This window comes from Tachypleus tridentatus, chromosome 3 (assembly GCF_004210375.1).
Source record: "Tachypleus tridentatus isolate NWPU-2018 chromosome 3, ASM421037v1, whole genome shotgun sequence".
In the NCBI taxonomy this organism is placed as follows: Eukaryota; Metazoa; Arthropoda; class Merostomata; order Xiphosura; family Limulidae; genus Tachypleus; species Tachypleus tridentatus.
In genome coordinates this window covers 10,151,381-10,295,559 of record NC_134827.1, presented here as the reverse complement: position 1 = coordinate 10,295,559, position 144,179 = coordinate 10,151,381, and the positions used below count along the sequence as shown (strand labels likewise).

General features: G+C 32.7%; 2 protein-coding genes across 7 annotated transcripts; one reads left to right on the top strand and one right to left on the bottom strand.

Annotated features, from left to right (window-relative positions):
• The first annotated feature begins 29,560 nt into the window (after nucleotides 1-29,560).
• LOC143246331 (acyl-CoA desaturase-like) lies at nucleotides 29,561-58,909 on the top strand. 5 transcript variants are annotated; one of them, XM_076492874.1, is made up of 6 exons: nucleotides 29,572-29,703; nucleotides 42,625-42,860; nucleotides 52,979-53,157; nucleotides 55,155-55,285; nucleotides 55,815-56,020; nucleotides 58,256-58,909. In XM_076492874.1, exons 3-6 carry the CDS (start codon nucleotides 52,980-52,982, stop codon nucleotides 58,707-58,709), a joined length of 969 nt encoding a protein of 322 aa, XP_076348989.1. In that variant the 5' UTR covers nucleotides 29,572-29,703; nucleotides 42,625-42,860; nucleotide 52,979; the 3' UTR covers nucleotides 58,710-58,909. The 5 variants fall into 5 exon arrangements, with proteins under 5 accessions (XP_076348990.1, XP_076348989.1, XP_076348988.1 ...); XM_076492872.1 differs by lacking the exon at nucleotides 29,572-29,703 and adding an exon at nucleotides 36,913-37,053; XM_076492875.1 differs by lacking the exon at nucleotides 42,625-42,860 and having other exon boundaries at nucleotides 29,561-29,703.
• A 7,484-nt stretch (nucleotides 58,910-66,393) lies between these two features.
• LOC143246330 (lysosomal alpha-mannosidase-like) lies at nucleotides 66,394-142,804 on the bottom strand. Of its 2 annotated transcripts, XM_076492870.1 has the most exons (26): nucleotides 142,618-142,804; nucleotides 134,006-134,108; nucleotides 131,314-131,487; nucleotides 128,725-128,918; nucleotides 127,345-127,450; nucleotides 125,021-125,118; nucleotides 123,662-123,733; nucleotides 122,986-123,102; nucleotides 122,249-122,452; nucleotides 116,087-116,153; nucleotides 110,335-110,374; nucleotides 102,096-102,165; nucleotides 99,569-99,688; nucleotides 98,327-98,443; nucleotides 97,218-97,344; nucleotides 95,604-95,677; nucleotides 91,724-91,942; nucleotides 91,467-91,585; nucleotides 91,142-91,243; nucleotides 88,994-89,081; nucleotides 83,646-83,732; nucleotides 78,723-78,959; nucleotides 77,200-77,352; nucleotides 76,649-76,769; nucleotides 74,767-74,884; nucleotides 66,394-66,614 (listed from the first exon to the last, which is right to left on the bottom strand). In XM_076492870.1, the coding sequence occupies exons 1-25, from the start codon at nucleotides 142,717-142,719 to the stop codon at nucleotides 74,778-74,780; spliced, it is 3,018 nt and encodes a 1,005-aa protein (XP_076348985.1). In that variant the 5' UTR covers nucleotides 142,720-142,804; the 3' UTR covers nucleotides 66,394-66,614; nucleotides 74,767-74,777. The 2 variants fall into 2 exon arrangements, with proteins under 2 accessions (XP_076348985.1, XP_076348984.1); XM_076492869.1 differs by lacking the exon at nucleotides 66,394-66,614 and having other exon boundaries at nucleotides 74,150-74,884.
• Between the last annotated feature and the right edge of the window lie 1,375 nt (nucleotides 142,805-144,179).

Below are 144,179 nucleotides of genomic sequence, written 5' to 3'. Positions count from 1 at the left end.
AATAACGTAAAAATAATACATCATGTGGCCATATGGACCAATTGGTAGTATAAATATGAATGTAAAATGCGCAAATAATATGAGAATTTCAAGCAGTGCACTTTTTCTTATATATATGTGTCAAAAACGTACAAAACAATATTCATATCTGCTCAATAAAGTATGTCTTTGCGGTTCTGATAAAAGACAGAACAGCACAAGCAAGATTTCTAAACTTTAGACGGGCTGAATGATCACTGTTAATGTTGACACAAGTTTGTATTGGTTGTACATTGATAAAGTTTTGTTTGTTTTATTCATAACGTTTCACCAGGTTAATGTTGTTCAGTTATTAATAAAACAACTCGATTACTTTCATCTTTCGTGTTGTCTTTTTGCTTGTTGAGTGTTCAGTGATCATACGAATTAGATGTTCTTTGAAGAAGCTATTTAGTAGAGAAAAACGATCTTGGGTATTTTTAACAAGCGAATGGTTGACAGGAGTATGAGTTGTGAGCTGTCTGAATCGTATTTATTTTGCAGGAGTGGATTAGGTTTTTTTTCTTTGTCTCTTGAATTTGGCAAAGTTTTCAAGCTGTGTTTAGTGATTTGGAAAGCTGATGACAGAGAGTTTATTTGATGTATATTTTATATTTTCAGCCAGTATAAAGGCTCTATACTGGGAGGTTTTGCAGTGGTCAAAGTGCGCAACACGTCTAAATTTATTTTGTTTTTTTTCGTTCTGAAGACAGTGTAGTGGAATCTGTTTCATCAAGTTTTAACTGAAGTATGGAGGCTTGATGAATTAATATGCATTTGTTGTGGCCGTACAAAGTTAATGTTTTTTTTTGTTTTTTCACACAAGTGTTAACCATTGTTAAAAATAGATTTTGTCCTATTGCACTGAAAAAACAGACAATTAGGTTTAATTCGAGCCTCGAAGTGACTAGTGGGTAAAAACTAGTTTTTATTTATTTATTGTTTTTTTGTAGAAGACATTATTTCTTTATTTTCGTAATTTAATTGTGTGGCGTTTTTCTAGTCAATGTTATTCGTGATGATGAGAAAGTCACTTGAAGTAACTATGAATCTCAAGACGATTGGATTGGGTATTAAAACGTTTATTAAAATAAAGTAGAGAATAGCTTAACCTGAAGATGGCTTAAGAAGGTCGAAACCGTATTTTACTTAAAGTTTTAATACCCATACCGACTGTCTTGAGAAACATAGTCAGTGTTATGTTTACGACAGCGTGATTACATGAACCATGAAAGAAAAAATCAATATACGTTTAAAAACCCATCGGAAACTGAGAAAAAAGCAACCCTCAGAAAACACCTTGGTATTTCTTATTATAAAAGGAAACCAAATATTTTGTAAATTTGAATAATATAGCAATAATGCTGAAACCTTAATAATATAGTAATAGTATTATAACCTCGGAATTCTTGAGTGCTGAAACCTGAATAATATACCAACAATGTTAAAACCTCAGAATTCTTGAGTGCTAAAACCTACATAATATAGCATTAATGTTAAAACCTTAGAATTATTGAATGCTGAAGCCTGAATAATCCAGTAATAGTGTTATAATCTCAAAATTATTGAGTGCTCAATTGTGAGAGCTGTAAAAGTTTGTCGTCAAATGACTTTTTGTTGTAATGATAAATATATACGTATTTTTAGTAAATTTACGGGTAGTTATTATAATGAATGCTGTTGTTGTTTTAAATTAAGCGCAAAGCTATACAAGGTGCTATCTGTGCTCTGCCCACCACGGGTATCGAATCCCCATTTGTAGCGTTGTAATTCCACAGACATACCGCTGAGCCACTGGGGACGTAATGAACGCTATAATCACAACAGTAAGTGCATTAGAAGAGCATTATTAAGCAAAATCATCCATAAGTGTTATGGTTAGGGAAGACTAATTTTTGATATAACATAATAATGCGTTTTATGATATATAACCAAATCAGAATTGTTTGAAATCACCTTACTTTAAAATGATTCTTCCAGAATGTATATGATTTTCTGTGAAGAAAGGTAGTCATTGAACCATGGAAAAGGTATTTTATGGGGCAAACAACTTTTATTTTTGAGCCAAGCCAACACTAACAGTGCATAGAATGTAACTACTGACCATTATTTTTTACCAATAATTTAGGAAATAAATATCGAGGGCTATATAATATCTTTGTGGTTAAACTTAGCTATTGTGAAACATATTAAATTTAATACTTTACAGGCAGCGTGAATATTAAAGATATTAAGAGTACGACAATTTAATAACCTTGTTTATTTTTGTTATAATAATGTTACTCTTGATATATTTGATACGTCTAGCCTTCTTTTTTTTGTTAATATATAAAATGTATGTGATTTACAGATGATAAGCAGATGAACATGAAAAAGGATTTTTTATTGTGGCAGTATATTTCTCATTAAACATTAAACGAGAGTCTAAATTAGTTCACTTAAACATATTGTCTATGATAGGAACATAGTTTATTTGCTAGAGTTCTGATAATGGAAAATAACTTAATTTTTTAAAACTTTTTTAACTGGTTGGAAGGGGTTAATTTTAAAATTTCATGAGCTTGAATGTGGGTTATTTTTTTAAAGAATACACAAAACAAAATAACTTTGAAGCCTTGAACATATCAGGGCCAGCACTAAGCGGTGCTGAGATGGGCCGTGCATCTCCATGTTTGTCCAAGTTCATTATCCCTGGCAGTTTATAAAGACATGTTATCAGTGTTAAAAAAAATTGCATGATTTATTTAAGTCGCTAAGGATAATCAATAAAAGTCCATCAGAGAGGAGCTGGGATCAGGTCTGGAAGATATCCAAAGCCCTGATTTATACACAAAATCATATATTAAGAGCTTAAGTAACGTTTACAGGTTATCTTTAAACATCCGATAAATTTTTGTTCACATGAATGTAGCTTCAAGAACATTTTTGAGCTCTGACCCTTGGCTGTTTTTAAATGTAATATTTTGATCATTCTTTCTGGTCTATATGTGAAAAAGATTGCTGCCTTTCGTTTTGTTTTTACTAAGATAAATCTATAACATATCTCTTGAAAAAGTTTATCGTGACGAAAGCATTACTTACATACAAATGTAAGACTTGCTGTTGTGCAGAAATAGGTGTGTTTGAAAATGTTTCTCTGAAAACATGCACAACAGAAGCTTAATTAATTTCAATAATAGATGGACTTTTTGAATCTGGAGCAATTGTAAGTCGTCCCAGCGTTAGTGTATGCTCTTAGCTAAAATTGTGGCGTATATAATAACGCCTCTCCTGTGACACAGTGTATGTCTGCAGACTCCCAACCCTAGAAACAAGGTTTCGATACCAGTGGTGGCCAGAGCACAGATAGCCATTCTCTAACCTTATACTTAATTCTGAAAAAAAAACAGACATAACGCTTTTAAAAGCGTTAATTCTTTGATTTGTATAACATGATTTTAATAACATGGAAATATTTAAAAAATCTGTAAAAGTGTAATTTTTCTTCATATAAATTATTTTTTACTTTACCAAACATTTATAGAAGCTATATATTACTAATATTTACATTTATTACACAGATAAGCTATAAATTTCTATTTAATACTACTGTAATAATGACACAGTATATATATATATAAGTAAATTATTTACAGAATGATCCATATTATACATATGTGTATATGTATATGTCTATATAAGAGAAAGAAACAAACACAACTAAAATTTCACCAATTAATTGACTTCGCAGGTATATTGTATTAATATCTGACGATCCCTAAAGGAGCTTGGAGGACAATCATGGTCGCTCAGAAACTATTGTTTCTTTTCATCCCTGCTTGCGAAATCAAGGTTTCATCCTATTGGAGAATGAAAGATGTAACGAGCTGCGCGGAACTTAAAGTATTTATTTATTAATTATTTCTAACTGAGGTGAGAAGAACTCTATCTGACTAAATTGTCTAATTCTTGTGCGACATGCGAGACGACATGTAAATTCATACAATTTTTGAAAGTAGCACTTTTGAAAATTACGTCAATAAGTAAAACATTGAATTAAAAAAGACAAGATAAACTAGTATAGAAATGTATTTAACTTGAACTTAAAACTACAAACATAGCGCAGAAAGGGGAAGTTATACTTAAAACTATAAACTTAAAAGGTAAAGTTATACGAGTACCAGAGCAGGAAATGTTGGTCGTACCCAGCATCAGTCATGTATTTACTGGGTGAACGAAACTGTCTGAAAGAAGATTGGTCTGCTCTTTTGTCTGGGTGTTCTTGGAGACACGTGTCTCGGTTTCGCGGTTCGATGTTTGAAAGGAGCCAGTGGCTGTTGAAGCGTGATCTAATGAAACTTGAGTCTGTGTGGAATGAACCTCTAATGAGTTCCTCTTGACTTATGAAATTAATAACTTTTATGCGAAAAAAATATCTAAGATTTTTTTATATCGCTAACTGACGGCTCCCCAGTGGCACAGCGGTACGTCTTTGGACTCACACCGATAAAGGTTGATTTTCAATACCTGTGGTGAGCAGAGCACAGATAGCCTTTTGTGTAGCTTTGTGCTTAATTACAAACAAACAAAGGCTCGGCATGGCCAGATGGTTAAGGCACTCGACTCGTAATCCGAGTGTTGCGGGTTCGAATCTCCATCACACCAAACATGCTCGCCATATCAGCCGTGGGGATGTTATAATATTACGGTTAATCTCACTATTCTTTGGTAAAAGAGTAGTCAAAGAATTGGCGGTGGGTGGTGATGACTAGTTGTCTTTCCTCTAGTCTTAAACTACTAAATGAAGGACGACTAGGGCAGATAGCCCTCGAGTAGCTTTGTGCAAAATTCAAAATAAACAATCTTTGACCTAGCATGACCATAGAAATAGGGAAACGATTTTGGAATAAATAGTATAATTGTTCGGAAAAATATTTTCTCGTTTTGTGCTTACAGCATATAAAAAGTTTTCGTAATATATTTCAGTTTTATAAAGAAAATACAAAACATATAATTAGTTGTTAGCTTATCTTTTCTTCTGTAAGGATGAAAATGAGCCATCAGCTTGAAAACTAACTTTCGGATGTTGTTGTTTTCTCAATCTGCGCAAGCAGTGTAAGACTACAGGTAAGAGAGCTGGTTATCATTACCCACCGCCAACTCTTCGGCTGCTCTTTTACCAACAAATAGTGGGATTGACCACACATTATAACGCCCCGACGGCTGAAAGGGCGAGCATGTTTGGTGTGACCGGGATTCGAACCCACGACCCTCAGATTACGAGCCGGTATACTTAGTTCTATTCAATTAACGAGAGTAAATATTGATTTTAAAATGTATATTGTCACTAAATTATATGACCATTATGGTATCTATCTAGCACAAAACCATACAGTAATACAAAAGCAAAGAGCAATATTCAACGAAGGCAAGAATAATGTTTTGCCTGTTTGCTTTTATCCTATACATATGTATTTTCCATCTTAGAAATAGCTGTAATAAAAACATACGTATGTAACTATCATTAAGATAGCTATCCAAAGTGGTGTTGGAGAATCTCATTTATCCCACAATTACTGTACATTTGTAATACGTTCATTACTGTACAGCACCCAGTGGCATAGTAGTATGCCTGTGGACTTATATCACTAGAAATCGGGTTTCGATACTTGTGGTAGGCAGAGCACAAATAGCCTTTTGTGTAGCTTTGTGCTTAATTACAAGCAATAACAAATCATTGCTATATTATCAAAATTTAGAAATTATATTGTTCTGTTCGAATGATCTTTAGAACTAAACAGCGTTCATCTTTCACTCTTTTGTTATTTTCACGTATCTGTATATCACTGTATTCTTTATTGTGATACACATATCTTAAAATATTTAAAATCTGTTTCGTCGAAAATTATTGGTATAGTATGATATAACATTTTCGTCGACATTTTAGATATTTTTTGCGCATTTCTTTGTTGGTATACGCAAAGCTATACAATGAGATATCTGTGCTCTGCCCACCACTAGTATCCAAAATCCGTTTTTAGCAGTATAATTGCATAGACATACCACTGTGCCATTAGGGTAGGGGGCCTAGTCCTTATAAGAATGTGTCTATTTTAACATGAATTATTTATTTCTTTATAAGTAGTGTCATTGTAATAAAACGAATGTTTTCATAAAGATGCTTGTGCATATACATAAATACTCATGCTATTCTACTAGTAGTAGTTTTTATAGAAAGAAAATTTGATATAAATAATCTATCATATATCTTCATTTTCTTTTCCGGAAGTCTGCAAATGTAACCGAGAATATTTCAGTCAGAAGTTGAAAATAACTATATAAACGTGTTGCCGATATTTTACAAAAATCAGCTATTATTTTTCCGAGTCAGGATGTGTATTTAATTTTACTATATTGTGATTTAGAAACTATGAATTCCGTTCAAGCAGTATTCTTACAGCTTGAGATTGGAATAAAACTTGCTAATTTGAGATAATTTATTTTCTTTGCACTTTTAAAGTTATTCAAAATTGGTGAGGATATATCAGATGTCTTTACATTCAGTTATGACATGATTAATCAGTTGGTTCATCGAAGTTTTGAAAAAATGAAAAAGTAATGAAGAGGGAGGAGCTGAAAAGATGTGTGTTTATCTTATAGCAAAGCCACATCGGGCTGTCTGCTGAACCCACCGAGGGGAATCGAACCCCTGATTTTAGCGTTATAAATCCGTAGACATACCGCTGTACTAGCAGGGGACGAGCTAAGAAGATATTTCACCAATATCAAATTTTAAAGCTATTTAAATCGAATGGACAAAACAATGCAAATTTGTATGTGGCCAGAACTAATTTATAAACTTATCATAAACTACATGACCTAAATTAATATGTTTGCTTAGTTTCAATGAAAATAGTACAAAACGTAAGTATATTTAATAAAAAACATACTAGCGGTTGAATTACAGAAACCTAAATCCTAAATTATCAAATATTCAAGTTTCCTTCTGTTTTAATCTAGAGAAGTTGTAGACCCAATTTCACGTTGTAAATTACATCTTTTCTTGCGTTGCAAACCAGCAAATGAAAAGAATAATCGATTGCTAGTCTCGTATCTGACGCTGTCATTGCTCTTCATACTTATAGACCAGAAAGGCTTTCATCTTTCACCCTAGTCATACCCATTCATTTTCATCCCACTCAACGAAAATATCCACAAATCCTCATTCTAGTTAGATATGACATGCACATAGGATCTATCATAACAAATGGCAACTTCTTTTCGACCATGATACATATATATATATATATGATAACTAAACCATAAAACTTTTACACAGAACACGAGAATTTAACGCAACTGCTTTACAGCATCGCGGTTTTCTTAGATTTCGAAAGAACACAAAGAAAAACAGTAAATTTTATATTATAATTATTAAAACACAACCCAAGCAAATTGTTCTAAAACAAGAAGGAATATACTTTGATTTTAGTGTGCGGGTGTGTATTTTCATATAGCAAAGGCACATCGGCTATCTGCCAAGTCCAAGAAAGGGAATCGAACTCCTGATATTGGAGTTGTAAATCTGTAGATTTGTCGCTGTACCAGAAGGAACTTGATTTTAGTCGCAGGTAATGCGTCAGAAAGGTAAAATAGAGAAGTTTACTCAAATATAGTTTAGACTCTTGTTTTTCTGAAACGCAATATAGTTAATTATAAATTCAAGGAAGTATAAAATAGTGAACATTTACCAAATGCATTACTTAAAATGTTTCGTATTAAATCATTGGATATAAATTTATTTTGTTCATTGTTCGTTTCTTAAATTTATATATTTACAGTTTTAATAAAATATATGCTCCAAATAAAATAGCAAACGGTATGCAAAATCCTGAAACCGAGCTGTAAAAATCTGAAATGTATAAATTATACCGTGTTATATCCTATAACGACAGTGATTACTAGGCCGCCCCGGCATGGCCAGGTGGTTAAGGCACTTTACTCGTAATCTGAGGGTCGCGGGCTCTAGTCCCCGTCACACCAAACGTGCTCGCCCTTTCAGCCGTAGGGGCATTATAATGTGACGGTCAATCTCACTATTCGTTGGTAAAAGAGTAGCACACAAATTGGAGGTGGGTGATGATTGCTAGCTGCCTTCCATCTAGTCTTACACCACTAAATTAGGGAAGGCTAGCGCAGATAGGCCTTGTGTAGCTTTGCGCGAAATTCATATACAAACCAAACCAAAATTACTAAGCAAGTTGAAGATTATGAAAGAGTTCACAATGACTTCTTACTGTATAAGATTGTACAGATAATATTCGATAAAGAGGAAGTTTATGAGTAACTATATGATAAAATAGTATAATAATATCTGAAAGAATAAAACTAAGTTTGAAAATGATAGTGTTATTAAATTATTTTTCAGCGATTTGTCTTTGAACTGTGATAGATTTAAATAAACGTGATAAAAAAACAAAATCTATGTCACGGTACAGCTAGGTGGCTATAGAGCTTGACTCCCTATCTAAAGGACGCGGATTCGAATACTCGCATCCCAAATATGGTCGTCCTTTCAGTGGTGGGGGCGTTATAACGTTACGAACAGTATCACTATTCGTTGGTTAAAAAAGCAGCTTAAGAGTGGTGCCGACAATGTGCATTCCCTCTAGTCTTTCATTCCTAAATAAGAATCGGCTAACGCAGATATCACTCTTGTATCTTTGCGCGAAGAAAAAAGTTTTTCAACAATCCTATTTAATTTGTTAGGTTGGTTGGTAGGTTTCGGTATTTTCTCACAAAACTTCACTCAGGTATCTGCGCATTGTCGTCCTTCACTTAAATTGACTGAATAAGGCAGTTATTCCTTTTTTAGTTTTCAATCAGTCAGCGTAATAGACAGTTTCTGTTTAGCTAATCAGATAGGGATGATATATGAACTTTAAGAGGAGTGCAATAACCAGAAAATTCTGATATCAATGACAGTTTTACACTCGAAAGAGGATACTTTAATCAGATCTTAAATAATGACACGTGTCTTTCTACATTCATTTGCTATAAAAAAGTTATTTATCAATGTTGTTACAATATATACATGTATGGAATAAAGCGGTTTTTTATTTAGTTTTTTCATTCATTTCAGTTAAATATGAACAAATTTATTTTGGAAATTAACTTGATTGGATAATTATTATTTATACTTTAAGGTACAACATTTTTATTGGATAAAACGATTTAATAATATTTTAATTATTTTAAATTTTTAGAAATTAGAGATACGTCGTGCCGATAATACTCGGTTGAACTATCTGCGCTTTGAAACTAATCTATATGAACGTAGGAGTTTCAAATAAAAATATAACTCTCATAAACCCAGATAGCCTTCCTGTAGCTATGCGCGAAATTCCAAACTTACAAACAGTCCTCTCATAAAATCGCAGTTTTCACTTTTAATATAACTCGTATATTTTTAATATTACGTTGAAAATTGTGATGATTAAGGTGTCTTTATTGTATTGCACCTGATTGATGATGTTTTTATCGTAAATATCTAACTGATTAAGGTATTTTTGTGGTATTACACCTGATTAATTAAGATGTCCTTATCGTATTTCACTTTATTGATTAAGATGTCCTTATCGTATTTCATCTTATTGATTAAGGTGTTCTTATCGTATTTCACCTTATTGATTAAGGTGTCCTTATCATATTGCATCTAACTCATTAATTATAATTTCGTTTGTAGTTAAACTAAATTCCACTTAAATTTATTCTGGTTTTGGAAAATTCTGCCAATTATTAGTAACCCTGAATAAGTTTTAGCGAAACACGAGGTAGAGCATCTTAGTAATAAACCGTCTTAATTACTACTGTGTTTTTAATGTACTTTACTCACCACAAGTAACTTATATTAACATAGGATTTTGAAGAGCTGGTGATATTATTATTACTAATTACTTTTTGTACTTTATTCAACAAGCATACTCTTTAAAATATTTAAAATGTTCTTTATCGCCACAGTTGTTTTCATTTCTTTTAAGCAGTTCCTTGTAACTGATTTAGGCTACATTTCACGCTGTACAATATATTACGATTACTTTTAAATCATGTTGGTGTTGTAAAAAAAACACAAAAGACTTAAGCATATAACATCTATTCTAAATACCTCTCTCTTCATACCGGAATCACCATCTTTCAAAGCATTTTATTAAACAATGGCTATTCCTTCCATTTGATTCAAATTCTAACACGAAAGTTCCTTTCTCACAGATTTGAACCTTTAAAAAAACCATACATTGTTGACAAATGCCCATTAAGACCAATCGTTCCTTTTAGATAAGCAGTTTCGTAGTGAAGTCACAAGTTTTAAGAATAATTAAAACGTTTCATCCAAAAGCTCAACTGCAAATGATTAGAACTGAAAACATATTACCTGTCCGTATGCTTTCTAGCATAGTATATAAATACATATGTGGTGTTGTAATGAAACTTACACTATATGCTAATTATATTTACGAGCCTGCGAACATATGGAAGTATTAAACATATAAAAACTATCAAATCCACCAGACTCCATAGTTCGCAAACAGTGAAAACATTAACCACCCTATCTGGATTACAAATTTCATCCCCTCTGGATCGTCAAACATTGAACTTTTGATTAAAGAAAGTTTATCTTTTATAAATGAACTTCCAACTTTAAATAATAACACAACTTCACTACAGTTAAGACTGCACTCAGTACTTGTATAATATTGTTATCTCATCATATTCTTTATTTATGTGGTTGTATTTTAATTTATTTCATCATTTTATTCTGCATTTGAATTAGTTTGATAAAATGTTTACATTTTATAAATATATTTATCTAATAATTTATCTTCTTCAATAAAGCTTGCTGAAGATGAAATATGTATATTCTGAAATGTTTGTTACTGTACACAGACATGTAAAATGTTCGTTGTTGCTGCCGCCGTTTTGTTTTTGTTTAGTATGGTTTGTTTTGAGAGCTATCTGCTTTAGTCATCCCTAATTTAGCAGTGTAAGACTAGAGGGAAGGCAGCTAGTCATCACCACCCACCTTCAACTATTGGACTACTCTTTTACCAACGAATAGTGGGATTGATCGTAACGTTATAACGTCCTCATGGCTGAAAAGGCGAGCATGTTTGGTGCAACGGGGATTCAAACCCTCAACCCTCAGATTACGAGTCAAGTCCCTTAACCACCCGGCCATGCCGGGCCCATTTTGTTTTTCATCCTTAAATTAACTATTTGTGATTTATTGAATTATGTCACATACTATTATCTTCACATTTTAATTATTTAATTTTTGAATATTGCATACTGCTTTAATAAAAATGTATGATTTAGAATTTTAATTAGACAACAAGAAGTAATATATAAATGAAAACTTGTGAAAAGCATGAAGCTATTTTTCATCATATAAATATTTCCAAAAATAAATAATTTTTACTTGTTTTTTAGAAAAACAAATCCATAAATTAAAACGCAAATTACATACAATAAAAATAGTAATAAGCTAATGTCACTAGTTACTCCAGATACCTCTTCAACACTAATTTCATATCTTCGTATATTATCACCTGTAAAAATGACTTAATATAATAGTATTGGGTAAGATCTGTTAAACATAAAACTACTAGTTCATCACTGATTAAAGCAAGATGTTAAATACCTATATTACAGATGAATTTTAAACATTAAGTAGTCATCTGTTATGGATAGTGAATCTTACAACATGTCTTTCACTAGTTTTGATATGCTTTCCAGCTCTTTGCGTGGATTTACAAACTAAACAAACTAAGCTTTTCAGTTGCATGTTTTCATTTGTCATTAAAATGTAAAGAGAGTATGCTATTCAAGTACTGCATACAAATTTCTTTATTAAATGTGATTTGCGAACTTTCTTTATTGGATAGATCCTTTGTAGCCAGGCTAGTTGTAACTATAAACATGTTGTAGCTGTGAGGTTCAATCTCCAATGTAGAGGAGAGAAAATATTAAAGTGCATTTTATAAAGGTGAACTGACTATATTTACATATTCATGTGTTAAATAATTACAAAAATGTTGAAGCAGATTCTCAAAAAGTTACAGAAAAAAATCGATTCTTACTGTGGTTATTGTAATGCTGTAGGACAGGCTAGTTCGACGAACCCCAACTTTTCTTTATCTATTATATTTCTATCTATTATATCTATTATATTATATTATATTTATCTATTATATTATCATCTGAACGCAGAAATAGTACAATAAGATTAAACTGTAATAGTTCTGTGTAACAAATGTTTTATTTAAAATTGTTCTGAGCTAACTTCTAATTGGTCGAGAAAATAATCTGTTTGTCTAAAAGAATATTAAATTTCATGTTGGTAATAAGGACATATTCACCTAACAGTAAATTTCATGTTGGTAATAAGGACATATTCACCTAACAGTAAATTTCATGTTGGTAATAAGGACATATTCACCTAACAGTAAATTTCATGTCATATTCACCTAACAGTTATTCTCAAAAACAGATGATTTATAGCAACAAAAACATAGGCTGATAGCACGCGCACGTATATATTAGACCAAACAAATTAGCAGTTTCTAGCTCAAGTTTTCAAAAGAATCATACGAGTGGTCGGCAGTTATTGATTATTGAACGCCAAATTTTCAGCACATATTTGCTAAATGTTATGAAATTATCTTAATTAAAAAGAGTTTAACGTCGTACGATATTAGTTTAAGTAATTAACATAAATAGCGATGCTTGATACTGTTGTACTGGATGTATGTGGGTGATGACAAAATATCTTATTCTAAATTTCACGGTGTTGTTATAAAGGAAGTTATTAATAGTTTTATAAAGAGTAAAAACTACCACCGTATGTTTTATAAATAATTTGATTGGTTCTGCAAAGTATAAGTACGTTTCTAATAACGGGGTTGCTATCCTAAAATTAATGTTGGTTGCTATCGATGGTTACTTTTTCTTACTTTCTGTGACTTATTAGTGTATATTGACAAAACGTCGTAATATCTAATTAAAAACAACTTAGATGTAAAAAAAAAAAGTGTGGCCGAAAAAAATTGAGCGTCACCTGAATGAATGAAACAAAAACTGAAGATCAAAATGGTAGCTATGTTCATGGCATGAATAAGGTTTTACAGACAATATTCATTTATTTGTAAGCTTGTTTTACCCACAAACATATCCCAAATTGAATAAAAACGCAGTCTAGGTAAGTAATGTTTTTTTATTTATTTTTGAATTTCGTGCAAAGCTAAACGAAGACTATCTGCGCTAGCCGTCCCTAGGTTAGCATTGTGAGACCAGAGAGAAAGTAGCTAGTCATCACCACCCACCGTCAACTCTTTGACTACTCTTTCACCAACGAATAGTGGGATGGACCATCACATTATAACGCCCTCACAGCTTAAAGAGCGAGTATGTTTGGTGTGAGGGGTATTCGAACCCGCGACCATCAAATCACGAGTCGACTGCCTTAACCACCTGGCCAGGCTAAGTAATGAATTAATATTTGCTGCAAAATTCTTATCACCGATATATAATGTTGCTAACAGTTTTCCCACCATTTTTGGCTGTTAATCCGAGTGTTGTGGGTTCGAATCCCCGTCATACCAAACGTGATCCCCCTGTCAGCCGTGCGGGCGTTATAATGTGACGATCAATCCCACTATTCGTTGGTAAAAAAGTAGCCCAATAGTTAGCGGTGGGTGGTGATGACTAGTTGCCTTCCCTCTAGTCTTACACTGCTAAATTAGGCACGGCTGGCGCAGATAGCCTTCGTGTAGCTTTGCGCGAAATTCAAAACGAACCAAACCCACCATTTTTGATCTCATTTCTTTAAGTCTCACACTCAGTCTTTTTTTCACATCTAAGTCGTGTTTCATTAGATGTATATATACACATAAGTATATTTAATGCACTTCGTATAACAAGTATATTATAGGATGGAAAGCTGCGATTCTAAACAGCACTTTGGATTGGTTGAAGGGACCTAAAAGTTGTCTCGAATAAACGTTTTGAACCAATATCTGGTTGATTTTACAGCAATGAACGCTTACAAAGCAGTTACGATTTAGTATTATTATTTTTTTACGCTGCAAACATTCTCGTACGTTTGTAATTAAACCGTAAGATCCATAAACGTAAAATATGCTTTTATCTTCAATTACCTAATTGTCTGAGATCTGTTACATGTCTTACTTACATTTGTAAAATATTCAATCTCCTCAGGGAATGATAAAACTTGTCAGTTTTTATTTTTGTCACGTTTTGAAAAGGTTTATTAAACGAACATTATTTTATGTTCCACTTAAATTAAGAATATGTGCGAAATGTATGGAAATTAATTTCGTAGTTTTTATTAACATGGAAATAAGTTTGGATACATTTAATATTGTGTTTAGTTGATTCAGTAGTTGAAGAAGATGAAAGAGAGTCAAGTAATGAAATAAATACAAAAATAAATACTTATATATTTAATTTATTTCATAGTCAAATATCTTGGGAAAATTCTTGATTACATTATTCACATTTTAAACTAACAAACAAATAAAAATTTTCAAGTCATGTATCTATCCTACTTCAAAACTTTAATAAATCCACAAAGCTGTTAAATATTCTTTGATAGATCTATATATTTAAGACACTGAAAAATAAAATTAATTTAAACTTATAAGATGTTTTAATGCTGTAAAATAAACGGATGGCTTAAGTTAGTCATTGGTTATTATATTAAATACATTTATAGTTATTTCTAAATCGAAAATGTCTAATTTTTTATTTTTTGTACTCCATTTATCGTTATTTAAATTTTCAAGGACAAAAATGGGAAATTGAAAATCTAAAAAGGGAATAATTAATTACAAAAAATAGCTTATGGAATTAAAATGTTAATGTTTCTTACACTATGAGTGACTTTTTTTCGTTGTGCAAAGCTACATGAAGTGTCTTCTGAACCTTTACACTAAGGTGGAGTAGACCCTCTGATGTAAGTCCGTAAACTCACAGTTGACTCACTGGAGAACTGTTACAACCAAAAAAAGGAAACACAACAACCAAATTCAGTAATTTTTGAAAAGTTACTAAAACTCCAGAAAGGTGGGAGACGTTACTTTAATAACAGAAAATGTAGAAACAAAAACATTCAAATTGAAATTAAAAATACTTTGCTCAAATATAACATTTCTATGTTAAGAATGAACTTAAAGATGAACTGTTTTATAATCCTGGAATAGCACGTGGGATAACAAATCTCGGCACAGTACTTTTCAGTCACGTGTCGTGAAATAATGATATTTTAACTTAAAACCAAGGTACTGAATATACTGACGATTCATTTATAGCTTCATTACATTTGTGTTATAAGTTAACAAATCAGTTCTAAACTTAGAAGTAGACAGTTTACTAGACCAAACCATGAGCGATCCAAGTTCAAAAATGGTTGACGCTTTCTTTACTTGCTCTTTGTACAATTTTATTAGGGTATAAACTAAATAAAAAACCTCTATGGACATTAAATAAAATAGACTGGGTTATTTCAGCCGGTTAGTAATATTCTGCTGTGTAAATAAACATAGCAAAAATTGTGTATAATTATCGCACTTTAGGTTCTGTATTATTCCGATCAAAATTTTATTTAAATCAACTTACAGCGTGTTATATTATAAATGCATAGACCAGTGATATTACGCCTGAAGTAACACGAATGAATATTACATTTCACATGCCATTCGTGAGACAGCACATGCTGAGCAATAAGCCAGGCTGTTCTGTGTCTCTGTGTCATACACATACACATATCCACGCACGGGTGCAGAACTAAGCGAGTCTTAGAGTGAACAGTTTGTAGTTTACAATGTAATATAAAATGATGGCTATGGCAACATTGCTGTTTTTATAAAAATAAGAAAAAAATCTGCCTACATCGAAATGTATTACTAAAATAAATCAATAGAATTTCTAAGAAAAAAAATCACCTTAAGGGAAAATAGAGGTAGCTTTGTATTTATTTGGATGTGAATCAATATATTTTGTCACCAGGGAGCCGTTTTTGTTTTGCGAAGAGGAAGAAATATGATTAGATAGATAGCAAAATTTTATTTGCTACTTAAATAAAGTTCATGTATTTTAGAAAACACTCTAATTTTGCTTGTGAATTTCTGCTTTTACATTCTAAGCTGCAATTCTTAATAAATCACTATTGTTTTAATGAATGTTGACTTATATTAACTTACATACTCACATTTCATAACTAGAAGTGAATAAACCAAACGGGAGAAAAAGGTATGAACAGATACCAAAATATAATTTTTTACCTTGTTTGTGATGAGAGCATTACTGTTTTAAGCTTACAGAACGAAAAGTGTAGCAACACAAGAGAAAAACGTCTTAAAAACATATTGATAACTCTTAGCTATCGAGAGCTACAAAAAACATTGTGAACGACTATCTAATTACTTAAACCCAGGAACATTTATAGATCTTTTCTAGAACAAATAACACCAGTGGTATCTTTGCAAAATTATCTAAACAAACAGACAGACAGACATTAATTTACTTCGGGACATGATGGGTGATAAGAAGTGGGAGAAAAATTACTTTCTGATAATTGGAAAAAATAATTTAACCTCAAACTGTTGTTTCTTTCTGAGAAAAAAAACCAAATTCGCAAGACTGTCACAGCTACTTCTTGAAGAAATTCTTACATAAAAGTAAAGAATGTTAAAATGCTTTTAAAACTAGTTTAGGTTTATAAGTTAATTGTTTCAAAATCCATTGACAAAAACATGAACAGTTTTACTTTAGATTTTTAGGCCACCCATAGTCTGTCGTTGGTAATATATACAAAAAGTTTTTCATTCATTACATTAACATTGGCTTGTAAATTTAGAAGATGGTTCCTGAGATTTGTAAAGAAAACTTCTATTTAGTATTTATCTTTGTGTGAACGTTTGTCTCTAAATAAAGGATTTAAGTACTAAGTGATACGTTTACAGTGTTGATAAAAATGAAATAACACTGTATTAATAAAACCATAAACATAGAAATATCGCAACAATGATCTATAATAAATATAACTTAGCTGCAATTTTATATTAATGATTACATATTTTACAAATGTAAATCCAACTTTCAATGAAGCAGAATCTACACTTGTATGAAAATGTGCAGTACCTGAGAAATAAATAAATCAAGATGGAGGTAGAATATGTTCCAACGGTATGTTACTACTACAGTAATTAAGTTTGTTTTTTTTATCGTGTAAATTGTCATCTGCTGGTCTACGGATTTATAACGCTAAAATCAGGGGCTCGATTTCCCTCGGTGGACTCAGCAGATAGCCCGACGTAGCTTTGCTATAAGAAAACACTCACACACTTATCGTATATATCAATTCGGATATTTTTCTTTAGAGTCCATAACTCATGTAATGTACTCTTCGATGTATTTTTTCTCTGAGCATTGATTCTAGATTTTATGTACTGTCTGGTCAAAATATCAATCTATTTTCTTCAGAGTATAAAACAAAAATTATTACAGAAATTTTAATTTGGTGTTCCAAAAAAATCAACTAACTAACTTAGCTACTGTTTAATTTTATCATTAACAACTGATCTCTATTTTACGATAGAGTGTAACTTCTTTAGTACTTGAAGAGTAGACAAACAAAAACATATCTTAAGACCAAAGGATCTAATAAGAAAGAATATCATTGCTTTGTGGTGATAGGGTACAATAGTAAAATATCCAGAAGTGTTCTATTACTATCTCCTCCTGCGATAGTTTAATTAAGACTTATTTAAACAATGATTACACTTACAGACACTCATAAAAAAACAGGTGCATAAGATAACCAGGCAGACAATCACAAGAAAACAGGTGTATAAGATAACCAGGCAGACAATCACAAGAAAACAGGTGTATAAGATAACCAGGCAGACAATCACAAGAAAACAGGTGTATAAGGTATACAGGCTTCATAATAAACCGACATACTTTTATTCTGAAGTTAACCCCAAAGAATAAACGTCATATCAAAAGCATTTCTTTTAGAAACGTGAGACACATTCAGACTGTTGGTCTGATCAATATTCAACACATTTTATACATTTAGTATATAAAGAGAATCGAAAGTCTAATATCAATTGTAACTGTTCTTTGTTTGGATATAACTTTTAACATTTGCATAACATAAATAGGCAAACAATCATAAGAAAACAGGTGCATAAGATAAAGAAGTAAATAAATATAAAAACAGGTTCATGAGGTATACAGGCTCTATAATAAGTCGAAAAGAACGTTTGGAGATGAATTGAAATATAGAGAAAAACAATGATACATTAGAAATGAAGATAAAAATATGCGAGAAAACTGTTATCTTTTTAAATTTTTAAACTTATCTAGAACTAGAATATGAGGTTCAATCTTCGATGAATTATTTTAAACTCAACTTTACAACAGGCAAAAAACAATATACAGAAATACCTTTAGATAAACTAATATGTATTTTTCATTTCTATGAATTATTTTACAAAACTACCATAACATAAGCACACAAAAACGAATTTTTAACCGGTCTACTTAATTGTCAAAACAAAATACCTTCTTATAACAGTACTTAAAGCAAAAACAAAACAATAACATTTTTTATGTTCCTGACTTCTAATACATCGATCTCACATTTGAGAATTAATTGAAATTTTTTGCGTGATAGACAATAGATGTTAAAATTAGGTTTACTTATTTTGATGATGAAAACGTTATAATAAAATGTGTTTTACTGCCTGTGATACGGTTTACATTGATATATCAACCCAGTAAAAAAACTTTAATGATTATATATTTTACAAAATACTGTTTGTTTAATAAACGCTGAAACCTCATTACATCACGACAATAATCTTGTAAAGTGGGTTTCACTGCAAACGTCTTAGTGGTAAGACTGTCATGTCAAAATCATACCATAATGTCATGCAGACTTTCCATATTGTAGATAGAAAAATAGTTTATCAAAGCCCATTTCATCAGCCTGATCGCACAGAAATCCATAAGCACTGCGTCAGAAGACTTGGTGTAAGTAACTGTGTGGAACAGCACTAATCTGGGTTGAATTTTGCTTTTTTTTTCTTGTTTGTAGTTTTTATCTTTCATTTCAAAAATAAGCCTCGAAATTTAACTAAAGTGTAAAAATTATAATAACAGCAATCTATCTGTAAAGATAAAATATTGCAAATCAGAGCAAAAACATGTGGGAACCAGGACATCATTAATAAAGCTCACCACATATTAAAGTTAGTATAATTTTTGAAGACTCAGTCCATACTTTCACATATTTATTTACTGAAAAATTAAAAACACATTTTTCGAAGATCTTAATAATCACTTTGTCATTAAATAACCCTAAACATCAGAAACATAAATAGAAATGTGAGACACATACAGACTGTTTGCTTGAACAATATTTAAAATACTTTATCTGTTTAATATATGAAGATAACCGAAAGTCTAATATCAGTTATGACTGTCCTTTATTTAGTTATAATTTTAGCTATGTTAAGTAATATGACATAACATATGTTAAGTTAATATTTTATCCTATCACGGAATATGACATAACATTATTGCCGTATTCGAAGCTGAGAATAAACTTTTATTTATATTTCTACATTGTAACTCAATACCTAACATTCTACGTTAACATGATATATACTAAGTCAGTTTGGTTTGTAAGAATAACAGATATTACTATTTTTTAGCTCTTAAAATTTATAAGCATTAAGAACAATGTATTTATGGCTCTCGATAAATTTCATAGTTTAAAAAGATTTTTACACGCATGTTTGTTTGTTGTTAACATCAAAGTTCTTATACAAAGCTTGAGTACGTTATATTAAAAGAGTTTCAGGATTGTATTACGTCATTACAATTTATGTTGCCGTCTGGTAATATTCTATCTGAAGACCGTACATTATTGCAATGGACTTGCATTTCAAAAGTCTCAGTCGTAATTGTGTCATTTCAAAATTGCATCACAACGCCATGCAGACTTTCCATACTCTTACTAGCAAAATGGTTTTTCAAAGTATATTCCAACAGACAGAACGCACAGAAATATATAAGCGATGCTTCCGAAAACTTGAAGTATGTAATTGTGTGAAATAACACGAATTATCGTTTCGTTCTCCAGGCCCTTGAAGCAACAGCGGCTGAACGAACATGCCGTGAAAGCAATTTGTGTACACATGACTTATGTTGCATTTCACTATTGTGAAGGAAACTTTGTGTTTATAGGTTTTTATTTATCACAAGACGCAATACTTTGATTATTATGGTGGGGGTATGACTAACTGCAGATATCTTTTTGTATGTTCATATGCTTCTAGTGTCTCAGAGTTATCCACATTTCTTTGTTATGTTCATATGCTTCTAGTGTCTCAGAGTTATCCACATTTCTTTGTTTTTCAATGCCAATAAGTACAAGGGACATTCTCTTCTTGAAAAATCTAAATTCTCGATCCGTGAGCATATTTTTGAATTTAGTGTGTGAATATTTTGTGTTGAAAAGACTGTTACACAGTCTTCTCAAAAACAATCAATTTTCGGAGGCATCACGCTGTCTACATAAAGCCAAACAATATCAAAACATACTTGTGAAATGTACCATTCCATGGCGATTTTATATCGATTGTGGTTGTCACGTCACTAGCAGATTTGTTTATTCAAAATCGTTTTCATATAACACACTCAACCGTCTTTAATTTCCAAATCAAACAGATAAGATTACCCTAAGCTCAGGAAGCTTGTAAAAATTATTTATCATTATTTTATATCACCTTTAACTTCAGTACAGCTACGCACATAACAGTGCGAAAATACACAATGTCTGAGAGTGGTATATATACTTAATGTTTGATACGAGTATTTAGCTGTAATATTTCTTAAAATAAAAAACAACAACACTCTTTTCATTATCTCTTAAGTCATTTGTGTTCATGAAACATAAATTATGTGTAGGTACAGTGCTAATAAAGCCTTTAAAGTGTGATGTATTTTGTCTTTTCGCACTATTATTCTAAAATAAAAAGATCATGTTTTTATCATTTGAAAATATTTTATTGGTATAAACTGTATATCCAAGTGTTAAAAAATAAATTGTTCACATAGACTCGCAGGATCTATGAGGTAGGTACCTGAAAACATGGGAAATAAATTTTAACTATAAAACTGATGATAGAATTTTGTGGATATTTTTTTCAATATGATATTAAGGCTATGAATATGTGAGAGAAATTTCTTTTCAGTCTCGCAGCGATATATGCGCAGAAAAATCATGAAACTAAAGAGAAAAAAAAAAAAGAAGAAGGAGAAAACGAAACAAAGCAAAACATTTTTATTCAATCACTGAGAGCTTTCTGCAAAACAAGATCTAAGTACTACTCAGTAAGACGGCGAACCTTTACTAGAAGTGTTTACTTGCTCTGAAGTGTTGCCTCAGTTGCACAACCCACTTGGGACATGCTCACCTAAAATCAATACAGAGACGAGAAACCTAAGTAAACATATATGCAAAGAAATACCTTATTGCAGCAACAAAAAGAAGGAACTATAAACCGTCAATGTGAATTATTAAAAGTTTTGATCCGTCTAGTGTAAACTCTATCAAAATATTATGTTTATGATGAAAGTTATAATTTGTAGAATGATTTAGAAGATATTTGAGGTAAAAAATTAATATATTGTACACTCGTCTAATTGAGCAAAAAAGGAGTTGCTTACAATATCAACATTTTATTGACTTTCAAAATATTAATTTGCATTAAATAATTATGTTTTTTATACAACTTACCATTTTACCTGAGTTGATGAGAGATGATATATAAATATCAAGTTAAAGTGTGGAACTTGCTATTTGATAATAGTAAGTATTTGGCTTATTACATTACACTAGTAAAATCGTCTCGGTGAATATGTTAAATCGAGTGTTAATTAGCCACTGGAGAAAATCTAAATGCTAGATACGGAGAACTAAATAGCTTGAAACACTCTTTGCTTTAATATGGAAAAATCATCTGGAATTGAACTAACTGGGTAAGTTTAGCCCAGTATACTGTATTCTGTTATTTTCTTAATAGTGGTTAAAGAGTTAATGAATAAGCAAAATTATTTTTCAGTTATTTTTTATAAATATCTTTCATATAAGAATTATTCTGTGCTGTTAACTTAGGTTCATTGAGTTAGGTAAAATTATAACTTCCTAATCTAGCTAAATCTTACGAAGTATTCTCTGGATTGTGGTCGAAAATGACGATAACAGTGAGGGCTCCATAATTGACAAATAAATGGATTATAGTCATTATAAATCTTTGCTTTCTGATGTTGTATGCCTCAAGTTATACTCTCACAATCAGCTACATTACTGAAGTGGTTAAAATATTCCAATTATTTTATGTAACTTATAACAAACTAAAGGTTGTGCGGGTGATTATTTTCCAGGTGCTAGAAAGAATGTAGAATAAAACAATGAAGTATTTTTCTCATTCCACAAACTTAAAACAACAGACAACATACCACAATCTAAAAGTTATTGCGTACTATATAGATAAGCTCTGAAATTGTTGCTAGAAAGAACGGTCACTATCAACAAGCATTAATGATATTTGATATTGTGTAACATGGGTGGTACCCTGAATTTTAAAATATGTAAAATCACTAGCGTTATTTACACTGGTTAAGGTGGCAAAGGCACAATTTTGAGGTGGTTATAGTCTCTCACCCAAGCCCTTTAGTGTTTCTACTATGTTTCTTTTAAGTAAATCCTTGGCCCGGCATGGCCAAGTGGTTAAGGCACTCGACTTGTAGTCTGAGGGTCGTGGGCTCGAAGCTCCCGCCACACTAAACATGCTCTCCCTTTCAGGTATGAGGGCGTTATAATGTAACGGTCAATCCCACTATTCGTCGGTTAAAGAGTAACCCAAGAACTGGCAGTGGGTGGTGATGACTAGCTGCCTTCCATCTAGTCTTACACTGCTAAATTAGGGACGGCTAGTGCAGATAACTCTCGCGTTGCTTTGCGCGAAATGCAAAATAAACCAAACGATGTAAATCATTTTTATTCTTGATAGCAGATCATAGAACTTATACATTTTAGCGCCATCTACGTTTAGCGGAAACAATTACCTAAACCTCAAAACCTTCATGAACATTCCGATTGTATATTACTTGCTTATTCTAGAATACTTTATCACAATTTTTTGACACTATGGCGTAAACGTAAAAAAATGTCTATTCGTAAATGAATATTAAAAATTATTAATCATTGTGCCATCTACTACAGGTGAAAAGTTGTTTTTCTTTATGAATACTTTCCCGAAGGTTATTGGTTTGTGAATCACGTAACCAGATATTCGTTCTCTTTAATTATTAGACTGAAATAGTTTTGATGTATAACAGTTAGGAATATAAAATGAAAGCTGTTATAAATCGCAAGATTTATATTAAACAGTGGTCTATGAAAACATGAGAATGAAACTATTCAAAGGAGCATTTTTTCTGTACAAATTACAGCTTATGCACAGTATTAACTTGCATTGTTTTTTTGTGTGTAAGATTAAAATAAGATGTCTTTTGAAGTAAGACAGAATGACGTTAATGTGTCATCCAAAAACACATATACTGAAATCATCGTTGATTTTTGTAAGCGTTTTGATGTAAGTATCCATTTTTGTCTGCGTTTATGAATTATTAGTGATATAATAAATATATTTTATTATATTAGAAAAGTTTTGCATTGAAATAAAGGATTATTCTGTAAATGATATTATATGTAAAACAACAACAACAACAAACGTTCATTTACTCAAACACTGACACATAGTAGCCACGTGCAATATTATTTAAAAAATTGTACACTTATTGGAATGTAAATTAGACTCATTTACATTCAGCATTTAAATTAGCAGCAGCTCATTCCAAAAAAACATATTTCGTCATCAAAGGCAACTGAAAGAACCTTTATACTTCCAGGGTATGGTTGTATAAGTTTATTTTACTATTATACTAATTATTATCTCATTGGTAAAGTAACCCTATGAAGTTATGATTAACGTAAACAATTTATACTCTAGAAATATTAATAAGCCAAAAGAGTAGCACTCAACGTGGTACCTATAATCTTCAAAGGGATATTTAGAAGATGTATCTTTGGTAATATTTATTAAATTTCGTATGAGAATTGCTTCAAAATGACCCGTGAATTATTTAGTAGGTTTCTATGGTTTTTCCAAATGAGAAAACGACGAAGTATGAAAGTTACATTTCTTAATGTTTTTAGACGAAAGTATATTTAAGTTAGGTAAAGCGGTCAAAATAGAACCATGTATAAAATATTAAAGTTTGTTAAAATGTTGAAAGGATTTGGTATTTTCACATATTTTTATTTCTGTCAGTATAATATTCCGTATTTTGCAATAGAAGAAAAAAAAACAATTATCGAGTACCAGTGAGAAAATTTTGAGAGAATATTTTAATTTTTCGAAACGAAGTACCAAAGTTACTCAGTAAATTCTTGTAATAACAAATGCTAATTAATAGATGGCGCTACATTCGTTGAATGTAAATTAATGCTACAAGCTGGATAAAATCTGTGTCAGCCTTCCCTAATTTAGCAGTGTAAGACTCAAAGGAAGGCAGCTAGTCATCACCACCCACCATCAATTCTTGGGCTACTCTTTTACCAACGAATAGTGGGATTAACTGTACATTATGAAAGGGTGAGCATTTTTTGTGCAATCGGGATTCGAACCCCAGACCCTCGGATTATGAGAAACTTAAATTAGGATTGCTCCTTACAAACTAACGTAAATAAAAGTGTATTACTTGGAATTTAATTTCGATTTGAAATTAAGAGTAAAAATTCTTGGGTTATTGAATTGTTAATGGTTTACCATTTTAAATTCTTTCGCTTAGAATTTGACTGAACTTTAAATTAACGATTAATCACTATATTAATAATTAACCTCTGATTAGTAAACTATTTCTAAGAGTTTAAATTTTTATATAGCTATGTTTGTATAGAAAAAATCGAAGAAAACCATTATCACTAGCTGCACGAGTGTGTTCTTACAGGAAATGAGCCATCTACTGTGTCCACCGAGGGGAATCGAGCTCCTGATTTTAGCGTTGTAAATCTGTAGACTTACCACTGTTTTAGCGAGGGACACCAACTGCGCACTAAATATTTGGTATTTTCTATATTAACAGCACTGTATACCGCACGTGGGCTAAACGGCCAGATCAGAGACCCAAATGTTCGGATGTATCCAGCTGTAAATTAGAACTGCTGAACAGATGGGAGGGAACGCTATTCTTGCAAGTGAAAACACTGAAAATGCTGCATCTAAAATTATGCGTTTAAAGAGAAATCTAGTTCACATAATATTGTACTTAATTTCAATTCTTCAGGTTCACTAGTTAAAATATACATCTATAAAATGAAAGCTCCAAGAACAAGGCTTTAAAGTTCGTGATTTTCGTATATTGAAAAAGATTCAGCCGAAACTGGAAAAGCAATTACAGCTGGACCACACTAAAGAGTCTCTAATTTTCAGTGTTATGTGTGAAATGCAAAAGGTTTAAAGTAAGGAAAAATTATGTCCGATTTGGCACTAAGTTCCCTTATTGTCTCTACTTTTTAAATTTATTTGAACTTGAACTGATGCACTAATTAATAAACATCGCGAGTTTTAACCTTTCGATAATGTATTTCCTTAAGGACTCCAGGTTATCGAAATAATTTGTCAATTTTAATCTGAACCTCTGCAATACTTATTGAAAATCACGAGTTTTACTTTACGACAATGGATTTTCTGGTGGGCTCTACTCTAAGTTGTCGACATAACTTGTCTATTTTAATCTAAAATGATGCAGTACTTATCCAGGAACACGAGCTTTGCTTTCTGATAATGCATTCCCAAAAAAACTATAAGTTATGCAAGGGATTTGCCCATTTTAATGGTAATTGATCTTCTGAGTGTAACTTTACGAGTTAACAGCTGATCTACTAGAGAACTTGTTATAAATATATAATTGCTCATGAATCTTAGAAACCAATTCAATGATAATTATGTTCTTTGACCACACTAATAATTAATTTTCAACGTATATCATTAATGTTTTTGTAAGGCATTACTTCTGTAATTACTACTAAAATGATATGAATTCTTATATCATACCTTAGAAAATATTAAGGATAAATAATACTTAAAGGCTATGTTAGTTCTTTTACTTGAAGACTTATTATAGCCTTAGTGAACGAAGATACATACCATTGTTAACGAAAGAGAAAAATAATATCATTCAGCTAACATTGCACTCCGATCTCCATACTTACAGAGTTTATTGATCGACACTGTCTTACGAAACTATTAATGTTACCACGATACGTCTGGAAAGAAACTCTCTGTTTAAACCTCAACAAATTCAGATTGCATGAATACTGAAACAGAATAAATATATCATGTCACTTTAAGACATTTACATTCTTGATAATTTCAAATTAACTAACATTAAATTTGTTGATAATGATAATAATAAAACATTGGAATTAAATAATGCAATTGCTATAAAAGTATCTAATTTTAAAATATTAGTCTCACTTCTATGAACACGTGTTAAAAATCACGACACTGGCACAAATATACAGACAGGATCGTTACATTAATTCAGTTTACAGCTTTGTACTTGTATGTATTTATATCCAGCCCACTTCTCATACAGTTCTGAAACTTACAGGATCAGATTTGGCACTGTCCATAGGAAGTTCATCTAGACGTAGAAATCTAAGAGCAGGTTTCAGGATTACTGAACACGAATCTGGAATCGAACTCGGAGTTGCCATGTTCAGATATGTATGTATCTTTCATTCCTTGTCTATAAAACCACTCCCACAGGCTTGGAGATAGCAGTATCAAACAAACTTGGAGTGACCTGAGTGTGTCATTATCTATGTCGTCTAGTCCCCTGTGGAGGGGGTACTAAGAGATAGCAAAAATGCTCCGTATAGATCAGCCAGACATGACGAAATCTCTAAGTAGATTTTCAGGGTCAATGAATCCAAATATATCATTGATCTTTGTGTTCCTCCCTCCATATAAGGATCCTTAGGACCGTCAAATTTAAATTTGTGTTTATATCCCCACTCACAGCTCAGGTACCACGGGTGGGTATAATAACGAGCTTTTTGTGTGTTTTCTTGTACGGGATTCCCTTAAGGTAGTTAAAGAAGCGACTTAGGATAATAAACGAGTTTGATTATGGTCTCTGTGGTTTATGATGGATCTATTAAACCCTCCGGTGGAGCACGGGTATTCTATGCTAGTACTCTTAATAAGTCTTCGTTTCAATAGTTCTATGTGAATAAAAAGACTCATAAACATACATATATATAAATATGTTTCTGTGCGTATCAGAATTTCTCTCTAGTTTATCGATAGTCCTTGACAACCAAATAGGCTTTGAAGAACAATTTGACGTTGTAGGATATCTTGTACTATATCATTTATTATTATTACTAAATACCTAATAGTACTGTAATGTCACTTTCTTCCTTTTCAGTTTATCATATATAATATATATTTCGTTTATTTATTTTTAATTAATTAATTAGTTTTCATTAAATGAGTCATTTGCTTTTCTCTCTCTCTCAGAGAAAAAAGAATGGTCTTTTGGACTGGTCATGATTAATTTTATATATTTTATTTTAATTAATTATAAAGTTTTTCAGTACATTGTCATAAGCCTGATACAACATATTATAGATTAGAAAAAATTCTTGATTTTCATGATTAATTTGCTTTTTACATGAATGTTGAAAAGTAACAAACCATTCACATGTTAAGGGACAACACTAGAAAAACTTACTAAATTCTTACAGAAAAATATAAACATTTAGGTGTTATCTCTATTCCAAGAGTTAAAATTCTTATATCACCAAAATTTAGGTAATTATGTAAACAGTGGTACTCCTGTTAATTAAGGAATTTTATCTGTTAGAAGTAAAACATATTACGAATTTTAGACCTGTAAGAAATTCCGTAAACGTTTTTCGTATGTCACCGGAAAAGCAAAATGGCAGAAACTATGAACACGTGAAATCGCTATGAACAATATTCTTTTTAATGTCATATCGTGTAAAGTTTAATCCTGAAATTGTTCACATGAACCAAAAAAAGACGTATTTTATGTAGACTTTGTCTCTTTGTTAAAAATAAATTTAGAACTAAGCAAAACATCTTTTTATAAAAAATGACACCTTAGTTGTGAAAAGTGTCCTAAATATACTACTTATATTTACAATTAAGAATCGGTATGGAAAGGAAGCAGATCTCCAATTAAGTTAAACTGCTGCTTTATGTATATGAATTGACTATCGAGATGTTCTGAGTAATTTAATACCAATTATCTTAAAGGTGACTGGTATATTCTATTCTAGGAATTGTATTGATGGAATATATTTGCAATGAAATAATACTATAAGTTTTTCATTGTTTTTTTATCTTATTTGTCATTTAGAAACTCTATTATATTTTATAGACTTATAAGTGATGGCACTTTAAATGAGTGTTTAAATGAAGCTGTTAATTTTCTCCAACATATTTGTTCTTTTCAAACATTGCCAATAAAATACCTTCGTGTTATTTTATTCGCGTTTAATGAAATGAAGATTTACTGTAGCTACCAAATCAGTTTTTTAAATCATTGTTTAGGGGTATGTTGTGGTAATCGTATGTATGTAAAGCTCTTCTAACACATGAGGTTGTTTGACAACAAGTTTTTAATTGTTTTGAAGACAAAACCCAGATATTTAAGAAAGATAAACAAGTTACAATAAACTCGTCGATTATAACAGTTAATTAAAGCTGCCTAACCGTGTTAGACGCTTCAAAATGACAAATTCTATATATCTGGGACCTGTAGATATTTGCTAAGAAATGACTTGTATGGAGTGTAACGTGTTAGCATAGTAATATGAATTTTTACTTTACATTTTAGTCAGTTATGGATGGCAGTACATCATTGTGATGTTTAATACAGCATCTGTAACAACGTGATAGAGTGTTATCGTAATAATACTGTGTGATAAATCACTAGGAAAATACAATATATCTGTTATATTGTATAAAACTGTACTACGATAGTAATTTGACTGATCTCATCTAATTTCGGAATGGATCACTACTCGCCAGGATAATAACCTAGCTATAGACGAGCGTAAAATCTAAGTAACGTGTTGAAAACTTTTTGTTAAAGGATATACTACGTAATTGGTTTGGAGAAATCTGGCTGAAGATCACATTAATCAATGCAACGTTTTAGCTTATTCCAAAGACACTCAATGAGAATAAAATCTATTGATTGTACTGCCAAGAGAAATGACTCAACTTACTATCTGCTTACCGAATCATGTTGGAACAACGCGTGCGTGTTTTGTTTTCGCTTTGTCGTGTTGGAAGAGTGTTTTGTTCATCAAAGCGGAAAAGAAACGACGTGGGGTAAACATGACGAACAACGACATTCAAGCGTACTCTAGAATGTTACGTTCCCAAACCCTACTCATGTTCCACACCATTACGCAACGTCGTACGCAGTCAGATCTACGTTATTAGGGTAAACACCTCTTTTGTTTTTTCCTCTATGCTATTACTCCACTTTGCTACTAAAAAGAGCGAAACCCGACTGATCAGATCAGACCGTATCACACGCTTTAAGCCTAAAAACTGCTCACGTTATACGATTCACGCACTTCTGAAGTCGCGTTGTTTCTGAATCAAGCAGCATTCAAACTGTTGAAGACAGCCATATAATAGTTTTTGTAATTTCCTTCGCATTGTACATTGAAAAATAGTTTGATACTAAAGATTATCAAATCAGTTTGCCATTAGGGACAGAGTATGATGTTTGTTATAATTTAAAAACATGTTCAACAGTTTTTTTTAATTTGGTCAGAGACAAGTTTAGGTTTTATTATAGGCAGATTATTTATTATTGTCACTGTTAAAAGACTTTTTATAAAGACTGTTTTTGGACAGTCTGCCAAAGAATCCGTCTTTAATATCAATGCTTGTACCAAATCGATTTGTTCCCCACGCTAGTACAGCGGTAAGTCTACGGATTTACAATGCTAAAATCAGGGGTTCGATTCCCCTCAGTAGGCTCAGCAGATAGCCCGATGTGGCTTTGGTATAAGAAAACATGTCTTCAGAAAAACTGAACTATCCTTGATATTATCTCTGCAATTATAGCGAAAGTTTAATACAAGCGTATTTTGCATATGAAAAAAGAGGGTTATATAAATGTATTTTTGGTCTTATTAAAGAAAAATTGATGTAATATAACAGTTTTTTGTTAACTTACTTAAAACATAGATTTAACATAAAACAGAAAATTATAGTTTTAAATAAACTTATTTAAATTCGAGTTTGGTTTCGTAGAATCATTTCAGCATGTTTAATATTCACAAATAATAAAAAATGGGTTATTTATAAGGTAATTCATCTGGAAAAAATGTAATATAGTCGTCGTCAAATTTGATGAAAAAGAATATTTTATTTGCAATTAGAATGTTTCACATAAACGTGTTTTTAGGGTTTGGATACTATAATTTTGACCTCTGAGACGTTTTAATGACAAATAAAAGTAATACAGGATGCAGTTTTATATGTAAAAGTTAAACACATACCAACTTTAACACGTCTTTGTCACATCTACAAAAGTAATATATCTATAAAGTGTTTTGTGCTTGCCACTTGTATGAATAGAGCTAGTCTAGTAACTAATTTAAAAGTTTAAAGATAAACTGCATTTCATAGAATCTCTTGTCTCTCATCGTCCAACCAAATTGATACGATTTGGTATAGTAAACAAAAAGACTATTGGGTAGTGACTTGGAGACTAAATAAAGTAAACAATAACAACATTTGATACTAACTCCCATAATCTGTCACGTTAAACACACTTGGTAATCGTTTTACATTAAACAAGCTAACTTTGTATTGGATATTCAGATATACGAACGTTGTTACTAATTTATGTATGAATTGCATCTGGCCGTTATTGTTTCAGAGTTGATGGAGCAGGATATAAACGTTTTCATTGTGTTGTATTTATAAACGAGTTTGTTTTTTTCAAAACATAAGCACGCGAAAATACCGTGCTTCAAACACACTTACCAGTTGTGAAAGTATACTTCATACATGCTTTGCTGGTGGGTTTACTATTGAGCTCTCTTATCTACAAAGCTCAAAGATACGGTTATTGCAGTAGGACGTGGTTTGGTAACTTAGGTGATAGGCTCATTAAGTTTGAACTTTCGTAGTTACTTGTACGTTGGTTTCCTTAACATAAATTATCATTATGAGCTCAATCAACTACGTTCCGTTTTTTTAAAGACAATATATTAAGTCTCTTAAGGAAATTCAACAAAAATAATTTAAAAACACTTTACGTTCAGGGCAGATTATAAAAAGGGAAATAGTCACCTGGTCATCAACATACTAGCTCCGCAGTGTATGAAGAATTTCTATAATTGTCGTCTATACCACATCCTTTATTTTCTCATCTTATGTTATAAACCTCTACGGGTTACCGGCACAACTAGGCTAGTAATTTTAACATTATAAAAAAAAGTCACATAAATGCGTGGGCTATGTAGGATCTTAAAGGAACTTGAGTGGTTCTTAACATCCTCTTGGATCCATCTGACAAACTAAGGAATCCTACAATCAACGTGCTTGGAACTGAAATACCTTAAATCAACTTGATTTTTTTTTAGCGTACTCTTGGGTTCGTTTGACAAACTAAAGAATTTTGCTGAAAACATTCTGGGTTGTGTAGCATCTCAAAGAAACGTGATTTATTCCTAGTATGCTCTTGCATCACTTGGACAAACTAAGGAAGTTTACTGCATGACAGTGTGCAAATTTAGGTTACTGAATTTTTCATCTGATTAAAAGCTGCTGACTTGAAGAATTTCATTTAATAAAATTTCTATTTTATTTCAATATTATGAAAGTTATAAAATATTATGATTCAATGATGCTCAAAAAATGGCAAACGAAAAACGTACACACCATATTTAATTCGAAGTATATTTTTTCATCTGCATTTCTATGATAACTGTACAGAGTTGAGAATAAGTATTGTTTTTATGACTTTATTTGGCTTCAACGTCTGAATTGTAAGCTACAAAGAATATATTTCAAAAAACTTCTGTTAATCACCTGATCAATCTGTTAGCATTCATAATAAAATGATCACTTATTTTTTATAGTTGATGGTCTTGAGTTTCGAGTCAACTAAAAAAAACAGTCTTCTACAGCGAAACCCATAATTTTCGTCCTACTTTACGATGATTAGTGTTTTGATTTTATATTAATTTCTGGATTTTTAGTTTTAACACTAACTCTGTCCCTTTAATTTCTTTTACCGTTCCTCTGATTTAATAATGTTGTATCATTTTAACTCGGTTTTTGTCCAAAGTTGTTAAGTTTTCTTTTAACAAGCATAAGGAAACAATATCGTGAAATAAAAGAAACCAAACTAGATGGAAATGTAAGTGGACATATCACCTGTTCCGGCTAAAGGTCAAATAGTAAACTAAGTTGTTTCGACTTTATACCGAGGATAAAATTCCTACATTACTGACTTTCCCACTTTGTCTATAGAAAGCTTGATGTTTTAATAAAGTATGAGCTTTCATCATCACAACTTTTCTTTTGTTAAGTTTAAAATGCTACTTTTATGTTTATTTTACAACCGAGTAACATTTTACGTTTAAAAATTCTTGTTATATTTTTTTGCTAATAGGAAAGTCATTATGTAGGGGTTTTATTCTCCATGTAAAGTCAAGACAGTCTGTCTTCCTACGTGATAGTTAGCCGATCAATCAATATGTCCACTTTCGTCTCTGTCTTGTTTGGTTCTTTTTTCAAGTTTTGCAGTGTGCCCTAAAAAGCAATTTTATAAATTAAGCTATAATTATTTCCCTCATACTTGTTTGAGTACTTTCATATAGGATAGCATAGATGTGTTACTGGATTATAGAGTATGCTTTAAATCTTTACAAATACTGACAAAATGTTTTCAGTTATAGTTTGTGTTTTAGTGAAACGCTCTTGAAAAAGCTGTAAAGCGAAACGTTGAGTGTCGAATTAAATTAACGAAAAACAATAATTTTGTGTTATAAGTTGTTAATAAAATACATTCTCTATACCAATAGGCATTATAAAAATTAAATAAAAGTTGCACTTTATCATGTATGCCAAAAGGTGTTTTTTTGTCGTAATGATCATAACCTGTGTGATGAGACAGAATTAATTTGTTCCTTGAATAAGTACACTGAACTGAATGTAAGAGCTCCACTAAAAACAATTAAATGCGAAATTTATTCTTCAAATAAGCACGAGTCTGTGAATTTCAGAACTCCAGTTTTAGTTGGATTAACAGTATCTAAACATATAAATATTTATTAACCATGTATTTTGCATGTTTATTTACGTTCATATATTGACTATTTCATCTTATGTATATTGTTTGTATATAAGTATGCATGCATATATTTATTGGTGCTTTTTTATTTAAATAGAACATTAATTCAAAACTGACACATATATACTTTTTCACGTTTATTTTCATTCCATCTAATGATGGCCCGAACAAGCATGTTCGAAACATGGAGGAAGATGCCTTTGTTTATGTAATAAAATATAATTTGTATTAAATTCTGTATTAATTCTATTAATTAAGTACCACAAGATATATGACTAAACCAATAGTTTGTTCATGTTTACGTTTCCTTGTTCTGACTTTAGCGTATATCAGACATGTATTTAAACGTACAATTTTTAGATGATAAGAACCGAATAGAATTGAAAGTAGGTTTCGCTCATATTTGACAGTTGTAGGCCCAGCCTGTTATTTACGCTAGCTACTGTATTATTAGTTCAAAGCAGCAGAGAAACGTAGCAAAAGAAAACAAAAACAAAACAACAACCAAAATAAACAACTAGCCTATAACTAACAGTTCAGTTAGTGGTCTAGTTTCACAGATACAATTACGAGTTACTCATATAATAACTTCGTCCTAATACACCAAAAGCTATCATAGCACTTTATAAAAAAGTATTATTGGCCGCTTGTGCTAATTCCTAGTATCTTGTGTTTACTTTACTTAAGATAACAGAAAATATACGCCTGAAGTTTGTCCAAAGTATTTAATACTGATTAAAGAATACATTAATCTAACTCTTCTATCCACAAACTGGTAAATTGTAATGTGAAATATATTTCTGGGCCTGAAAATAATTATATATATATATATATACACAAAAAAATAGGCCCGGAATAGCCGAGTAGTTAAGGCACAAGGATCACGGGTTCGATTTTCTGTCACATTAAACATTCTTGCCGTTTTAGCCGTGAGGGCGTTATAAAGTTTCGATCAATCCCACTATTCGTTGTTAAAGAGTAGTCCAACAGTTGGCGGTGGGTGGTGATGACTAGCTGCATTCCTTCTAGTTTTACACTGCTAAATTAGGAAGGGCTAGCGCAGATAGCTTTCGTGTAACCTTTCGCGAAATTCAAACGAAACCAAACCACACACAAATAAGTATATAGTTGTAATATTACAATTACATCTCTTGTATGAAATCAATCAAACCAGTTCAATAAACAAATGATATAAATTATCATAAGAACCAAATCCGAAATTCTAACACAAAAATAGAAACATTCAGCTTACAAAAAAGGAGTTATATATTGCCATTCCTTATTATTCATTGACTCATAACGGAAGATGTCTGTAGCTGTGACACCTCAAAAGCGTTGAGGAATATTCTATTTTTTAGATATGATTCAATCACAAAAGCCAAACTAGGTCGTCATAACGGTAAAATCAGACTAGGAATAGAGTGTTTTGACACACAACGACTCAATTTACTCAGTCTTTTCCTGCTTGCAGCCAGTTGCGGGAAGGACGTTACCCAGTATATCTTGATGTGAAAGGCAGTTGTTAAAAACATCCTTGCAGTAACAATAAACCACGCTATATATTTTTACATCTGTGTGACTTCCAGTCTCCACCCTTTAAATAATTATTACAAAAATTTTAGTAACTGCAATTAGAAATCTTGATAATTAGGTAATAATTAAGTAAACAGCAATCTTCATCATTTGAAAAATTCATTGTTCGTTTTCTTTGTCTTTTCCATTCAATTTCTCTTTTTTTCTAGGTATCTACTTTTTCTCCCACACTTGATAAAATATTTTAAGCTTAATAACTAGACTCTCCCTCCAAAACATCTTAGAGTGCATTTACGCTCTCAGATATAGAACGGCGGAATGTGTGAACCATAAACTCTCGAATGAATAAAATATATATAACACTGCTAAATTTTTTCAAAAATTTGACAGCATTTTAAGCGCACCTGGGCTAATCGGCTAGATCGTAGACTTATAGGGCATGGGTTTCCAAACTTTCTCGCCCCAAACTCTTTCTCCGAAAATTGACTGATGCTTCATCACCTAATAAATTTATAGACACTAAGTACCTTAACAGTAGTGTGTATTTGCTACAGCCCCTCGAGTGGGAGCCCCAGCCCTACGATTCATTTATAGTGTTTATAATGTTTGTCCGGTTTTTTTAACGAAGAAAATAGTTTACTGTCACTTTTATAACCCTTTTAGAGATAAAAGTACGGACCGTTTTCATCAGCGTCATTTCTCGAAACTTAGACTCTACGTTCACTAACCACTGACCCACGCTCACCCTTGGAAAGAACAATTTTCAACAACATTGAAAATAACTAGTTTACTAAATCAAAAACAAACTACATTAACAACAATTAGTTAGCTGGGTGGTTCTTCTAACACTATTTAGTATATAGTCGACAATTACGAAAGAAAGATAATGGTGCCATCTGCAACTCGAACTTGCTAAAAAAATTTTTCTACAGAAACGCATGTTTCATATATTATTTGTATCTTGATATATGTGATTCTGACACAAGTATAAATTTTTAAGCGTTGTTTACTAGCTCATAAAAACTCGCATCCTCTTGAGGACGTTTATACTGAGCGATACTGAGCACGTGCGTTTGCGAACTTTCAGCGTACAAAAACTTAATGATTTCAATAATAAGGGGTAAATTAACAATCACTTTAGTTTAATAAAAACAGCAGATCAGAATCGAAAATTCGAACCGTTTATCTGTAGCATCAGATGACATATAATTTTTGGTGTTCATTGTAACAAAACATTGGTGTCATAAGGCCTCTCCGTTTCACAATAGCATGTTTTATTTTCTGTTTTTTTTTTTATATTGATGTAACGTAAGCTTAAACCATTAAAGGATTTTCATGTGCGTCAGTATTTGCGTTTTAAACGCAAAAAAATGCTTTGAATATTGTTTCATACTTTTTTGTAAGGTGGAAAATATAAAACAGTTCCTAATTTTATTAATGATTGATATGAAACTTACATCTATAACACAATACTTGAAATAAAAATAAAAATATAAACAATATTTTAGTATAGTAAGATATCTGCAAGAGTTTGATGTACTTTTACCATAAATTATTTATCGGATTTTTTCCTTATTATTAAGATGTACAATATTATCCAAGAACAATTTTTTGGCACTAGTAATATTATTTTTTAATGAACTATTTCGACTTCTTTTTTTCACACATATTTGACTAAAAGGGTTCTGGTTGAGTAATCCTATCGTAGCTCTAGTATGTTAGGTAAAACCCCTTATTACTGCAGTTTCCTTATTGGTCAGTGTTGCATGTTTGTGTCCTGGTTTCGAAACGGATCTTCAATAACAGTAATACACACACTCTGTCTTGTGAAACTAGAGGTAATTTAATATAGTTCTTTAAAGTTGACGATCGTACACCTGTCTTTTATTCCACTATAAAAGTAACCAAGTAGAAAGACATATAAACATAACACTAAAGGTGAGTGTTTTTAGTTCCTTACGCTCACAGCTATTTATTTTTTCATATATTTTTCAGATTTATATTCAATTTTAATTTTCAGTGTTCTATAAATTCTTCATTTAAGATTTTATAGACTTCTAACCTTGGCGTTCAGAAATGTTGTATGATTAAGCTCTTACAAACTGCACAAGACAGTTGACGATTGAATTAACAACAGTGATCCCAAAAACGCTATGTCCTCAATGATTCAGAGGCAAGTCTGAAAGCTTATATCGCCAAAAATCGTGTTTCGATACCGGTGATGCAGCACAAATGGTCCACTTGTAGCTTTGTGCTTTACAAAAAACAAACAAATAAAACTAACTTTGTTAAGCTGGTTATTCAACGGTATATTATTTTCAGTTTATATAATAATTTAGATATTAAGAATGTTTGTTCATACTTATTTTGGTCTTAACAGTTCCATTCAATAAGCCTAAATTAACAGTTTATATTTATACGAGTTTGATTAATTTTATACCATAGTTTAACTTCTTAAGCATGTCTTATATAGTATATAACCATGTTATATATACTATATAACCATGTTATATACTAGTTTATATTTGGTTTCTTTCTTGTATATTCGATATCACCACAAGGATAGCAATGTTTTTGGTAACAGTTGAATAGGATTGAATTTGTAAATTGTTTTATTTATTAGGATGTCATTTGTTTCTTGTAGAAGAACATCACATTCACTAAATCTTTTAAACTCACAATTGAATAAACAATTCAACATGCAAAATAAAAATATGAACAATTAAGTAGTAGTAGCGTAAACTTCCTATATTAACGTCATTAGAAGACGTATACTTAATGTTAACATTCCTTGTAGTTGTACAACTATAAATTGGAAGGCTTTGATAATTGTATGATCCCAATCTCCATTTTTTCCTATAGGTAATTATTAGAGTTAATTTTATAACAATAGCATTCTAGGGACTGGGCTAGTAAGTTCATAAATACAGATATTCTTTGATAGATTTAAGTACTTAGGCAGAGTATTCATGATGAAACTAAGTTGAATGGGCAGCTGAAGACTTTCAAAACGCGTGTTTCTACAACAAGAAGTTACCGTTCATTCAACTAAGTTTCATCAATACAGATACTATTTGTATGATTCTATAAAAATAAATAAAAAGAATTGTAATATTTTTTAATATTAGTCAGTTAGTGTAAATTCCTGCATAATGTGGTCTAAATTATATAATTTACGTATGCTTATTAGTATAAATACACGACGAATTAAACTGTTGTTGTTATTCTAAGTAGACGACGTACCGGAAATCTCTTCGTAGCTCACTTTTACACAACGATTTTATTTCGCTCTACTGTTCGTTTTTCAGAAATGTTGAAGAATGTGATTAATAAGATTATAATTGGTTATTGCTGTTCGCTTGTTATAAGCACGTTGTTGTGGTGAGAAACAAGAAGTTTTATCCAGTTGCATATTATGTTTCTCTCTTTCTTTTCTTTTTCAAAACGTTTTCCGTATCGAATGAGGATTGGACCTGGTTAAGTCGTTATGGTGCCCGTAATTTCGAGTATGACGATTAAATCCCACTAAGCGTTAACACAAGACTAGCCCAATGAGTACTTGTAGGTGCTGTCGACTAGTCTTATTTCTCTCCAGTCATTCACTTCAAAATTATGGGCGCATATCTCTAGACATGTACAGTGTCGTACGAGATTCTGGAACAAAGAAATAAATAAGCAAACCCTAGCAAATGAATTAGTTAATTTATCAGATTTAAACAACAATGCATCATCGAAGAAATAACCGGCTTACGAACTTGTTTTTCAGCGCAAATAGCATCAAGTGATAATTTGATAAATAAGTAATAATTATATCATTAACGTGAATAAACTTACATTTAAAAATAACCCTTCTTGGACACTTTACTTTGAAGTTAATTCACGTAATTTTAGCTTACTAGAAGTAATAACGTTTGGTCAAAAATACACATCACGCTGACCAGAGGAAAGTATTTCAGAATGCAGTAATAAAGTCGATTATTATATAAGGTATAAAATATGCTTATAAAAAAAACAATGAATTGTGGGTTTCTATATTTTGTGCTTATACAGAAGTTTCCAAACTGGTTTCAACGACTCCTGTCTTGGTATGGCCAGGTGGTTAAGACTCTCGAGCCGTAATCTGAGAGTCGCGGGTTCGATTCCCGGTCGCACCAAACATCCTCGCCTTTTCAGTCGTGGGACGTTATAAAGTGACAGTCAATCCCACTTTTCGTTGGTAAAAGAGTAGCCAAAGAGTTGGCGGTGGGTGGTGATGACTCGCTGCCTTTCTTCTAGCCTTACACTACTAAACTAGGCGACTAGCACAGATAACCCTCGTGTCGCTTTGGGCGAAATTCAAAAACAAACATGGACTGCTAGAGGTAGCAGGAAAGTGTGATGGGGACTATAAAAATACAGTCAAATATTTCAATTTTTGTTAGTTTATTCAGCGTGGAGCTTCAGTGAGGGTGTAGAATGCTCTGGGAAACCTTATGCTGAGAAAGTTTAGAAATCCCGTATTAATAGATTATTGACTCTACTCACTATACGCGGAATAAAATATACAGGGGAATTATATTTTATAAAAATATTTATGCAATTTTGCAAAGATTATTCAAACATCATGTCATTATGTTACCATAAGAATTATGATCTAGTTTTAGAGTACACATTAACTTGATTAATTTTGTATAACATCGCCTGATTTGACTGTAACTTTTTATCAGCTAGAATCAAATCTTGAATTAGGCACCACGACAGGATCATTTAGGTAGATTAGGTACAAATAACAGAAGACATCATGACTGTAGTCACCTTAGGATTCCGCTGTACAATGTTTTGACACCGCTCAAGTTCAAAGCAGGTTTCGTGAATAGTTTCGTGTTTAGTCTAGGTCACTGTGACTCCAATCTGTGAGTCAATTCTTCAAGAGAGCTGTAGTTTTATGGATTGTTCGACTCAAAAGATAGAAAAATCCTGGTTATGCCATAATTTAGATAAACCTCCGAAATCTATAAGAAGGGTGGTTTCCAGGACTAAAGGTGGCGTGATGTAGTTTTCATAGTGAAATAGTTATTTTTTTAATGCACCCACGTTACTTCTTAGGACATTTTGGATAAACAAAACAACATTCTTATTATGTGTACTAGTTTTCTCACATCATTTTGAAAGACATAAGCGTAAAACAAACTTACAAGTCTTAAATATTTTCATAATGTCCATTTTATCTCAGATGTTTAGCATAGCATAATGCTTTAACGTGACCATTGCTTTGTCAACATTGTACCTACACTGCTGGTGTCGGAGAAAGATGTGTAGCATAGCATTTAACAAAATTTGGATAAGAGCGAGCTATGTCAGTGTAAAGAGGCAGGATACGTTCTCTAATCCTCAGAATAAAGTTAACAGATAAAGCTGTTTTTGCTTGGACAGAACATTGATTGAAATACTTCAGGAAAGACAATACAGTGGAGCCCCTCACTAACGACTTCAAAAATGCCTCGACAAAAAGGTCGTTAATGAGGGGGAGTCGTTAGTGAGGGGTGGATACCCAATTCGTTACCAAGATTTAAATTATGTACGTTTTTATAATAGGCAATCGGTCTCTGTTCATTTTAAGGGTATGGAGTATTTAAAAACGAAATAAAAAATGCGGTAATATGTAATGCAAAATATATTTTCACTAGTTCTCACTACTTTACCTTGATTTTATGAGGCTATTAAATGTTTAAACACAAGTCTATTCACCATTCTGTACACAAAAAATGTTCAAATGCAGGTTTAAAATACGATCCTAAAATACATTTCTTAAAAAAATCACTGTAGAATGTTACACGCAAAAGTGTTCAAATACTGACTGGATATACGATCGTAAACTAAAGAAATCACTAATGTTCATGCAGACTTAAAATACGATCATAAAAGACATTTTCTTAAATCACTAATGCTCATGCAGACTTAAAATGCGATGATAAAATACAATTTTATAAAGAAATCACTGTAGAAGAAATGCTACACACGCACAAAAATGATCAAATACAGATCTTCATATTATGCACACTAAACCTGTCTGTTAAATAATCCGATTTAGTGTTCCTAATTCATTATGTACTATAGAATAAGCGCACTGAGCGCATTGAGAATAAGATTAATTTACCAATGAAAATTAATCTTCTTTTCGATTCGATGCACTGGAAATAGATTTATTGTTGAAGTAGATTACGTAAAACTGTTTAACTACGGAATAATTAAACTCATTTGTAATATGCCATAAATGAGAAGGCAGACCGCTATGTAACTTCACAGAATATGCCACATAATAATGCCACTTAGTCGTTAGTGAGAGGTAAAACAATCAAAATTGTTCAATTTGGTAGGTCGTTAGTCGCGTTTGAGGGGAAGTCGTCCACGAGGGGTCAATTTAATGCAAACAGGGTACCGTCAAAAATTTTCCGGTCGTATGACAGGGGAAGTCGTTAGTAAGGGGGTCGTTAGTGAGGGGCTCCACTGTACTTTTATATGCCTCGAGTATTTACAAGCTATGTTTCTGACAAAGAATTTCCAAAATGTGTAAACGAACCTTAAATCTGATCAATATTTCTACATATTTGGTATACTAAGGATATCTTAAATGCCGATGGAGGTATAATTCAGATTATTCACGACGATGTAGTAGCGATGTGTCCAAGATACTGTTTTGTTCTTGGCGTTGAAGAATTTTATTACAAAATAGATGTAAAGCAGAAGAAATGCTATATTACAATACATTAAGTTGCACAAAGATGTTGTCATTATATGAAATGCTGCTGATTCTATCAGTTTCACATACATTAAGTGGTCGTGTTTCTAACGTTCCATTCAATTGATTAAGACAACAAATGACTGATTGAGGTTGTACATCATTCTGAAACTATCAAGGCGTCGAGAGGATAGGTGAAAACACTTCTGATATTCCTAATTAAACTTTCCTAGACAGTACAAAGTTGGCGTGTCTCTTGTAGGGTAATCACAAACAAATAAATTCGGATTGTTTCTTTTCTGAAAATATTTGTACATGTGATGAAGCAATTTCCATCAATCGAAGCTATGACGTCTTAGAATCTTTCAAATCTTTGGAAGATGATAATGAATACTAAAAAAAATGTTTTATGATGCTACAGCACTGTTATTATATTCCAATCCCTGTCTAATTACATTTACGGTGTAATATCTAAAAACGCTCAAAACAGGGTATCATTTTGTACATATAATGATTTCCAAAGTAGCGGAATCATGTATCAAACCTCTTTGTTATGTCTCCAGAATATAAAGACACATAAAGTATATTGGTAACACTACTACAACATTTTTAAGGGCTCATATCATAAGCAATGAAAAATGTCATTTATATGGTTCTAGAGGGCATTATGTTCGGTATTATGATACAGATATTTTTGTTTGTGTTATTTAATATATTTTTACTAAAGTTTGCATAAGTGTTGTATTGCTTGTTTGTAATTATCAATAAAAGTAACACGTATGCTTATGTAGAGCGCATGACAAAACATTGTAACACTGAAGACCTTTACCACATTTGGCTTTGACGACAGTACGTCCGATAGACCCTCACGGTTCTAGTTTTCCGGCTGTGCTTTCTGCCCCAGGTGTCCACAGGATATTTGGACCAACTGTCTCACTGCTCACAACTCCTTGAAGGCATCATAGCTATAAACACTTCAATATATTGCTGTGTAGATCTTTTCCCTGCCAAAATTCAAAACAAGAAAGTAAGTTGTCTTGTTTATTATAATTTAAAAAAATATATATAATTGTTTACAATTTTCAGCGAGCATCATCATTATATTGTATCGATTGGGCCCGACATGGCCAAGCGTGTTATGGCGTTCGACTCGTAAACCGAGGGTCGCGGGTTCGAATTCCGGTTGCACTAAACATGCTCGCTCTCTCAGCCGTGGGGGTGTTGTAATGTGACGGTCAATCCGACTATTCGTTGGTAAAAGAGTAGCCCAAGAGTTGGCGGTGGGTGGTGATGACTAGCTGCCTTCCCTCTAGTCTTACACTGCTAAATTAGGGACGAGTACAAAGAGATCACGTGGTTAGTCATATAGACCGAGCCCGTGTTGAGAGGTTAAACGCTTCAAGAGTTTCAACCAGGTATCATGACTAGTATGTCTAGAGTATTTGATTTTGATATAATTCTCTTTTTACTAAACTATTCACAACTTTCAGTACGTATTACGTCAAATTACCTTTGTCTAATTAGTTTCAAGCTTAATTTTATCTGTTTACAACTTTCAATACGTATTACGTCAAATTACCTTTGTCTAATTAGTTTCAAGCTTAATTTTATCTTTTTACAACTTTCAGTACGTATTACGTCAAATTAGCTTTGTCTAATTAGTTTCAAGCTTAATTTTATCTGTTTACAACTTTCAGTACTTGTTACGATAAATTAACTTTATGTAATTAGTTTCGATCTTAATACATGTTTTCCAGAAATTGAATGTCTCCTAAGAACTAATTGATTACGTTTCAGTGAGAGTAGCTTTTAGATCAAAATCACACTGAAGGACAACAGCTTTTTCAAAACGGTAAGAAAATGGATAAAACAAAAGCAATCAAAAGGGAAAACAAATTAAGATAAAACGAGGATATGGCGTCTACATATAACAAGATTGAGAATGAATACTTTTTGGCTGTATAAGTTGATTGCTAAAACAGTCGAAAACATTGTGGGTTGAAAATTTCACTCCATGGGTGCATTTCTAGTAAGAAGTTATATTACTTTTGCAATGTGTCATCACAGTTTGTTCATTCACGGTCTTATATGTCGTGAACAACTTAATGACTGATCAGATAAAATATTTCAGGGTACGAGTCATGTCTTAGTTTAGCGACGTATTTCTGTTATATACTGGAAATCTTGTTGAATTTTGAGAAATGAAAAACTAAAGAACAATTCCTTAAATAATAAACAGGTTTCATTGTGTTTACCAGAAAGAAATGTGTAAAAAATGTAAGAATATTGTATACCATACAACCGGCAGCAGCCCGTGTTTGGCCTTATCTTATAGTGTGAAATACAAACCCGATTTGGCAAACGTTATTCAGAAAATAAACATGAATTATTTCTGTAACAGAAAAAAGGCAAAATAAAACTTATATACACTACACTTCATTTTATTCACTTCCAAAATATGCTAATAACCATATACCAGTTGGTATATTTCCTTACAAAGGAAAGTAAAAGATTGTTTTATTTTTTAAAAAATTAATGACGGATTTCAAGTGTTGCTTAAGTGTTAAAAAGATATTATGTTAATGTTTTATTTTTACTAAAATATTTTGATTTGTATATGATTAAATAAAATAAAAGAAGGTTCATCTTGGTTATCGGTTTAAAGAGCTCAAGCAGTCGTCAACGTACTGTTGAGTTTGTTTTGGAATTTCGCACAAAGCTACTCGAGGGCTATCTGTGCTAGCCGTCCCTAATTTAGCAGTGTAAGACTAGAGGGAAGGCAGCTAGTCATCACCACCCACCGCCAACTCTTGGGCTACTCTTTTGCCAACGAATAGTGGGATTGACCGTCACATTATACGCCCCCACGGCTGGGAGGGCGAGCATGTTTAGCGCGACGCGGGCGCGAACCCGCGACCCTCGGATTACGAGTCGCACGCCTTACGCGCTTGGCCGTGCCAGGCCGTACTGTTGAGAAACATCATAACAACAAACGTTGAGAGGTCGACTTGTTTAAGCGATCTAAATATGATGATCTATTTTCGAGATAATACACATTAAACATATTTTACAAGCAAATTTGGCATTTGTCCAGGATAACAATGTTGTTGACAATAATGTAACGGATTGCTACTGTACATTTGTTAACTTGTTGAAATGAAAGTTTTGTAGCAAATCTTGACTTTACTATACATTATAATACCAATAACTAAGTTTTCTTAATTATTTCTTGTATCTTATCACAGAGTTATAAGAATGTCTGTTTTGCCAGAATTTCTGTTACGTAACAAAGAACTAGGTAAGAAAAAAATGAGTGTCATATTTAGTGCCGGGAAAATGCTTTTAGATTGTAATTTATTTTTGGTCCATAATTTTCGTCGTATTTTATTATTGTGTTTAATTAGTTTGATCAGTTATGGATCACTCACTATGTTTCACAGTGAAGTACATTTTTTTAATAATTAAGTTTTTAATTAATACTGAAAATCAAGTGTGATAAATGTTAGGTAGCTAAGCAATAACGAAAATTCACTAATCATGATCGAGTGACATATAACAATCGTTAAGCTATTAGTCAAGATCGGGTAACATGAACTACTGTTATATTACTGATCAGAGTTAGGTGATGTGATTTTTTTTAGGTTATTAAACAAGAGTGTATAAATGTAAAACAATTGTAAAATTGCTACTCATGATTGGGTGACATTCAATGTTAAATATCTAAATTATCAATAACGAGAAACAGTTTCAAGATTGAAAAAAATTAAAAATCGGGTGATGTGAAATGGAGTGAGGCAACTTTTAGCATATCTATTAATATCATCTGAAGTGTAATATTTGTTACCCGTCAATGAATACTAATGTGAAGTTCAATTATTGTTATGTTGATAATCGATATAAGAAGTGAAACAATATATAGGCTTCTTTTAATGTCGTTAGTGTCAACATTTGGCTACGAAACAATACCTGAAATATAATTAAATCATTGTTAAAGGTTAACTGTTACCGCTGGTATTCAGTTAGATTTTGTACAGTATAAGTAGCAAGCCACTTTAAAGCATCACATATTCCGCTCTGTTCATTTGTAAAGAAGGATTTATTAACGTTACCTTCCCAAAAATGTTACCTTCTCAAACCTAGGTCACTGACTTCACGTAATTAAATTTTGCTTTCACGACCACAAAAAAAAGACTACGAAAAAAGCATCGATACAACACATGTTGCATGAAATTATTCGTTTGAATGCATACAATAGTGTTAGAAAGAAATATCACTAAAATATCACGAATCGTTTTTGCTGGCTAGGCAAAGAAAAAGAAAACAACCAAAAACCACTATAACTGTGAACCTATTACTCCAAGAACATTGCACTTATTTCGGAGCTACACGAATTTTTTTTTTTTTTTTGTTTGTTTTGGAATTTCGCACAAAGCTACTCGAGGGCTATCTGTGCTACCCGTGTAAAACTAGAGAGAAGGATCATCACCACCCACCGCCACATTGACCGTCACATTATAACGCCCCCACAGCTGAAAGGGCGAGCATGTTTGGTGCGACTCGGGCGCGAACCCGCGACCCTCAGATTACGAAGCACACGCCTTAACGCGCTAGGCCATAGGAACATACAGCTACATCCCAGCCTTTTTAATAACACACACATACGTATATATATATATATATATAAAGATACCTACTACGTACGTGGAGGAAAAGCATTAGGCCTAAATACATCTATTGTATGTAACCGGTTCGGTGTTACTAATGAATGTACGGCTGAATTATTGCAGCTGTAACAAGTGAATAGTAAGGTTCTATGGCCTATTATTTTCCTGATGAACATTCAAGACGTATGCTTACATGAACAAACAATAATATTATTAAGAGTAATATAAACAGGTATTACAGGCTTAAATATTTGAGGAAGATGACAATAAACACAACAGGTCATAACAGGTGTGATAAAGAAGGGTTGAAATGGACATAGAGATGTTTACACTCTTTCTTTCTTTACACTATTTCTTTCTCTCGTTTTCTGTACTAAAATGCACAGTTGGATCATAAACTTGTACTGATTTGCCCTTTACGACAGCTGTAACCAGACACTCTGGAAAAAATAAATACATACGCACACACACACTTGTGACATAAAATAAAAAGAGATAACAATTTATTAAGATATGCCAGATAGACCACAACCACTGTGACTACTATTATGTGTTAGGTTATTAATTTTAAAAAGTTAGCTTTTTATCGTCATGGCCAAGTGATATCACAATTTCAACATTCTGGCTTAAAGTAGTGAATAATGAGATTCTAGGATAAAACTTGTGCGAAAATGTACCTGAATTCTAACTTTTATCAAAGTAATATTATATAAGGCTAGATCCTAATATATAAGTGATAGGTTTTTGCTTCAAAGTCTGTACTTGTATTATTTAATTGAATACCATACACACATTATTTTAAAGAAAAAGAAACAATCTCACAACACATTAAAGTAGTCTAAGTCATGTAAAAAGTATCTTAAAAGGAGCTACAGAGGGCTATCACGTAGCACAGTTAGTATAGCACTTTTTTGGCAAGTAGAGGTTTTTAATTCGGAACGAAGAAACATATATATATAAGCGTATGTAGAAAAAATGAATTATCACAATTACCTTAAATAAACTACCAGTAGAATATTGTAAAAACAAATTGCTACGTTAACATTAATATGACTAAGGTTGCCACAAACAGATTGCTAGCTTAGTCCTAATTTTCTTCTGATTTCTATTTGTCCGATTTGTTTGATTGTTTCTAATTTAGTAATGTAAGACTAAACGAAAGGCACCTAGTCATCACCACCCATTGCCAACTGTTGAGTTACTCTTTAACCCTTTACCAACTAATTGTGGGATTGACCGTGCTTTATAACGCCCTTACGGCTGAAGGGGCGAACACGTTTGATGTGACAGGGATTTGAATCCGCGACCCTCAGATTACGAGTCGAGCTCCTAAACCATTTGGCCATATCGTGCCGTTCTGTTTGTATGACATGTCCAAGTTAATGTTTACTTTATTCTGCAAATCGTGTAAAACCGTCATACGAACAAAATATAGACCATGGTGTGTGTATATATGTAATAAAAATACTATTAAAGCTCATGTAATTAAGCCATAAAGCTAGTTTTTATACTGAATGATAACTTTGAGAGATAATCATAGTTTTACAGAATAAGCTTCCACAAAATAATTAAAATAATGCATTATATTTTCTACGAAGAAAGGCTGAGGACAACGTGGAGGGACCAAATGTGTTAATCACTCGCACCACTATTCAGTAGTATGTTGTATGTCAGTCACTAAGTCGTACATACAGGGTTCTCACTGGCACAGCGATATGTCTTTAGACTTACAACGCCAAGATTAGAGGTTCAATTCCTCTTAGTGGACACACCAGATAGCTAAATATGGCTTTTCTATAAGAAAAACATTCATTCTCTGTCTAGAGGATTACCTTGTTGGTATCATCTGTTGTATTGTACAAGTAACATTTTATAATCTTATGTATTTCTAGCTTCAGTTTTTAAACAATATTCTCTAGTATAGAGATATGCTTCTAATTACTTGTCATGTTACTTATGGATATTCGATACTCGAAGTTTTGAGGAAACTTTTACTTAGAAAGGAAAGTTGTTGTCTTGATCGAAGCTATAAACCATTGATGTCCACCATTGGGAATAGGGGATCAGATTTTAGCGATGTAAGTCCGTAAACTTAACACTGATCCATGGATAAAGTAAAGACGTTAGCTAAATGTACTTTGCAATAACGACTTAATTATTCCACTGCCAGGGTTAGTCTTTCAAGTAAAAAGAATAAAATATCTTTTCTTCAAGATGGCGATGGAAGCTATATTTTATTTAGTTGAATCAGTCTTCATCCAGGTTTATTTTTTACCAGGAACGTCTCTGAAATATTTTATAACTGTCCAATTAGAAATGAAAGTTTTCATAGCCTCTGACAAAAGCAAAAAATTCAGTTTGCTTCAACTCTGAACGAACACACACCGAGACTTTTCCTGGTTTAGCCGTATCACACGTACTTTAATAAGAAAAGCAAAAGAGTTTTGTCTGTATCTTGTAGAAATCTTGCATTATTTGACTTTGATACCAATTCAAGGTGACTCCAGGTACAAACATTTTCCTTATTATAATGTTTTATTGTTTATATAAGTTTCCTCTTGAACTAAGAACATAATAAAACTGGACTTAATATATCAAAGGTAAGTTAATTGTCTTTCTTATATATGTTAAATTAATCGTGACTTAAAAACATAACTTTAATAAACAACTTTCACGTAATGAAGAAAACTCGGTAATGTATTTTTACTTATTCAGCTATCTGAAATAAAGCTTAGATTTTCAAATCTGTGATATAATTTACTTCTGAGTCTTCTGTAAAGAACAAAGTTCTCAGTCATCAGTTTCCTCACGCCTGGCCACTGTTCTCCTTTGACTGCTGACTATGAATGTATCTGGAGAGGCAGATCTATATTCATAACTCAGGAACCATTCCTTTAGTAGGGAATAACAGTGCAACACAGGCCTAGGCAATTCCTAAAGAGAGCTACGTTATGTAATTTTTCAATCTCACTTTCAGCTTGGACTCAATAATAGGGATTGATAGTGACAGCCTCGAAAAGGTATGAAAGCGACCTATTGTTACGTCCTGAAACTAGTTAAATAAGCCATCATGATTTTTTACGTACCTACGCGAACTATACGTCCGCATTTTTTAAATATAACATTCTACAGGTTGTTTTAAATACCCATACTGACCTCAGAATCACTTTGTACATTCCTCTGATCACACCGTAAAATAAAAACAGGGTGAGTCAAACTAAAAGATTTTGTTGAAAAATAAATAGAAGCACTGGAATTTTTGTTAAGAAGTGGGATGAAAATTAAAAATCACAAAATTAGCCGCATTTCAACATAATATATTAAGTTGGATATAAGCTATCACGATTGAAATATCTAGTGCCTTAGTTACTTAAGAACTGTATTAGCTAGTAAAATGCGTGATATCAGGACATCTTATAATTCTATTGAAATACATATAAATACTGCATCATTATCATACTTTCCAGAAGACACACAGAGAAATTATTGTTTGATTTTTAATTCTTATCTGTTTTTTTTTTTAAATATCTACCTGTAATAGTTTGCTATTAATTGAAAGTATAAAGAACAGATTTGGGTAAATTATTATCTCTTTCTTTATAAAAAGCTTTTGTGGTTATCACTAAAAACATTATGTTAATAAAGACTAACTATCATGTAGGATATCTATTATGTGATTATACGTTTAATGGATTATAAGACTTTATGATTCCCTAATGTCTGAATCGCAGTCTAACATGGTATGTTCATAAGTGAACGAGTTTTCTCCCTGGTCTTGAAAAATATTAACCCACCTCTTCTGACCATGATTGAATTCTCTGAATTTAAGGGTTTCCGTTTAAAAATGTAGTTTTTTTTCTGCCTTAATTATCAATGTTTTAGGAAAACAATATTAAAATACAAAAGACTTTCCACATGTGTACCCAAGGCCAGATTCATGAGATAAATTAAACTTACAAATTGTGCCATTGCAATTAAAGTGAATGAAACAAATTTAGATATAAACCAAAGTCTTTATATTCTTGAAGAGTTAGTACCGAACTTTTTCTTACTACATCACTGACCATACTTTACACATTTGTAATATTCTCTCAAATACCCAAGGCAGTATGTATAGCACCCCTTTTCCACGAATTAACGTGTTTAAAAGTGAAGCTATCGAATAGATTTGTTTGTATTATTGAAAAACAAACAACTTTCATTTCACTTTGATATTATACCTATTAAGCATAAACATGGAAAAAGGTTAATATTTTAAAGAAATGTAAAGTAGTTTTTAACACACTACACGAATTTCTTTCTCTCCTTAAATAAGCAAGGCGCTTAGTAAATTTAACTAATTTTGCAATGACCATTTATTAGAAGTATATTTGATATTGTTACAATTTCAAAATCAAGAATGCGGTGGTCAATAAATCTTTTTTTTTTACTATTTTTCAAAAAGTAAGTATGATAATATTACATTATTTTTAAAATAAATATGTTTCATATAACCACACGTATCATATAACAGAAATACAATCAATGAACTTATTTTATGAAAGAGTTTGAAAAATTTCAGTGCTATAAGTGAATTTAAATGTTTCATGTCATAGATAATCGTGCTGTAAAGAAAATCAGTTTACATGATGAAAAATAAAATACCCACTCAAGAAAAATAATTGACAGCAAACAGCTTTGACTTTTTATATTGTTTTTGGTTATCATCTGATAACGTACACGAGAAAGATTTTTAGCTTTGTTTCTGAACGGTCCCAGCCGTGGGGGCGTTATAATGTGACGGTCAATCCCACTTTTCGTTGGTAAAAGAGTAGCCCAAGAGTTGGCGGTGGGTGGTGATGACTAGCTGCCTTCCCTCTAGTCTTACACTTCTAAATTAGGGACGGCTAGCACAGATAGCCCTCGAGTAGCTTTGTGCGAAATTCCAAAAACAAACAAACAAGTTTCTGAACGGTTCATCACAATTAAGTATCTACGAAGAAAGGCTTAGTACAAGGGTGCACTGCTGATACAGCAGTAAGTCTATGCTTTTTGCAGCCCTAGAATTAGGTGCTTCGATTCTCTTCAGCAGATAACCCTATGTGGTTTTGCTATAACAAAAACACGCATACTTATTTCAAGGAAGAAAATATATTATTACGTAATTTAAATATATTCTCAAAACTAAGAAAAGTCAGCATAATTATTGAAGAAATATAACTATCAGATTATAGTATTTCGCTATGATGGTGAATTAGTATTTGGAAAACTCTTTTGTTATTAAGCACAGAGCTTCACAAAGGGCATTTTGTGCTCTGCCCACCATAAATTTCGAAACCCGGTTTCTAGTAGTATAAATCCGTATACATTAAAGTATTTTGTATATGGGTACTTGAAATCACTGTTTGCATACTGTTTTGCCTTAGAACAGTAAAAACGACATTATATAAATAGTTTTTTACGTCGTAATAAAAAAAACTATGAAATTTTCAAAACAATATGTTGTATGGCCAGCATATATATGTGCAAAAACGTGTGTTTTTCCTTTAGGTGTGTGCTTAAAATTCAAAATAAATTAGAATCAGGACAACTGTAGTATGAAATCTAAGAATATAAACATGAATAACTAACAAGAGAATCTCTTAGAAAGGCTTAAATGCTATGGCTAAATAAAATGTAAACAAAGAAACTCTCACAGAAAGGGGAAGTAAAACCTCCTTTTAGAAAGATGATGAGTAAGTTGAGGCACTTATAAGTTTTTACAAGGATCTAAAATAACTTATGTTGAATAAAGACTTAAAAAACTCCGATTTATCTTTAAAAAAACCAATAAGGATTAGTTGGAAAGAAAGAAAATATTGGAAAATGTGACCTACTTACTAAAGACAGGCATCATTTCTGAACAGCATTTGAACTTAAGTAACTTTTTTTTTTAACTTGTATAGAGTTTGTTTGTTTTGAATTTCGCGCAAAGCTACATGAGGGTTATCTCCGCTAGCCGTCCCTAATTTTGCAGTGTAAGACTAGAGGGAAAGCAGCTAGTCAACACTACTCATCGCCAACTCTTGGGCTTCTCTTTTACCAACGAATAGTGGGTTTGATCGTAACATTATAACGCCCTCACTGGTAAAAGGACGAGCATGTGTGGTGTGACGGGTTGTATGGAGTACTTGGAATTGCTGTGCCTCATATTTATTGCACTTGTAGTTTTACTTTGACTAAATCATTTGAAATTAAAGCCAACGATTAATTTTTTTGAAGTGCCCTTTAATTATTTAGTAACGATTATCATTTAAAAAAAAATCGAATTTCTATAATTATAGTGCTTTACAGATTGAGACGATATTTTATGAACATATTTTTGAGCTCTGTGCTCTGTATTCAACAGATATAGTACAAATATTCCAAAGTATTGATGCAACAAATTTATTTTTAATAAAATATAAATATAAACAATTAGTTTAGTGCCTATCAATTATGACAAAATATTATTTCTAAATAGTATGGTTCTGAAATTGGGAAAGAATTCACCAGGTACTCTAACTGTTCCTCAAAAGCGAGAAAAGTATCATCGGCTAGATATTGTGTGGACAAACGTTTGGATATTTACTGTGCTACATGCTGCAGCTTTTTCAGGTTTGATTCTAGCTTTCACCGCAACGTGGCGTCCTTGGGTATTTGGTAAGTCATTCCTTTCTTGCTATATGGTTTATGTCACTAAAATGATATCATAGTCCATAAGATATTTTACGAGGAATCGTTGCTAAACAAGACTTTAGTTCTATATACGAAACTGATTTAAACGTTGAGTTGAGATAATGGTGAGTTTATGGACTTACAATGCTACAATCGGGGTTTGACACAGCAGATATCTCAGTATACTTTTCTGCTAAAACGAATAAGAAAATAGTTGTATGTTTCTAAAATATATATTATTGATACAATATGACAAAACGTGTTAAAATGATAGCTTTCACGGTTTTTAAAGAAAAACCAGTAAACATTTTTTCTAAAATTCGAATATTTCTGATTGTTCTAGATCGATCGTGATGAAGTCCGTTTGTTACGATCGTGCTAGTCTCACACTTTGCGTTCCCTGGCTACGTCCATCAAAGTTATTTATATTATCTTTATTCCTTCTACCTACTGGAAATTGACTTATATAAATTACTGTTTATTATTACAACAAATAACTCATAGATTTAGAACTAGTATTTGTTTCTTAATGCCATCATATTATTTCTTCCTTCGCTTTTGTTTCTGATCATATTTTTCTTATTGGTGTGGAACATGGCGTGAAGTGAGAAATAAAGCTTTTTATTAAATATACTTAAAGTTTGGAATAGCCTTTTTGATTTGATATATCCTCATGAAATTCATATTGATAAATCGTTTGCTTATTAATATAAAGTAATATTATAAAGATAATAAAATAATTTTCATAGACTAAGCAATATTATATGTTAGAACAAGTCTTAGTCTTAGACACACATGAAAAAGGAAACATATAACTGCAGTTTAGGTAACATTTGTACCAAACACTTAAGGTTTTCTTTAAACAAATAACATTCAAATGTGTAAGCTGCACAGGTAAGGTATAATAATAATATGTCTTAAGCACATTTTCGTACCTCTCTAGTAATTTATGTATATAAGTTTTATGTTGAAAATCTGCGTTAAAAACAACACAACTTGAAATGCAAACATGGCGTTTGAATAGCTACAACACTAGTTAGAAGAAACACAATCATTATGAGTGAATACAACTGAAGAAAAATGTGTTTTAATGTACGTTATTTGCTTGAATTGCATATACAGTGGAGCCCCTCACTAACGACTTCCCCTGTCATACGACCGGAAAATTTTTGACGGTACCCTGTTTGCATTAAATTGACCCCTCGTGGACGACTTCCCCTCAAACGCGACTAACGACCTACCAAATTGAACAATTTTGATTATTTTACCTCTCACTAACGACATTTATATCGCTATAACAAATAATTGTGTTTTGTTCACGCAAGTCTGTGTTTAGAGATACAGTTTGTGTTGATTTCAAATAGCACAGTGTTTTTGTTAATTTACGACAAAACTTTTTACAGTGTAAGCATCTTTCTGAACAAAATAATAAAGTGAAACATATCTTTGTGTTACTATTAATGCATATGTACAACTCTATTACAGATGGATTGTCCCACAGAAAGTATCTAGTAATTATTGACTACATAAACTGCTTCACACAGGATCTTTACAAGGAAAATCAGTGAATAAAGACAAAGAGACGACTAAGATAGTAGTGTTGACTTGTCTGGCGGCTGCCAAAACGTGGTTTACATGATTTTCAGAGAGGAAGTATGCAGCCTTGAAAACAGAAAAAAATAAATAAACAAAATAGCCATAATTATTTAGTCACATGGTTATTTGTATTACGCTTCGCTGTCTGAAATTTAAGAAACGTCCATTTCTTTAGATTGTAGAGAGGGGGGAGAGAAGCCAGAAATTATCTTCGTATCCACCTTATTGCATCCGGTGTATTAATGTATGGTGATACTGGATGTTTTGGTGAGCTCAGATACTACAGTTCCAAGTTGTGTATATGATCTACGAGTATTCAATATTTATGAATGCTAAACCTCTTTATCTTTAAGTTACTACTGAGATAACTCTTTACTTCCTATTAGGTGTGGCATACTCGTATTGTTCAGGCCTTGGAGTAACAGCAGGTGCACATCGTCTTTGGTGTCATAGAGCATACAAAGCTAAACTTCCTCTGAGAATACTTTTAATGGTTTTCAATTGCATAGCTTGCCAGGTTAGTTTCTTTTATTTAAAGAAACCATAACATGTATATATCAAAGCTAAATTTGTAACAATTTATATTTTAGTTTACTTATAACATTTTAAAACTTTTCTTTCCTTGTTACCTGTAATTGAAATTCAGGACAATAAAGCTCGGTCTATTTTCTTTTTTCCTTTTTTACTTTTTATTTTAAATTCTAGCTATAGTTACTTTAGAAAAACATTGCTGAATTAGAATTTAAATTGTTTGATTTTCATTGTAAATCTGATCTCACAAGCATAACGTTATATTTGAATTACAGACAGGTTGCTGAACAAACGTAATGACATACATATGTATTCAATCATAATTTTTAATCATATATAATCATTCAACTTCTATTTCTAATTTATTTGTCTATGATACCATTTAACTCTTGCCTATTTAGCTTTAATTTTTGGTCAATAATATGTAATTTATTTTTATTATATACATGTTCCAAAAATGCCTTTTAAATATTTAATATTCGTAATAAAACGTGTTTGTTCTCTACTTCTTCCAGAATGACATTTACGAATGGTCAAGAGATCATCGTGTTCACCATAAATTTACAGAAACAGACGCTGATCCACACAATATCAATCGAGGATTCTTTTTTGCGCACATGGGATGGCTAATGCATAAGAAACATCCTGACGTTCGAGAGAAAGGACATACAGTTGACTGTAGTGACATCTTACAAGATCCTGTAGTAAGATTTCAAAAAAGGTAACTAACCGAAATAATCCTGTTAAGATGTTTTTGGAAAGTGTCCTCTGGTGAGAAAATAGCAGTTTTGTATTTTTTTAGTAATGTTTTGTATAACAGGAAAATCTGTCTTTCTATAGACAAAATATGTTTTTTTACTTTCGTCTCCCAATTTTAAAATATTTGAGCATTTCTTCATATACTAATATTTAGTTTTCTGTCTTTTACTGATGGTTTGCTTACTATGGTTTAGCGCAGCTTTGCGTTTACAGTGTTTACTTGGATGGCTTAGTACAGTTTAGATTTTGAACTTGTTCTATATTGGTTGTTCTATACCCTCTTAGAATATAATTAACTCATTTATTGGAATTTTACAAAACTCACAACAAATTAGTTGCAAGATTTAAATGTTATTGTGTTATTATGTATGGAAAAGACAAAAATAGGAAATGTAGAAGCAAGTGAAATTTATTATAGTTATGATTTATCTTTACAATAATTAAATGATATGAACACTTGGGGTTACCTACTGTACTGTACTAAGTGCTAACAAAAATTAATATGTTATGTTGTGTACTTATGACATGGTATGAATTCGGCATTTTACTGGATAAAGTAGATATACTGTAGTTGACATATTACATTCTCTCAAATGTCTTTAAAATTATTAATTTAATGTATTTTTGTTGACGCTTTGTTGCTTAACTTGCTTCTGAATCAAGAATAACAGTTTCCTGGTTTATCAGTTCTTCTGAACAACTGTATAGTTAATTCAAGTAATAAATAATACAGTAGATATGGAATATGACTAATTGTTTGACGGGCACATTACACATCCAGATCCGCCCTTATGATAATTATCAAAATTATTGCTTTCTTATAACATTACGTCTTTCATTTCTAAAAAGTCTTCCTTGATACTGGGTAATTATCGCACCGATATAACTTAATATGTAAACCGCATGTGTGAAGAAGGACGATACACCAATTTTTATAATCAGATCTTACGCTAGACAACAACAAGAAAACTAAACAAATAAACGTATAGCGTGTTGTTTCACCAGCTCACTAATTAAGGATGCTTTTTATAGTTTTAAAACAGAACAAAAAGTCATAAAAATGACAGAATTAAGAAACGTTAAGGCGTATTTGTGTATTTTTTCTTATAGCAAAGCCACATTGGGCTAACTGTTGTGTCTACCGAGTGAAATGGAGCTCCTGATTTTAGCGTTGTAAATCCGTAGACTTATCGCTGTCCTGGACGGGTAATGAAACGTTAGGGATTTCTGTTAAATTTGCAAATGTTAACTTGTAAACAAATTATCTCTCGTGTAACATGCATCTTGAAATTCAAGAATAGCCAAACATTAATAATAATAGAAATATCTTCAGGGTCAAAAGAGATGTGAGTTTAGAAGAAACTGCTAACCTGATTTATATGTTGTTTTTCATCAAAAGTGAAGATGTTTATGAGAAACTACTATTCTGATTCATATGCTTATTTTCACATCGTAAAGAAAGCAGTTCGATGTGAACTGCTGTCCTAATTTATATGCCATTTTTTATCGAAAGGAAAGAGATCCAGAGAAAGCTGCCAACCTGATTAATATGTTGTTTATTATATTCTGATGTATGCATTGTTTTGCTATTCCCTACTTTACTCTAACATCTGCTTTATGATTCGTTGAAAATGTACTTTCTGTGCTGACCAATGAGTGCGTCATATTTACTTCTGGGGCAGTTTTAGTAAATTAAATTATCGTTCATCCTTACATACATGGATAACTAATTGCCTGTTCTGTGATGCAAATTTTTTTTTCGACGATTAATAATTTATATTCTTGAGTTATCTTGACATGCACCTACAAGATATGCTTCACATTAACTTCTCTTATTTTAGATTTATAATGAATAACTTAAATTATATCTTAACTGTTGCATACAAAAATCTAGATTTAAGATTAAGGATTCCACAGAATTTCAAAATATTTGTTACACATTATTTAAACCTTCTTTTTATATATCCATTTCATTTTAAAATATTTTCATAACCGTTAGATTTTGATCATTGGTTAGTCGTTTTTTATTACACATAATTTTATAAAAACAGTTCTAAGGTGTTATTTAAAAGATTCAGTGGTTTGGATATCCTAGTTTATCAAAGTGTGTTTTATCAATTTTATTAAGTGTTATAAAGAAGACAAATTTCAGTGGTTGTGTGCTTAGACCATAATATAAAATGTGTTTTTCTAACAGGTTTTACATTCCTTTGGTACTTCTGTTCACTTTTTATCTTCCAACTATGATACCCGTTTGGGTATGGGGGGAGAAAATATGGTTTGCATTTCTTACCACTGGAATCCTGCGCTACGTTATTACCCTACACTGCACATGGCTAGTAAACAGTGCAGCACACTACTGGGGAAACCAGCCGTACAATCGTTTCATAGACGCCAGAGAAAACAAGCACGTGGCATGGTGGGCACTCGGTGAAGGCTTCCACAACTATCACCACACTTTTCCTTACGACTATTCCACCAGTGAGTACGGATGGAAACTGAACATAACAACAATGTTTCTAGATTTCATGGCCAAGATAGGACAGGCCTACGATATGAAAACAGTTCCCAATGACATCATTGAAAAAACTCGACAGAAAACTGGAGACGGCACTTTGACATTTCAACGGGGAATTGATCGCAATAAATAATGAAATTGTTCATTTGTGATACATTTTTATTAACGAACATAATCCCAACAAAGATCTCTGGAGTGTCTCATTAAGTAGTTGTTATTGGTTCAATATATAATCATGAAAAGTAAACCCCTCCCTACCTATATATATATATATATGAAACTAATCACTTGTATCAATAAAACACAAAAAAAAGGTAAAAATTGTTATGGTTCCATTTGTCTTTCACTTTGTTCGTAATATATATATTAACAGTTACCTAGCTGTAACTAATTTACTATTTAACGCGAAAAAAATCTAACCATATATTTTGAAAGATATTTTAATTATTTAAACAGAAAACTAAAATACGTCGTTACATTATTTAACACACATAATTTTATTTGTAGAATTCCGAAACGTTTATCTACATCCCTCTCTGTTACAATAAGTAATGTTTTTCGTCTTAAAACAAATAATGTATTTTAGTTACTACGTATTGTACTATTTGCATTCTGTTGTTATTTCCATTAACGATTAACGAATTATGCAATGAATAACTTATTTGTAACAAAGATGTTCTAACTAGCTAGATTTTAGAAAAGTTAATTCAAATATGAATCGTTCTATAAATAAATTGTGGTATTAATCTACACTCAATTTAGTTAATTTAATCTATCACGAGCTGGGGTTTGCCTCCAACAAAAGATGCTATTTTTTGTTGTTGTTAGTTGAGATTTCTACGGACGTATTTAGCTTACAAAAGCAAATCATTTTACAAGAGTGGCACAGCGGTATCTCTGCGGATTCGCAATGCTGAAAACCGCGTATCAGAAAGCCATTGTGTTGCTTTGTGCTTAATTCAAAACAAACAAACAAACCTTTTATAAGAAGGTGATTCAACTGTGTTCAAATTAACCGTTTTAAACTTTTGACACATTGGGAAGCGTTTATATATAATTTTCAAAAAGATATTAATTTTAAAAAGAATGTGATTAAACCTTTCCTAATTATTTCATTACTATAACTGTAGCATTTACTGATTAAATTTAACTATGATAAAACTTTATTTGAGGAAAAAATACATTATAGTATGCTCAGATGAACTTTGTAATTACTAGACGAAGTATTTTCGGAGTTTATTTTAGACAAGCTAATTATCTGTTGCATAAACAGTTCATAGAATGGCTCTGAATTTTTATCATGTGCAAACTTTTAGCTCATCTTCGACATCTCTTAACCAATTTCAGACCTAATTAGAGTTTGGACTCAGGAGAGCAAATACTTTTGATTAATGTATTTGAACTTGCCCATAGTATCCTAGATTAATTTACTCTAATCCTACGTAAAATAACTTTAAGTGCCTCTTGTTTTTAATTTTCGCAAGAGATCTTCAAATTAAGCCAAAATAAATTGTTTTACTGGTGGCTGACGTTTTACACTTTCACTTCGCACAAAAGAATACAATACACTTGTTTGTTTAGGCGTAAAACAGAAAAATGGCGTGTAGTTACTATAGATACTGTGCTTAAAGCAGGGTTAAATACCCCGAATTTCAGCGTTATCAAACATGAGTTTTACCGCTGAATCATGGGTGGGCGAAAGCACTTATAGGATTCATATTCTGTCTAGAACGTTTATTGATATTGCTGAACATCGATAAACACAATGCTATTTTAAATCATACTTCAGTGATTATTTTGAATAAGTTTGTGACATTGCAAGCATGAAAGAGTTGCACGTTGATAAAATTGATTAGTATTATAAGTTTCCTTTCTGATGAGTTACTGATCAAGGTTTTGATAAACAAACTGAATTTCTTTTAATAGTCTGTTAGATAAAATATTTAGTTAATATAATGTTAATTTATTCTATTTCTTCTTGGTTCCTTACGTTTTATAATTTATATCTAGAAATCAATGGCAAATTTAGAGGTGGTGTTTAGCCAACCCCTTTTTTATGTTTTTTTAAAAATGTCACACAAATATGCAAACGTATGTGGTACATCTCTAGTCACCCTCTCTAAATCCGCATTATTGGAAAGGTTCTAATAATTCCTTTGAACTTGCTTGAATGTGCGATTACACGAGTTATTAGATAACTCTGTTAAATGATAATTACACAACAAATTTGTTTATAATACATTTTAACGAAAAATAAGCGGTGTGTTATAATCACAAAGTGCATTTGTTTTCTATTGCTTATCTTCTTTGCCTTCCGCTAGTACAGCGCCAAGTCTACGGATTTCCAACGCTAAAATTAGGGGTCGATTCCCCTCGGTGGGCTCAGCAGATAGCCCGATGTGGCTTTGCTATAAGAAAACACACATGCTTATCTTCATTAAAACTATCATGCCGAGGTTTCTCCAATATTCTTTTTGTGTATCAAATAATTTTTAATTGTTTTTTTTGTTTTTGAATTTCGCGGAAAGATACTCAAGGGCTATCTGCGCTAGCCGTCCATAATTTTGCAGTGCAAGACTAGAGGGAAGGCAGCTAGTCATCACCACTCACCGCCAACTCTTGGGCTACTCTTTTACCAACGAATAGTGGGATTGACCGTCACATTATAACGTCCCCACGGCTGAAAAGGCGAGCATGTTTGGTGAGACGGGGATGCGAACTCGCATCCCTCAGATTATGAGTCGCACGCCTTAACCCACCTGGCCATGCCAGGCCGGAAAGAATAATAATGCAACATTAAATTTTCACCTTAAATACGGCTTCAAACTGGTTCATGTGCAAGTTTCAAGTTTCAATATTCGCGGTGGGCGTAACACGTGTTGATCATGGTGTAACTTTGTGTTCACTAACATAAGGTTCGGCATGGCCAGGTGGTCAAGGCACACGACTCGTTATCAGAGGGCTTTGGGTTCGCATCCCTGTCCCATCAAACATGCTCATCCTTTCAGCCGTGGGGGCGTTATAATGTTACCGTCAATCCCACTATTCGTTGGTAAAAGAATAGCCCAAGAGTTAGCGGTGGGTGGTGATGACTAGCTGCTTTGCCTCTAGTCTTACACTGCTAAATTAGCCCTCGTGTAGTTTTGCGAGAAATTCTAAACAAACCAAACCAAGAGAAATAAACCTTCACTCAAGGCTTTCTACAAATTACTATTTTAAATTTGTGCTATTTGAAATTGAAGAACAAGTTATACTTTAATATGTATGTATTCTTATGTAGTTTGTTTTATATACAATTTACAGTTAGTTCTCTTGTTTGCTTCATTTGTATTGGCTTTGTTTTTAAGATATCCTTCATAAAGACAAGAACACAGAAGGTTAACCATACTTTATAAGATTTTTTTTTCCAGATACCATTATATCCTTGAAACTATCTCTTCCATAGTCGTAGCAGTTTTGAGATTATGGATATAGTCCGACATTATGATTTTCACTGTAACAAGTTGCTGTGAAAACCAACGAGGTAATCCTTGACATATTTTCCATAAACCATCTATAGGACGTGGATTTCGGCTCCCAAGACCGGTTTAATAGACCAAAAGCACAAACACCCATTGAAGCAAGATCAGAGTGTTTGTTTTATCGGTATATGGATGCTGTAATTATTGTTCTTACGACTAACTTTTTCTTGAAAATGGCCGTTCGTTTAGAAGTGCAACTGAGGTTTAAGAACTGCTACAATAAAGCGTAGTTTAGTTATTGTAGTAGGTAACTTGTTCTGCGTCATAGCTCTTTTTGAATTAAAATATTTCCCTTCATAATCGTGCCGGTATGGACAGGTGGTTAGGGCTCTTGACTTCTAACCTAAGGGTTGCGGGTTCGAATCTACGTCACACCAAACGTGCTCGCCTTTTTAGCCGTGGGAACGTTATAATGTAATGGTTAATCCCACTATTAGATGGTAAAAGAGTAGCCCAAAAGTTGGCAGTGGATGGTGATGACGAGCTGTTTTCTAGTCTTTCACTGCTAAATGAGGGGCAAGATAGCTCTCGTGTAGCTTTGCGTAAAATTAAAAAAAAGAAGAAATAAACCATCCATAATTATAACCTAGCTGGTCCGAGCTGACATAAGGTTTGGAGCTCTAGGACGTGAAAGATTTTCCTCTCCATACAGAATACTAAACATATGCAAGACGTTTTGTATTTTTAGGTTTTTATCATTTAACAAACTCGTTTTATTAATAATACATTCTGGAAGAAAGTCTTTATGTTTCTACACCCTTATTCTAACTATTAGAAGGAATGTCCTACCAAATAAACAAATACTCTATCGTATTATCGTATGTGCAAATAAAAAGTTAACGGCACAATAAAAAACAGTGACATTCTATAAAGAGTTACTCAGAAAGTAGATTTTAACCACAGTATATATTATTAAATTAATATTTGGAGCATTGTGATACTAAGAATTTATTTAATTAAAAAAAAGGAAATAGTCTCGTTTTATAACCAAGGGTTGTTATTGTTGTTTTGAATTAAGCACAAAGCTACACAATGGGCTATCTGTGCTCTGCCCACCACGGGTATCGAAACCCCGTTTTTAGCGTTGTAAGTCCGCAGACATACCGCTGAGCCACTGGGGGGTTTATAATCAACAGTCACACGTTTTCATCAAAATTCCCATTCAAAGACCCAGTGTTAAAGCTTAGAAAATGTGAAGAAAAGTTAATTGTCATTTTTCTTTTTGTATTTGAAAATAACCACAATAATAGCGTATTTGAATTATTCTGATTTTTATTTTTTGTTGTCGTTGACATAGAATACACACAGTATATAACTTTAATTTCATTAGATAACATCAGGAGCTTGAACTTGTCTTTGTTTTTGTTGGTATGTCAGAATACAAGCAGTATATCAGTTTACTTTCACTAGATAAAATCGGAAATTTGAACTTTTGTTTTTGTTGGCAAGTCAGATTACGCACAGTACACCATTAAGTTTCGCTAGGTATTGTCAGAACTCTTGAACTTGTCTTTGTTTCTGTTGGTATCTTAGAATACAGAGGGTATATCACTTTCATTTAACTAGATAATGTTAGGACATTCGAACTTTTCATTATTTGATTTTTTTTTACATTTCGTAACGTAAATAATTAGGTGAAAATGAAACATTGTTTTCTTTAAAAAAAAGACCGGAAACTTCTTAATACTTGATTTAATGAAGTTATAAATCTTATGTTTATGAAAAGAGAAACTTTTGTCCCAGTATTTAGTTTCAGTAAAGACAGACAAACAGAAAAAACTTAATCTATTAATGAGTTGATATATTTATGTTGGACTTTGAATGTCAATTAAACAGTAGAATACTGTAGTAACAAAGTACTTATATCTGACGAAATGAGAAAAAAAACATACATCAAGTTCAAAAGAATAGAACTAATAATACGTGAGTGAAGTCTTATTGGAGAATTCTTGTTTTATTACTTATACCAATGAAAAACAATGATCTGTAGAAGATTGGTTTGTTTAGAATTTCGCGCAAACTACACGAGGGCTATCTGTGCTAGCCGTCCCTAATTTTGCAGTGTAAGACTAGAGGGAAGGCAGCTAGTCATCACCACCCACCGACAACTCTTGGACTACTCTTTTATCAACAAATAGTGAGATTAACCGCACCATTATAATGCCCCCACGGCTGAAAGGGTAAGCATGTTTGATATAACAGGGATTCGAATCTGCAACCCTCGGATTGCGAGTCAAGTGCCTTAACCACCTGGCCATGCTGGGCGAACTGTAGTAGAAATTTTGTGAGGAGTAATATCTTTACTTACCGATGAAGCTGTTTTCTTAAATATTTCTCACTTACATTTAAACATTTTGTACGTGGTCTTAAAGCTAGTAATTAGTTTCATAATGATATTAAAATAGTCGTATTAAAAATTTATCTTAAGCTGTTTTATGAAAACTAAGTTTTATTAATTTTAGTTATTGGTTGAAACTACCAAATAAAGTTTATATATATATGCTTAACAAAGCATAACATTTTATTAAACACCTACATCGTTCAAACATTTTAAAAATATGTAATAGCAAAAAAATATTCTGTCTAAGGTTTCATGGTTCGTTTCCCGTTGCTGTATGAATACATTTCACACTTTGAGGTCGTGGGTGCATTAAAAGAGTGAGGCTCAAATCCAAGTATTCGAACAGACAAGAGTTGCCCAAGAACTGACTGCGAACGCTTGACTATCTACGTTATATATCTATTTTATCAGTTCAAAGTAAGAAATGATCACGCACAAATGGTTCTTGTGTAATTCATCTGTTCTATGAGTTTAAAGTCAGAAACAATTATGTAAAATATTTATTGTGTAGTTCTTCGTGAAATTCTGAAACAAACTAATCATAATAACCTAACTTTTGAATGGTTTTAATCGGTGCTTTCATAATCACTAGATGATATCAATGTTGTTAATTATATACATAAATAAATAAAACAAAGATACTTGTGTTTAAATTAAGCCGAAATAAAAATAAAGTAACAAACAAAATTTTCTCCTACTTAATAGAAATAAAGAACATACCCATGAAAAGGTTACAACTTACCAAACTACTGCTTTAGTGGGTTATATTTCTTTATTCAATATGATTAGAAGTCAATACAAATCACTGACTAAAATACGCATCTGTCAAACAACCTTGTCCTACTTACCATCTATAGACGGAAAAATATGACGTCTTTCTTTCTATTAATTTATACGAATTATTAATTTAAGGCTTATTTCATATGATTTATTGCGCAAAGTTGCGCAATGTGGTAACACTTGGTTCACCACTGGGATCGAACCTTGAATTACAATGTTATTCGATATCTAACACCACCAATGTTTATCTGCATGTATGTCTTTAAACAGATTTCTTATTTTCTAAGTTATAGACTCAGATGTCTATTCCTACTATCTCCTACTGAAAATATATTGACGAAGCAAACAACTATATATTTATTGCTTCAGCTCCATTATATACGGGTATATACGTATGTATACGTATAAGTAAAAATTAACCTAGCATTATAACAGTGATTACATTTGACTTCTAACAATATTAAGGTATAAATTAAACAAAATCAAGCGTTCCACTTATAAATCTTCGAGTAGTTCATTCTCATTACTTTTCTGAATTTAAACTGCTTTTTGTTCATTTATAAATGTTTTTCGTTCCTACAAAATGTTTTTAGAGAGTTGACCATATCATTTAACTTTATCTTTGACGACGAAATACCATATTCCTCTTGAACTACTTTACAGTTATCACGAGGAAACGTGAAAAGTCTGTTCGTGTCATTCCTCTCATAGGTAAACTTCCATTTTCATATAACTACTAAACTAGACCCATTTCTGAACCTGAAGGGTAGCTTTATTCAGTTCACGAGTACGGTCAATGTACCCAGAAATTAAAGTATGTACGTGAAGAGAAAGAGGTGAAAAGTTAGTCTATGAAGTGTTTTACATATTTCTACATGTTTTTGAAGTGTTATACAAATTTATATATACATACATGTTTACTCTGATTACATTATTTTTTTCGTGGACGTGTGAGTTGTACTGGTTGTACTAATACAACATTTTAAAATGTTTTTCTAGTTTATAACTATATTATATTAATTTGCATTTTTACATTTTACAAAGTTTGTAATCTTTTAACCACCAGAGGGACATATATCTGATGCAGGCACTGATTCAACAGTAAGCTCCAGAACTCAAAAGGTAATAAAATTATTATTTTTCATCAGTTTTGTAAAGTATTAAAGTATAAGTAATGTAACAAGATATTTTTTTATTTTAAAGAAAAAATACTTTGTATAAGGTTGTTCTCTTCCTTGGCTGTTTCTAAACAGTGTTTGGTTTGACATTCTTCCAGGTAGCGTTTTATAAACATATAACAAATTTCATTACTTGTTTCAAGTACAGTCAATGTGATAGAGTTCAATTCTTATTGTACACTCTAACGGTTGAACAACTTAGCAATCATACGAGGAAACTGAAAGAAATAAGGGTAATACATATAGACAATGGATATCATAGGACTAACGAGAATGAACAATCACTGCAAAAATGCCAAAAACTACAAAAAGATAAAGTAAGGAAATACAAGCAAAGTAATATGTATGCAAAAACGGCTCGTTTGGGTTGAAAAAATATTTTACGTAGAAGAGCGAACAACGTTTCGACCTTCTTCGGTCATCGTCAGGTTCACAAAGAAAGAAAGAGGTAACTGACCGGAAGCTGATGACATGTTTGAAAGGGGTTGTGTAACTGAGTGTCGGAATGTAGAGGGCGGTGTTAGATGTTTGAATATATAATTTTATTTTATTATATTTAATATAGGTATAAAGGCGTTCCTTTATATTGGTTTATTTTGGGTTTAAGTTGTTGTATAAGTAAGGATTCTTTAATTTTGCGTTTGTTTATGTTTGTTTCTTTATTTAGTATTTGAGTGTTTTCTATGGTTATGTTGTGTTTATTTGACTTGCAGTGTTCGAAAACGTGTGAAGGTGACTTTTTATGTTCTTTGCTTTTGTTTCCATTTTTCTACTTGTTTCTCCAATATAGAAGTCGTGGCAGTTATCACATTGTATTTTATAAATAGTGTTGGTGTGGTGTTTGTCAGTGTAGTTTTTACACAGTATAGACCTCAGTTTTGTGCCTGGTTTTTGAATAAATTTAGTATTAACTGGAATGTCATATTTTGTTACTAATTTTTGCCAAATGTTGGTTACTTGTCTGCTGATGTTGGGAATATATGGTATGCAGCAGTATATAGTTTCGTGATTTTTTGATTCGTGAGATATATTTACTTTTGTTGGTTGATTTTGCTTTCTGTCTAGGTGTGTGCGTATAATGTTTTCTACGGCTTGTGGAGGAAACTTACTGATGTTGATGAAGTATTGTTTTATTTTGTCTAATTCATCGTTAATTTTATCTGGTGAGCATAGTTTTATGGCTGTGTTTATTTGGTTTCTTAGTATGTTGAGTTTTTATTCTGTTTCATGTGCTGAGTCCCAAGGAATGTATAGTCCAGTATGGGTGATTTTTCGGTGGATTTCTGTTTTAAATTGTGTGTCGGTTCTTGTAATTTTGAGGTTAACAAGTGATATTTGATTGCTTTCTTCTTGTTCACATATGAAGTTAATGGTAGGATGTATAGAGTTAACGTGATTGGAAAAATTAAGTGTGTATTCTGTAGATCTGAATCCTGCAACCGTGTCATCTACATATCTGTACCAGTATAGTGGTGGATGTAATGCTGTGTTAATTGCTTGTGTTTCAACTTGCGTCATAAAAATATTGGCTAGAACTGGTGATACTGGGTTACCCATGCTTAGACCATTTGTTTGTATGTAGTTATGGTTGTTGAACATGTAGTTTGTCTTTATCGTGGTTAAATCTATGAGGGTTGCTAATTGGTTGCTGGGAATGTCTATAGATAGGTTAGAGTCTCGGATATAGAGTTCTAAGGCTATCTTGCAGGCTTCAGCGGTTGGAATTTCTGTAAAGAGGGATATAACATCGAAACTGGCCATTAAGGCTTTATGATCAAGTTGATTCAGATTACACTTGAAATTAAAAGTTTTTGATGAATGAGCTGGCTGATGTTACATATTTGGAGAATGTCCATGCTATGTATTTACCAAGATTGTAATTAAACGATTCATATGTGGATATTATTGGTCGTAATGGACAATCTGGTTTATGAGGTTTGGGGATGCCGTATATTTGTGGTGTGCGTGAGTCGGTTTTACGTAGGTAGGAATAAAGTGTTTGTGAAATTGTGTTGGTTTTTGTTATTTTTAGTAGTAATGTGTTTAGTTGCGTCTTGTGTGTCTTTGTTGGATTTGTGTGTATTACTTAAATTTGTTCGTGTCTGATAGGATGTTCTTCATTTTTTGGATGTATTCATTGCAAGTCAAACACTGCAAGTCAAATAAACACAACATAACCATAGAAAACACTCAAATACTAAATAAAGAAACAAACATAAACAAACGCAAAATTAAAAAAGCCTTACTTATACAACAAGTTAAACCCAAAATAAACCAATATAAAGGAATTCTTTATAGCTATATTAATATAATAAAATAAAATTTCTCTACAAGTGGGTTTTCTCGACATCACTGATTATTATTTCATCACGGCGATTGTACGAGAAGTGTAAGTTTTTGTGTTTTTCTCAGTGTATTTGTACTTACCTGTTACCATTATGTCTGAACTAGCATACCGTACACCACTATTAACAGTACACGTTCACATGATTGTTAAAAAACTAAGAAATTTAAACCAAAGAATTATCAATAGAAGAAATGACATTTGTTTCATTCAACAATGTAGAAAGGAACAACTAACCCCTAATTTTGTAAAGATAAAACTTTCAAAAGCTTTTAATGAATACACAAACATTATCCAAAATTTACAGAAAAAACTACTTAAAGCCATGTTGAATACGGAATACAAAGAAGTACAGGACTTACAAAAACAAAAAATGAACCTAGACCACCAACTGGCATGCTGCATCAAACCAGAGATTTACGGACTTATACAACAAAACATAAACCAAATCAATACTGAGAACGACAGAGACAAAAAGATCTGCCACAAGAAAAAACTAGAAAAACTAAGATGCAAACAACAGAAAAGGCACCAACACGACAAACCGTTGACTGACCTTATAATTAATAGATCCGACCGACAATTAAACACAGACGAGATACATCTACTTAACAAAGGACTCAACTTCGCAATAGCACCTAGGTACATTCCAACCATAGAAATCAAAACATGTTTAGAAGATCTAGCCAGGAGACTTGTGATACTTTCTATAGAAAACAAAAACAAGAAAACAACCAAAAGAAAGAAGACAACTTAGATAATTTTATTGACATCCAACAGCCAAACTTCCCAAGTAAAATTAAAAATTTATATTTTACAGAAACACCTAAAAACAACATCTTAAACGATTTTTTTCAAAGAATTTTCTCACAAAACCATCAACATAATTTCACAAAACAGAAAGCTAAAAAACAATCTTACAAAAAGAGACATTAATTCCATTAAAAACCTAAAACAAGACAAAAACATAAAAATTCTAAAAGCAGATAAAGGTAACGCTATAGTCATAATGAACACGAATGAATACATCCAAAAAATGAAGAACATCCTATCAGACACGAACAGATTTAAACTGATACACACAAATCCAACAAAGAGACACGAGACGCAACTAAACAAATTACTACTAAAAATGAAAAAAGCCAATACAATTTCAAAAACACTTTATTCTCACCTGCGCAAGACTGATTCATGCACACCACAAATGTACGGCATCCCGAAATCTCATAAACCAGATTGTCCACTACGACCAATAATGTCCATCTATGAATCGTTTAATTACAATCTTGGTAAATACATAGCATGGGCATTCTCCAAATATGTAACATCAGCCAGCTCATTCATCAAAGACTTTTTGTTTCAAGTGTAATCTGAATCAACGTAATCATAAAGCCTTAATGGTCAGTTTTGATGTTATATCCCTCTTTACAGAAATTCCAACCGCTGAAGCCTGCAAGATAGCCTTAGAACTCTATATTCGAGACTTTAACCCATCTATAGATATTCCCAGCAACCAATTAGCAACCCTCATAGAATTAACCACGATGAAGACAAACTTCATGTTCAACAACCATAACTACATACAAACAAATGGTCTATGCATGAGCAACCCAGTATCACCAGTTCTCAAATATGCTCGCCCCTTCAGTCGTGGGGGCGTTATAATGTTACGGCCAATCCCACTCTTCGTTGGTAAAAGAGTAGCCCAAGAGTTGGCGGTGGGTGGTAATGACTAGCTGCCTTCCCTCTAGTCTTACACTGCTAAATTAGGGACGGCTAGCACAAATAGCCCTCGAGTAGCTTTGTGCGAAATTCAAAAAACAAACAACATTCTATAGTTTTAGATTTGGTTGGTTTGGGGTATTTTCGCGCAAAGCTATTAGGCTATTTGCACCAATAAACTCGTTCTAATTGCATTTAGAAATAATCCAAACCGAATGTAAAATATTGATTGGAATTTATCTTTAATTTTTGTAACTTTTGCAAGTTAAAAGTAAACCAGAAAGTCCATTACTAATCCATCATAGACATATATATCTGAATCTTTTCATTTCTACGGCTGTTTGTAAGCCTAAACTGTTCCTGTCTTCTCATCAATTTATTGTGTCATGGTGACCACAGAGTTAACTTGTAAAGTTGCCGAGCTGTTGCAAACCAGACGTGGTTGCGTTAAACTGACTTGACTGAAGAGCTGACGCAGTTTCCCATGTCGGTTGTGCCTGTAACTGACACAGCTAGAAAGGGGTGATCAGTTTTCCATTTATGTTTTGTTACTGAAGTACAATATTCTGGTGTTATTATAAGTTAATATTTCACTAAACTGTAGTTTAGGTTTGAATCTTATTAGCCTGTACGCCAAATTAAATGCTATTAAAATGAATAAATCTCCACCGCTAAATACTCTCTAGAAATTGTTTCAGAAATTCATGACATTATTATTTTTCATGAAAGTACAAATAAAACAACAGCAAGAAAGCTCAGGCATTGTCAGTTGCTGATATGAAGTCCAAGGTGATCCAGTTACCTCAATCATATGTCTCTTTTGATAGTAAAATGCAATCCTTCTAAGAAAAATTGCAATAATTCTGATAATTCTCATCTAAGTAAATTGTACGTCTCTGAGAAGAAGCAAAGGGTACATAACAGTAAATAGTTCCTTGTAATAATATTTTGTTGTTTAGTAATTCTATACTAAGTTTTTTCACAGATTTTATTCTGGATGCTTTGATGTATTATAAGACTAATCGTCAAATTCCACTATTCGATTAGGGTAACTCAATGGTTGTTGGTGAACATAATTGACTAACAGCCTCTTATTTAATCTATTAGTTAATTAAGGACTAATAGAGCAGATAGTCCTTTTGTAGTTTTACGCCAATTGCCGAAAACATTTTAACTGAAGAAGTTGCCCAGTTTGTTTTTAGACTACATGCAATCGTTCTCACTAACAATGTTACTTAATATTTTAAATATATTTAATAAAACTATTGCATGCGATTTGCTGGTCTCATCTGCTTATAATCTCTTCCTGTTAAATCTTCGTGATGAAACTGATAATATCCTATTTATTACGTTTTGTTTGAAGTTAAGCACAAAACTAAACAATCATATATCTGTGTTCTGCCCACCACTGATACGAAAACTCGATTTCTAGCGTGGTAAATCTGCAGACATACCTCTTCGCCAGTCTGGGCAGGAGGCACCTATTTATACTAGAAAAGAAAGCAGGGTTCGAAGTTTACTGTTCTCTTGAAGATATTAAGTGGTCTAACTGAAATACATAGTTTATCTGAATTTGATTATTTTATTTATTTTTACTCACCGCTCGTGCACTAAATAGGTTGTTGTTAAATTCATCTTTACTGTGTTGTTTTAATTTCAATAAAGGTATATCTTATTTTCTAACCCTGCGATCTTTCTTTGACAATATATCTTTCTTTATATATATATATATTGATTCTTATATACCTTCTTAAAAAGTACTAAATAAACTAAGTAAATGGTGAAACTTACGAGACTAGATCTGATTATGATAACAATAAAGTTTCATTTATTCATAATATTCTCTTGATCAGAGTGTGATAAAGTGAGTTAACCGCAGTTTAAAAAAAAAATATATATATATATATATATACTAATACAGATGGTACCATATACATGGTGTATAGTAGATTCCTAACCATTTATTTGTTTTTGGATTTTGCGTAAAGCCACTCGAGGGCTATCTGCGCTAGCCGTGCCGAATTTGGCAATGCAAAACTAGAGGGAAGGCAGCTAAGCTTGTCATCACCACTCACCGCCAACTCTTGGACTAATTTTTTATCAATATATATGTAAAATCGGCTCGTTTGGGTTGAGAAAATATTTTACGTAGAAGAGCGATCAACGTTTCGACCTTCTTCGGTCATCGTCAGGTTCACAAAGAAAGAAAGAAGTAACTGACCGGAAGCTGACCACATGTTTGGAAGGGGTTGTGTAACTGAGTGTCGGAATGTAGAGGGCGGTGTTAGATGTTTGAATATATAATTTTATATTATTTATTTTATTATATTTAATATAGGTATAAAGGTGTTCCTTTGTATTCAGCCAAAAGCTGATTTACGTTCGTGCTTAAGTGTATATTTGTATTCAAGTGTATTAAAGTGTTATCAGAATTTTGCTGAACACTTCGCAAAAATAATTTGCCTGAAAAGTCTACATAATTATCTATGACCAAAGGGAGCAGTTTTAATTTTTCTTTATTAACTAATAGTTATTAGTTTCTGGTATTAGTGAACAATAATAATTCATAGAATAAGAAACTTTAAACGATTCATAATAATTTAAAACGAGTGCTCGCAGTTAATCATTGGTTATTCTGGTGTTCTTAATTAGAGTAGTGATGAAATTTGCTTTCGACTTTTCACTTTCCCTTTACCGTAACATTAGCACTAAATTTAAAAAGTTAACAAAATGACATTCAGTGGCTAACTGGTTTTCATCCCAGTGCGAGATAGGACATAAATACATATTTTATTTTAGAACGGATATTATAGGCAAATTTCAAACAAAATTAACGTTTTATAAATTGATTTTTATTGTTTGGCTAATTCTCTGTTATTCTAATATGAATCTCCTTTTCCTCTTTTATATTTCTAACGACTGTTGTTCAAGAGCAATACGAGAAATGTGTTAAACTTGAAACTTGACCCAGTATGTCTCTGCAGTACAAACCATATGTTGTAAGTATTATTATTTGCTAAAAATGTTTTAATTATTTTGGTATAATATGAAACATATTAGAAATAACCTCTTTACACTAATAGGAAAATAACGGGAGTTTAAAAATTAGCCTACACAATAATATAAGATACTCTTGAAAAGACATTGAACAGGAAATGGATAGCAATAGAAACTGGTAATTGTAGTTTTTCTTTGTATGATAGATTTTCAATATCATTGGTTGCTTGTTTTTCCTTTTCTAACTATGTCATAACATAGCAGGATTTTGTTTCAAATAACTTTTGGTAAGATAGAAGGTCAGTAGGTTGAAAGAATCTTCCATTAATAAAATTAATTAACAAGTGTTGAGGCTACAGTTTTTCATTTTTCCTTTCTTATTGAAGTAACTATCTTTTAATCGAACATTCAAAATAATTTGAGTATTTTATATTAAATCAACGTTATTCTTCAAATGTGTTCCAATAAAATAAATAACATGACTAACAAATATCACATAAACGTCAGATAAAATCCATATAATGTTTCATTTGGCTGGTAGCACTCATAAATTTTCACCATGAATTACTGTGTTACATTTCCAATAAACGCCTGCGAATAATATATGTTTATAAACAGATAGAGAAGAAGTCTAATATTGTCTGTTTAGTATTCTTGATGGTACAATAAATCATTGAATATAGCCATATATAATTATTAATTCACCATAAATTTATTTATTTTTGTTTAAGTTAATAAATTTGTAAGTAAGCCTATTATGGTAACATATAAATTTAGGGGTAGTGCAAGACAATTCTTTCATTCGTCCTCAGTTAGAAATAAATTTACTTATGTATATTAAAAATATTATATATTATTTTTATGTATATAGCAACGAAAATAAGATTGAATAGAAAAATTCTGTTAATGATATTTTTGGGTTTTATTTATATTTTTTTAAGTTTATTGCACAATATGTTTGAATACATTAGTGAGGTTATGACAAATTAAAATGAAAAGGAGAACTGACCAGACCAGACCAATGGCTAAAATTCAGTGTCAGTATTAGTATTCAAGTATCACCTCACTAGAAACTCAGATCAAAACTTATAACTACGGTTAGAAAATTCTGAACAAGATATATTATGTTGAGGTTATGCATTTTTCATTGTTGGTTGCACGTAATTGTTTATTCTAAAGCAGAGGGAGCCTTCATTACAAACAACGTTTTGCTCCAATTTTCTTTGTCTGTATTAAATATTCTCTAAACTAATTTTATAAAGCATAATTATGAGCAAATTTCGAGTCTACTGCTTCGTGTCAAATACCTGAAAAGAAATCAAATCTGTTTACTGTCATCACTCAGTGCCACAACAAATGTTCGTATTTCCATGGGACTAAGGGTAACGTTGAAATCCGGGGTTTTAGGGATGTCTTTTTGACGATCTAAAATAAAAACGAAGAAATTTTAACCAAGCATACTAGCACGATCTGAAATAAAACAGTAGATATTCCAGTCAGTTATATCAGCATAAAATATTAAACGTTCCAGAACAAATATCAAGAGGTAAACTGGTAAACTATTTCCTCAAGTATTTGGTCATAACATTCCTATGAGTTAATAAGCCTGTCTGTTCTTACCAAATATGGATATTAATTCTGTGATACACTATTATGTAGGTTTTCTAAAGTTCACCAGTTGCTGTAGAAAGTTAGCTGTAATCGAAACCTTAATAAAAAGCTAACCAGATTAGATAACGATTTCAACTGACATTAGCGGTATAACTCTTAGAGTTTTCCGTCTAATTATTCATGTCCAAATTCAGTTTAGGTATTACTCTAAATTGATGGAGGAGTATTGGATTTGATAACATAATATACTGTATTAAACGCCATAATTCAGCCATTAGACACTTTCACTTTCTGTAAACCATGTAAATTCGCTTCTAAATTAATTATCTATCATTGAATATATTATTCTAAAACATTATGAGTGTACATACATTGTGGATTACGACAGTCAATATGTATATACGGTTATTCCTGGAGTTCGGAAAAGGGTCCCAGCCCATTATTACTGTTTTAATCCATGGTATTAGTGTTCTGAGCACCAGATCTATCTTGGCTACAAATAATGGAAAACATTAATAGGGAACGACAAAATACGTTTCTCATCGATATTTTTGTTTGCTGTTATTTTTTGAATTTCGTACAAAACTACACGAGAACTATCTGTGCTAGCTGTCCCTAATTTTGCAGTGTAAGACTAGAGGAAAGGCAGCTAGTCATCAAAAATCACCGCCGACTCTTGGGCTACATTTTACCAACGAATAGTGGGATTGACTATAACGCCCTTAACCACCTGGTCATGCCGAGCAGTTCCCATATTGAAGACGAAATATTTGTTCACATGACTGAGGCAAATTATTGAATTTATAAGTGACCTTTTGATATTGAACTCTGACACATGACCTTCAAAAGCTAAAATCTAAAATTTTGAATGTAGTATCTTTTTATTTTATTTTATAAATTTGGTCAATATTTATTCATTACGTCGAAAAGTGTGGTAAAAACTGTCTAGGTACGAGTGAGTTTTGAACCTACATAAGCTAAACAGGCTAAAATAGTTGTACGTGGTACTTTTTCAAGTTTGATCGAATATATACATTGAACCTTGAGATATACAGCCCACAAGATTAAGATGGACGAACAGACGAATGGACAGTCGGGGGCGTGAGAAAAAAAGTAGATAAATCATAATTTAAGGATTCAAATACCCTAGACACTTTCGAAAGGTATGTTTATTTTATTTTCAGACGAAGTGGGAAAGTCTATGTTTCGAAAGTGCTCGGGTCTCAGCGATTATTTAATATAAGTAAGCCATTTATCTACCAAAAAAGAACATTTATGAAACAAAATCTGAGCATGCTTTATATGTACATAATAATTTTATGTAAACTGCAAGTTATTTTTACAAATCTATATGAGATTAGAATATTATTTCGGGAAAAGTTTTCGATGTTTTTTATTTTATCTTATTTTATTTTATTTCTTCCGGTTTTGTGTAATATGAACAATTCTGAATGAGTGCTTATTTAACTTGATACATTTGTAACGAACTTTGTTAGTGAAATTGCGATTCTAAGTCTACGTAAGTTCTCTGAGACGAAACCTTATTCTGTAAACTGCATAAGAAATTTAAAATATTACCGTTGTTACTAGCTGAACTACCTTCCGTATTCCACGTTAACCTCGAAGTTTCTTTAAGAAGTTGGTTAGCTCCAAGCGTTGTTTCGGTAACGTTTACTACGTCAAATGGGGTAAACATTTCCTAGTAAAAAAAAAGCAAAGTTTTATAATCACGTAGATCAGAAATTAACTGATTTAAAAAGCAATATAATTAAATAAAGACAATTATTTTTCACAAAGTGACTGCAAATTAAAACAACAAGTGAATATAATACTAGAATTTACGATTATTAGAATGTATTGAATCACCACTTAAGAGTCTGTCGCGTTTGAATATGTATTTTCCGTTGTTATGGTTATTCCATTTTAAGAAGTTAAGACTATTTTCGCATAGAAATACTTATCCGTTATGTTCAGCTGAGAAAGGTGAATCTGAGTTGACAGAACGTGATACCTTTAAGACACTGTCAATGATAGATTAACTATAATCAAATTATTCACCTTGATTAAAATTAAACTAAAACAATGATCTTACCTACGATATTACGCAACTGAGTGTAAGAAGAACTTACTTTGAGAGTCACATTGATAGGTTTTGATAAGGCATCGGGATCGTCAGTTCTATCGAAAAAGTGTTCTAGTCGTAAAAGAACAGAATTTCCTTTCCATTGTTCCAGTGTTAACAAGTGAATATTAGGAGGAAGAGGGCGCTTTAATCCTGAAAACTAATAAAGGAGTATCAAACAATAACTGGTTTGAACTATGTTCACGTGATCAATTAAAAATGTTGATAAACCATTACATATAATTACACCAAATTAAACCAAAAATAATTTAATAAATGTAACGATTGAAAGTTACTCTATGATAATATAACAAGCAGTAAGATTAAAATATTATCTTATCACTTTTCTAGCACATGTACAAAAGATAGAAAGGTTATGCGCATGTAGTAAATTTAGATATTTCAAACATAATTTATTTAGATAGAAGCCTCCAAGTTTTGGGGCCCGGCATGGCCAGGTGGGTCAAGGTGTCCGACTCGTAATCTGAAGGTAGCGTGTTCGAATCCCCATCACACCAAACATTCTCGCCCTTTCAGCCGTGGGGGCGTTATAGGTTACGGTCAATCCCACTATTAGTTGGTAAAAGAGTAGCCCAAGAGTTTGTGGTGATGACTAGCTGCCTTCCTTTTAGTCTTACACTGCAAAATTTGGGACGGCTAGCGGAGATAGCCCTCGAGTGGCTTTGCGAGAAGTTCCAAAACAAAGAATCCAAATTTTAGCTTTCCTTTATTGTTATTTTCATTTTCAAAATGCGTGATTAGGTTGTGATTCAATTATCACATCCCTTGCTATTAATAATGTAGGATTTCACATTCTTACAAGCATAATTTTATGTCAAATAATAGTTCACAGTACTGCTACGTGTATAATGGCGTGACTTAATAAACATAATGAAGAGTCATTTAAGTACTCTGCGAAAAGAAAAAGTTAAAAAGTGATTTTTATTAGGGTAGTTTCATTGTAGTTTTAAGATGACATGAACATAATTTGATTTGAATGACAACAAATTTTCAAAATGTACACATTTTAAATGAAGATTATTTGTATACTATGTTTTTCGTGGGTGTAAAAATTACTTATCCTTATGAAGGGTGTGAATTCAATGTTTTGTATCAGTACTTCACGAGAAAGGTTCAAAATCACAAAATCATTCCCTGAGCATAAAATGTAAATACCTGAACAACAAAGTAAAACCTACCGTACACATAGATATAATAATATATTCAAATATATATCTATATAAACTAAAGTTGTTTTATTTCATTTAAATATGAAGTTCTAGTTCGGTCACCAACCTTTCAAGTATTTTTTCTAAGCATAAAATGTATTAATTTGGGGATTTCTAGTGCATTTCACAGCCCAAAATTAATATCAACTGATTACCAACATGAATTTAATCTAACTTGTCTTGCTTAAGTGGATATTAAATAATTAAGTTAAATATTATTATTCGGGTTTTGAACCGCAAGCTACTGAGTTAACTTATATTACATGTATTTTCTCTAATATGTGGAATAAACTGCTTTTACTTTAGTTTTGAACTGTTTTGCCCAGTCTCTTTCAGAACCTGTGTACGTTGCAAACGACAGCCAAGGCTGTAGCATTAACATTTCAGCCAACGGCCGATGAAGTTTTCCAGCGTTCGAGATAGAACTTAAAACGATGAGATGACGACCACGTACAACTAATCCATGCCCATCAACTCCTGTCTCGTTCAGTGCTTCTCCAACTCCGAAAGCATCATCAGATAAAAGACGACGGTGGACCTAAAACGAGATAAAAGACAGTAATAAAAACAGGAACTAGTTCCTACCAATGAGTTAGTTAAACAACATATAAATTTATATGAAATTAGCGCTGTTCGGTAGCTAAGCGTCTAAAGGCATTTAAGCCAATATTACCATTGTCGATGAATGTGCAATCTTAATATACACATGAGTTTTCGTCGCCTATTGCCAAACACTTGAAACGTTGTCGATTCTTTCCCTTGACCGAATCTGGTAGCTAAACTGAATAACTAGTTATGGAGGCTCAGCATGACCAGGTGGTTAAGGCGCTAGAATCGTAATCTCATGGTCGCGTGTTTGAATCCCTACCACACCAAAAATATTCGCCATTTCAGTCGTGGGGTGTTATAAAGAACTGTCAATCCCACTATTCGTTGGTAAAAAAGTAGCCCAAGAGTTGGCGATAGGTGGTGATGACTAGGTGCCTTCCCTCTAGTCTTACACTGCTAAATTAGGGACGGCTAGCGCAGATAGCCCTCTTCTTGTTCTGCGCGAAATTCAAAATCAAACACGCAAAAGCTAGTTATGGATAGGTGCGAGTCGAAATTCACAAATTATTAATATTTTTTCCTTGAAGCTTTTAGCTCTATCAAGGTCAAAAGCAATAACTGTAAATGAAAATGTTTAAATTCCTGCAGCTTACTTCGCGTTAAAATGTCTCACATTTAAAGAAATTATTCAACTTTAAAAAGAAAGAAAAAACAGAAACAAGAACGTGTACATGTAATCCATGATTAGTAAGTAGCTTATACAATCACCTAAGATTATGGGTATTGAAACTTTAATTAAAATAATTCGACCTTCTTAGCTTCTTTTTGTTAACCTTAAGATGACCTAAGAAGGTCGAAACGTTGTTCTGTACTTTGTTGTAATTAAAGTTTTAATACCATACCAGCTCTCTTGAGAATACGAAACTGAAACCAGGTTTCATACATTGTAAGTACGCGGGTTTAGTTAATAGATTAGCTATGCAATGGGCTATATGCATCTTGTTCTACCACAGACAATAGAACCCTGCATTTTTGCGTTGTAAATACGTAAACTAATCGCTGACTTGTCGGGAACCACCTTTTAAGACTTGAACCAACTATTTTAATTGTTTCAAGAGAGACATCCAGACTTTACTAGCTCATATGCTAAAGTTATCAAGTGACTTATCAGTTAGGTGGATGTAGGAGACTTCTTTTAGCTTTATTGTTCTTGTGTGTTTTCAGATTTTATTGTTTTTAAATTATTCATTTTTTACTTTGCGGATTCCTCCTCTTATGACAGACCATTGTAGATAAATAAATATTATAAACTCTCTTTTTTCCTTTTATTCCCCAGAATTCTAGCTTTTCTCGGTCTCGTTTTCCGGACGTTTCTCTGAGAGAATTAAATGGTTAACACGAAACATATCATTAGTTGTTGGTTGGTCAGCTTTAGAGCAAAGCTACAATAGGTTACTGCTGTGTCCGCCGCCGAGAATTTAACCTGGATTTTAACGTTGCACTTCTATTATTCCCTTGAATTTTAACTTTTGTCGTTCTTTATGTTTTTCCAGGTGTTCTTCTGAGAGAAGCCTCCAATATACCATTAACTGTTGGTTGGTTTGCTTTAGAGCAAAACTATATTCGGCTAGTTGCTGCGTTCATTGTGAGAAATCGAGCCCTGGATTTAACGTTGTAAGTCTATAGACATGCCGCTGTCACATCGAGAGATTATTATATACTTTTAATAAAATGTTTTACTCACTGAAATATACCTGGGCATAAAATTGACAACGAAAATCATTTTCCTAGCCTCTAGATTTGGGAGGCAAGAGCGAGATAAAAAATATTGTGAAACACCAAATTATTTTCTAACAGTAGCCGTAAAATAGCAGTGTCTCATGTATATGTAATTTACACAATTCTAAAAAAAAACAAAACAACTTATGTAAGCTTTACAGGTATCGTGAAAATGTTTCGTAGATTTTTGCCAATACCTATTTTAAATGAGTTTTAATCTAAATTTTACAATAAAAAATGTTTTTAGCACTTTTAGGCGGCCTTTTGGATTTTGTCTTTCTTAAAATGTATTTCTGTGATTTACTAACTATTCTGCAGAGTAGCGGAAAGCTCATTCAAATACAAGTGCTTTAACCTATTTTTATACAACCTAAGAACAAACTACATTACAAATATCAATCATAGCGCAAGATGGCCGAAAACCAACAAATGGTGACTTGTTACGAATTGTATTAAAGCTGTGAGCTTACCTTTCCTGCTTTGAGATCACGGTTAAAACAAACAGAAACTAGACATTTAGGAGAACTTATTGAAATTTAATATGCACATATCGAATTACTGGCAGCCATTTTCTGTTATTAAATGTTGATATTTACGCATGAAACCTTTATATTTTTATTAATTCAACATTGTAATTGTACTTATTAGTTATTGCACGCACAATATAATTGGTCGACTACTTGAAGTTCCCAATAACTTCCTTGATCAAAGGTATGTTTGTTGACAACTGCCATGTTATTTAAGGGCAGATATGCCTCACATAGAATCACCAGATCTGTAATCTGGTTTGTGATGTGACTGATCTCTGACTAGATCCTATTTTACTTCAGCTTAAGCCTCCAGTTTATGAATAATCAATCTCTGCTTTATCATAGCATGGAAAGAGACCGTCTTCAGTGACTGATGGTGGAGAATTCAAACACTTCTATCATCTCCCTGATGTCAATATCAGCGAACAACTTTGCAATGACTGACAACACACTTACTTTCACAGAGTTAGATGTCTTTAGAGTTGTCTCTTCTAAGTCCTCCTTTACAATAATGTTTTGGTACATGCACCCCTTACCAACATTCTAGCCTTTGTCATTTTGTCAACGAGACCGCAGTCATAACAAAACTTCTTCACCATGACTGTTCTACTTCTTATTTTGTATCCTTTTCACTTATTTTATATGTTTTCCTGTACATTGTGTGACACAATAATCATGTTTCAAGTGGACTTCTGTTTGTTACCATCTGTGACCTCCGTCACTCAGAACAGATTGTCTTTGGACAATAATTCTTTTACTTGATCGGTATATTCTTCCTGATGCATCATTTCCAAAAAAATAAATTGTTAATTTGATAGATGATGGGAAATTTTAACCTATCTTTCAAGCTTATATTATCAAAATGTACATAACATTTTATCTCTTTGTCTTACAAAGATAAGTTAGAACATTTTAGTATTGTTAGAAGGCCATACAATTACGAAAATAAGAGAAAATTGAATACAGGGACGACAAGATTTAAAATGACAAAAATGACAAAGTTTCTAACAAACATAAATAAGAAAATTGGTAAACAAAACAAAAACATGTTAGTGATATTACACAACGCTACATACAAAGAACAAGGATATCTTGATCCGGTTCATCTTTCTAGAGCATGCTTTGATTTAATTGTCAATGTCAATTGGTACTCACAAACAGACGATACTGAACAAAGGGCAAAATGTATACATGTTTTCACCCAATTTTTAAGCTTTTTTCTATAAACAATCTCTGTTGACAGAAAAAAAAAACGATTTAAAGCTTTTAATTATAGATGAATATAGAGCGTAAGGTGATAAAATAAATATTCGGGAATTTCACCTTTCCATAATGTTTTCTATTTCAGTGCAGTTAATGCAAGTACGTAATTGTTGGATGGAATGAGCTAATTCTTTCACACTGGTAAAAGCTATAATACTGAAACCTTTGTTCATAGGTCTGAGGCTAGTTATGTGTGTTCATTTATAGGTTTATTGGAAAGTAGCCTACTCCAAGGGCAATACAGATACCCGTAAACCTAGCTCAGTTTAAATTTCCGTGAAGAACACTGGTTGAAGTATAGAACTTGTGGATTTGTAGAATTTAAGTAATGTATTTCTACAGCTCAGTTATTTGCTTTTGAATATAATTCTCTTGTTTTGTAACTTTCAATCCCAGCAACCACATAACACAAAATAAGAAATCCTGTTTTTGTTTGTTTGTTTTGAATTTCGCGCAAAGCTTTGTTTGTTTGTTTGTTTTGGAATTTTGCACAAAGCTACTCGAGGGCTATCTGTGCTAGCCGTCCCTAATTTAGCAGTATAAGACTAGAGGGAAGGCAGCTAGTCATCACCACCCACTGCCAACTCTTGGGCTACTCTTTTACCAACGAATAGTGGGATTGACCGTCACATTATACACCCCCCACGGCTGGGAGGGCGAGCATGTTTAGCGCGACGCGGGCGCGATCCCGCGACCCTCGGATTACCAGTTGCACGCCTTACGCGCTTGGCCATGCCGGGCCCTCGCGCAAAGCTACAAGAGGGCTACCTGCGCTAGCCGTCCCTAATTCAGCAGTGTAAGACTAGAGGGAAGGCAGCTAGTCATCACCACCCGCCGCCAACTCTTGGGCTACTCTTTTACCAACGAATAGTGGGATTGATCGTCAAATTATAACGCCCCTACAGCTGAAAGGGCGAGCATGTTTGGTGCGACCGGAATTGAACCCGCGACCCTCAGATTACGAATCGAACGCCTTAACCCATTTGGGAACCAATGTATCTCGCTAAGAAGTAATATTTTTTAAAAGAAATATATTTTTAGTTTTGACCTATGTGGGTAGTTTACTTTAATTAGAAGTAAGTATAACTTGAAACTGTACTGACCATCAATTCTAGAGAACCGTCATTCAAGCTTGAGCCACCTTGTGATCGATCCGTGAGGATAGTCAGCTGGATATCCTTTGACTTGTCCTGAAAAATAAAATCGAGATAATGAAATCACATGGGTTATGCCGTATATCATCACACGATTTACGTTATCTGATGACAAACTACAAGCATAATACGTTATTAAGGTAGTACAGAATCACATGTAATATGTGTTTATAAGGTGTTTCAAGATTATTTTATCGTGTGTTAACACTACGCCACAATTTGGCTTATCGAACTCATGCAAAGTAAAAGATGAAATGTGTTAACAGTGTAGGCCCGAACATGACCTACTGAATAGTGTTTTTAGGCTGTTAAACTGTTTGTTTGTTTGTTTTGGAATTTCGCACAAAGCTGCTTGAGGGCTATCTGTGCTAGCCGTCCCTAATTTAGCAGTGTAAGACTAGAGGGAAGGCAGCTAGTCATCACCACCCACCGCCAACTCTTGGGCTACTCTTTTACCAACGAAAAGTGGGATTGACCGTCACTTTATAACGCCCCCACGGCTGGGAGGGCGAGCATGTTTAGCGTGACGCAGGCGCGAACCCGCGACCCTCGGATTACGAGTCGCGCGCCTTACGCGCTTGGCCATGCCAGGCCTGCTGTTAAACTGAGAGTTCAAGATTCGTGATTCAGCGCCACATTAGCATTACGCACTTTTGGACCATGGATGTTCCATAAGAGTAACTGATAAATTTCGCTATTTGATTAAATAATTGTAACCTCACATTTCGTCTACCAGTTCAAAATTATTTTAGTTGATTCAAAGGCTATGTGCATGCGTAAGGTAGTCTTTTTGTACATTTGTAGAAAATTCACTTCCTTTGTCCATCAACTTGATTTAGACTTGATTTCTATTAAAATTTGACTCATACTAATTTAGACAAACGAATTTTCGTTTATTTCTACAATCGATAGTATAAACCTAGAAGCTGATTTTGTTCGTTACTGACAGCATATTACTTTCTTCTTTGCCTATCTCAGTTTATTCATTCTGTCTCACATCTCACAGTATTCTTTTTCTCTCCGTTCAATACCGGTCTTTTATATTACCTTCTCACAGGTAAACTGAACATTTGTTCTTGTTTCTTGTACATTTTATTATGGTTTCACAACCACGGATAATTTTGTAGCCTCAACACCGTTACTTTCTAGTAAGTTGTAGCTCTTAGCAACTGGCCAAAAGTCAGCCTATTTTTCACCTTTTTTAACCCCATCGATGCTTCTTACGAGGGCCAGGCATGGCCAAGTGTGTTAAGGCGTTCGACTCGTAATCCGAGGATCGCGGGTTTGAATCCCGGTCGCACCAAACATGCTCGCCCTTTCAGCCGTGGGGGCGATATATGTGACGGTCAATCCCACTATTCGTTGGTAAAAGAGTAGCTCAAGAGTTGGTGGTGGGTGGTGATGACTAGCTGCCTTCCCTCTAGTCTTACACTGCTAAATTAGGGACGGCTAGCGCAGATAGTCCTCGAGTAGCTTTGCGCGAAATTCAAAACTATTTTACCAACGAATAGTGGGATTGACCGTCACATTATAGCGCCCCCACGGCTGAAAGGGCGAGCATGTTTGGTGCGATCGAGATTCGAATCCGTCATCCTCGGATTACGAGTCGAACGCCTTAACACACTTGGCCATGTCGGGCCACCGTCTCGAGAATACGTAATTTAATCGTCATATGAACCATTAATAAAAAAAAAGTTTTAATCAGATCTTCAATTATGTAATTATTTATACAAGGAAAATTTTTTAAAAAAGATTATAATTTATAACAATTAGTTTTATTTATGACCATTCTGCCTTTAGTCGTCAGTTGGTTGTCCTGTTATGGGTGTGTTTTTTTTGGCTTTATTCCAAATAGCGTGTACGTCAAAATTCTCGCTCCACAACTAAATTATTGTTAACATAATATCTCTATAATACTTATTTGTTCATGTATTTCAAAATGTACTGTATATATACGCTGCTGGCCAAAATCTTAAGGCCAATGAACGTAAAGAAAAAAATGTGCATTTTTTGTTGTTAGACTCGACCACTTATTTGAGTAGAGCTTCGAAAGAAGAAAATAAGAAAAGGGAAAATAAAAAGAAAAACGTTTTAGCATTTAATAGGGAAAATGTGAACACTATGAAATTAGCCTAAATACTAGCTGGTCAAAAGTTTAAAACCATACCAAAAAGAAGTCCTAACCAGGGTAGGAAATGCTCAACAAGAGGTCTCAGTAGTGAGTTGCACGGCTGTCATTGCGAATAACTGCAAACATTCGCTTTGGCATTGTAGATATAAGCGTTTGCACAAGGCTGGCTGAAATGTTATTCCCAGTGGTGAAGATGGCTTCACGAAGATCATGTACTGCTTGGAATTGACGTCCATTTCTGTAGAATTCCCTTGCCATCCACCCCCAAATATTTTCAATGGGGCTCAGTTTGGGCGAACACACTAGGTGGTCCAAAAAAATCATGTTATTCGCCATGAAAAAGTCCTTTGTCCTGAGGGAATTGTTGATTGCAGCGTTGTCCTGCTGACAGATCCAGTCATTTCCACACAAGCGAGGCCTTCAGTCAATGAGATCTCTCTCCAATACGCCACTATTTCCAGCTGCTGTTTGACGCCCCTGTATAGCCTGAAGCTCCATTGTTCCATGGAAGGAGAAAGCACCCAGATCATGATGGAACTTTCTTCACTGTGTCGTGTAGAAAATGTCTCCGGTGGGATATCCTTATCATGCCAGTAACGTTGGAAGCCATGTGGACTATCCAGGTTAAATTTTTTTCATTCGAAAACAAAACCTTCGTCCACTTTTTTACGCCCCATGTTTGGAGCTTCTCAGCAAAGTTTAACCGAGCTGTTTCGTGGTGTAGAAGGAGACGTGGCCTTTGAAGGCGTTTATGGTTTTTAAAGCCTTTATTTCGTAGATGCCGTTCTACTGTTCTTGAGCTGCATTCTGCATCCGTTAGAGCCTTAATCTGGATCGACGATCAGCTGGTGTCTTGTCGGATAACCCGTCGAATGCTCCTACTCAACGCTGGCGAAATATTCTTGGACCGACCACTTATAATTCTTGTTCCGTATCCCTCAGGGTCTTTTAAGAAATTTGCAACAGCAGTTTTACTATGCCCAATCCCACCAGCGACAGCAGGTTAAGAGAGATCTTGCTTTTGCAGCTCAACAATTTTGCCACGTTCAAACTCTGTCAACGTTTTAGCCTTAGCCATGTTTTTACTCATTGTAACACAGGAGATGTCAATGGGAGATGTTGACGACAACACAAATGACTAAATTTTTTTTCGTGTTTACCAATTATCGGTTCATTTCAGTATGGTCTTAAACTTTTGACCAGCTAGTATTTAGACTAATTTTATAGTATTCACATTTTCCCTATTAAATGCTAAAACTTTTTTCTTTTTATTTTCCCTTTTCTTATTTTCATCTTTCAAAGCTCTACTCAAATAAGTGGTTGAGTCTACCAACGCAAAATGGATATTTTTCTTTATGTTCATTGGCCTTAAGATTTTGACCAGCAGTGTATATACATAATATTTAAAATTCCATGTACAAAGGTAGAATTTAACATGTTCCTATTTAAGTTCACCTGCCTTTTAAGTGCTGCAGAACTAAGTAGTCTCGACTTAAGGGTAATACGAACTTAAAATGTGTCTATACCAACGACTTCTTTTATATTTGGAACTGTGCATGCAATACAATTTGAAGATTGCCTAAAGTTTGTATTTTCAGTCTCCCCACCCACCTTGGAAGTTCAAAATAGTATTAATTTTCACGTGGAATTACTTAGCGAAGAGTCGGTTGTAGCCAAATGGTTATCCTATCCTCTGTGGATCGAAAGGCAAAAGAGTCGTTATAAAGTAACTGTCAAACCCCTTATTAGATGAATTAGAAATAACCATGATTCTGAGTGGTTACCCTCTCTCTTTCTTATAAGCAATAGTGGGACCTCGTACGTGGTTGCTTAGACCGTGTGTTGCATATGAGTGTCGTTTGGGCATAAAATATAAAAGTTCTAAAAAATATATTCACAAAATATTTTTCATACTTTTAAACAAACACAGTCAATGAAGTTTAAAATGGAAATTGACGACGGGGCAAGAGACAATAAGTACTATTTATCACATGAGGAAACATGCAGCGCAAATCAAACAGTTAAATATCAGATGAATGTTTTTACAACACAACTGCCTGGTTTATATTACCAATATGAGGTTGTGAAGCTCTCTACAGTTCTATCAAGACAGATCTTATGGCTTTCACAATATATTCTTAACTGTAAAAAGTAATCAAATATTGTTTGGAAAATAAACTTAAAAAATGAATATTGCGCTTCACGTTGGTCTTTTTCAGTTTATAATCTTTAATGTTCTACTCAGCTTTGAAAAGATATCAGTATCAGAGAAAACGTGAATGTAGTTTCATCTCGCTAATAAGAAATTAAGAAAAATATTATAGAATATTATGATTTAAAATACAACTAATAACATTACTAGTTTGAAAATGCTTTCAAAAACACTTGAATAAAACGGCTATAATTAGAAACAGCTTCAAATTGAAAATGATAAAAGCTATAGATATGTTTTTAACTATCCTTTGCTAAAAGTGTTTATAAATTGTCCAATATCTACCAATGTTGCTGGAATTTAGTTTTGTTTTGTTGTGTTGTTCTTTACGTACCACTAATAACCTAAAATACCATAACTGCTGAATAACATATAAGTATTTTAAGAAATATAGATAAAAAACTAGAGAAACTGCTTGCTGTAATAGTAACCCAAGAAAACTGACTAACAAATGTCATTGACAGTTAACCGAATAAAACATCTTGTGTTAGAAAGTTTAGATAAGTTAATGTGACACACTACCTTATTAGAAAAATAGGAAAAAAAAGCTTTCAATATATTATTGAACGCGTAAATGAAGACATCACGTGCTGGGCAATAAAGATGATTTTTCTAATTGAAACGGCACCTTAAGGGGGACAGTGGCTTAAAGGTCAGAATATTTTAGGCAACAGGCAGAGACAAGGTTAATTTAGAACGTTAGCCAGAAAGAGGATAGCCAATTTAAAGTACTTCAGCTGAAATTGTGATCAGTGATGTATCTCTGTTTGAATTTTGCACAACCAAAACATTGGTCACTGAACATTATTCCAGTACTTTTTACACTGACAAAAGGCCTATCTTACTAGACTGTTTCTAAAGATTGCTATAAAAGAGATACCATCTCGAAAACGCTGAAAACCCCATGTATGTAATTAAACGCAAGTGCAATAAATGAGAAAAAACCTTACTTGCCTTTAAATATATCCTGCTGTTAACTGGAAAGTAATTTCCTGATACAGGTTCAGAAATATTCAGGCTCCACGTCGGCCGCTCATTTCTCCTGAAAGAACAAGACTGTTTAAACCACTTATTGATTTAAATGTACTTCACTTTCTCAATTGGATAGCGATTTTTAGAGTTTATGCTGCGATTTTACAACTCTATTGCTAATAATGTGAAGTAAAATGATCTAACATTCACTTTTGCTAAAAGCAAGCTACCTATATAAGACTAAAACTTAACAGTAATTATCAGGTCATCCTATAAGTAATGTTGTTTGTAACACTAAGATTTAAAAAAGATAAAATACAACTAAAATACCAAATTTAATCAGTTGTGTATTTTCCATCACTTTCAATAACAGTCTGCCAAAATATTAAAAGATTTACAATACCACTTTTATAAAAATCAAGTGGTTTTGACATAAAAACAGTTACAAAGGCTACGTTTTAACTCATCCATAGAAGTAAACTGTTTTCCATTCATATGATGTTGCAAGCTTCTGAAAAGATGGTAATCTGAAGGAGCAGGAGCAGGAGAATAAGGGGGACGGGGAAGTTTCTCCTAGTCAAGCTCTTCAATGTTTCTGGAAGCATTCCTAGCGGTGTATTGTCATGGTTGAAAACAATTTATTTCCAATTTACCAAATCAGGTCTCTCTTTTTTTGAGCGCGGTGCTCAGTTTATTCAGTTGCTGAGAGTATCTCTCAGCAGTGATTGTCTGGTTTGGTTGTAACAACTCAAAGTGCATTACACCACCTTTTTCCCACCAAACACTTAGCAAAACCTTCCTGGGGTGTAGGTTCACTTTTGGCCATGGTGTAACTGGTTTTTCTGCACTAACCTACTGTCGGCGGTACTTACCATTTTGATAAAGTACCCATTTCTCATCTCCAGTCACTAGGCAGTTCAAAAGGAAGCTTGAGCTCCCGAGAGTGAAGAAATATGCAGATGTCTACTCATTATCTACGATTATCAGCTGACAACTTATGTAGTACCCATTTTTCCAACTTTGAAGCTCTACTAAGTTGTTGCAAATGCCAATGGACAGTGGAAGGAGATGAATTGAGTTTCTGGGCTAATTCTTTAACAGTTACAGCACAATCCTCTTCAAGTGTTGCTAGAAGCAGGCCATTATAAAACTTAACAAGATGCCCAGTGCGAGTTGCATCTATCAAACTGCAATCACCAATTCTAAACTTATTAAATCATCTTTGACACTTCCTCATATTCAGAACGTCATTGCCGTACACCTCTTGAATGCTTCGCGTAGCTTCAGTAGCACTTTTCCTTTTTTCTGAAATCGTAAAACATTATATGCCTTATGGGCTCCTCTGACACCTTCACGATACCTGGGACTTCTAAAATATATAATACTAGTAAATAAAACGAATTGGCTTACAGTTAATGCTGTCAAATCATTTCATATAACTTAAATGACTTTGAGAATAACTCCATTTAGACGAAAAATATGCATTTAAACTTATCCTATCTCAAAAAACAACATTACTTATGAGATGACCTAATATATTTTGGGTAATATTGGTAAGAAAAAGGTTTAACAAAGAGTAAGCAACAGTTATTTCGAAAAGAAAATACTATTATCATGGCAATGATTTCGGTTCAAAGTTATTTAACAAGAATAAAAGCTCGTTTATTTCATTTTTAAAAGTGGGCCGTTAGAATTGCTGTTGTGTGTAAATACTGTAAATCTTGTTGACAGTTAATCTGTAAAGACAAATAGAAATTCGCATTTCCACTTCTTTTAATCCTTAGCAAATACAAGTAACAACCATACGATATTAACATACTAATCCTCTGCAAGTGTAAATAATAATTGTAAGTTTATAAAGTCTTTTCAGTATTCAACCACAGTCAGAAGTGGTTAGTGTCAGTATCCACGATGAAAGTAAAAACAATACACCATATCTGTTTATCTCCTAGTGCTAGAATAAGACAGTCAACAGAATTATCCATAAATGTTAGACGTTACACTCTACGTAAGTAATAATAGAAATATTAATTAATTTGAGTAATACTGTTGCTTTTGATGAGGTTAAGTATTTTAAGAACTTCATCATTTTCTAGAAATCATAATTGCTATGAAAAATCAAGAACTTACACCCGTTTCAAAACCTGCCGTCCGTTAGCATCTGTGTAAAATGTTTTTTCTGTCTGCAGACCTGTATCGAATCTTGTGATTATTTCTTTTCCAGTGTTGTTCCTGAAAGTAACAAGAGATTATAAAACTTGTCATAAAAACTTTAAACTGTATTTTAGTCAGTAAGTGCTTTATTCATTAAGTCACGGAAAGAACTTTAACTGTATAAGAGTGAAACAAACATATTTGCATAGGTTTTTTGATTGTACAATTAAACGTTATGAAATACAGTTCACATATCAAACGTTACGCTGTTACGTTTTCATATTCCAAAGTTGCTACTTACTTGACAGGAATTGGTCCTACTAGCCATTCCATTTCGAGGAACCGAGAACTGTTGTAGATTCGGATAACTTGACTAAGCCAAGGTGAATATGTTTGATGTATTTCTTTAACTAGCGCTCCCTATAGCGTAAACACAAGTAAAAATGAATTAGTTATGTAAATGAGTGGTTTAATATTTTAGCAGATACAAAAAATAATCAAGTTGGAACAAAAGTCTACCTGTCACTCGTATTAACTATTCACAAATTTTCCCCTTACCTTCACCACAGTTACTGTCACATTTTGGCTAACAGGTTGAGGTGTTGTACCATTAGGCCTAAAAATGTAAGCTCCAGATGCACGGAACTGAAACTCCGAATTATTTCCATTCATGCCTTGGTACCAGTAAAAGGCCTGTTTGATAGGAAACTTCATTCCATTGGATAGGTTCATACTCTTCAGTAGTCCAGTCTTTCCATCGATTGTAACAGCTACCTCCTGCAATTGATGTCAAACATATCTCTCTTTATGTTAAAACAATGATAATATAATTTAGTCATTCTTTTATGTTTAACCTGTAAATCACACAAAGCGTGTTACTTTAACAGTTACTCCTCAAAGCCTTCTTAAAATAAACCGCACAATAATCATGAGAATTGTGAAGCAGAAATAATTTATCCATAAGCATGGTTGTTTACTTATGTAACAAGGTATCAAATTTATGTATAACTTAAAAAATTAGTTATCATCATCTTATAAGATATTTACATAATATCAATAATCATGACCGTTCCGTTTGAAACTCAGAAATTCACTTTGACAAAACTAGAGGTAAAAACATCTTTAATGAATATTTGAATAATTTTATTACTGGATAAATTTATAAAAGTTTAGAATATAATGCTCGATGAAAGGTATCAATCCTTGAATATTTGACATGCTACACCACGCATACTCTTTTGGAAAAAAATTAGTGGGTTTAGATAAAGTGACGTGTCAACTTCACGCGTCACGAATACTGGAGAGTATGTAATTTGGCAGACCATCGGAAGTAATGTGAGTTTGAAGATAGAAGAGATTACATCTTGAAGGAAATGTAAAATGGAGATTTATTAAGTAGCTGCGATGTTTTGTCGTGCGAGATGCATGTTACGTGTAACAACACTTTCGGAAACTAAGTAGTACAATAAAAACGCCACAGCATTCACGTAATCGTAGATCACTTTCAGAACATAACTTATGTCCACGTATCAAGATTCCCACTGGGCTTACAGCATCTACATTGTTTTTACGTTACCGAGCACCGTATTTTAGGTAAGTACAGCAAAGTAAGTGGTTTATAAGGCTGGCATTCAAGTACTGTTATCGCCCTGAAAAAATGATTGACACAGTTTTGTTTGCGAGTGTGAAACCTGTAAGTTAATTTTGTAAAGGGTGTGTGTGTGTTTTTTTTTATATAGTAAAGCCACATCGGGCTATCTGCTGAGTCCACCGAGGGGAATCGAACCCCTGATTTTAGCGTTGTAAGTCAGTAGACTTACTGCTGTACTAGCGGGGAACAATTTTGTAAAGAAGGAGGAGTTACTTCTTACAATTTGGAATAATTGCTGAATATGAGACAAATATGTCTGTTGTAAAGCGTTGTGTTGGGAAGTAGGATTTAATAACGGCACTTTTAACATAAGTTCTCTCTCCAAGTGTCTGCAGTGTAAATGTTTATGTATAAACAAAGTATAATAAACAAGCAGACCTCTTGAAATAGGTTGGTTAACATTTCGAACTAATAACTTCAGTGACTTAAAAGTGTTTGCTCTAAAACCTTGCACGTTATGAACCAATAGTATAAATGAACACTGGAAAAGAGTAATTCTAATGATTAGAGCACGTCCTACTAGTTTTATCAACTGGCTGAACTTTTGAAATATAACAATCTTGCATCAAATGCCTTTCTAACCTAGTTAATAGGAAAACTACATGAACTAAATAAAACCTGCAAAAGTTGTAACAGTTATGTAGCTCAAGATGTTGTTACATTGCATTAAGACAGTGGCTACTGGAAACACTATTTATTGGTTCATGTCTTGTAACGGATTTACTGTTATACGTTCATTTTAGTGCCTACAATTCTTTCTGTATCGTTTTCTTTTTTGCATGTGACGTATATTCTTGAGTGTGTATTGTGCAAATCCACCCTGTTCTCGAAATTTGTAGAAGATTCTTGAAAGTAAGAATCAACAATACTTGTTTCATGAAAACGCGCTAGAATATTGTTGAAACATTATTCGTGATTTGTATAAAAGCAACTCATCAAGAGAGAAGAATAGGATTAATATTATTGGTCAGCTACAGTCAGGATGCTATAGGCCTCGAAAGCTATAATTGTGATTAACGCCAATTAATCGTAAAACTACAGAACTGGACCAGGAACGTTATAGATATTAAACGCTACAAACCATTCAACTTCAGTGAATTACCTCAGACGTTATTATTTCTACGAAGACATTAAATATTTTTGCCAGAACGAGTCAACTTGTACCCGGTGTGAGGGCAGCCAAGAAAAAGACGACGTTAGCTTAAGCAAGGATAACAATGTCAACTCAGAATTAATTTGCTCGTCGTGGACCTGGACCATCGATAAAATATTTAGTTCTGGACCGGATATAAGAATGTAATAACTATTGGTAATAACCGTTATCACAAACTGTAATGTTTTTACGTCTGTATATCAAAATATACTTGTGTTAAAAAAGAAAGTTGTGTGTATCAATCGTGTTGGCAAATATCATAAAATTGATATGTATTGATATTTGAATAACTTCTAAATTAAAATGAAAATTTCTGGTTATTTGAAATACGTAACGTAAATAACATAATAAATCGAAAATTTGCTCGAAATAAATTATAATACGTAACAGTGTATATTATTTTGTTGGGGCAATCTATATAAATCACACATTAGAACAACTGCACTACTTAGTGTCCATTAATCATTCTTGGTTGTAAGAAGTATCAAAATTGTAGAAGAAGAATACTAATGAGTAATGTAGCTAGCTTTTACTTTTAACTCGATCCGTTCAGTGCATTATGCTCTTCAAAAACATTATGCTTGTAATGTAAAAAGTATATTTATTCAAAATGTTTTCAGTTCAAAGTTAAATCATACAGTAAAAGCATGCTATGAAATCATCCTTAATTTAGTAACAATAAACCATTGGAAATAAATTAAATTTATTATTAATAATAAATGTTTCACTCATAACTCAACTAGCATCACTTGAACTGAACATTACAGACAAACATTGTAAGAAGTAAACTAAGCTGTTTCGGAAAATGTACATTTCATGTCAGTCGATCTTTATTAATAAAGATCCACCTTTCGAAAACCCTTGAGTTAAGGAGTTTTCAGTCTGTTTTTTTTAATTTAAGTGTTTTTCTAACATCCACGAATACAAATAGAACATATAAATATAGAAGATAAATCAAAATAAGGCATGTTAGTCATTCTCTAGTATTTTAAAAAAATAGTTTAAACATTGTTGTTAACGGTTTTTATACAGCATTTCCCTCCTCTCCCAGTGGACAACGGTATGTCTGCGGATGAACACCGCTAGAAACCAAGTTTCAATACCCGTGGTGGGCAGAGAACATATAGCTCATTGTGTAGCTTTATGCTTAATTCCAAATAAGTAAATATACAGAATTTTAAAACTCAAACTGATTTACTATTTACTGGCAATAACTTGAGAATACCTCATAATTGTGTGGCCCGGTATGGCCAGGTGGCTAAGGCACTTGACTCATAATCCGAGCATCGCGGGTTCGAATCCCCGTCACAACAAACATACTCCCCCTTTCAGCCGTGGGGGCGTTATATTGTTACGGACAATCACATTATTCTTTGGTAAAAGATTAGCCCAAGAGCAACTAGTTACCTTCCCTCTAGTCTTACACTGCTAAAATAGGTACGGCTAGCGCAGATAGCCTTCGAGTAGCTTTGCGCGAAATTCAATGCAAACAAACAATTCTGCAGGACTTTCTAAAGAAAGTCTTATAAAGTAACTTCGATAAGTGACGAATTGCCATTGGAATACTGTAACAACGGATTTGAGTGTAAAGTTTTAAATAAACTGTTTCTAGATAGAAGTACGGTTTTCCTCACCTTATTACCCACAATTTCTTCTTCACTTCGGGATTCGAAAACTTCACTCATTTGTTCCTTTGCAAGATGGGAGTCTAAACAGAGCAAAATAGTTGTGTTGAAAATCTATGGATATTTCATGTATATTCTTCAAAAAAGAAACGCAAAAGGCACAATATGAGACAAATTGTTAACAAGTTTATTCCGGTTAGTTCTGTATGACATATGTGAAACTTTGCACATTCACTGCTGAACATCCAAAGTCTGCAAAGGCGAATTCTACGCTCACTAGGTGAAGTTTAACGTCACTCAACGTCAATAACGAGTATGTCCCCCGTGAGCATCAATAACTGCTTAGCGTCTCCTGCCCATGGAAGCGATGAGATGACGAATCACATCCTGTGGAATGGCTGGCCACTCAGCCTGCAAAGCTGCTGCAAGCTGAGGTAGAGTCTGCGGTTGAGGTTGTCGCAGACGTCGGTCCAACTCGTCCCAAAGATGTTCGATGGGGTTTAAATGTGGTGATCTGGAGGGCCAGGGAAGAACGTTGATGTTGTGGTGTCTCAAGAAGACAGTGGTGAGTCGGGCTGTGTGAGGACGGGCGTTGTCATCTTGAAAAACGTCGTTGACGTTCACCATGATGGGTTGCACATGGGGCCTAAGAATCTCGTAGACGGTTGCGTACGGTCTGATCGGAAATCCTCCGCAGCCATGGTATGGTTGAGGGAGTAGACGTCGCAGTGGTGGTCCTATCTCGAAGGTGACGTAACCGGATGTTGCGATCTTGTGCGGGCGTGGTCACACGAGGTCTGCCAGATCGTAGACGGTCACGAGTTGATCCATGTTGTTGGTGACGATTCCATAGCCTTGTAATGGTGCTTGGGTGGACATTCACAGCTCTGGCAACATCTGATCGAGATTTGCCTGCTTCCAAGCGACCAATAGCGTTGTTGCATTGTGCTTCAGTCAGTCTTGGCGTAACTGTATTGCGTGTCGGTGGCTTAACACTGAGCTATGGAAACCAAGAACCCGTCACTTTTATAGGGATTTTGCACATGTTGCACTTGCAAAACATGCAGATCTCTCAAACAAATTTATTGGACACGCATGCGTTTTGGCAAAAAATCCGATGTTTTCCTCCGTTTTCAAAGTGCACAACTTTTATTGTCATTTTGGTCTGACAATCAGTGCCTTAACACGTTTAACATCACAACTCTGAGCTTGTAACGTTATTACATATATTTCTCTTTAAAATAACAAAAATATCCCTTTTGCGTTTCTTGTTTTGAAGAGTATATATTGTAACAAATACATCAAATGATATTGCTACAAAAGCAGTCATTTCAAAACAAGAAAGTCTAGATAAAAATAATCAGAGAAAAACGAACACTGAAATTATAACTTCTACTGAAGTAGACACAGGAAGCAGCAATGTTTGTTTGTATTTTCACTGAGATAAGGGTAATAACACATAAAGAATTTAATCCACTCACTCATTTATGAAGAAATGCAACAAAAATACACCTAAATAGTACCTAGTTTGTTTTTTAAACAATGATGCACTGATTTAAAATGGTATCCAAAATTTCGCAGGATATTACTAAAAGTGAATTCAAATGAAATGCCGCCACTTACTGTTGGATTTCTTAATAAAGTATGTTGAAAATCCCAGCGGCGGGAGCTTCACGTTCACTACGAGTTCTGAAGTGGCTTTGCTAACTCTACCAGGTATTTTTTGAACAGCAGGAGGAATCGGAACGAGCTGAAGAAAAAGTTAATATTTATTCCACAGAATAAGCCCTTGTTGTAACATTCGTTTCAAAGAGTTTGAGAAGTAGTTTTTTATAAATAAACATCGAGAGAATTAGCGATAAATGTATCAATAGAAAAGACTGAAATATAAAATGCAACCATTTTGTGATTACGTTTAGCACACTATTAGTTTATTACTCTAAGATAAAAAACAAATGCATATGCATAAAAAACCATAAGTATGTCACTTTTAGATTATTATTGAATTGAAGGGAAGACGAGTTCGTATCAATAACAGTAAAATCTTTTCTGTTAGGTTACACATTACATTAAATTATGAAATTTTCAAAGCTTTCATATGTATGTAACGTATCATAGCTATCAAAGATCACATCAGGGAAGATGATCTTATTTTTAAGGTACGTTTGAATAGGTCAATCGTAGAGAGAAAAGAGGTATCTTAGTTTTCGATACGTTTTGTAATAATTAATATTTACCAAAAATATGACATTGCCTAGAATACGTATAAATTTATACGAAGTTGTAGACATGAATCCACAAATTGTCGAACTTGAAGTCAAATCTATGCCTAATTATATCAATATATAAGTGCATATATATATACATAATGCACTACCATACGGATATGATCCCCTCCAAAACGAATGGTATTACTCAAATTACCCAAATACTTACAAATTTATGATATACATAAAACTACTAGACATTAACTCTTTCGTACATGGAAAAGGCAGCTGCTAGGCATTGATTATGTTTAGCTTTACGATGTTATATTCCAAATTAGTTTAATCAATTTCAACTCTATGGCAAGACTCCTCATTTTATTATGCGAGGCTATTGTAACTCAAAAGGGTATTGTAACTCAGTGTTTTATGAAGTAGTACTTTAGTAAGTATTTTCTTTCAGTAAATTCACACCTCAACGATTATATTAGAGACGAAACAACGTGATTGGTATGTTTTAATACCCACCTGAGCAGCTACTGGTTCACCTTTAGGACCAATAACTTTGTATGCATTGCTTGTTACTGGAAGCTTGATGTAATGATTTATTGGACGAGCTAAAGGGTTGTAAATAGTGATAGCCACCTGTTAAAAAAAATCGTAATTTGTAACAAAGCAGTTAGAACGTCTATTTTATTTATGAGTAAAATGTCACCTGAAATTTCTTATGAAAGGTTGAAACACGTTTACAATAAGACCATCAAAAGCTGTCTGCAGGTGAATTTAGAAGACAGATTGGTAACTCGGTAAATTTAGCCTTAAATTTTTTGTGTTCCGATTGATCACCGGAAAGTTTAGAGATTTAAAACGCTGAGATCCTGGCTCGAATCCCATGGTTGATTGAGAGCATATAACCTATTGTATAGCTTTGCATTAAAAATCAAACAAATGAAGGAACTTACCGCTGATAAGATTCTATACAAACCCATTTTACTAAAAAAAAAATGTTGATTTTTAATGAACGCGCAATTTATTTAATTCCCTTTTATCTAAGGGTGTTGAACATCATAAACTGACAAACCATTAGAAACTAATAAACCTTACTTAATTCACGTGATAAAAAACATGGTTGACCCAGGCATCTTTTTTTTTTCTTCACATTTTTGTTTATTACGGTTTTCATAATCAGGTTATGTAAAGGTAGTACTTAAGGTATTTTTCTCTGATTCGAAAATTGTTATAACCAATGGAAGAGAAATGTGAAATGAAAAAAACGACGATGACAACAACAGAACATTACGATTTTTATATCGATTGTTAGGCTTTTTAACCCTATGTTTACTGTAACTTACCCATTGTTAGCAAACCATGTATTATTTAATCTTTCGTGCAATCCTAGTAGTAATTAATTGATAATGCTATGGTAATGTACAAATTAATTTTATATGTTGTTTTTCTACTTAAACTCCTAAGATCATCTTTTTTTCTCTCTGTACGTTGGAGTTTGTTTAAGTAATTTATTATAATAACGCTATAATTATGTGATTAATTAAGACACATATCAGATACCCAGATAGCTTATAACAATAGTTTTGGTACATCAAGTACGAGTTTTTCTCAGTTATTTGTTATCCTGTAATGCATCCACGTTTTTTTGAGTATTATTATTTTGATGACAGCAATTAGGCGTGATTGATTCATACTTATCTTAATTCGTTATATGAACGACAATACATAAGCTATGTTTTAGTTTTTATTTTCAGTACTTACTGGTTGTTCTCCCTCTGTAATATTACATTGGCTAATGTTCAGATAATTACAAAATATCTGTGTAGGAGGCTTAGTTTTTGCTTGTGGCAATAGTTTTCTATAAGCGTCGTTAACTGTTACCTAGAAAAGTGAAGAAATATTAAAAGTAAAGGACACAGTACAATAAATTTCAAGAACATATTCATATGACAGAAAATGATGAATTAACTTTCAGTTTTCTTATATTTAGATAATTTATTCAATTTTTGAAGGAATTAATGATTTCTTTAACTTATGATTTTTAAATTATTGTTGAAAAATTTAAAAAAGGGAAATAAATCAATATAAAATGTTAACTGTATTTTAAAAGCGACTTAGAGTTTTAAGGCATGGTTTGCTTTGTTAAAAAAACAAACAATAATAATTTCGATTTTAGCTAAAACATTTTGGCTGTAACTTGGCAAATGTACCTGTAACCAATAATTCATTAATAATCATAGTTAGATAACAGCGTTATTTTGAATAATACAACAATAAACAGATTGAAATTATTAATATTTTTTGTGGGAACATATAAAACGTTTGACAGTTTTCATCAAGCCAAGATAGCCATGTGTAACAGTGTCTTATAAAATATATTTAAGTGTCATAACTGATTGTCCATTTTTAATACATTCTAGAATATATTTGCATCATCTTGAATATTTTCTAATTGTAATTAACTGCACTACTTTGTGCTTAGCGAAAAAATTACAAAAGTATTTAATGAGGCATAGTTTTTTTGTCTAGTGATAACACTTTTTTGTACGATTTTTAAGCTCTTTACACGTTCGTGCTCAACTATTTGTAAGTTAAAACATTTCATGTGTAACATATTTACTGCTGTACATTTAGTTTGGTGCCTACGCTTGTTTCTGCATAGTTTTTTTTGCCTGTAATGTATATTCTTAACTGTGTATTGCGCAATGCCCGCCTGTCCTCGAAAGTTGTAGAACGTTCTTGAATGTAAAATCAAAAATACTTATTTGACAAAAGCGTACGAGAATACTGTCGAAATGTCTACAAACTCACGTGATTGTTATAAAAAAGTGGTTTACTCAGATAGGAGACGATAATATTATTGAACAGCTGCAGTCAGTACGGTATCGGACTAGAAGGGTATAACTGTGATTAAGGTATATTAATCGGAAAACTACAAAATTTTATCAGAAACATTTATATATTTCGAACATTACAACCGTTCAACTTCAGAGAATTATTTCCAATGTTATTTCTACGAGAGCATTATATATCTTTGCTGAAAGGAGTCGGCTTGTACCTGGTGTGAGACCAACCAAGAAAACGATAGCGTAAGCTTAGGCGAGGGTAACAATATCAACTTAGAATTAATTTGCTCGTCGTGGATCTGGACCAACGATAAAATATTCAGTTCTGGACCGGATATAAGAATCAGTATAGTTTGTGAGTTTGCAAACCGTTATTATAAATTTTATTGTCTTTATGTTTGTATATCAAAATATATTTGTGTTAAAAAAGAAAATTATGTGTATCAATCTTGTTGGGAAAGAACATAAATTTACCAGTTTCCGAAGTAAATAATAATACGTAACACGTGTTATACGCTTAAAGTTTGAATCGCACTTGCCACATAAACAAACGACAACAATAATAAAATATAGCTATAGTTTGATATAAAGTGATTAATGCAACAACTGGCGAATGGATGGAATTCACTTGTTCTTGGCTTATGTCTTACGTGGTATATTGTTACAAGTGAAATTATAAGTGTTGTTTTAAACTGAAAGTGAAACAAAAGTGGAATTAATAACTTCTTGTCTCCTTAGTAGATCGCCCCTTACGTTGTGTACTAATACAAATTTAGCAATAAGACACTGGAATGACAGCTTCTAACTATATTACTACTAGCAAACGTATTTGAAAATTCTAAGTTTAAAAAGTAGTTCCATAAATATGGTTATGAGCTACTCATTTCTAGTATTTTTGATTGAAACAAAAGAACCTTTTGTTTGATATAAATGTACTATGCTACTTGCGGCATTAAACGTCTTTCGCGTTTGGCGTCGACTTAACATATTTTTCTACAGACAAACTCGCTCATATCAATCTTCGTTTGCGACTTGAATGTCGTAAAATTTAAATGGCTTCCAAACCCGACTCGTTCGTTTGAGTGCTTAGCCATTTAAATTCAACCTCACAGGGACCCACCAACCAAATGCCTCTAACCAGATCAGTTCAATCAGTTCCTTAGAATAATTTATGATTGACATTTACTCAACTAATTCTTTAAAGCAACTTGTGATTGACATTGGTTCAATCAGTTCCTCATGAACCCTTCTGACACCATACAAACAGATAGAAAGACGGACAATCTGTGACATACACACATAGCTTTTATTCCATTATCGTGAGTTATCAATATTTGGACTATTCTTATTTCCATCGCATGCTATTAGAAGTTAGAAAATTAACACATTTCAATGCTTAGATTATCAAAGAAAATATAGATTTAATTTATTATACTTCTTACCTCGCATTGCCGTATTCCGCTTGCCAGCCTCTGGGAATAATCATTAGCTACATGTTGTTTTTCGGTACCTCTAAAAAAAAGTTGTGAAAAAAAAAAGATTGACTCCATGTCATTGAATCAAGTGTTACAACGCAAATGACTGAAAACGAATAAACTAACGTGTTTAAACATAATAAAAATATTTTCAATTATTTTCAATTTCAAACGCAGTTTTTTATACAAATGTCATCTGGCAAAATACACGGGCTTACTCTGTTTAAGAATTTTATGAATAACTTGTCAATTGTTTCAAATACTTGACTAACCATAATGTTTATTTGAACCTATATAAAGGTCAGTGCATCACGTCACACTTGGTTTCTCTTGATTTCTCGAAATCGTAGGAGTCATAAAAGCCAAAATGCATTTATCCAGATATACTAGCTCAATTACTGTCTGCCCATTTCAATTTTAGTGACGGGGTACAAGGGGGCCGTGAAACCTTATAAATTTAGTGAATGTTGATGTAATAAGCCTAGAGCAAATACATAGTGCGGGGTTATCTAGTCTAAAGCCAAGTACACAAAATTTATCGTGGAAGTAAAAATATCGATTGGATTTTAAACTTAAATCGTATCTGATATTCTGTTATATCACAAAAGATTTTATTAAAATAACGAACCCTTTATTCAATACAGACTTTAAATTACGAAATGAACAAATATTTTTTCTAGTTTTGTTATTACACATTTCATTTTATACTTTCAGTGCACTGACTAACAACAATATTAGGTTATAATTTTGTTGTAAACTACATGATATAAAAACGTTGGAACTCGGTGTTACCAAAACATCCTTCTCTATAAATTAGAAGTTGTTTTTACCAATAGCTATATTTTGAAATACGCCACGAATTCAGTTATTTAATTATATTGGGTTTGATTGGCTAACAAAGGAATTTACTGACATTTATTTGGCTGTCTCGACTGCACTTTTTTGTCTCTTTGTTTGTTCAGTTAGAAATGTGAGATGGGGCAGAACTGCTTCCCCTTAATTGTTGACGGCTAGTTAAACTCACAAATGTTACAAGTATATCATATAGTGGAAGATGAAATTCTGTTTGTTTGTTTTTTAATTTCGCACAAAGCTACTCGAGGGCTATCTGTGCTAGCCGTCCCTAATTTAGCAGTGTAAGACTAGATGGAAGGCAGCTAGTCATCACCACCCACCGCCAACTCTTGGGCTAATCTTTTACCAACGAAGAGTGGAATTGACCGTCACATTATACGCCCCCACGGCTGGGAGGGCGAGCATGTTTATCGCGACGGGGATGCGAACCCCCATCAGATTACGAGTCGCACGCCTTAACACGCTTGGGCATGCTGGGCCTAGGATATGAAAGTCACTTGTATAATTTAAAAGTGCAGAAACTATTCGCGCAACAAGGGGGCGTAAACAATGGATCTCCCAATCTCCATGCAAGCATTCTAAGTGCTAAGGTCAGAATCGGGCTCTTATATTAATAGAAACTTGGCAATAAAACAAGAATATTAATCTGCAGGAAGACTATTAGCATTTAGTGAAACCATATTATTAATGAAAACAATATTTTATTGTTATAATAAAAAATACGTAATTATCTACAAATTTTATAAAGATGATAAATGTTCTTACAACTGTTTTTTTGTTTTATGTAGTAATCAATTCAAAAATCATCACTAATTACCATAAGATTATTCAAAGTATCTCATATACATTAGTACATTCAGACTCATGCGTTTTGAACAATGCGTCAAATGTGAGGTTGCGTTACCAAAAATAAAGAATATGGTTTGGTACTTTGTTGGGCAGATTAAACCTAATCACCCGTCTGTGATTTTTTTTCTCTGTACACTATCTGTGTGACAAAATTTATGTTTAAATAACCTTGTGTATAAAGTTAATTTTTATCCACCACATTCTGTTCTACATTTGCATACGATTCTATTCTGATTTTATTGTCTACATGCATGGAGTAGATACTGAATAAATCCCCCAGTAGTAACAGAAAAGTAGCGTATTATCAGACAAACATGTACGTGTTGTCATTCTAGTATTATAATTTGTTTTGAGCAGCTATTGGTCAAAACATATACAAACACATCTGTTTTGTAATAAAAGGGCGTGATTGTGGTATAATCTTTTCCAAAACAGACCAACTTTGTTCAGACAATTTCTCTATAATTGGTGCAGAATCATTCCTCGTAACGTGCCAGAAGTTCTAGGACGTAAGGTTGTTTGACAGTCCAGAAATTATTAAAGCAAATGGACATTGTCAGAATAGTAGGGAACCCTTAGAGTACTGTATCCAGAATTTTGACAAGTCAACAGACTACAGAAAATGTTGTTCCAGGAAAATCAACTGGTAGACTCTGAAAAACTGCTGCCCGAGAGGTCCTTGTTTCGAGCAAGGTCAAAAGAAGTATTACAACACATTACGACAGAAATGGCATGAAGATATTAATGTCAGGGTATACAGGAAGAAACTGATCAAACAAAATTACTTTGCAAAAAAGAGTTATATGGAACCAACATTAACCAGAATTCACTGCCCTCACCGTATTTCTTGAACAAGACAGCACGCCAATTTGTTGTTAGAAATCTAGCGACAAGCCATCTTTTCAGATGACTGCTGTTCCTTGCTTGTTAAAACTGATAGTAGAATTAGTATTCATCGTTTACCTGGAGAACAGATGAGGAAGATACAAGAAGTGGTGCAGTACATGTTTGGGCTACTATTCATCATGGTGGAAAACTGCTCTTCATATCCATCAGAAAATTTAAATGGTGCTTCCTACAGGCATCACATGGAAACAATATTTCTGTCATATGCTAGGAAATCGTTTGGCAAAAACCTTTATGTTCCAGGAAGACAATGTCAATGTCCACATTGTGCATATTGTACATGATTATCTCGATCAAGAAGACATTACAAAGTTTTCATGACCAGACAAGTCTACAAATTGTGGTCCCATTGAAAACTGTTAAGCAGAATTAAACTGGGAAATTGGTAACCATGTTCCTAAACAACCCAATGTAGATGAGTTGCAGTGCCTTCTAGTGACAAATTAGGACAAAATTGTGGTGGATTACATTAATAACTTTGTCGACACCCTGCCATGTTGCCTTGGGGAAATTATTAGAGTACGAAAAGAATCAACCAGGTTTAATATAAACCGATATGATGTGTAACAGATTTATCATTATATGCTTATTTTAATACCTACGCTTGTTTCAGTATTTTTTATGCATGTGACTTATATTTTTCTTAAATGTGTATTGCAAAAGTCCCTCCTGTTCTCGAAATTTGTAGAAGATTCTTGAGAGTAAGAATCAACAATGTTCGCGTTTTCGTAAAATAAATATTGTTGATAAAGACAGTAATAGAATAATATTATCAGTCAGCTACAGTCAGTGTGCTATAAGCCTCGGAAGCTATAGCTGTGAATAACGCCCCTTAATCGGAAACCTACAGAATTTGACGAGGAAAGTTTATGTATTTCGAACTTTATAAATCGTTTAACTTCAGACGTTAGTATTACTACAAAAACATTAGATATTGTCATTGGTGAAAACTTGCAGGTGCTCCAAACTAGCTAGCCGTCAAAAGCGGTACACAGGTGTATCAACAAATAATTAATTTGCTCTCCGTGAACGTCGTTAAAAAGATTCTATTCCAGACCAGATATAAGACTCAGTATTGTTTATAAGTCTGTAAAAACTCTTGTTTATAAACAATAATTTGTAATAATTATTATTCAAATTGTATTGTCTCATGTTTGATTATTAAAATATATTTGTGTTAAAAAGAAAATTGTTTTATAAATATTGCTGGCAAATATAATAAATTTGATATATATTAACAATCGGTCAACTTCTAAATTCAAATTTTCGCTTACTTAAAACAGAAATATGTAACGTAAGTATCATAATAAATTGGAAACGCGGCCAAAAAAAATTATAATACGTATCAACGGTTACAGACGCTATTTAAAATAATTTGTCATTATATATTTTTATAAGGTTTTATTGTGGTAGGTGAAATGCTGAATTACACCTCTTCCTGCAAGTGTCTAATAAAATTGTTTGATGTCCAAATAAATCATTCACGATGCTTCCAGAATCTGTCAAATTATACAAATTATACAAGTAGTTATTTAATATAACACGTATTTCTCAGTGTATTTGTATTCCACCTAAATATTAATGATCTTATTTATTGCAAAATATGTAAACATTTTCGCTGAGAATGGTTTGGTTTGTTTTGAATTTCGCGCAAAGCTACTCGAGGGCTATCTGCGCTAGCCGTCTCTAATTTAGTAGTGTAAGACGAGAGGGAAGGCAGCTAGTCATCACCACTCACTGTCAACTCTTGAACTACTATTTTACCAACGAATAGTGGGGTTGACCGTCACATATAACGCCCCAATGGCTGAAAAAGCGAGCATGTTTGATGTGACGGGGATTCTAACCCGCTAAGAATAGATGAGTAATACAATCGAATGTGGTATACGAGCTTCCCACGCTTGTTGTTGTTGGTACATAATAATACAGCTGATATAAAAAAACAAACAACGAAAATAAAAAATAATAATTTTATCGAGACAGGTATCGATCCAAATACAGGTAATCTAGTTAGTTATAGTGTGATTCTGGTTATTTTTTACAAAAAAGATGCAAGGATTTTGTTATCTTATACATAATTAAAACATATATTTATTATAAATAACTTTTTAAGAAAGGCAAATTTACGAGTGTAGTTAAAATTAACATGAATTAGAACAACATACTCTAAACTGTTGGTTTATTTGTAGTACTAGGACCAGGTACAACGATTTCAAATGTGTCCACAGGTTACATTATCAAAACTGTTTATCTGTGTGAGTAACCATGTTAACGGAATTTGTGGTTACCATGAATAAATCTTTTAGAGTTAAGTGTGAAGGTTTAATTTTAAAGTTACATCAGAGAAGGCTAAATACGTTACAAAACAGTTACATGGTTTAACTCTAAGAGGTTTCATTGCTTCATTACTTGGACTTATTACTACTAATGTAGTATTCGTCCTGTTTATTAAACGAAAATTAGATACAAAATACCTATGAATGACAAACATATATTTTAATTACTTTATAATGGTTTTTTTTTGGTTTTTTGAATTTTTGCACAAAGCTACTCGAGGGCTCTCTGTGCTAGCCGTCCCTAATTTAGCAGTGTAAGACTAGAGGGAAGGCAGCTAGTCATCACCACCCACCGCCAACTCTTGGGCTACTCTTTTACCAACGAAAAGTGGGATTGACCGTCACATTATAACGCCCCCACGGCTGGGAGGGCGAGCATGTTTAGCGTGACGCGGGAGCGAACCCGCGACCCTCGGATTACGAGTCGCGCGCCTTACGCGCTTGGCCATGCCGGGCCTACTTTATAATGAAGAAAATCTTGGAGTCTGAAACCTCGATACCGATATGAAAAGAGCAAATCCACTGAATTTTATGTACTCATTGTAAACTAAAAAAATATATTATACGACAATGTAAGAAAAACAATTTTAAAATTATCCATATTTCATTATAATATCAAATAAAACTAGTTTTCGTTTTCCAAGCTACTTTAAATTAATACAGGAAACTGGTTATTAGTTACACAACACAAACCACACTAATCGTCTATTAGTTCGACTCAGATAACTATTAAAGCAAAAGACATCAATATTTTCTGTTTATCTTTCTTACAGTTATAAATGCTATTACCAAAGCGACTCTAACTATTGGCTCTTCTATAAATTGCATACAACATAACTAATTACACTAATTAGCGACTTTTTTTTTGTGTGTGAAACATGCAGCTGTTTCATTACTCTCCATTTTGTTAAAAGTCAACAGTCACTTCCTTTGCGTGTCATCCAGCTTCACATAGATGTGGGACTAAAATATTTGCAGTTATTAATATAATACCCCATTAAAGAGGTCATTAGCCTAATTAAGATCTTAATGCAAAGATTGACCCTCCATTAGCAGCCAGCACCAAACTAAAGTCAGTTAATTCGACTACATGTTTTTATGACACGCCTAAGGTGAATGTATGTATGGATGATACTCCGTTCGACTTCAGGAATTAGATAACTAAACCTGAGAAAGTGTTTCTGATCCACCCATCCTTTATGTTTGCTACACTTTTTAATATACTTTACTGCCATCTGTAATGAGTTATTTGAATTTGTTTACTCTGGGTAAGGAAACACGTTAAAGCATAGAAAGTTAGAACTGTAGAACTTTCAGTAATAAACCTTACAGTTACAAACGTTGAATTTCTCTTTCAATAATTCACGTAATTTATTCTTTTTGAAAAAAACACAACAACAACTAAATTATCAGGAACTTCGATAACAAACTTACTATAATAATAACGATTTAGAAATATAACTATAGTGTTCTCAATTTATCTACTACGACTAATTACTTAAGAAAATCAAGTTTAGTTCAGTTGTTATTAAATAGAACGATAGAGAATAAGTAGTCTCTGTTCTATCCACCACGGGTATCAATACTCAATTTTTAACGTCTTAAGGCCGCATATTTTGTTCAACTTTGGGCATAATATCTGGTAAGATAAAATCACGGATGGCTAACTGATAAATGACTACTTGCTGTAAAATTTTTATCAGTGATGTAAGTGTAGCTACCAATTCGTACTCTCAATCCTTTCTTTCCTGCACTTTTTCATACATTTTTTGTTAGATATTATTGCTTGTTATTAATATAAACCAATGAAATATACAAGTAAGAAAGTGGCCCGCATTAGTAGCACAGAACAGTATCGAGTATCACCTTTAGTATTGTAGCTCTATTATTCGGAACAGATCTATACTTTACAGAACCACCTAAATTCTTTAAAATATATAATGATAGTTTTTCTTCTTTAAAATAGTGTTTGTAGCTTACTTTATACTAACGCCATGGAATTTAGATTAACAGTTTCTTGTCATCACGTGCAGGAACTCGATGTAGCTGCATCAATCATTATTATTTATGCAAATTGCTTAAGCTAATATCACGTGAGGCTAAACGCTCTTTAATTAGGATAATTTCATAAAATTTAATGAGCTTGTGCTGAAACGTCGGCAATTAATAATGAATAATAACCATCCACCTGTGTGATTCTTTTGAAAACTTGAGTAAGAAACTGATAATCTAGTTTTTTGTCTAACCAGTACTTAAGTATCTACACGAGCTTTCACCTTATGGTTTTGCTGCTCTTTCTTGATGTTGTTGTTTCTTATTAAGCACAAAGATTCACAAAGGGCTATCTGTGCTCTGCCCTTCAAAGTATTGAAACCTGGTTTCTATCAGAGAATTTTGCAGACATACTTCTGTAAATTAGCAGTATTTAATGCGAATGACAAAAACTAAATAAGATCCACCTTTACCCTAAGGTAAAGTTCTAGTAAAAATTTCACATTTATATCTTAAGTGACATTCTGGTCAAAATTGAGCAGTTTTTCTTGAATAACTTTTCACATGTGTCATATATTTATATAGATCAGACTTCTAACTGTAAGTTATAAAGATCTATCAGTGTATTAAAGTTGATAAAAAATCCGTATGTTACTCTATCAAATAAATTTTCCGTACTTTGGTGTGAAGAAGGTAAAAAAAAAAAAGAAACTCAATCATAATTGGAGACGTTGTATCTTAGGTATTTTTTAGTGGAGTGCCTTGAAATTTGGTGTAAAAATTCATCAGAACATTTTCTCTTGAAATATTTAACAGTTTGAGATACAAAGGGTGAAAAATCGCTAAACTATCACTACCGTGTGTCTTGATGGTAATGTTAAATTGTGCTATTAATATTTTAATTTAAACTTTATTAAACATGTAAGCATAACGATTACCTGAAATACTATTTTTTTTAAGTTGTGTAGTTTACTTTTACTTTTCCGGGTGGGATAGTGCTCATATTAGTTTGTTTGTTTTTCTTGCATGGCGAATATACTGAGAATTCCCGTGAGTACTTCATGATTGTTGTTTGGGAAAAAAGTATAATATTATTTCAAAAAGTTCTGTACCACAACAGGATTTCTAATTTTAAGGATGTATTAAAATGGGATAGATTTTATGGCTAATATCAGTCATTTATGCATTGTCTGGTAAGGCAAACATGAATTTTAATACCTCTTATAAAAATAATGTCCTGAGAATATTCGAGGTAATGCAGTACTTACGTCACAGCGTCGTGATGTTGAGCTATTCCTTGAGCCTCTCCTATAGGAAGAAAGATACACCACACTTATTATTACGAACACTTTAAAAGTAGATTTTCATGGTTGGAAGAGCGATAACGCACAGAGCGTTATAAATTATAAACCAAAAGAACCTGAAAAGCTTGATATTTATAAAAATCTACAAAAATTAAAATAAGAATTTTGAAACACAGTATGAAATCAAGAATTTTCACAAGCACATGGAAACTTGTTTTGATGTACGAATTGATAATTACTGAAAAAGGATTATAATTAATAATTCCTATCAAGAAAAAATAAACTTATCTGAGAAGCTAAGAAAAGTACATAATCCACAAGACAAGTACATAATCAAATCGTATTATTAATGCGCATGTCTAAGAAAAGAAAACGTGGTATGCACTAAATTTAGGCATCTGAAATGTATAAAAGCATTAACTTAATTTAAAAATACGTCAAATAACATCTGTTATAGACTGTTTATTCTTTAGAAACAGTTAATACCGACTACACCTATTTACTTGCACAATGTACGTGTAAAAATCTGTGTTACTTTTCTAGAAATTAAGGCATCCTTGTTTCAACTGGATATTTTTAATTTTTCATTTCAATAATTGTATATAACAAATTTCAAGGCTCACTGGATGTGTATACTAGCATTATATATGTTATATAATTTAATACAGTATAAAATAGTTGATGTATTACTCAAAATGTACCAATGGAACTGTGTATTAAGAAGTTTAAATATGATTATAATTATTAAATACATGAGTTGTTGTTGTTGTTTTGAATTAAGCACAAAGCTACACAATGGGCTATCTGTGCTCTGCCCACCACGGGCATCGAAGCCAAGTTTTTAGCGTTGCAAGTCCAACATAAGACGAAGATAAATTTAATTAACTGATCACCCCTTGTTTTTAGACCCCACAGGTTGGAAAATTTCAAACCATAATAACTACCATGGAAAATGAAAATGGAAAAATGTATAGATACACAAACCTATGGACAAACGTTTGCATCGTTTTCTCATACAGTTTTAGGAATTAAACAAAACAAATAAACAAATTCTATGAGCGTAATTTAAACCTTCTATTTAACATTATTTTACGAAATAAAAATATAATTTTTCTGCAGAAGCACACATTTTTTACAAAACTAACAACTACAGTAAACGTTTACTTTAGCTGCAACTCAACTGAAACCATATAGTGATTTGGGTATTTTTTTTTACTAAGGTCAACGGGTATTTGTTGCTTTCCAACCAGCACAGTTTAAAAATTTGAGGATGTCTGTTTGTTTTTGAATTTCGCGCAAAGCTACACGAGGGCTGAGGGCTATCTACGCTAGCGGTCCCTAATTTAGCAATGTAAGACTAGGTGAAAGGCAGGTAGTCATCACCACACACCGCCAACTCCTAGGCTAATCTTTTACCAACAAATAGTGGGATTGATCTTCACATTATAATGTCTCCAACAGTTTAAATGACAAGCATATTTGATGTGACGGGGATTTGAACCAGAAATTTTCAGATTACGAGTCCAACACACTCACCGCCTGGCAATGTCGAGGCTCTGAGGATGTTAATTAAAAATTAAAATAATCAGGTTTAAACTGTCGCCAAGAACAGGTTAAAAACCTTTAATTTTGAACAGAAACTGTCTGTTTGGTTCAATTAAAGTTGGAACTACAATCACATTTGCACAACACTAAGATTTTCTTAGTGAAAGAGCACGGGACGCATGCGTCGCATCCATATCATATTATCTTAGATAGGCGTTTTTTAAAAAGGGAAATTAAAATAAGTATTCAGAAAAGAAAAGAAAAAAGTGTCTTACTGAGTTAAAGTTAGATAATATCCCTACACGGAACATGTCTTTCTATTCTTCGACATAACTAGGCGTGACGGTAAGCTGATGGCTTGTGACAAAACTATTCTGATCAACCTCCTCAGTGTTATTAGTGGTATAATATATGGCATATATTAACTCTCTTTCCCCATGTCCCAGCAGAGATGTAGTTACTATGGTTACACATATAATGCATCTCTGGGAAATCCTACGTTTTCTAGTGGTCATATTATACGTTATGTAGATCACATGATAAATCACGTGACTATCGCGCATTATCAGTAGGATAACTGGTTTTTATAGATGTTCTGCGGTAAATCCTGAGGCTTTTCTGATATTCACGGAATTACTTTCTCAAATTTATATCGCAGTTTAACTAAGATGAACGTGAAAGAAAAACAAAACAAAGGATAAACAGGATCAGCTACACTCTTCACTTGTACAAGAGATTTCTCTTCCTATCATTTCAGAGAAATGAAAGTAGCGAATGTTGGAAACTTATTCCAAGTAAGTTTTGAACATTGAATATCTGTAAAGTGTGTGTTACATGTATATATTCAAGATGAATAAATTACGTAACTGAGAGCAGCAAGCATAATAATGCCACTTAAGCGATTTTTGTGTGTTACTAAACCATGAATGAATATGACATCACTAAACAAATATTGCTATCGTGAAATCATGGAAAACCTGCTTAAATGGCATTCATATAATACAATTCATATAATTTATTTAATGTTATTTAATCAAAAAACCTATAAAACGATACCTCAAAAGTCTGTTTGTTTGTAATTAAGAACAAAGCTACACAAGAGGCTATCTATGCTCCGCCCACAATGGGTATTGAAACCCAGTTTCTAGAGCTGTAACTTCGTGGACATATCATGTACTACTGGTGGTATCACAAACGTCCACTCTACCATATCTCATACTAGTATACTTGCCCCAGTGAAAGGTTAAAATATATTATTTCGATATTTATTTAGCTAAAACCGATTACCTTAGTTTTATCTAAAAACCTTCAATGGTTGAATTAACTTTGACTACATTTATTTACGCCCCGAGTATTGAAGCTTCCATGATTTGGAATTTGTTCTATCGTTATGATGTTCATGCCTTTATTCAGTTCACACTATTTATTTTGAACACTATGCGCTAAAATTAACATTAGTTTTTACCCGAGTTTGAATTTTGAGGAACTAAAGGAATAAGTAAATATAAACGCATTAAAAATCATTTAACGATAAAAACACGTAATGAACAGCGAGAAACAGAATATATACAGTTCAAGACCTTTTTATCAAACAGGAAACTTATACGTTCACTGCAAATTTCGAAAATACCTATACTGTTATAATAAACTACAATTGTCGTTTGTAACTTTTATTACATATTGCATCTTTAAAACCACTTTTAAATGCTTTCTATCCTTGAAGTACATTATATATTTCATACCAGATTTTCAAATTTAAATCAGTTAAATTTTGTGTAAAAGTGTAAGAACAAGAGTATATATTGTCATTCTTTCCATTTTATGAGGTTAATTCTTCCATACCATTACAGAATGTAAATTTCAACACCATGGTAATAATTTACTGATCCCTAGGGACAAATGGATGAGTTAAGTTGAGAATACTTGACATTTATTAGAATTCCCATATACTTGTATCAAGGACATGTCATAAAGGTTCTGCTTGAATGAACATACTGACCAAATTTAGGGTCTTGAATAACTGTCATGGTACCCCATGCAGTATCTTAACTATATAGATTAAAAGTTAGTAAGGAGCCTACATATGGTACTGGTATATGTTAGATTAAATCAATTTAATGGCCCTCCACAAATATACCTCGATAAAAACTGCGTTTAACATTATTTATCACGTTTTTTGTCATGTCACAACCCGGAAAACGTAAAGAATTGTTGGTAGAGCATAGAGTTAGTATAAAAGTTTTACGTGATGCTGGTTGGACTCTCCAGTGAACTGCTGCAGGCTTGAAACTGTCCCCAAACACTGTCAAATACGTCCTACATCGTGAAACCAAGACAGGTAAATGTGAAAATAGGAAAACAGTGCAGTTTTTACATTGTATGAACTTTGGTCTTGTATCAGGTTTTGAATAAATTTAGTGTTTACTTGAATGTTTGGTTTTGTTATAAGTTTTTTTCCAAAAGTTGGTTATTTTTCTCTAATGTCGGGAACATATGTTATGCAGTAGTATAAGGTTTTGTAGTTAGTTGTATCTTGTGATTTATTGTTGTTTGTTTGTTGTTGGTATAGGTGTGTGTGTATAATTTTTCACGGTTTTTTTGGGGGAAATTTGTTGATGTTGATGAAGTGTTGTTTTATTTTGTTGATTTCATTGTTAATATTATCGTGTGAACATAGTTTTCTGGCTGTGTTTATTTGTTTTTTTTAATATGTTGAGATTTTGTTTTCTTCCATGTGCTGAGTCCTAGGAAAGGTATAATCTAATGTGGGTGATTTTTGTGTGGACTTCTGTTTTAAACTGTGTATTACTTCTAGTGATTTTAAGATTAAGAAGTGCTATTTGGTTAGTTTTTTCCTTTTCACAGGTGAACGTAATGTAAGGGTGTATCGAGTTAACGTGAATGAAAAACTAAATATGTGTTCTGTAGATGTGGATCCAGCAACTGTATCATCAACATACCTGCACCAGTATAGTGGTGGGTTTAAGGCTGAATTGATCGCTTGAGATTCAATCTGTGTCATAAAAATGTTGGCTAGAACTGGTAACACGGGATTCCCGATATTTATGCTATTTATTTGTAGGAAGTTTTGGTTATTAAACATAAAGTTAGTTTTGGTGGTAGTGATTCTATAAGGGCTGCTAATTGGTTGCTGGAAATGTGTATCAATAGGTTTGAGTCTTCGGTGTAAAGTTCTAAAACTATCTTGCAGGCTTCAGTTGTTAGGACTACTGTGAAGAATAAGATTACATCAAAACTGGCCATTAAGGTTTCGTGATTTATTTGATTTAGAATATATTTAAAGTTAAAAGAGTCTTTGAGAAAGGAGATGGATGATTTAAAAAAATGCCCATACTATGTATTTAACCGACGTTGTAGTTAAATATTCATAGGTCGACATTATGGGTCGTATTGGACAATGAGGTTTGTGAATTTTGGGGTATGGTGTGCATGAGTCGGTCTTTCGTAGAATAATGTTTTCTGAGGTTGTGTATTCATTTGTAGTAGAATTTTGTTAACTTGTTTTCATGTATTTTTGTTGGATTTGTGTTTAGTAATTTAACCAAATTAACATATTCAACTTCTCTCTTTCTTAACTTGAAGATGTCACGGAAGGTCTAAACGTTGTCCTATCCTTATCAATAAAAGTGTTAATACCCATACTAGCCGTTCTGAGGTACACTGTTATTTCAAGTGGGTTTCTCGTCATCAAGAATAGCGACTCACAAAACGTTAACTGTTTACTAAACTCAAATACTTCCATTGAGTTTCTGTCGTAGTAAATATGAGATTAGTAAAATTATTTTGATGTTTTATCTATGATTTACCTTCCGCTGTTCTTTGAAAGTAGCCTAAACTTTAATTTTTGGCTTTGTTATAATTCTTTTGCACAATACTGTAGGTAACAGCCATGTTAAAAAAAAAAAACCCGGTGAAGTTTGACCTTGTAACAATGTACGGGTATACTTAAAAATAACTACAACCATTATTCACACTGAAATAGGTAATGACCATGTTAAAAATAATGCTGACCTTTGAGTTTGTATCAGTGTATGAGTATTCCATAATATCCTACACTCCTATCTCTACACTCTGGAAATACGTAACTGCCATGTTAAAACTTTCAGAATTGAAAATCAAGCTTCTTTATAACATAAAGTAAAATACTTACGTAATGCTGTGACATCTCCTGCTTCCATTGGTCCTAACCTCGCAAGTGTATCAAGTTGTTTACAAACCTACAGTCAGAATAAGTAAATATTAGTGTAAGTAGAGTTAATTTTCAGTTTACAGCTCACAGGTTATGTATTCTTGCTTTCATGTTAACAACACATAATACTAGATATTTATGATCAAAGCTTGAAACTGATCTCAGTTTTGATACAAAATACAGATTAAACCATGTAGATATTTTAAAATAACCCTACAAATACCAGTAAAATATATTCAAAGGTGTAGGTAAGGCTATTGGTGATATATAATATTGTAAACAAAAAGGGATCACATGACCTAAATTGCTGTTCATCAACCGTCAGCTAAGGAAATTACAAGTAACACATTTCCTCAAAAGTAAACTAAGATTATATTTCAATATTTATTTCCTCTGCTATTTCCTCTAGTTTTGATTAATAACATAACTTAAAGCTTTTTTTTTTACACAATATTCTGGCTGTTATAATCGGTCTATATAGTCTGTAAATTAGAAGTGCGCACGTCTGTACTGTGCAAATATGCTTCATCTTGAAAATATATTCGAGCATGGGTTTTGTCATAATCAGTGCTTGATTTACTGTGCTTTCTACACCAACGTTAGTCTTCCGGTAGGTCACCGTTTCGTTTATAAACTTACAACGTTAAACTCCAGGGTACGATTCCCCCCTGTGGACAGAACGCGGACAACCTATTGTGTAGCGTTGCGTTTTAAATAAACCAGCCAAATCATAAACCACCCAAAATGTAATAGATTATAAATATAAGCGTATTTTTACTGGATCTTTACTCTTTAGTTCAAGACTTTGTATGGTGAATATTATGAATATTTTACTGAAGGAAATTATACCAACTATACATGAAATACATCAATGAGGAATCGAATCAAAGTCATAAATAACAAGTACAATGTAATATAACAGATATTTTAATATAAAAGGCATTCTGACCGAAAGTAAAATTCAGGAACATATGTATTCTTGCTCTTATGTTAACAACACATAGTACTAGATATATAAGAAAGTTACTGTTGGTGTACAGGCTATAATGATTTATGTCTATCCAAAGAACAGAAATGTATACTCGGAGTAAAAGTAATACATCTTCATATATAGTATTGTTTACGCATTTCTAAGCGTCAAACTGGTGGGTATGTTTTACTGAATTACATTAATGTTTGAGAAAAGAACGTGAGGATTCTATATTGTTTGCTTTAGAGCATAGCCCATTGAGTTATCTGCTGTGTCTATCGAACCCCGAGCTGTAGCGATCTAAGACCTCCGTAAAACCTACCGTTTTGCGATCGGAGAGCATTCTAAACTACATGACACAACCTTTTCTAAAAGGAGTAAGAACATTTTATATAGCAATAACCCAAGTGTAACAGAATAACACATAGATGTGTATATTAAAGTTCTTAAAAACTAAAGACTTTACAAGTAAAAAATTGTGGTGCAGTGTGGTAAAACTTCTTGTGCAGTACACAATTTTTTCTACATAGATACAATAACGACACAATGCAAAAATTACTACGCCTGGTATGACGAAGAAAGAACCTATAAACATAATCGCATTTTAAGCTTTATTAAAACAATTCATAGGTATTTACACAAATTTACAAAAGTTGCAAAAAAAAAGGAATTTCGTAACTGTTTTATAAGGATAAAATATATATTATTCAACAAACACCATAAAAGACTATAATTAACTGTACATCAATATATGCAATTTACATCAATCAAATCTCTGATATTTGTTAATGCCACTTTTCACCTACAGAGGTAGTATCTGTCTAGGTAAATGTAGGCATAGTACCATGTTAATTTTTTTACTTTACTGTGCTTTATATGGAGCAAAAAAATGTATGCCAAATCAGTTTCTAAGAGCACAATTTTGTGTCACTTGTTTCTTACGCTAAGAAAGTTTTAAAATTGACTCAAGACATCTTTATTTCCTGAGTCATTCCAAGGCGATTAGAAAAAATAACAACAGATAGAAGTAATTGATGGTAATTCTGACTTTCTTGTCTAAGTGTAGCTATGGGTGGTCTTACTAATTATGTGATATAATTTAATAATTCACTAAGTAAATAAGTTCATAAATGGTCCTATATGATTGGGAGTCTGCTTTACGATGACCTTAGCATATTAATTTTGTATGTACCAGAAACGTGAAAGTGTATTTGAGGGCTCTGTTACTTGTTTATTTGCTTTTGAATTTTGCGCAAAGCTACACGAGGGCTATCTGCGCTAGCCGTCCCTAATTTAGCAGTGTAAGACAAGAGGGAAGGCAGCTAGTCATCACCACCCACCCCCAACACTTAGGCTACTCTTTTATCAACGAATAGTGGGATTGACCATCACATTACTGAAAGGGCGGTAATGTTTGGAGTGACGGGAATTCGAATCCGCGACCATCGGATTACGAATCGAGTGTCTTAACCATCTGGCCATGTCGGGCCACTCTGTTGTTTTTGATATAGTGGTGTTGTTGAATATGCTAAACAGAGAGTAAAAAAAAAAAGAAAGAAATAAAAACACCCACTTACCGAAGTAGCACGGTTACAGTATCTTTATCGGTTTTGCATGTGTAAAAATGTAAAGGTGGTTTTATGGGCTATATGGTTTCAGCTGTAGTTTTAGTTTTACACGGTTTTGTTGAATATGTCTAGCCGGGAGATCAAAAAAACATTTCTTTTACTCAGAATAGCGTGGTTATACTGTCTCTAAGTTTATCCCATAGATATAAGAGGCTGATAGTATTTGATAGGTGATTTATCAATCAAACTTTCTATGGCTCGGTACGGCCAGGTGGTAAAGGCACTCGACTCGTAATCTGAGGGTCCCGGGTTCGAATTCCCGTCACACCAAACATGCTCGTCCTTTCAGCCGTGGGAGCATTATAAAGTGATGGTCAATCCCACTATTCGTTGTTAAAATAGTAGCCCACGTGTTGGCGGTGGGTGATGACGACTAGCTGCCTTCCCTCTACTCTTACACTGCTAAATTAGGGACGGCTAGCGCAGATAGCCCTCGTGTAGCTTTGCGCAAAATTCAAAACAAACAAACAAACAAATGTTTCTTACGCTTTACTTCATAGAAATAGCATAGGTCACATATAACATGTTTAAAACGTTAACAGGATGGCACAGTATTACGTATGTCGACGAATTAGCACATCTTAATTAGAGAATATTTACTATAATACCCGAATAATAACATATTATATGTTTTAACAGATTATACGGCATACCATGTGATGACCTACTTATCTGTTCATAAGTCTTCATATGTATCTATCTACTTTCTATCTACTAATGCTCCGGTATGTCTCTGTCATAACAATACTTATTTTCGAAAGTCATATAACGTTCTGTGTGATTTTAGATCCTGTAGTCCATGGAACAACAACGAACCTTACTTCGATGTCATAAGTATAACTATACACCTTTTCTCGAAGAATGCGTAATTTCTCACCCACAGTCATTTCTACAAACGTTTGCACTTGAATGTGAATTAGGTCTTCAACACATGATAACTTAAGTTGTTAGCCTGTTTTCTTAATATATTTGTCAAATCACATTTTTCAGATTCCTTGTTACGCCTACAAGTTTCTTGCGCTATTATCTAGTCTTTGTCACAAGTTTTACAAAATAATTAAAATTTGATGAGACTGTAAAGTACCAGTATTCATCCATTCTAGGCGTAATCAGGCAGAAATTAAAAGGTGTGTAATGTTTGTTTTAATATCGTCAACGTAATGTTAGAACCAAGAAAGATAAATTCATTAACTTGAACAAATAGTTATATTGGTCCAAGGATCAGGATTATTGCTGTCTTTGTTGCTTTGTGGACATATTATACAAGCGACAGTTAATCACACTCTTCGTTCAATGGTAGCCGTATTGTTTAGTTTGAAATTAAGCACAAAGCTACACAGTGGGTTATCTGTTATCTCCCCACCTCGGGTATCGAAACCCGGCGTTTTACGTTGCAGACACTCCTCTGTGCCACTAGTGGGCAGCCGTATCAGCATCTTGTTGTTGCCCTCCCACTACTCAACAGTCCTGGATAAAGAACGACTCTGCCTGAACATTAAGGGTGTATAACTGAGCTGTTGGGTCCACGTGTTATGTAAACGCCAGCCGAGAATGAAAATACCGTATTAATATATGGTCACTTAAATTGTTCAGAAATTTCATACTGGCTTCTATTTTAAAACGTACTCGTATATTTCTTTTTCTTCATTACAGTGTAAATAATAAAGTTTATCACACCGTTAACATTTTTAGTAACTAAAATTGCCAGTCTGAAAGATAACAATTATTCTCCATAATTTTATAAAAATATTGTTTATTTCATACCTCACTGTTTCACCAATAATTTTTTTTTTCCTGTTCTTTTCTCTCCTGTCCCTAGTGGCACAGACGTGTACTATTGGAAACCTCGTTTCAATATTCCACGTGGGCTAGTTATTTGTGTAGCTTTGTATTTAATAGCAAAAACCAACATTTCTTTCTTGGACTCGTGTGTTTGTTTAGAATGTCCAATGTTTATTTTCCCCCTTGGTTCTGGTGATTTGGAGACTTTAATTTTTTCCTTGTATGAGCACTTCAGTTATCCTACAACTTGAATTTATTTGTTAACCCATTGCTGGAGTTTACATTTGATAAATATTCAAAGTAAATAGTATAATGGTGTAGCAGCATCTCTGTCAAATGCTACAACTTGAATTTATTTGTTAACCCATTGCTGGAGTTTACATTTGATAAATATTCAAAGTAAATAGTATAATGGTGTAGCAGCATCTCTGTCAAATGCCGTAATTTTGTTTAATGTCTTATCATTATTTTTGTTTAGGTTCACTTAACTTCTAACGTGAACTCACTAATATTTTGTTACTAAATATGTTAAAGTCTGTTATTTTTGTTACTTGACTGGTGTTTTTTGCTTGCTGTGGGCCGGCATCTTATAGCAAGAATAACGCGACCAGTGGTCATAAGACTGGCTATTTGACTGAATGACTTGGAATTCCGGTCAAATCGTTAAATGTAAAATGCTTGAAACAATTATATGAAAAACTTCCTACCACAGAACATTTCTCGAACATCCATATATTACAATGGCTGCACATCACTGGTATCAAATTTCCAAGTGTGCTGATATTTTCAACTAATAATTCATCAGGGTATATAAAACCAGAAATCACAGACAACGTTTCACTGGCAGTTAAAACTGCCTTATTATATTAATTGTTACATACGACTCCATGATATTTATGATGTTAAACATAAAAAAATAATTATCTCTCGACATAGTAGTTATACTTTATAAGAAACTCCAAATACGTATATTCATATATATATTTTCACATAAAAGTTTTCTTTTTATCATTTTTCTTTTCCTAGTTTAAACAGATATATTAAATGTTAAAAATTCTCTTAGCGCTATTTTTAAAACAGCCTAGATATAGGAAGCCTATTGTGGGAGAACAAATCTCTCTTTGCTCATGAAATATGAAATAAAATCTTACTTTATTCTAACAAAAATAAACTAATAATAACAGACTATGCTGTTTTTGTTTGTTTTTTCGATTCTACTTTTTCTTCATCGAAAACAGAAAATATAAGGCAAAATGACAAGAATTAAAAGCATATTAAAGCTTTCACTCTTCAATATGTTTAAAAGTGATTGTGCGGCCCTCTGTGGACCAGCTTTAACATTACTAGTTATTATTATATTGGTTCAAAATTATCTCTTTTAAATTTCGAGATTTTTTTTCCAACACAACATAAACATGAATGGACCCCTTACACCTCCTACGGTGTTTTCAAGATAAACCATATTTTAAAATGGGTTGATTTAAAATCATAACAGAAAATGATAAATAAAACATTATTTGGCACTTCAAATGATATACACATTACATAAATGCACTAGTTATATTTATCTTCACATCTAAAGAAAGATAACATAATACCTTAGCATGTAAATGTTGCTATATGCTTTGTGTTGCACGAAACTCTGCTTTTACATGTTATACTTATGTATACTGTTAGGTAACATTATTTTCAACGTTATTGATAGTTAGAAATGTAACTTTTTTTTCAAAATAATAATCTTACTTGCAAAAAGTTATTGCTCTGTTTGATGAAACCTTTAATGGTTGGACGGCTGGTAAAGTATCCTGTCCAATAAGCGTGTGGATCACTTGCATAAGGAAAGAAGTCATCAGATTTGGTAGGCCAAGTCTTATTGGCTTGGTTGAGGGCGTGGAGGTAGCAAGATGGCGTTGAATAAAACAGATTCACATTACTTCCATTCTTTTGCTTAAAAAACAGAATTTACAATAAATTGATATATGTGTTTTTATTACACTTCTATCACTTATGTGATATAACATTCTGTGAGACAGAAAAAAGATCTAAGAAAACTTTTTTTTCAGTAAAACGTATCAGAGAGATATTTAAATTAGTTCCGTGTGAAAAGTAAAACTCAGTTAAGATACTTTTTTTACTTCCCTTACAATAAAATAGAGTATTTCAAAAAGGAAAGATTAAATGCTCTTCCTTCTTCCCCATTCATTTTAGAAACTTAAACGAGCATAGTATACTTAATATTGAATGAGCAATAGATAATTTTAGAAATACTAATTGAAAAAACTTATTCAATTTTGGAAACACCTCATGAGTCTTACCTTTCGGTTCACAGATCTGATTATCTTGTCAAAGTTTTTACACCACACATCTGCATTCTGTTAATTAAATTCATCTACCATTGTCAATATTATATGATTTGTGGTAAATGTTTTTACCTGTAACACCAGAAAAATAGATAATGGAAGAAAACAAAAAAGTCTCACCCTTGAATTAACGTGAGCAACTAGTTTGTCCAGGTTTTTGTACCACGAATGAGCACTCTGGTATTGGAAATCTCCACCCATGGTCATAATGAGATGATTGGTTTGGTACAGACCGGCCTGAAATATTAGTTATTCCAATAATTTATAAGGAAGTTAAAGTTAAAGGACTTATCTAACTTAAATTGTTACAATAACATTTCCAACATTTAATTTCTATAGACACCACATTCCTATTCTGAAATATGTCCGGACGAGGTCACTACAGACCATTAAAAAAATGATGATAACGTGTGTCTCTTGGGTTAGTCTCCAAGGTAAGGACATCGATAAATTTACAGACATATAAGAATAAAATCCAGTGTTTAATTTTCTGCGGTGGACATAGAAGATATCTCAATGTGCCTTTGTTTTAAAGCAAACAAAATCAAATCTTGCTGTTAGGATTTAATGTATGTTTGTCAATGTACACTGCTCTTGTTTCACTGTCACTGCAAATCTGTCTGTTATTGCATTGTAACATGAAACACAGATAACTATTGTCATTGTTAGACCAATTTTATAATACTTTTAAGAGGACTGGGTTTATTATCTAGAGAACACAGGTGATTATCTTTCAAACGCTAAAAATTTATTGCGTGCCACATATGTATCCATTTATGAAGAAATAAAGTCTTACCTGATCCTTAGCAATCTTTATGAACTTGTCTACTCTTTCCTCGACATTGTAATCATGCAGACGTGTATCATCCTGCAAGTTTAAAAGATATATCGTATTTCAGATCCATAACATATGAGTTTTAAATTATTTATAAAATTACTTTACACATACCAAGTGTCGTAAACATTGTTATCTGCACCACCTTTTGAAAATCTATCTATTCATCTCACTACATAAAAAACCTACGAACGTAGAGAGCAACTTCCTAAAACTTATATTTGTACCTGCTCTTACTGGCTGCTTATTGTTATACATTGTATACATGTGTAGAATTGTTTATTCAAGCACAAACCCCCACAGGGTTTCATATTCCCCTAAACTGTGCTTGTGTTAAAGTTGTAGCTTTCTAAATCTTAGTTCTCACGTTTAGTTCATTTATTTTACAATATCTTCCTAACCCTTTTAAAGAAAAATGTCGAACAAGCACACTGTATGTGATTTACGAAAGATTAATAATTAGTTTCTTCAACTATTACACCTGGTTTTAAAAGATGTTTTTTTAACGTTTGCACTGCCAACGCAGTAAACTTTGGTTTCATTTAACGTATACACAAAGGACACCCTAAGGCATAATAATTTACTGAAAAATATTCTAACTTTGTTTCAATAATTACGTGAAAAACGTCACATTCAAGAGTGTTATTTTCTTCTGACAAAAACTCTACCTTAAAGGCACTCAATACTAACTTAATCACCCCCCAGTGGCTCAGCAGTATGTCTGCAGACTTACAACACTAAAACCGGGTTTCGATACCTGTAGTTGGCAGAGCACAGATAGCCCATTGTGTGGCTTTGTGCTTAATTCAAAAACAACAACAAGTAACTTAATCTGGTGTATTTATGTAAATTTTAGATATTTTATACCTTATTTTTTAATTGAATGGTCCCCTCATAGCAAAAAAAACTAACTTAATTTAATGAGTCATTAAATGGATGTTGCGTTTCTGTAATCAACCGTCTTTAAATTGGTTTCTATCATTTTATTAAAAGATTTTATATATTAAATTTGAAAAAAAATACAAATTCAAACCGTTATGAATAACAGTGCACCCAGTTTAACCTTTAATCTGACTTATGTATCCTGAGTTAAAATCTACACAAAGCAATTTAACTTGAAACACTTACTTGAACAATTGCTGGAATGGAAACTGCGATTGTAACTTTAACTTTTTTTAAGTTAAGCAACTAAGAATAAAATATTTTTTAAAGCTGAAGACTAAACCATCAATAAATAACTAAACTACGTGCGTTGCATTATGGCATTTTAAAGATCAACTTTATATTTATTTCAACACGTTTCAAATTCTCCTTACTTACCATTATTGGAATATTGTCACACAAAATGTCATAACAGAAACCTGAAGGTGGATAATAGGTATTAGGTAAAATTCCAGTGAACAAATCTGCTACTGGCCCTGGGTTGAGCAGAGTGAAAGGAAGAAAAGTTGAAAATGATATCATAAGAAAACTAACTGAATATAATAATTAAACTTTTAATAATCAACTTCATACAAAAAAGTGTGTTTGTTTGTTTGTTTTTATTTTCACGCAGAGCTATACGAGGGCTATCTGCGCTAACCGTCTCTAATTTAGTAGTGTAAGACTAGAGGGAAGGAAGTTAGTCATCAATACCCAACGCTAACTCTTAGGGTACTCTTTTTACCAACGAATAGTGGGATTGATCGTGACATTATAATGCCCCCAAGACTGAAAGGGCGAGCATGTTTGGTGTGACGAGGATTCCAACTCGCGATCTTCGGATTACAGCTGATATAAAAAAACAAACAACGAAAATAAAATAATAATTGAGAGCCTTAATCCACCTAGTTAGTTATAGTGTGATTCTGGTTATTTTACCGGGTCAATTAAGTGTGAGAAAGAGAAAAAATCGGTGTAGGAAACTTATTGTCTATGCATTGTAGACAACTGCTGAATTCTGGAAATTTATTTTCAATAAATGTTTAGCATGTTTATAATTGAAAATTACAACAACAAATTTATATGACAGGACGATGTAAAATTCTGAAATTTATTTTCAATAAATGTTTAGCATGTTTATAATTGAAAATTACAACAACAAATTTATATGACAGGACGATGTAAAAAGAGGAAACGAAACATGTACCATACTTTTCAAAATAATCAGTTCAATCAGTCATTGTATTGTTTGTTTTGAATTTCAAGCAAAGCTACACGAAGCCTACGTGCACTAGCGATCCCTGATTTAGCAGTGCATAACAAGAGGGAAGGTAGCCAGTCACCACCACTCCACTTCCACTCTTAAACTTCTTGTTTACTAACGAATAATGAAGTTAACCGTCACATTATAATGCCCCACGGCTGAAAGGGCAACATGTATGGTGTGACGAGAATTCGAACCCGCGCCCCTTAGACTACGAACTCCCTAATCACTAGGTCGTGCCGCGCCAATCATTTTAAAACATTTATTAACAATTTTCCTTCTTTTATACATGCAATGACAATACCTTGTCTATTTTTCTTTCTAGATTGTTATGAATTATTGTACAGTGGCAGATCCAGAGGACTTGCACCTCCCTTTCTTTTGTGACAATAAACAAATTATTATGTGCAAATATTTATTTATACACTCGGAGACTCATCATGCCCATCTTTGGTTTGTATTCATTTAGTAATCTAATTCCTTCAGCCGTATGCAAACATATGCCGAACAGAGAAAAGCAAAGGTTAATGAAGCCAGTATAACCCCAGACCCTCCCTGTAAAAGTTCGTTTGCTCCAGTGTTCCTTCGTGCCCTCTTGTAGGGATTCTCTTTTCATTAAACTCTGAATCCGTTTAACGGATTTACTGTTATATATTTATTTTAATATCTATGTTTGTTTCAATTTAATATTTATTTAGAAATTCATATAACATATTTTTAATGTGTAATGCGAGAGATTCAGAGTTCATATTCCAAATGAGCCTCCATACAAGCCTTGGAAGCTATAAATGTAAGTAACATATATTCATCTGAAACGTATAGATAGAAACTTTACCAGAAACATTTATAGATTTCGAACATTACAAACCGTTTAACATCAGTAAATTAATTTTGGACGCTAATATTTTTACGAGTACATTACGTATCTTCATCTGTGAAAAACTTACAAGTGAGCAGCGGGAGATAACTTATCTGTTAAGTGAATTATACAGATATCAATATAGAATTTATTCGTTCATCGTGAACCGTCGATAAAATATTCAGTTTTAGACCAGATAGAATATTTAGTATTGTTTGTAAGTTTGTAAAACGTTTGTATATAATTAATTATTTGCAATAATTGTTCGTAATAACCGTTATTAAAAAATATTTTGCTGGTTGTACATTAAAATACATTTGTCTGAAAAGAGAAAATTGTGTACATCAATCTTGTTGGCAAATATAATAAATTTAATTCATATCAACATTCCATTAATTTATAAATTAAAATAAACATCACCAGCTATTTGAAATCGTAATATATGTAACATAATAAATCGGAAACTCGTCCGAGATAAATTATGTAACGTCCGCAACTGTAAAACACATCAAAAGTATATATGAAAAATTGTTAGGAAATCAATTTTCAGTACTAGGCAACCCTAAGCCAGAAAACGTAGATACATATTTAGTTTCATACCTAGATTGTCACTTGCTTTCCACACCATCTCCATCGTTTTCGTCTTTTCTCTTTTTTCCTTGTCCTGGTAGTCAATACGACCCAAAAACAACCCGTCGAAATACATCTAAAACATTTTAAACAATTTTATTTTTATATTTCATCGTGTTAAGCTCCAAACAAACATTTACCATTTCATTTATAATTTTACTTTCCTAAATCTGTATAATTCCTGGACAAGAATGGTATGCATGCTAACTTGTTTTGTTTATTTGTTTTTTTAATTTCGCGCAAAGCTACTCGAGGGCTGTCTGCGCTAGCCGTCCCTAATTTAGCAGTGTAAGACTAGAGGGAGGGCAGCTAGTCATCACCACCCACCGCCAACTGTTGGGCTACTCTTTTACCAACGAATAGTGGGATTTATCGTCACATTATAATGCCCCCACGGCTGGGAGGGCAAGCAACTTTAGTGCGACCGGGATTCGAAACCGCGACCCTCGGGTTACCAGTCTAACGCCTTAACACGCTTGGCCGTGCCGGGCCTGCATGCTAACTAATTGTATGTCGAAATAAAAAATCTAATTTTGTGAAATTATCAAATAATTTTAAAACGAATCATCAATAGGTAATGTAGTTTCAGTTACTTTATATCACAACTACATTTTTGAATAGCATCATTAAGAAAGTTTGTTACTCTCTGCCCTCAAAATAGTTAAGTAAATATCTTGTTAATTTTTATAAAATTGCAATTTAAAATAATTTATAGAAAGAACAATAAAACAAACTCAAACAACTAGTAACTAAAAATCAAAATAATAATTTTAAATATACATTAAAAAAGCCTGAAATAGCCTAGTGTTTAGGGGTGGAAGGCTCGCAATAAAATTTATTTAGTATATCTTTTTTCTTCTCAGAACGTACGACTTTTTAGCACATGTAATACATCTCTTTAATAAGAGAATAATGCTCAATATTATAGCTGCCTTTTCAGGTGTCTTTGTCAACTTGATTAGGTTCTAAGTTCCGCTAAATCTGTTCTATGATTCAGTAAAGTATCAAATATAGGCGTTATCCTTTAAGTAGTATAAAAACTCTTTAAAGTCGAACTAAAGAAACGACCTATCTCAAAACTTAACATAATTGTCCAATAAATTAGGAAAAGAAAAGCACTTCCTTTAATCTTTTCCGTTTTCTCAGATTTTAGGCAGATGAGGGTAGTAACATAGGATAATAAAATGCATGAATAGCATACGAAAATGTTTAATAACCTTGAACTTTCTTGATATCAATAGGTATCATTCAGGGTTCATAAACTGTAAACTTGTTTGATAAACGTATTCAGTCGTCATCAGTAATGTTTTAATCATGTCTTCTTTCAGAGAGTATTTAAACAATTTGTACCTGTGCAAATAATGAAGCCTGTTCCCGAGAATGACCGAACGGATCAATCTGCCATCCGATTCGAGGAATCCCACAGGAACCGAATGTGTCTGAAAGACGACGGAACCCCCACGTCATTTGGTCGATGATGTCATTGTAGTGGCACGTTGCTTCGTCATTCATAGACCAGCCTCCGCTGATAAACTCTAACTGACCTACCAAAAGAGAATAATAATAATAATAATACATTTAGTTAATTAAGACATGGAATAATATTTGAACATTACATTTTACTATGCCTTGAAGTAATATTAACGTAGAAAACTCATATGACGTGCTCCAAAAATAAACAATGTTAGTTTTCCAATGCTAATTTTTACTTTTTATTCAAAATAGATGACTTAGATGGATAAAGCTGGGTTGAGTTTGCTTTCATGACTGTAGTGAAGGGTTATTTTTTAATTGTTAACATATTTTATCCGTGGTTAGTCATATTGGTAATATAGCTATAAGTAAGAACATGGAAATATCTTTTAAACTTACACATTTTTACTTCTTTTATATTTTCCATTTTTAAGACACTTAGAAAGTACGTAACACCCACAGCTTATTGCTTATTCACCTATATCTATAACAATATGATGCAGCTAATTCGATAAACTGAAAAGACCATATCTGATCAAATGACGTCCATGAGCCAGAATCTGGCAAATGAAGCATGATGCAGTTAGTTCGATAAACTGGAAACTATTAACTGGACTAAAACTGGCCAAATGGCGTCCACCACCCGGATCTGGTCCATCAAGATGGCCTCTGTTTTTTTAATCTTATTTTATTTTGGTCGGACTGGTTAAACAAAACCAGAAAATGAAACTGTGACCAAGCAGACCATTTTCGTGACGGTTACGAGATTTTTCTTCAAATATGTATCTCGGTTATTTATTCACAAACAATATAGTTAACTGGCAGGCTGTAATAGAAGTATGAAATAGAATTTAAGTATCAAGAAAGTACCTTGAACGCTCATATAGTTTCTGTCCCCAGACCAAAGTCTAGATAAAAAAACCAGTCCATGAACATATTGAAGTTTACCACCCCTAGGCAAGTCGTTATTTAAAGCATTATATTACAACCTGGAAGTCATAGCACTACTGTGCTTGCTTATAATGACAAATCAAATACATAAAGGAATAAACACAATGACCTTATGACTAATAGGTACTAAGAACTTAAGATACATTACCATGAAAATAAAACGCTCAGCTACAATAATCAGCTGCAACAGGTAAATCAGATGATCACACCTTTGTAACGTTTTGAAACTGAATAAATAGTTTGTATCATACAAACTTAAGTAGAGTTCATGCTGGTGTTTTTCTTTGTGCAAAGCTACGCAATGAGTTATCTGCACTGCTCTCTGTCCACCATGGGGAACTGTACCTTAAATTGTAACATTGCGAGTCCGCAGACTTACTGCTGATCCAAAGGAAGATGCATGCACTTAATACGGCTATGGTTATATTGGTAAGAAAATATAATATATCTATGAAAAAACGATATAAGTTTATGACGTGAAATATAGAAGTTCGTGTTATGGAGTAGCATCCATTCTCTGGAAGCAGTTCTTTTTATGGATCTTTTCTGTTTAGAGCTTTTATTTCGTTCCGGGACGACGTTTCCAGTTCTATACTAAGCACTTCTTCATGCCTATTCTAGAATAATTCTCTACCAAAAGTAATCCTTAAAAGAAACATCCATACTAAGAAAAGCTGAATACATCAGTTTTTTTTAGCTGTATCAGCTACCATTAATCGTGTTTATTTGACTTGTGATGTTTGAAGCATTATGTTTTTGGTCTGTTCACTGAGAAATGTTCTAATTCAGCTTTCAAGCTGAATCTAATATTTTATTTTTTGTCCCATTTCGATGCTATTGATTGTTAAATGATACATATATTATTCCCCCTTTTTTAGTACCCACCAGCAAATGTAATAATCAGAAACAGGATTCCAGTGTTTGGTGTTACACGTTCCTGTTGGACGTGTTTTCAGAGATTCAAATTTCATCAACTGTATTTCTTAACTTCAAAAACGTGTATCAAAACGTATTTCAAACTTACATTATATCTGATAGGCAGTTTTCATACATAATTTATGTCTGATAACAAATTACTGTAAGCATTGAATATGCCATGTTGTTTATGGTGATTAAAAACATATCTTGATCCTTCTATATATTATTAAATAAATGACATCACTTTTAATTTTTGAAATGCATACTTGGCATGGTAGTTTAATGCTTTGAATGATAAGACGCATACGGAACTTTATGCTAAGTTTTATTAAATGAACATTACGGATATTATTGCGGATGTTATTACCACATAACTCTTATTACGTTAAGTTCTAATAAGGTTGGAGGTCACTCTAATTTCTCAGTGAGTGTATGTTTGGAAGACTTGACGTCACACATACTTCCAGAAAAAAAAAGTTTCTAGGCTAAATCATACTGGAAACACCTTTTTAACATAGCAACAATTAACTTCCATTTTAAACGCTCATTAATGTACGAATCGTTTTAGCAATTATAAACTCTTTACGTCAGACTTACCATTTCTTACCAACTTCTGGACTTGATGACGGACATGGTCGTGTTGTTGCTGCCACCAGCGCCAAAAGAAAGCTGTCTCGACGTAAATAAAACGCTTATTTGGATCATGACGTAGTTCTTGTACAACAGAATCAAGTATGTATTGGACGCCAGCTCTTTGTATGGTGTTGTTAGCTAGACATGACGTAAATAAAGTAGATTAATTAAGGACAGAATATTAGTAGTTTTCCAATCGATCGAGTACACGTTATAGTAGTGTCTAATTTGGATATGTCTATACAAATGTTTTATCCTATAGTTGTCTTAAATTCCAGAACAACAAATAAACAATACCCTATACCAGTTCTTTGGCTTCTTTACTCGAATAGTGGTATTTGATCATTCTTAAAACCCACCATAAACCCCAAGGTGGACAGCGTATTTTTAGGAGAGGCAAAAGGACGCAAAGTCAACCCTTAATACTTATAAGCCCATAAACAAAAACTCAAAATAAATTAATCTAACATTGGTTACAAACATGCATGTAAAAAAACAACAAAAATATTGCATAAAATAAGCTAATAAAGAATTACAATAAATACCTTGCTTCTGTGAGCATCAGAAGCTTAAAATCATTATTCAAACGAAATCCACAGCTGATGTTATTGTGTAGAAAGAGAAAAACATTTAAATGATGTAAGAATTTTCCTCTTGTTGTATAAGCGGCGGTTGCTGTTTAACATATATTTCAATCTTGTTTACTCAATTCAATTTTAAAACTTATGCAACTTGTCATTTTCAAGGCGTAATCGTAGTTGGAGTGATTGTTGTTTTGTTATTAGATGTAAAGAACTTTATCAGACAGGCTGTTCTTTAAGTTTTTTATCCGAAAATAACAGCAATATAAGTTTTATTGATTGGCGAGGGACCAAATTGTTTCACGATAAAACATAACGATGATACGCTAACTGTGATATCTCTTATCTTAGGAGAACAATAATCACTTAAGTATTCGACTGAGCTTTAACGTGGCGCACTTAGCAATCATCTCGACTGCATCGAAGCTTGTTAAAAATAGAATAAGTTAATGAACGCATTACATTTTAATGGACTTGAAACAAACTCCGAACTTTATTAGAGCTTTGTTGTTGTTACATGTTTTAAGATTTAATGAGTTTCTCTCTACGCTATTATTTATAAAGACCTTAAAACAATCACATTTAGCGCCTCAAGATACACGGCCCGGTATGGCCAGAGGATTGGGGTGCTCGACTTGCAATCCGAGAGTCGGTGGTTCGAATTCCCGTCACACCAAACATGCATCCCTTTCAGCTGTGTGGTTGCTATAATATGACAGTCAATCCTACTATTCGATGGTAAAAAAGTAGCCTAAGAGTTGATGGTGGATAGAGAAGAATAACTGCCTTCCCTCCAGCCTTACACTGCTAAACTAAGAACGGCTCGCGCAGAGGGCCCTCCTGCAAATGTTTTTATTCACAATAAAAATGCTATTGACTCTAAAGTATTATTAATATATCTTATTAGCCCGTTTCCTTCTTCATCACGGCCCTACATGGCCAGCTGGTTAAGGCTCTCGACTCGCAATCTGAAGATCACGGGTTCGAATCCCCTTTACGCCAAAAATGTTCTTCCTTTCAGCCGTAGAGGTGTTATAAAGAAAAGGGGAATCCCACTTTTTGTTGGTAACAGAGTAGCCCAAGAGTTGGCGATGGGTGGTGATGACTAGCTGCCTTCCCTCTGATCTTACACTGCTAAATTAGGGACGGCTAGCGCAGAACGTCCTCGCGTAGCATTGCGCAAAATTCAAAACAAATCAAAAACCAAACCTTTCTTGATGACAAGCTTGTGCTATGTATATATATATATATATATTGTATTTATATCTTTCAATATGTATAAAGTATCTTTGAGACAACTATCGCATTTGATCTATTTAATATCCTATTATTCTCTGTAAGCTCGTTTTCTCACACTCTACGTGTCTACTTGAAAGAGAGGACATTTTAATAATAAGGAACGGCATTGTCAGCTAGGAATGAATCATTACTTGAAATAAAGAAATAATGTTGAATTTAAACACCTTCGAATTCCAGTCCGATGGACTTTATGTTACCTTTATATGGTTGTAAGCTAAAAAACGGTGATTTGTACGCAAAACGATATACTTTTTAGAAAAAAAAAACATTTTGTTTGCAGTTCATTATTTTTTAATTTAATACTGAATTAGCATAATTTGTTTTCCTACACAACTGACAGGTTTAAAAATACAATCATAGTGTTAACAATTTTAATTAATAAGTATGCTTTTGTTTATTTTATTCGCAGCATTTCAGCCTCAGTTCCTGTATCCAATCTAATGATACTACATAAACCTGGTGAGATCTTGTTAATAAAATAAATGACTTATTATACACATCCAATAAAATAACTTATAAGTATGCTTTGACAGTAACAGCTTAATTTGAAATACTTTTTTATTCTGAAAGAGACCTTTTTTATTAACGTTTATTTCTCTGTTAAATATTAAATATTTAGAATATGTTATTTCAAATAAGTTTCTACAGCGACGTACTATGTATAACATTATTCTAATTTATGCTGTATACCAAAGATAAATTATTTCTTGTTACTAAGTAGTTTAAAAGTTACAGAAGGTTACAACAGTTTAAAAGTGATATGAAAATAAACATACCTCCATAATAATACTGGTCTACCGTTTTTAACCATCCGACATCATTGTGTGTGTGACACACGATGTGAATGTTTAACATTCCAGGCTTACCCTTAAGACAACTCTGAAACAAAATTAACGAAGTAGTTGAAAATATGTATGATTAATATTGCTCTCGAATATATCTAATTATTAATAACTCTTGTATATAAGTAATGAATCATATTGCTTTCCTATACACTTCAGGTCATATGTTTGTTATTAAGCACAAAGCTACCTTTTGAAAGTAGGAACTTAATTTTAGATGTTCTTTAAAGATATTTTTCATTTACGAATATTTATGTGTTAAAATTTAAAGACACTTTCGAATACATGACTTTAAATAACTTTCTATAAGGGCGTACTATGCATAATATAGTACCGAAACTCGCGGTTTAGTACTACAAGCTATCAAACACATCCGCTTAGGAAACGAAAGGCTAGAACAAGTACGAAAATAATCGTGCCTAAACAAATTTAATTAAACTTAATAAGATTATGAAATCCCATAATATTTTCGTTTTCGTGTGAATACTCTAAATGTATTTGAAACATGGATAAATGTTTAATTATTCTTAATAAGTTTACTCGTCAGTCGTACATAGTAAAGTGTAGAAAATAGATATTTTAAATTAGAGAATAAATAAAACACAAGACTGATTTAAAATAAAATTTAACAAGGAAGACAGAATTTAGTACTTCTTAATATTTATAAAAGTACTTCAAAATAATTTATATGAAAAAAATAGCATTGTAAAGTGATTCCTCGCTTCAAGAATAAATCGGATTTTTGGTAGATAATTGTCATTAAGCCTCGTAACGATATCAAGAGCTCAATACATAAAAACGTATAAACTAAGCCTTGCAATAAATGTTATATGCATGCCATTTTCAAGTTATAATAAAGTTGCATTATCTGAAGCTTCAGAAAGCCGCCATTTTTGTTTATCACGCAACTCTACTTAGGCCTAATTCTGGTTGTTGCATACTCACGAGGGGGTAATACCCATGTAGTTAACATGTAATGAAATGTTGCTAAAAATAAATAACAGTAAAGTATTTATTTATAAATTTCCAATTCTTTGAACGTAACAGCTACTATGAATGCTTGAAATCTAATTATATAAACAAAATTCAAAAGATGCTTGAAATGTCATAAAAGCTAATGTATTGTATAAACAAATCATCGTGTAGAATGTTTCAAAGGAAGTTCCAATTTGTGAGATCAAAAGCCAACACATATTGCACGAAGCACAATCAACATGCAAAGGAAGCTAATGCTACGGGTTTCTGGAGCATACCCCCAGAACATTTCAAGCTAAAACATGTTCATACTTCCATCAGAAGAATGATGATTACGTAGAAAACGTTAGATATCATAAGTAGTTGTACTATAACTATACAAACATATCTTTTTATATCACAAGAATAGAGGGTTTGGTCAAACTCCCGACGCGCATACGTGTTTGAATGTGAATAATGTGTGAGAATAAAGTTTGAAGAGTACAATATTTGGATATTACAATCATCATACTCAATTTTTTTCATTCTGTCAGATTTTCAGACCGTGAGAAAGATCGGTCTTCCTTTTTTGACTTGCTTATGTAGATGTAAAAATTAAGAAATGGTGATCTTATTTTTTATCACAATTGCGATTAAATATGCCCAACAGAAATACAAGATGTGTATGATATTATGAAATATCAGATGGCTTAATGAAGTCAATAAATAGTTATAATGGCCTTCATTTATACCGATTGAACCTGCTAAAGATTAATATGTAATGAAAGTCGAAATGAATTATGTTACAAATCAAAAAGGTGCATATTTTGTATCTTTGTACAACTGACTATCCAAAAGTTTAAAGCATAACTTAGCTCAATAAAGTAATGTAAAAATATCAAGGAAACGTTTGTTTCTAATATATGCGCAAAGCTACATAGGAGCTACCTGCGCTAGTCGTCCCTAAATGTGGACTAAGTGAAACAAAGGAGCACATATCGCCAGTTCTTTGACCGTCACTCTTATAAAGCATCCATCACTTAACTTCACCCATAAATCCTGAGGTGCAAAGACCATAACACTGTCACTTCTGGCCACATAAACAGTGAAGATAAATGGATGAGATTGACATCATTTCTAATGTTTTTAGTTAAAACTGGGACTATTTTGTTTAATATGTTTCATAAAACGTTAATCTCATTTTTCAAATACATATATGTTTACCCCTATTCTCCTTTTGAACGGATTTATGACAACCTATTGGTATTTTTAACAATAACAACGTTTGTAGAAGATAGAAGAAAACCAGTAATTCATAAGATATGCATTGAATATAATAATAACATTAATAACTTTTTATTTATTCATAAACTTTAGGCTTAAGTGTATTTTTAGTGAAACTAGCAGCCAAGAAGTACTATTAATATGTAGGGCGTGCAAGTTAGAAAAGAAGTTGGGCGGTTATTGGGTACAGTTGCAGAGTTGGAAAGGAAGAAATGTAAATTGTTTGAACTGGTGGCGATTAATGAAGAACTTAAAATTCTGCAAAAAAGTTACATTTTGCAAACACAGCATTTAAAGGGTCATAAATTCAAATTTTGGCGGCGTAGGAGTCTTCTGCAGTTTAGACAGTATTATTTTTCAAACAGGCTGGCTGGCATTTGGAATGAACTACCTTCAAAGGTGGTGGAGACATAAAGTTTAAGTGAGTTTACGAAAATAATGGAGGAATATGAGCAATAAGGGCTGGTTATAGTTGGAAACTAGAAGGGACATCCTTGACTGGCTAATTAGATTTTGTCTTTCTGGTTCTTTTTCCTGATTCTTTCGTTTGAAATAATGTTAATTTATTAATAATAATGAAAAAAAGTTTTATTAATATTCGCCTGACCTGGCATTTGTTTTGGTAGATGTTGAATATATTGTGTTTTTGTTGTTGAATTGCGATTGCAGCGAAATGTTCAATGAAAACCGTTACAAACTGATACAAAAGCTTAAATATTCTGTAAGAAACGAAAATGTTTCCTGACAAAACTTTGTCGCTTCACTATAAATACAAATATTAATTGATGGTATTGCTATCCGCAACTTGTTAAAATGGTATAGATTTTTTACTTTTACATTTGTTTTTTAGTTTAAATTTGTTAGAATAAAATACGATATTTCTAATCATTGTAATTATCTTTACCTAAGTCTGAAAAATGATACCAAATTTTGTATTAGAAAGGAAGCCTGTAAAAGACAGTTCACATACAAATATATATACATAAATTCAACACAGGAAGAAATAAAAGTATAACTCAACCAATGAAGTTATGTGTTTTTATTTAAAACCCTTTTATTCGTAGAATATATAAGTTTCTTAACGTTCTAAATGAAAAGTTGATTATACAGAGAGTGTTATAAGAGTTATCTTTCCAAACTAAGATCTTTCCCATATAACAAACCGTATTTATTTCTTACGCGTTCTGTATTTTTACCAAGACGTGATCAAACAAAGTAGTGGTATTCAGAAGGCTTTATCTCTTAGCAACGAATGTGGAATATTATTGGATAATGAAATGTTTATGAGCAACAATGTTCGTTCAATAATTGTATCGTAACAATAGAAGTTCAAGCACGTGCCAGTTATAACTTGTTTGTTTATGAACAAAGTTATAACAGGAATTTTGAAAACATATGCAATTTCTTTCTAATGTGATGTAAATAATTTAATTAATGTTGTGACAAGTGAATACATTTATATGGGCTGTGTATTACTATTTCATATTACTTTCTTTACTAATTACTGTTTTTTTCCTTTCATCTTCCTCGTGTTTACTAAGGAAACAAAGAACATAAAAACAGTTTAAATGTGGCATGATATGTATATTATTTTGAACCTACTAATAAATGTGATCACTGATCTGAAAATGGTCGTAAAAGATAAGATATAATTTTAAACGTGAGGTACTTAACTGGGGTCAACGAAATGGTTTAACGATGCAGTAGATGATACCAACCAATTAATGAGAACTAAAGAAAGCAAGAAATACTGGTAGAGAGGCAGAGGCGTTGGAATAAAGCTACAAAAATATATATTCATCTATTAGATGACACGTACATACTGGATAAAGCTGAATATGTACGCCGTAAAAGCTAAAAGAGTTTATGAATTTCTTACGTCCTTTTATAAATACTCCTTCCCAGGAAATTTAGAGCTAAATTTGAAGAATTATGAATAATGGAGTAAAAATCAAATTTTGATACCCTCAGTAGGCAGAGCGTACACTGTTTATTGTGTACTTTCATTTAAAACAAATAAATAAATATTTTCTAGATAATTTCAAACTATGAAGAAAATGCGTTGATGAAAAGGCATTTATACCTATGCAAATACGATGAACTAATACAACCCTGTAAAAAAAAGCAAACACAACTTATCTAACCTATATAAAAACAAAAAAGGTGTGTCATGTCACATGTGATTTCTCGAAATAGGAGGAGTGATAAAGATCAAAAATCGTTTAACCAGATATGATAATTCAATTACTGTTTTCTCGTTACGATTTCAATGACGGGGTTTAAGGGGGCCTTGAAACCTTATAAGTGTAATGAATATTGGTATAATAAGCCTGAAGTAAAGAGGTAGTGTTAAATCACCTAGTCTAGAGTGAAGTGCATAAAATTTATCCTGAAGATAAAAATATCGATTCACTTTTAAACTTAAATATATTTTCTGAATAAACCTATTTTTTTGTTTTATCACCAAAGTTTTTGATAGAAAAAAACAAACACCTTATGCAACGGAAACTCTAAATTAAGAAATCAACTAATATATTTCCAGTTTTGTTTATACATTTTATTTTATACTTTCAATACATAGACTAATAACAACATAAAGTTATGCTTTTGTTGCTTTGCAACATAACATAAAATACATTGTTGGGATTTTGGTGTTACCGAAACGTACTGGATTTTCTGTATACGAGAAGTTGTTAATCTAACTGATTTTTACCTATAATTATACTACGAATACGCCTCGAATTCTTTTCATGAATGATCTTAATTTTGATTGGCTCACAAAGGAAGTTACCAACGAATGACTGCGTCGACTGTACTTTATTGCCCTTTTGTTGGTCAAGCTTGCTTTTAAAAAAATATTTATTTCAGTAAGTTATGAAATGTGTGGTTAAGGTATACTATGCGATGAGGATGGTAGAAATTGCACCGTCATTTTCGATGGACTTTACGGTAGTGATTAAATAATTGTGCGTGTAACAAAACAATATCCATTCCAGGAAAAAGCGTATGCACTGAACTTATACCCATAAATTTATGAGATTGGTATCTTTCAGATTTGTTTTTAGACTAGAAATATAGTTCAAGTTTAGAACTATGCATTATTGTAGCGTATAAGGAAAAAAGTGAGATTTAGAGAAAAATGTTCAAGAATAAATTCCCAGCAAAACTCAATTAGATCCAAGCAGATCAAAACATTTGTTAATTAAGTACTCGAATAACACTATAATCACAGACTTTGTAACGTCATAAAGAAAACAGTTCTTGAATAATTATATTATCTTCATTCCATCCTACTAAATACAGCTCAAAATTAATCTGGTAAGGTGAAACGTTTTATAAATTACAGTAATAGATAAATGTATAATTATATAATTAGAAACATACAGACTTTTCAAGCATGATGTATCAGAGATGAGCACAAAATAATCTCTATACATGCCGTAAAATGAAGAAGAAAACGTTACTGGTTTGTATTAATATGCTGACAAAGAAGAGTGTGTGACACATGTAGCCGTGATTTCATCGAACCAATTAACATCATTCACTCAACATAATCAAGAAACGTAACAACTATTATCACTGGAAGCTTTTTCCTAATAATTTCTCTGCGTGGGATTAGCTCGAGTAATACTTTAATAACCAGGAGAAACTGCTCATCTGGTTTAACATCAACTTTACTCAGTAGACTGGTTTGTTCTTAGAATATTATTTTAAGCATGCTTAACTCCCACTCCAAGGAAGTGTTGTGTTGATATAATGTGGGAAGTATGTTATGTTGTCTAACTTTATTCTAATCAACTTTTCATCAGACTACCTTACTAATTTCACCTGATACGAAAACATATTTTGTTTTAGTCTTTTTTTCATTTAATTCTGTATGTGTTTTGGTTTTGTTATCTTTTCTCGTAGCTGAAATTTTGCGAATTCGAGGCTTTCTCGTTGTTTTATAGTAAAGTGTACTTCATCAAGATACTCCATACCCAGGTCAAATTTTGTACCAGTTAGAGATTAGCCTGCGATGATCTGACATTCTGTCCAGGATTACTGCATTACCATTCTCGTTCGTTCGCGCAACTGAAACTATAAATTAGCATTGCCATGAGTGCCTTTCAGGCACAAATAATTAATTTTGTTTCTCATTTTTTCCATCGACAATATAGTAACTGTTTACACTAGCAAAATATTGAAATACTTCACTGCTATATCTATCTCATTTTAAAAAAAAATAACAAGTCGTGTATGTTATACTTTTTGTGGAATTAATAATAATTATGTAATTTTATTTTTACAGACTTCTGATTTTGAGCATAAAAGAACAAACTAAAAATAACGCGAGAAAACAAACATCTGAAGTTAATTTTATTTGTATACCAGTTTTTGGGCCTATTGATTTTCTATGCTTTCAATACTTATACCGTATTTTTGTAAGTGTTATACTGCATTTGTGAATAGCGTTTCGCAGTCTGTCTCTTCTTACCTTCTAATCAATGAGCACAATTGATGAGTTCTGAAATTCAGCGAAAGCTGCTCGGGTTACTGACTTGTGAGTGGTAAAAAGATATTTGTGAAATGATATTTCTTTGTACTGTGATTTTGAAACTCAATGAACACACAAATAAGAATGTATAAGCAAAAATAACTACATCTGATTTGATTTTTACAGTAATTGTTATAGCCTATTGTTTTGGAACGCCTCGCCAACGTTTGGTATTTTGGTAAGTTTGAAAATGTTTTTGTATTTTTGAAATGGAATTGCAAGGAAAGAAAAGGGCACTCTTAATAAACTATGTGCGTTTTATTTTCTAAGAAAATGTGTTTTTATGATCAGATTGTGCACTTTGATCAGTTTTTGCACTTTGAGCTTTTATCACTTTGGTTGTACGAGCAAAAGTGAAACGACATTGCCGTGACCAAAAATCTTCTCTCTCAGCAAGACACTGATATTGTTGCTATGACAGAGTAATCATACTTTGGACTTTCTGTTACATATTCCTGTATAAGGTTTCATTCCATAATTTAATCTATCTTTTTTCTGTGTAAGTTTTTGAAAAACGATGAGTCGGAAAACTTTAATATAAACACCGAAAAAGGGAGCGTTATCAACCAGTCAACACAGCATTTCATAACTTGTAACTAAAAATAAAATACAAACTTCAAATTTTGTTAATTTTTCTAGTTGCATAAATATAAAGGTCGAATACTGTGAAAATATATTTTGCAAAAAAAATCAATCTATAATTTCAATGACAGAGAAACTAATTTAATGCCAACACATGAGATTCTTCAACTAAATTACCACAAAAGCCACCCTTCCCCATTTATGATTTCCGGAGGCCCCATTATACCAATTAATCTCCTTCACAATCTCCTATTAATTTTAAATCCACTCAAAGTGAGGAGTCCGTACCTGAAAAAAATATCCATTAAGTTTGTTTGTTGTTGAATTTCTTGCAAAGCTACATGAGAGTTATCTGCCTTAGCTATCCCTACTTTAGCAAGGAGAAAGGTCGCTAGACATCATCACCCACCGCCAACTCTTTTACTAACGAATAGTGGGATTGGCCGTACATTATAACGTACCCACGGCTGAAATGGCGAGAATGTTTGATTGGACGGAGATTCGAACCCACATCCCTCAGATTGCAAGCCAGGGGCCCTAAGAATCTGGTCACGCTGGGTCCTGTGTCCTTTGTAAGGCTTAGATAAAAAGAACATTTTATCCCGATCCCAGGTGCAAGATTGGAAAACAACATATGATATCACTTTCAGGTTCAGCTACTCTGAAAATTTTCTCCCATACACTGTCAACCTTCGGTGGCCTTACGTATTCGTTATACCTCGTTAGTGCTCCTTTGGTGGTGGTGGAGGGGAGGCTACGCTATACAATAAGGAAATCCAGTGAGCAATCCAGAATCCACATGCTAAGCGTGGTTGCGTAGCCCTAAATATGAAAGGATTTCACGGACACACAAAGACACACATAAAGTGAATTAGTGTAGGAATTTCTTTTCAATCCGAGCCACTGGAAATCAACATGCGAAAAGCACTATGTAAGCTATTACTAATGTATTTCTTATCGCAATGATGTATAATATCCCTTGCTAGTGGAAAGAGATTTATATCAAGGAGTTGATTTTATTTTCTTTTGTCAAGTCATAACACCACCAAGCGAAAGGTTTCATCTTAGAAATAGTATCTTGAAAGTGAAAATTATAAATAATTTTAAAATATGTTTCAAACACATTCATAAATACCGATATATTTACATTCATCCATGATTCTTTCTATGTTGAGCATTTTGCACTTACCTGATATCCACATGTTGATTCAGGTTTTTCTTGCTTTAATGGTTTGGATGCAGCAAGTGTACAAAATAAAATGTACAAGTAAAGTTTTGGTAATCCTTCCATTGTCCTCTGATCATGCGTAAATTACTTCTGTCTGAGACTAACTTGCGTTTCTTTGGTCGGCACCTGTACACAACTGTGCCCATCATGTGAGCAAGCTAGCACTTTTGGTCGACCAATCATAGATACCCCATCGATTTACTGACCTTGGAAAGTATTGTGCATTTACTTTCAGTGCTTTGACTTCAGTTTAGAAACGACATTTGTCAAGCAGTTTGATGTGATAAAAGCTGGCAGATATGATTAGAATGACGTCCTTATTAACATGTTTTGTTTTGTTTTCTGAAATTTAATTAAACTAAAAATAATACAATATTTTTAAATGAAAAATACCATAAGTTTTATGAAGTTAGCAAACAAATATAATGTACGGATAGGCGTGAGAATGTTAGACTGTTGGTTGTTAAGGCTTACGATCGCCTAAGCCTCATTGATAATTAGTTTATATTGATTTTAATAATAGATACTACTCACTAAGTAATTCATATCATAACTCTAGGCTACTATTCTAATGCCAGCGTTTTGGAAATTCTGAGAAGGAACGTACGTGGATATCGCATCCACGTTTTGCTGTTTGATATGATATATAGGTGTAGAATGACTCTACTATATTTATGTTTTCTTCTCTAATACGATAAGCTATTGCACATGTTCGGTGATATAGGGTCTTGCGCATATATCATGCTTCTGAAGCATGAGTTTTGAAAGTTTTTTGCAGCATTTAAGGGTCCACATTTTGTTCTTAGAGGGTCATTAGGTGGTTTAGTGTATAATAACTGCCTTGGTATTCTTTGTGATGTTTGAATTTTGTTATAACATTATGCTATTTGCATATTCTTGTTGAAACGTTGTGTACTTAAAGTTTTGTACTTTACCCATTCAAACCGTAACAAAACTTTTATTTTCTGAAAAGTGAGTTTCTTGTCATTAAAAAGAAATAATACTGTTCCTGTTATGGTTTACCGTCATTCTTTACATCAGTTCCGATGATAAATACATCATTAAAACAGATGGCTTTGAAGAATGTAGAACTAATTGTGTTCACTGAATTTGCTAGTCTGAAGTCCTAAACCCTTATTAAATTACAGCATGATTAGATTAAAGTGAAATGCACAGTTTCATATGTTACGTAGTCTGATTTATCCCGGACGAGTCTCGAATTTATTATGTTACGTATTAGAGTTTGGAATTTCTAAAAAACTGACTTAAATTTAAATTTTAATTTAGAAGATAATAAAATGTTGATATGTATTAAATTTATATTTACCGACAAAATTCATACCACAGATTTCTTTTTTAATACATATATATTTTAATATGCAAACAATAATACAATTTATAATAATGATTATTACAAATAGTTATCACAAATAGTGATTTATATACAAAAGTTTTACAAACTTATAAACAATATTGAGACTTCTATCTGGTTTGAAACTGAATATTTTATCGACTGTTCTCGA

Excerpts from the sequence above, each read along its gene's own strand:
- LOC143246331 (XM_076492875.1), top strand. The coding sequence starts at position 52,980 with ATGGTTCTGAAATTGGGAAAGAATTCACCAGGTACTCTAACTGTTCCT. Across the intron at positions 53,158-55,154 it reads GTGGCGTCCTTGGGTATTTG|GTGTGGCATACTCGTATTGT; the intron begins GTAAGTCATTCC and ends ACTTCCTATTAG. Across the intron at positions 56,021-58,255 it reads GTAGTAAGATTTCAAAAAAG|GTTTTACATTCCTTTGGTAC; the intron begins GTAACTAACCGA and ends TTTTTCTAACAG.
- LOC143246330 (XM_076492870.1), bottom strand. The coding sequence starts at position 142,719 with ATGGAAGGATTACCAAAACTTTACTTGTACATTTTATTTTGTACACTT. Across the intron at positions 127,451-128,724 it reads AGGCTTCATTATTTGCACAG|ATGTATTTCGACGGGTTGTT; the intron begins GTACAAATTGTT and ends AAAATGTTTTAG. Across the intron at positions 116,154-122,248 it reads AGAGCAATAACTTTTTGCAA|GTTTGTAAACAACTTGATAC; the intron begins GTAAGATTATTA and ends TTCTGACTGTAG.